General features: G+C 36.7%; 4 protein-coding genes across 9 annotated transcripts; 1 reads left to right on the forward strand and 3 right to left on the reverse strand.

Annotated features, from left to right (window-relative positions):
• Window positions 1-7592: 7592 nt before the first annotated feature.
• kiaa1549la (KIAA1549-like a) lies at window positions 7593-57207 on the reverse strand. The gene is made up of 23 exons (XM_079413948.1): window positions 56942-57207; window positions 39847-40197; window positions 38094-38702; window positions 36992-37107; window positions 34481-34703; window positions 34100-34233; window positions 33803-33971; window positions 32580-32639; window positions 31997-32148; window positions 31387-31558; window positions 29749-29909; window positions 28530-28565; window positions 22512-22699; window positions 18890-19017; window positions 16718-16842; window positions 16244-16488; window positions 15288-15417; window positions 10627-10995; window positions 10396-10493; window positions 9583-9722; window positions 9342-9493; window positions 9055-9129; window positions 7593-8153 (listed from the first exon to the last, which is right to left on the reverse strand). The coding sequence occupies exons 1-22, from the start codon at window positions 57141-57143 to the stop codon at window positions 9100-9102; spliced, it is 3990 nt and encodes a 1329-aa protein (XP_079270074.1). The 5' UTR covers window positions 57144-57207; the 3' UTR covers window positions 7593-8153; window positions 9055-9099.
• Window positions 57208-58316: 1109 nt separating this feature from the next.
• LOC306868182 (homeodomain-interacting protein kinase 3-like) lies at window positions 58317-96578 on the reverse strand. Its single transcript, XM_079414249.1, has 16 exons — window positions 96190-96578; window positions 91937-93152; window positions 77144-77267; window positions 73461-73580; window positions 73224-73310; window positions 72388-72572; window positions 72133-72295; window positions 71914-72037; window positions 70104-70225; window positions 69840-69958; window positions 69585-69746; window positions 69153-69449; window positions 67811-67957; window positions 67448-67713; window positions 63723-63853; window positions 58317-62759 (listed from the first exon to the last, which is right to left on the reverse strand). The coding sequence occupies exons 2-16, from the start codon at window positions 93148-93150 to the stop codon at window positions 62331-62333; spliced, it is 3690 nt and encodes a 1229-aa protein (XP_079270375.1). The 5' UTR covers window positions 93151-93152; window positions 96190-96578; the 3' UTR covers window positions 58317-62330.
• A 1138-nt stretch (window positions 96579-97716) lies between these two features.
• Window positions 97717-107225, reverse strand: LOC306868110 (T-complex protein 11-like protein 1). 4 transcript variants are annotated; one of them, XM_079414136.1, is made up of 10 exons: window positions 107091-107225; window positions 106501-106645; window positions 106282-106414; window positions 105966-106086; window positions 104127-104347; window positions 103918-104054; window positions 103589-103764; window positions 99073-99236; window positions 98825-98997; window positions 97717-98743 (listed from the first exon to the last, which is right to left on the reverse strand). In XM_079414136.1, exons 2-10 carry the CDS (start codon window positions 106640-106642, stop codon window positions 98526-98528), a joined length of 1485 nt encoding a protein of 494 aa, XP_079270262.1. In that variant the 5' UTR covers window positions 106643-106645; window positions 107091-107225; the 3' UTR covers window positions 97717-98525. The 4 variants fall into 4 exon arrangements, with proteins under 4 accessions (XP_079270262.1, XP_079270260.1, XP_079270261.1 ...); XM_079414134.1 differs by having other exon boundaries at window positions 99073-99254; XM_079414135.1 differs by having other exon boundaries at window positions 99073-99254; window positions 106501-106648.
• Window positions 107226-107664: 439 nt separating this feature from the next.
• Window positions 107665-119515, forward strand: LOC306868381 (coiled-coil domain-containing protein 73-like). 3 transcript variants are annotated; one of them, XM_079414487.1, is made up of 19 exons: window positions 107665-107705; window positions 109887-109932; window positions 110027-110164; window positions 112194-112265; window positions 112666-112737; window positions 112852-112887; window positions 113031-113105; window positions 113641-113679; window positions 114147-114282; window positions 114606-114685; window positions 114823-114951; window positions 115026-115085; window positions 115197-115301; window positions 115986-116096; window positions 116224-116364; window positions 116519-116672; window positions 116841-118100; window positions 118178-118296; window positions 119080-119515. In XM_079414487.1, the coding sequence occupies exons 2-19, from the start codon at window positions 109891-109893 to the stop codon at window positions 119344-119346; spliced, it is 3036 nt and encodes a 1011-aa protein (XP_079270613.1). In that variant the 5' UTR covers window positions 107665-107705; window positions 109887-109890; the 3' UTR covers window positions 119347-119515. The 3 variants fall into 3 exon arrangements, with proteins under 3 accessions (XP_079270613.1, XP_079270615.1, XP_079270614.1); XM_079414489.1 differs by lacking the exon at window positions 116841-118100; XM_079414488.1 differs by lacking the exons at window positions 112666-112737; window positions 112852-112887; window positions 113031-113105.
• The last annotated feature ends 11517 nt before the right edge of the window (window positions 119516-131032 follow it).

The raw sequence follows: 131032 nt of genomic DNA on the forward strand, positions 1-131032 counted from the left end.
CATTGACTCAGCTGACATCTTGCTTCACCCAAAACACCTACGTGAAAGAAACAGCATCTATCGAGAGCAGGTTTTACCTCACTTTTAACACTTAAATAGCACATAATATTTACGGTTCTTGTCATACTTTTTACTCCAGTGAATACCTATTTTTGAGCAGGTGTATTCTGAATGTCAATTTTTGAGTTGACGCGCTCTTACATGAAATGAGAAATGTGCACCACTACTGGCAATAAATGGAACTGCTTGCTGTTTGTCTTGATGACTCTTGTGAATGGTGGCGGAGGTAGACACTGAAGAGAAAACTTGTTGAACAAAGTCATTATCTTTGTTTTCTTTGCACACAAAAAGTATTCAGGAAGCTTTATAAAACCACTGATGTCACATGGACTATTTTAATAATGTCTATACTACCTTTCTGGGCCTTGAATATGTCAGTTGTGTTGCTGTCTATGCAGGGTCAGAAAGTGAAGTGACATTCAGCCAAGCAAAACATGCAGTTTTTTTCACCACAAAATAAGCCAAAATAATAAAGCAGATGGCTTCAACAAAAGCATATACCATCAATTAACAACCTTTCGCTCACAAAAGGACTGTCTTTGATGGGTTGTAGGTTATTGTTAAAAATCTATTTCTCTATGGAGAAAATGAACAAGTGTTTACCTCCAGAACCCAACAGTCACGCTATATTAATTACTCATAGGTTTTACAGATATTTTGGGTGCCACTAGTGGCACAACAATAGTTTACCTTAAAAAAGTTATTATTACTACAAAGAAGAACACACGTTGAGCAATTAGGGTGGCCATTTGTGCTGTTCATACGGGACACGTCCTGGACAGGATTTTAATATTGCCTATCACATCCAAAGTAGTTTGACCAATAACATGCAGGTATAAACACAAAAACAGCTATTAAATGAAAAAAAGAAAAGAAAAACGTCTACTGCTGCAGAACATAGTTTACTCATCTATGGTCTGTAGCTAATGGTAACAATGCTGCATTCGGTATATTTATAGAATGCTTGTCAAGCACACAGTTCAGTGTTGCAAAGCATACAAAGAACTTAGAGGGTGCTGCAGCAGCCTTTTGTCTTACAGAGAAGGCGTTTGGGTGGTGAAGGTCATTGTTCTTAGTCTACAAAGAGCCAGCGTGGGGCAGCTGAAACATAGATTCACTCTCTCCAACTATTAATTACTCAGGCAGTCATCCAGTAAGCTCCTTAACGCACGCAGCTGCCACTTTCACCAGATATGTGCGGAATTAGTATCACTGCTGGATTGTTCCCACAACTTCCCTGAGTCCTTCAGTTAGTTGTATGCGTGTGTGTGTGTATATATATATATATATATATATATATATATATATATATATATATATATATATATATATATATATATATATACAGTCGTAGTCAGAATTATTGGCACCCTCTGTAAATATGATCAAAGAAGACTGTGAAAATTAATCTGCATTGTTAATCCTTTTGATCTTTTATTTAAAAAATTCACAAAAAACCAACCTTTCATTGGATAATAAGAATTTAAAATGGGGGGGAAATATCATTATGAAATAAATGTTTTTCTCTAATACACATTGGCCACAATTACCGGTACCTTTTTATTCAATACTTTTTGAAACCTCCATTTGCCAGTTTAACAGCTCTAAATTTTCTCCTAAAATGCCTGATGAGGTTCGAGAACACCTGACAAGAGATCAGAGACCATTCCTTCATCCAGAATCACTCCAGATCCTTTAGATTCACAGCTCCATGACGGTGCTTCTTCTCTTCAGTTCACCTCACTCGTTTTCTACAGGGTTCAGGTCAGAGGACTGGAATGGCCATAGCAGAAGCTTGGTTTTGAGCTCATTGACCCATTTTTGTGTTGTTTTTGAGGTTTGTGTTTGGATTATTGTACAGTTGGATCCAAGCATGGCCCATTATAAGATTTCTAACAGAGTTAGAACAGATTTTTTATCTGTTGGTATTTAATAGAATACATGATGCCATGTGTCTAAACAAGATGTCCAGGACCTCCAGAAGAAATATAGGCCCATAACGTCAAAAATACAGCAGTATATTTCATTGTACACATGGGGTACTTTTTATCCCTGTGTTCACCAAACCCATCTTGAGTGTTTGCTGATAAAAAGCAATTTTTTTAGTTTCATCTGACCATAGAAGCCAGTCCCATTTGAAGTTCCAGTCGTGTCTAATAACTGAATATGCTGGAGTTTGTTTTTGGATGAGCTAGGATAATTTTTCTTGATACCCTCCCAAACAATGTGGTCATGTAGGTGCTGTTTGACTTTTTTTTTTTTTTTTTTTTAAGTATTTCTGACCCCGAGACTCAACAATTTTCTGCAATTCTCCAGCTGTGGTCCTTGGAGAGTCTTTAGCCACTCAAACTCTCCTTCTCACCGTGCATTAGGATGATATAGACCCACATCCTCTTCCAGGCAGTATCGTAACATTTTATGTTGATTGGAAATTCTTAATTATTGCCCTGATGGTGGAAATGGGGATTTTCACTGCTCTAGCTCATTTCTTAAAGCCACTTCACTAATTTGTGAAGCTCAATTATTTTTTGCTGCAGATCAGAAATATATTCTTTGGTTCTTTTGGTTTCTCATTGTGATGGATGATTAAGGGAATTTGGACTTTGTTTTCCCTCCTATTTATATTTCTGTGAAACAGGAAGCCATGGCTGGATAATTTCATGTTCATAATCACACTGGAGTGCTCAAAATTGTGAATATGAATGGGAATATACTTCAGAGATATTTTACTCATAAGAATTTCTAGGGGTACCAATAATTGTGTCCAACGTGCATTTGAGAAAAACATTTATTTCATGCGATTTTCCCCAATTTTCATTGTTTTAGTTCAATGAAAGGTTAATTTTTTGGTGATTTTTTTCAAATAAAAGATCAAAAGGATTAATAATGCAGGTTTATTTTCAGAGCCTTCTTTGATCATATTTACCAAGGGTGCCAATAATTCTGACCACGACTCTATGTAATGATCAAATGATTTGATCATGCTAGTGGCACAAAAATCATTTACAGCAGCTTTAAAGCTCTTAATTTTTAAAGTTCCAGGATGGATTTGGAATGTGGCAATGTTCTTTTAAGGTTACCTAATTCAGTTCAAATCCAAAATTAATTTAGTTCTTGAATATTTGCATTTACATATCCCATAGCGGCTCATACGAGTTAAAATTTTAGAAAAACAAGTCTTTGGCTTTAGCAAATTCTAGATTCTAAAGTGAATAGATTATATGCATCCAAAATAGTGCTGTGTTTATTAAATATTCAAAAGAGCTGTAATAAACCACAGGGACCATAACACAAAATGAGAATTTGCTGTTATACTTTCACCAGTGTAAAAAGCTGCAATGAAGGAAATACACGGACAGTGCAAAATTAAGCCGCTTGAGATAAATATGCAAATATCCTCCTGGCGTATTTAAAATGTAAACATCTTCAGTTAATAATATCACTGCTTCGCCTACCTACATTCCCTCTGTAATCCAAGAGCCACGTGATGCCTCTAGGACCCACATTTTTATAATTTTTTACTTCCCCAAACTTGTTAAAAATGCATGCTTGCATTCGCATTATGTCACTTTATGGCTTTCTTAAATGAGAATCACTTTAGCTTTAACCATATTTAGTTCACTTAAGCCGTTTTCTCTCTCTCTCTCAGTGGAAATGTAAATCCTCAGAGTGGCTGATACCCTCCACTCTGATCATTTGCTGAGTGCTGTGCAATTCCCATTTGTTTGCCTTTCAGTGATTGCACATTAATTACTGAAAGAGGCGATTAAACATCTCTTATTACACCAGGCCTCCCAGGCAGTCCACACAAGCTGAGCCAGCAGAGCTTGAAAGGGCTCCAAATTCTTATTTACATCCTTGACAACAGTGCAAGCAGCCCAAGCCTAAGGTAAAGTTGCTGCTCTAGCTCTAAGGCCAAACATCTTTGACAAGCCAAAGGATCAGTAAGAAAAAGATAAAGTAAGAATTACAGTAAATTGCTTAAGGGTCAATGACGTACAAGTCTGTCCATATTACCCATATAGCAAAACAATATATTTTTTCTGGCCAAAATATAAGTATATGCTAAATATATGATCTTAACGGTTAAGCTCAATTAAATATCTAATTTTGAAATTGAAAATTACTAGTCATATACCAAAATATATTTTGGGGGCAAGAAAATAAATTTCTACATTTAGGTTTTATTCATTATTTTATTTTTTATCAAATGTGTTTACGTGTTACAGACAACAAATAGGTTTTTCGTCAAATGTGACCTTCCCGAGGGGTGGAGGACAACATTGATAAGATGTGTTTTTTTCTCCTCTTCTTCTTCATCATCTTTTTTGTTTGGGGTATCAAACAAAAAAGTAGGCTATGACATCCTGGTCTGTATCTGGTGTGGTGGAGTTGCAATACGGGTGGGTGGCTGTGAGGTGGGGCTTGTTTCTCCCCGCCGTCTCCCTGAGCTATCCCTTCCACTGCCACTTGCCCAGGCTGGTTCTGACTTGCATGCCTCACTTTTTTTTTTAATGCATCACATATCAGCTGAAATACATGCACACCTGTTACGAACATGTATATATATGGGAAAATTATAAATATATATATATATATATATATATATATATATATATATAAATAAATACACACACATATATATTGTGGCGGGAGGAGCAAACGACAGACACAGTGGGCGTGGCGTCAGGCGTGTGGGTGGGCTGGGTCTCTGGCCTAGGCTGCACCATACATCTCACTGTTTTAATGCATCACAAAGTAGCTGAGACATATACATGACAAAAAAAAATAAAAAAAATTAATTTACATACAGGGCAAGTGGGCCATGTGCCTGACCTGGGCTGCACAACTAGCTGAGACATATACACATTAAAAACATAAATAAATATATAAGTGTGGCATGTAGGTAGTGGCCGGGGATGGCTGATGTTTGGGGAGAGGGGAGATGGGGGGGGTTGCTTTGGGTTTTTTTGGTATCCTTCCCTGGCCCGTGACATAGGAGGCACCCCACCCCCCCCCCAATTATTAAACATCAATTTATAATTAACAACTAATATTATTATTTTTACTCTAATTGTCCTCTTAATTGTCCTCCACCCTCTCCCAGTTTTGATGAAATCATTATTATTATTCTCACTATGATTAATATTATTATGGTTATTATTGTTGCTAATAACATTTGTTGTCTTTATTATTACTATTATTATTCGTCTTTATTTATTTATTTTAATTTTATTTATTTTTTACACTACTTATATCTGTTATCAATCTATTATGATGCTATTTCAGATGTATGCTTCCTTCCCCAACCCTAGACAAAATGACAGACACATGCGCACACACACAAATATATTTACAATGTTTTTTTAAGTAATAGATCTAGACAAAAAAAAATAAAAATCTTGTTGGTTGCTGGTCTGAGGGGGGTGACAGTAAATTGCAGGTCTAAAGTGCAAAGGTGTCCTACATCACCCTCATTCACCCTGTTTTAGTAATATAATTAGTCGTTTTTTTTCTTAGTGGTAGTGTTCTTTGGTCAACATTCAACTAAATGATTGCCAGCCTATAGTCATAATGTAAGCCGTTTGGCGTGAATTATGACCAAAAATCCATTTATGCTATGTAGCTTTACCTGTAATATAAGGAGAACAGTAATTAGCGCTTTAAATGCTGCCAGACATGTGGGAGAGACATAAGCCCCGTCCCTGCAGTGATTGATGGGACTCATGTGGCTCTGAGTGGCTTTGCTGTCACTGATAACGGGCCACAGACGAGATAGAAGTGGACAGGCCGATTTTACCCCCCGGCAGCATCCTGCGTCGTTAGAGAAACTCACCTCAGCCGGTGTGACAGCCTGCCCTTCCGGACAGTCCACAACTCAGGCAGACGAAAGACACCTTGGCAGGCAGAGATGTGAGTGAATGCATCCCCTCAAGGGAAGGGGATAGAAACAAGGGACGGCCCATATACAAAGCTGAAAATACGGCTAGAAATGTGCTTAAACTAGATTTAGGGGATATAATGGATTTTACAAAGTGAATAAAAGGCGCTCCATCAATGCCAGGAATGATTTTTGTAGCGGAGGAAGTTTTTGTTGCAGTGGAGAACTATAATAAAGGGGGAGTGCTGCCCTCTAGTGACAGGAAGGACATGAAACGTTAAGCAAAGCTAGTCTAACAAGGTCAAAAAAAAAAGACTCTACACACGATATAAGACATTTTATATTTTTTTAAATCATCAAATGTTTCTTAGTTTTTATTAGATTTGATTCTGTGTGTAACCCACAAAAAATGAGTCCTTCAAAGCGTTAAACCATTATAATGATGGTTATTTGACATGTTATGCTAAATAAAATAATCAGGAAGAAAAGAAAATAACAACTTAAGTAGAATGTTTAAAGAGATTTTTTTGTTTGTTTTACAGTAACGAAGGAAAATATACAGTACATTTGGCAAATATGGAGTTGTTTAGTGTTATATAAGTAGGAAAAGAAGTCAACATCTTATTTGTTAACATGATGTACACATAATGAATATTACACAATTTTCTCACATAGGTTCACAACGAGGCATTTTTTTGTTCTTTTTTTTTTTTTTTTTACATTTGAAGCACAATATATTACAGTTTTTAGCAGAATGTCCTCCATTGTTGGCCAAAAAAGGGTGATTCAATTGATATAAAAATATGAAAAGAAAATGCTTTAAAAAGTAACAATTACATGATAAATATTTGCACATCCCCTGCACCACCGAAGAAGTTAAACGGAAAGGACAACATTTATTTAAACACAAATCAAACAGTAGTGGCATTTGTAATAATTTACACAACACACAGTATGTCATTTTCAAAATCCGATTATGTAGCTTGATTCATTCTGCAAATGGGCCTTAGCCAAAAAACGAAAGGTTTGTAAAGTACATTGACAGGTAGCCTCTATTTAATGGGATACTTCTGCTGTGATTAACCTTTTTACAATAGATTTCCATCCTATAACTGCCCAAAGAAAATATGGGACTTACTCGACATATACAAAGCCCTTATGAATCATATGTCCAGACTACATGCATTAGACTCATTCTCTTAAGAACACATGCCAATGTTACTTCTGTAACACCGTACTTGCTTAGTTATAGCGAATTTATGTCTTATTAAGATAGTATGCTACAGTTTTAATTTGATTTTATATGATCAATATATTCTAAATCAAATTTCAAGTCAATTTTGGTGTATGCTGCATATTTTATTTCATATATGTTTTGGTACCTTTTATAAGGCAATAAAATATGTAGTTATAGTTACTCTTCCAGTAGTTACAAAAAGGCTAGTAAAAATATGAATCCCTTCATCTATTCATCATTTATCAATATCTTTGTCCATTAAACCTTTATGGCTATCTTCCCACGTCAAACCTAAACGTTTCATGCCTTTCATGAACAGTTGTGCATCGTGAAATACTTTATTACAGCATAAACTATGGCATTTTTGAAAGGAAGAAAAAAAGCTTATCCTATTTTTTATTTTTATTTTTTTTTGCATTGTGACTACAGTAAATACAGTACAGGATATCGCATCCCTCTAAATGTTTGATTTCTTTTACATCATTCATCGTCGCTTTTTTTTTTATTTTTACGTAAGCCGTACGGAGTGAACGAAAAGAATCGCCTGCAATAATATCCGTTTCTTTAAAAAAAAATGCATGAATGAGAGCAAAAGACACAGATAGGCATTGATGAAGCAAGGAAACGTCAAGACGGACAAAAAATACGTTTTAGTTTTTTGTTATTAGTAACTTGGGTGTTTAAAACACACATAAAACCACCTGCATTACATTACTTCTTAGTTTGAAAAAGCTTTAAGAAACACAGTTTTGGCCAGTGAGGCAACCTGTTGTTTGTTCAGCCCGCGCGGTTGTTGTGGTGATTTACCCTCACTGTAGACGTTGATTAATAACGGGTGCTGCATCTCGCTTAGGCTGGTAGGTGAGTTTGTGGCTTGTGGGTCTGGCTGGCTGTTCGGCCGAGCATCTTGGTCGGTTGGGGCCACTGAATCCGAAATTTCAGAGTAGGCGACAAATCTTTTTGGTGGTTCAAACCCTGAAAGATACAACCACATAGCAACTTCTTAAAAGGAACAGTGCATCCTCATGTCATCCCAAACCTATTCCAAACTGCAGGTTGGAAACAACATGAGGGTGAGAAAAAAATAAAAACAAAACAACAAATACAGAATTTCATTTTTTTATATTGCCTTGTATGGACAAGTATTTGACTATATCATTTTTTAAATAATGTGAAATCTTGAATAATTTATCTTACATTTAAGAATTAAATAGAATAAATTTACAACTATAATTGAATTTATTTACTTGTTTAAAAAATATATATAAAACTGTAAAAAAAAATTAAATTAAGCTGAAATTTCAGCATCATTACTCCAGTCTTCAGTGTCACATGATCCTTCAGAAATCATTCTAATATGCTGACTTGGTGCTCAATAAACATTTATTATAATTATCAATATTGAAAATAGCTTTTGCTGTTTAATAGATCTGCGGAAACTGTGATACACTACCATTTAAAAAAAAAAAAACACTTTTATTCAGCAAGGATGCATTAATTAAATTAAGAGTGACAGTAAATACATCTATAATGTTGCAAAATATTTATATTTATTTTTCTATTTATCAAACAATCCTAAAAAAAAATGTATCAGTGATTACACAAAAATATTAAGCAGCAAAAATGGTTTCCAACATTGATTATAATAATAAGAATAATTGTAGTAATAAATTTATAATTAATATTACTTTGTATTTGTGTTTGTATTTTATTTTTGATTCAATAAATGCTGTCTTGGTGAGCATAAGATACTTCTTTTGGGGGGGGGGGGGGGGGGGGGGCTCAATTATTCCAATTATTTATTTTTTAATTTTTATTATTTACAATCAGCTCATGTGGCTGTGCAAATGGCTAATAATCTAAAGCTCCAAAGTACCCTGGTAAATTACTATGTCTTCTCAACATCAGAAAGGACTCCAATTCAGCAGATGGTCTCCAGGTGACACTGGTTCTGTAAGACATTTTCAAAAGAAAGAAAATTACATTTTCATTTAAGATAACACAACAGAGACAATCCAGATGAATAAAGGCTGGCTGTTGATTCTTAGAGGATAATAACAAGATGTGAAGATAATGAGGTCACAATACCAGATGTGTTAGGAGTCATCGGGTAGGGTTAGTCACGCTGGAGGAACTGTATATAGAAACAGAGCTTGCCTTTACCGTGTCATTCCACTGATGTGGAAGGTCCTCTGGCTCTGGAGGGTAGGACATCCAAGACGGGCTCCTGTAGGAGGACGGAGGAGACAGGACGAAGTAGTCCGAGTAGCCGGGCCGGTTGGCAGAAATGGCATATACTGCTGTCATTGGGTTTCCTGTAAACATTGGAAGGCAAATGTTTTTTGACATCTCCAAAATTGATTCAAAATGTGGTATTCTAATAATGTTTACCAAACACACTGACCTGAGTAGCTTGTCATAGACTCGTCGACAGTGACAGCAGGGAAAGGAGCTCGGTTGATTGGCAGGTAGGGGGTGCCATTGTGCTGACTCATCTCTGAGGCCTCAGAGACTGGAGGCTTCAGACTCATGTCTGGTGTGGAGCTACAAGAAGAGATGAAGCAGTCTTGTTATTAATGTGATCAAACCACCAGGGGGCAACGCTAGCCAGCATCGCCTCAGAGCCGCATAACACGCCTCAATGCAGTCAGCAGCACTGACAACCATGCAAAGCACCTTTAATGCATGCCAGCCACAGCATCTCAGAGGAAAAGGCTTATTTGTATATACATGAGGCTCATCTCAATAACGCTGGCAATGTGATGCTGTAATGCTATGTGCTATGACACTGTCAGGGGAAAAAAATTGCAGAAAACCTTGTCGTTGGGACAGTAGCCTCAAATGTTCATAAACATCAGCTGGAAATGTATTTCTACCATATCTACCTCTAAAGGGCAAAGTGACAGTCACTGATCACCAGAGAAACTGATAAAGCAGTTAGGAAAGCATAACACAAAAATAAAATATATATTTAAGTTTAGTTATATATTTTTTAATTAATTTTATGCTTGATTTTGTAGCATGCACTTAAACAATGCTATCCATATAATATAATATAAAAGAAATAAAATATACATTAAATTTAGTTGTTTTTTTTAAATTAATTTTATGCTTGATTTTGCAGCATGCACTTAAACAATGCTATCAATATAATATAATATAATATAATGCAAGATCCAAATATGAGTATGAATGTGTATTTTGAGGTTTCTCTCACCATCTCAGTGACGTTCCAGGTGGGGCTCCGCCTCTTGGAGGGATGAGAGGTGGTGGGGAACCCAAACCCATATCAGGCAGCTGGGTAAACCTGAACCCCTGCAAAGCCAAGCACAAACTTTCTGAATGCTTATATGGTGACCTATATCAACATATCACCCTATACGCTCAAAATCAATACAAACAATCAAATGAACTGCAAACATAAGTGGCACTGAAGAATGGCACTCACTGGTTTGGGGAGGCTACACTGGTGCATATCCGGCCCAAAGGTGGAGCCGCGCTGTAGAGCTCCACTGGGGTGGTTCATAGTCCCAGGTGCGCTGGTAACTCCGTCCAGGTAAGGGCTACCGTGGCTGGGGTTATACGGATTGTGAGGGTGGTGGCGATGGTGGTGGTGGCTGCTTGGGGTTGGCTCGGCAGAGGCCAAACCAAAGGCGTTGTCCAAGAGGAGGTGCATCTGCTGCCTTACTTCATCGATCGAGGGCTGTGAGCTCAGGGTGGACGAATCGGAGTGACCTTTGCCCTGGTGACCACTGCCGAAACCCAAGGAACTCAGAAGGCGATCCACATCCGTCTCTTCAAATGGCTCGGGCTCACCCTGAGGTGGATTCAGTGATGAGACATCATCAAATGACTAGTTAAATATTCTTCTCATTTTTTTGTTAAAACATTTCAGGATGAGATGGGGGTTTTTTTTTTAGAGAAGACTCAGACTTTTGGATACTTTTGTAGGTCAACTGCAATGCAAATACGCTGAAAACTCAGCACATTTAAAAGCTCAGCACAATCTCAGCTATTATCCAATATCTCATTTCCAATCTACACTGAACAAAATGATAAATGCAATACTTTTGTTTTTGCCCCCATTTTTCATGAGCTGAACTCAAAGATCTAAGACTTTTTCTATGTACACAAAAGGCCTATTTCTCTCAAATATTGTTCACAAATCTGTCTAAATCTGTGTTAGTGAGCACTTCTCCTTTGCTGAGATAATCCATCCACCTCACAGGTGTGGCATATCAAGATGCTGATTAGACAGCATGATTATTGCACAGGTATGCCTTAGGCTGGCCACAATAAAAGGCCACTCTAAAATATGTAGTTTTATCACACAGCACAATTCCACAGATGTCGCAAGTTTTGAGGGAGCGTGCAATTGGAAATTGCAAATGTCCACCAGAGCTGTTGCCCGTGAATTCATTTCTCTACCATAAGGCGTCTCCAAAGGCGTTTCAGAGAATTTGACAGTACATCCAACCGGCCTCACAACCGCAGACCACGTGTAACCACACCAGCCCAGGACCTCCACATTCAGCATCTTCACCTCCAAGATCGTCTGAGACCAGCCATCCGGACAGCTGCTGCAACAATCGGTTTGCATAACCAAAGAATTTCTGCACAAACTGTCAGAAACCGTCTCAGGGAAGCTCATCTGCATGCTCGTTGTCCTCATCGGGTTCTTGAGCTGACTGCAGTTCGTCGTCGTAACCGACTTGAGTGGGCAAATGCTCACATTCGATGGCGTCTGGCACTTTGGAGAGGTGTTCTCTTCACGGATGAATCCTGGGTTTCACTGTACATGGCAGATGGCAGACAGTGTGTTTGGCGTAGTGTTGGTGAGCGTTTTGCTGATGTCAACGTTGTGGATCGAGTGACCCATGGTGGCAGTGGGGTTATGGTATGGGCAGGCATATGTTATGGACAACAAACACAGGTGCATTTTATTGATGGCATTTTGAATGCACAGAGATACCGTGACGAGATCCTGAGGCACATTGTTGTGCCATTCATCCACGACCATCACCTCATGTTGCAGCATGATAATGCACAGCCCCATGTTGCAACAATCTGTACACAATTCCTGGAAGCTGAAAACATCCCAGTTCTTGCATGACCAGCATACTCACCGTACATGTCACCCATTTAGCATGTTTGGGATGCTCTGGATCGGCGTATACGACAGCGTGTTCCAGTTCCTGCCAATATCCTGCAACTTCGCACAGCCATTGAAAAGGAGTGGACAACCTGATCAACTCTATGCGAAGGAGATGTGTTGCACTGCGTGAGGAAAATGATGGTCACACCAGATACTGACTGGTTTTCGGACCCAGTAAAAAACATATATATATATTTATATATATATATACATATATATATATATATATACAATTTTTTAGAGTAAAACTGCACATTTTAGAGTGGCCTTTTATCGTGGCCAGCCTAAGGCACACCTGTCCTGTAAGACCACCTCCTGAAGTGTTTTGAGTGATCGCATTTATATCCGTCTCGAATGTGTTTTGGAGGGCATTTACACCTGGTCTTTTCACAATCGGATGGCTATCCGATCAGAAAAAACGCATGAAGTGACCAGGTGTAAACAGCCCCTTTGAGTTCAGCTCATGAAAAATGGGGGCAAAAACAAAAGTGTTGCATTTATAATTTTGTTCAGTGTACATATATGAAATAGGCATGGGCATTTTTGGCAATTTCTTATTTCGATCATCGATAGGTTTAAAAAAACGATTAATCGAGTAATGGGTGGCGGGGCGTGCAAGGGGGGCAGGGCATGGCCGTAATGGAGATAATGAAAATATCTGAAGGCTGTTAAGAAAATGAATGTTAAAAATAAAAATATGACATGAAAACATGTCAATGAAAACATGAATTAGATGTTAGCTTATGATTATGATGCAGCAATGTTATTAAAAAAGCATCTAAAAAACAATAGCTGCCTGAGGTGAAGCTGACTTTATGCCAATAAACTGAAACCCGTTCTATGACGCTTCCTATGATATTAATCAGATAACTTAGGCTACATAACATAAACATAACATTACAACTTGTATCTACACAACAGAATGCATATGCCAGTGAACTTTAAGTTACGCGCTACAGCGAGAGAGAGATAGAGAGAGAGAGCACGCTCCCGCCGTGATGCGCTTTAAACAGCACACTGAAACACGGGTAAGGACGGATTTACTAAAGATTTCACATCCTATAAAGTTCTCATTATAGAATTATTATCAGAATTTTTTTTCCCACGATCATCATTTTCATGATCGATCATCGCTGTCACGGTCGAGTAATCGAGTACTCGATCATATCTGATGCACATCCCTAATATGAAAATAAATATTATATTAATCACTAATATATATTTCACGAGTTCACACTTACATATATTTAGCACGAGTTACGTAATGCGTATTTGGCGAGTATGGTAATACGTAGTTGGCGTGCTGTCCTGGGGAAGGGCTCTGAGCTCGGGAATGGCCCGAACCCAGAGTATCCCCCCGTGGTATGGTGAGAACTTAGTGATATTGGTGGAGAAGGGGTGGTGGAGGGATGCTGATAGACCGTCAAATGAGTGGAGGTATGTCAGCTGTATTTATGTCCGTGAGTTGATTGACTTGATTGCGTACCACTTGTGTTTAATTAGGCTAAGTATCTGACGTGCTCCTCCCGACCTTTGTTAATAAAACATCATATAAAAAAACATCTTTTAGTTTCCCTCTAATGTATGTACCCTTAAACATCAGTTAAAAATGTATTTCTACCTTACCCCTTTTGGCAATGTGACAGTCAATAATGTGACAATTGAGAAACTGACATTTCTATTAAGAAAAAAATAAATTTATATATTAATTGAAAAAAAGATAAATACATTTATAAATAAATGGTATTAACATGTCAATAAAGTATTTGCAATTTGTTTAACATATTTCAAAAATATTTTATCAAAATGTAGATAAATATGCAAATAAAAGCTAAATATTTGACCAATTACTACTACATAAATTATAGTGATAAAACTAAAAATAACAATGAAAATTATAATTTCTCATTACAAGATATATTTTTTTATTTATATTTTAAGTGTAACGGAATCTTAATTGATCTATATGCTAAATGTTTTTTATTGATTTATATCAATAATATATATATATATATATATATATATATATATGTGTGTGTGTGTGTGTGTGTATATATATATATATATATATATATATATATATATATATATATATAGATAGTCACTTGCTGCCACCTACTGGCGGTTTTAATTTCACATTTCGACTTTTTTTCATGTTTTAAATTATTTTAAATATCAGTATTCAACGTTTTATGTTAAAACAAAACATTAGGCCTATTAATGCATCTGCAACTGCAAAATAAATAAATGCATCCATGTCTCCTCTGAGATACATTAAACTGTGTAAATACATCCTAAATGCTATTTCAGATGCAGATTCCAGAAATGTTTTCTTATGTTGGAATGAAAGACACTAAGTACCGGATGAAGTGCTTCTTATTCTTACCACAATCTTGCTACTCAAGCTAAGTATGAACATATGCTTCTTTTCTATTTTGCATTTACTTGTACTTTTACTTTCAATACTTAAGTACGTTTAAGATTTAAAAAAATACTTTTCGTACTTAAGTACAATAAATATCACATACTTTTACTCAAGTAATATTCTAAACGGTGACTACCAAGGTCATTTTCTAGTACGATATCTGTACTTTTACTTAAGTATGGCTATCAGGTACTTTATACACCACTGATATTACGTTTAATATTATATTTACATTTAATGATGTTCTGCTCTGTTTCATGATGACGTGGGCAAAATTCAGGGTTACAGCACCAGCTACCATCATCTCAAGCTCTTCAGCGTCATAAACTGGGTTTAAAGTTAAAGCTAAAGGTAATCGCCTTCATTTAAGCCTCAAAGCAAACTTGAGCTGAGACTCATTACTAAAGCAAAAAGACTCTCTGCCGGCTCCCTGAACTGTGAATGACATGCAGCGTGTGGAAAGACTACAGCACAAGACTTTATATCAGGGATTTAAGGTCCCATGATGCAAGAGGCTAGCAGCGCTTACATCGTAGCCGCTGTTGCGGATGCCCCTCCTAGATCTCTCCCTCATGACCAGCATGTCCATCTCTGTCTCTACAGGGCTCGGGGTGTTCAGAGACTGCCTGCTCCAGTATGCAGGTTCCCTGTGGGAGTCACTGTTGAAAGAATGGTTGAAAAGTTCAGTATTGTCTTACGAACCAACATGGTTATTGCAGTCATGGTTAATTTTATATTGTGGTTTATTTTTATTCTTCTACACAATGAAATATTGATTTCCAAACACTAGGGAAGAGAATTTCAGCTCATTAAAGAGCTCTTTATTCATGCCATAGGGAGAGTTTACTAAGAATGAATAGTGTTGTTTATTTGCATGAACTGTTATTTTAGCACACAATTCAATAAAACGAATTATGCAAAGCCACAAACCTTGTAGAAAAACTTATATGTATACATAACTGTTCAAAAGTATTGGAGTTGGTGTGATTTAAAAAAAATAAATTAATACTTTTATTCTGCAATGGTGTATTAAACTGATCAAAATTTACAGTAAAGACATTTATATTGTGACAAAAGTTTTCTATTTAATTAATATATATATTTTTGAACTTTCTGTTTATCAAACAATCCTGGAATAAAAATGGGGTAATGATGCTGAAAATTCAGCTGCATCACAGAAATAAATTACATTTGAAAATGTATTCAAATAGAAAAATGTTATTGTAAAATGTAAATTAATTGTAATTTCACAATATTGCTATTTTTGCTATATTTTTGATCAAACAAATGCAGCCTTGATAAGCATAAGAAACGTCCTTCACAAACATAAGAAATATATATATATATATGAATTATTAAGTTATAATAAGAATAAATTCCACATTTCATTTTCCTTTTTTATCCTTTATCTAGGAAAACGCATCTGGCTTAATTTCCTCAAAATATTTTGGGATGACTAAGAGCAGGGACTTAATCTCTGCCCACCTCCTGCGGTACTTTACGTAAGTGGAGGGATTCCTGTCCTCTTTCGGCCCCCTCAGATCTTCCAGGTCCAGGGAAGCGTTCTCTCGCCTCAGCCGGTCTCGATGGCTGTACATGTGGCCGCTGCCGCTGCCGCTACCGCTGCCGCTAGTGACCGGCCCATCACTGTAACCTTTCCTTTTAGCTTTTAACCTCAGCTTATTCCGGTAATGCTCGATGTCCGACTTCTGCTTCAGCCCCATGTTGACCTGCAGGTGAAAATCTGATGTTATTTATTTCCTCCAATTTTGTGCTACTCAGCTGACCGTAAGTGAGTCTAAATAGAATATTTTTTGCTGATCTAGACGGAAAATGTGTGGAACAGATTCTGTGTGGGTTTGCCCAGTAAACTGACAAGCACTCAAAACAGGTCAAAATAAATCAACAATAAAAGCCTCTTAATGAGGAGGCCCATCTCCACAGTGACATCGAGCTCACCTCTCCGTTCAGGATGACAGAGTCTTGGCTGTGATTGGAGGAGTCAGGATAGGAATAGTTGAGTGGGGCAGCCATAGGCTTGATGGTGATGAGGCGTAGAGAGCCAGTTAGAGAATCATAATGGTCTGCAAACAGACACAGCAGACTCGTGCAGTAATAAAATTACAGTAGCAGGGTAAAAAGGGGATTGGTAAAGAGTGCAGCTGTAAATATTCAGAAACAGAGTCTGACACTAGCCACTGGTGCGCATTATACTGAGCAATCACTTATTTATGAGTTTGGGGGTTTAATGGTGTGTGAGATATCTTGGATGGTGAAGCTCCTGTACTTAAAAAAAAAAAAACTGTATGAGAATAATATTACTGTGTTGTTTTAAGAACTTCAATACCCTCATAAAATATTTATGAGAACTAAATACTTGTTACAGATTCAGTTACAGGACTGATGTTTTTTAACATTTGTGACCCTGGATCACAAAACCAGTCTTAAGTCCCTGATGTATATTTGTAGCAATAGCCAACAATACACTGTATGGGTCAAAATTATACATTTTTATTTTATGCCAAAAATCATTGGGATATTAAGTAAAGATCATGTTCCACGAATATATTTTGTAAATCTCCTATCGTATATATATCAATACTTAATTTTTGATTAGTAATATGCATTGCTAAGAACTTAATTTGGACAACTTTAAAGGCGATTTCAGATTCTCAAATAGTTGTATCATCAATGGAAACTATACATCAAAGAAAAGCTTCAGATGTTTAAATGTCAATTTAAAAAAAAAATTACTATCATGACTGGTTTTGTGGTCCAAGGTCATATTTCATTATTCTAGTGTTTCAATACAGTTTTTTCCCAAAACAAAACCAGTTTTTAAAATGTTATATATTTATATTGTTGTAATATTTATTGTAATATTTATTATAAATATAAAGATTTTAATATAATATAATATAATATATGCAAAAGTACAAACATTTTATAAAATAAATTACATATACATTAGTGTTCAAATGTTTGGGGTCAGTAAGTAAAAAAAAAAGGACGATTAAATTGATCAAAAGTGATAGAAAATAATTGAGAATGTTTACAAATATTTATATTTTAAGTAAATGCTGTTTTTTTTTTTCAATTTCATTAATGAATGTATCACAGTTCCCACCAAAATATAATATAATATGACATAATATATAGGGCTGGGCAAGTTAACGCGTTATTATCATGTTAACGCATTAATTGATTAATGCCGACAATTATTTTATCGTGCATTAATGCAGTTTTTTTAATATTATGAAAGTCCATTGCACACTGGCTCTGAATACACATACGTACACGTGGACTGCAGCAGCGCTCACATGAAGCGCTCACGACTTCCTAAGTGGGAAACAGGAAGTTTCCGATAGCACGTGAAGACAGCAGAGAAGCGCTCACGCTTAGCACAGTGGAGTTGGGGTGCATTGTTTTGTTAACTTTGTGGTTTATTATTTTGAGTCGTTTGGGACGTGGTAACACATGGCCCTCTCACAATATATTGCTTTACAGATCCATCACTTTTGCGGCTCAGTAATGTTTACGCAATCATGCTGCATCAGAAGTTCCTGCATTCCAGACACGAGTCTCTACCCGTCCACACCCGCACTCACCCATCAAGTGTCTGTTATAATGTTAATGCAAACCAAATGTTATTGCAATTTTGTTCATATAGCAGTACTTTTTAATGAAAAAAAGTGCACAGTACGCTACTTTTGAATTCATTATTGAATTTTGTGCATAACAATGAAAATCACGTGATTAAATGAGATAAAAAAAATTATCATTGCCCAGCACTAATAATATAATATAATATAATATAATAATAATTTTTAATACTTACAAATGCTTCTAATTGTACAAATGCTTACCATTTAAGTTCTCATGAGTTATAAATATTATCGTATTTTTAAATTAATATTTTAATCTGAATTCTTCTTAAAATATCCAAACATATCTTATGCAAGTAAATGTATTATTTTTAATTTTATATATATATATATATATATATATATATAAAATTAATATATATATATAGATCCAGCATTCCTGATTGTAATTATGGGCTTCATAAATGGGTTATGATCCTAAGGAATGAGAATTCTGTTGCTCCTTTTATCTCTGTGTCTTTCTCACCATTTCTTGTGTGCTGCTCTTCTTTGGGTGCTTTCTGTGCCGTTGATCTCCGAGCTGTGGAGCTTCTGCCCGTGTTCAGCTTCCCAGATTCATTGCTCGAAACAGAGCCGTCCTCGCTTGGCAACCTGCTGCGGGTAGCCATGGCAACAGAGGCAATGGTTAGTTTGCTGCATGCAGTATGATGCAGGGTTAACAGTTGCCTTGCAGGGCCCTCTGGCCTCTGTTAACCTGCATTAAATTACAGTGGTGTCATTTAGCAGACATCACCGTAGGGTGAGCATCCACTCATCATGTTTTGTGCCATTTAAATGAATGATCAACAACAGGACGAATCCTGCTCTGAAACAATCACAATGAGCCACAGACCACATATCAGAATGCAGATCATGTGCCGGCGAGAGTTCTAACACATCACTACTGGAAAGATTGTTGGCAAGCATATCACATTAACACTGACTTGCTAGGACAAAGGAAATCTACAGACCATTTGTTTATGGCATATAACTAATGGTGTGTACACCAAAAGCAAATCTAATTATTTGCAGTAGATTAGAGTAGATTACATACAAAGTCAACAACGCAAAGATGCAAATTTGCGCGGGGTGATGTGTTTGCGGTGATATTCACCTCAATCGTGTCCTCCACGCAAGTTGTAACATTTCAACTCGAGCGGAAATTTTGCATGCCGTGTTATCTCACAAGCCAATCAGAGAAAGCTTATTGACACGTCCGGTTGTATTAGAAAACGTTTTTTATTGTTTTTATGTTTTTATTCACGTGAGTGATGCGAAAAAAATGTCATGCAAATATTTGCTTCACTTTTGGTGTGCACAGACCATTACTCGCTCTAGATTACTCACAGGATGTTTTTCACACCATTCGCACAAATAAAAAAGTAATTACAGCAAAAACAATAAAAACGTTTTCTGATACAACCTGGACATGTCAATAAGCCTTTCTCTGATTGGCTTGTGCGTCAACGAGTCATGCGAAATTCCCGTTCAAGTTGAAATTTTTCAACTTGCGCAGAAGGCGTGTTTGAGGGGAATATTGCCCACCCTGCGCAAACTCACGTCTATTTGCATCTTTGCATTGACTTTGTATGTAATCTACTCATGCGAATAATTAAATTAGCCTTTGGTGTGCACACACCATAAGAATAGTAAAGAAACTAAACAGATCCTAAAAGACGAATATAGATAGATAGATAGATAGATAGATAGATAGATAGATAGATAGATAGATAGATAGATAGATAGATAGATAGATAGATAGATAGATAGATAGATAGATAGATAGATAGATAGATAGAGAAACAATATATTGTAAATTACATAAAGTTCAATTGAAATTATTTAATTATATTTTAAGTGTACATAATAATATTATAGTAGTGCTGTCCAACGATTAATCACGATTAATCGCATCCAAAATAATATATGTGTGTATACTGTGTATATTTAAATACACACACATACAGTATATATTTTGAAAATATTCCCATGTATATATTTATATTCATATAATTTATATTATATACAAATATTTTAAATGTATAAACATAATATATTTTTCTTAAAAATATACATGCATGTACTATTTCAATTTCACATCAAAACAAAAGCTTCAACCGAAACCCATCTCTCTCTAAGAAGAAGGTAATAAGGCACAATCAGCAAAATATGAATATTACATTAAATCTGCTAATCTCTCAAGCATGCGTGCCAACAATCTGCCATGTACATAACACCCAGCCCTGCTGGACTCGCAACTGCCACCACCGCACCAACACACGCACACGTCTTCTAGGTCGAGCGTTGCCCAAGCTGCCTATGGGCACACTGAATCATACATGATTCTGTAGCTGTGAGTGTACTTAGCTTCTCTGCATGCGGCTCTGTCTGTCTCTGCCAGGTTTAAATAATTATTTCCCCAGCCCTGCTCTCTGCAGGCTCATTTCCTTTTAATCGAGCCACTCAGGAGAGATAACAAACGGCAGAATACATTTGTATTCCAACTAATAAGCGTGGATGCTAATAGAGAAAGAGCGAGAGAAGGAGAAACAATGAGAGGGAGAGGAACGCTAAGCCATACTGCAACCATTTCAAGGATCAGTGCTTTTTTCTCTGTCGCATTGTCCTATGTAAAACGCAAAGGCATATTTACGATTCCATGGCCCGCAGAGCGCTTAAGTAACCCAGAGATGTGGGAGATGCGGGGTGGTGAGTTCTAATGACCATGAAGGGCCGCTTTTGCGACGAGAGCGTTGTGAAAACTGAACGCTGATAAATTTCCTACCATCTTTCATTTGCATTTTTATGCGGGATCAGAAAAGGACCTTGGGAGGTTTCGCTCTTTGTGAAGCAATGGGGACAAAGAATAACACACCAAAAAAAATTTATCTAAAGAATCAAATTAATCTAAAGAATCATGTTCGATACAACCCTGATGAGACACGTGATAGTCTGAATATATAATGTATACATATGAGTTATGACTTTGGTTCCAAATAAAGAGCACTGTCTGGCCACTTGTGTTACATAACACCATTTTTGCCATGCAAAATTGAAATATGACCCGAAATATAAACCCAAGCAAGTCATTATGCAAATTTTCAGTAATACTTTGATAAGTTGTCTGTATATGTATATACATATATATATATATATATATATATATATATATATATATACATATATATATACTTTTTTTTTTTTGCCTTTCGTATTGGGATAAAAGTAGTCATTTGTTAACAGGTCATTTTGATCTATCATAACATAAAGGCACCGATTATATATTTCAAGGATGCATCAATATTAAAATTCTACAATATTTTGTCCAAATATATAAAAATGAATACACAAACAATTAAATAAAGCTTGCTTTAAATTATACATAAATTCTATATTACCATTCAAAAAGGTCTGTACAATTTGTTTAAAAGAAATTAAAACTTTTTTTCAGCAAGGATGCATTAACTGATCAAAACTGACAGTAAAGACATTTATAATGTTACAAAAGATTTCTGTTTACATAAATGCTGTTGTTTTAAACTATCTATTCACCAGAAAATCCTGAAATATCATGGTTTCCACAAAAATATTTAGCAGCACAACTATTTTCAACATTGATGATAATAAGAAAAGTTTCTTGAGCAGCAAAGCAGCATATTAGATTTCTGAAGGATCAAAATAATGACCAAAATCATACAGTATGCACCAGGCAGATGTTGGCATTGGTGATAAGTGTCTTTCTTGATTTAGATTCTAAAAATACGACAAGAACAAATGCCTTTGTTCTTAAGCACACGGTGTACTTTGTTCTTCCCTCCATGGTTCTCTGCTGCATCTTAAAGTCAAGAGCTCAATCCGCTCAGTGGTAATTATACGTCATACTTGAGGTGTACTTGATTTTTCAGGGGAAGAAGATAAGAAATGCAACTGAAATAGAACTGTGTGGTCATATCGGGTTGGATGGCTTTTAAAACATTTATGATGCTCAGGCTTTAAAGGCTTTAGTGTTCTATAGAGAGTTGAGCGATATACTATCATACTAGCTTATTCCATTTGGTATGCCTAAAAATATGCACATATTTCCTTTGTTCTATAATAAAAGCACTCACCTGAGATGCATCTCTGTCGACTGGGGTCTTTTTGAGGCCGTACCATCTTGTAACGCCGCCACCCTGTCTTGTGTAAGAGGGGCGTCCCGTACCGGGAGGGACAGGACAAGTGTTTCCTTGGTGACAGTGAGAGCCTCCTCACCTGGCCGGCCCATGTGCTGCTTGGCGTAGTCAAAGCCTTGCACGGGCTGCCGTGATTGGATGGGGGAGAAGAAAGTAAGAGTTACACAATGCAGCATCGGGCATTTTATTTCAATCAGCAAAGGAATGCTGGCCATCCTAATTTATTCATGGGCTGAAGGTACATTGAGTCTAACTATATTTCATGGAGGCTGCATACGATGCATCAAGTTGCCATGAGATATTTAATATGGAAGAGCTATGAAGCCCTCATTTTAATGAATTATGGATCAATCTCCAGCAGAACTGGGCGCGCGGAGGCAGGGTGCCTGTTGGATCTTAAAAAAGTGTGACAGGGCATCGCTGTTATCATGTAAATGGGGAAAATGTGTGATTAATTTGATTAATAATTCATTATAGGTTGCGCTTTGCACATGCTGTTGTCACATTTACAAGATCTATTAGTGAGGCGTATCATTTCTACACCTTGTATCATCAACCAGAATCGCAAAATTAATTATGATTAATGTATAATATTAAAATTCTGATCATTATTTTCATGTTATGGCTGATACATAAGGCATAACCAATTCTATAAAAATGTGTCATAAATTAAAAATAAAACACAATAAGAAAAAAACAATCAATCATTCTAAATGCCACATTGGAATCATAATATTTTAATGTACAGGATGAAATTTCATTTCAAGATTTTTTTATTTACATTTATTTAATAAAAACATTATATTATATATATATATATATATATATATAATATATATATATATATATATATATATATATATATATATATATATATATATACAGTGGTGTGAAAAAGTGTTGGCCCCTTTCCTGATGTTTTTGCATGTTTGTCACACTTTAAAGTTTCAGATCAAACAAATTTAAATATTAATCAAAGATAACACAAGTGAACTCAACATGCAGTTGTGTGAAGTTTTTTATTATGAAGGGAAAACAAAATCCAAACCCACATGGCCCTGTGTGAAAAAGTGCTTGCCCCCTAAACCTAATAACTGGTTGGGCCACCCTTAGCAGCAACAACTGCAATCAAGCGTTTGCGATAACTTGCAATGAGTCTGTTACAGCGCTGTGGAGGAATTTTGGCCCACTCATCTTGGCAGAATTGTTGTAATTCAGCCACATTGGAGGGTTTGAGAGCATGAACCACCTTTTTAAGGTCATGCCACAGCATCTCAATAGGATTCAGGTCAGGACTTTGACTAGGCCACTCCAAAGTCTTCATTTTGTTTTTCTTCAGCCATTCAGAGGTAGATTTGCTGGTGTATTTTGGATCATTGTCCTGCTGCAGAACCCAAGTTCACTTCAGCTTGAAATCACGAACAGATGGGCGGACATTGTCCTTCAGGATTTTTTGGTAGACAGCTGAATTCATGGTTTCATTCATCACAGCAAGTCTTCCAGGTCCTGAAGCAGCAAAACAGCCCCAGACCATCACACTACCACCACCATATTTTACTGTTGGTATGATGTTCTTTTTCTGAAATGCTGTTACTTTTACGCCAGATGTAATGGGACACACACCTTCCAAAAAGTTCAACTTTTGTCTCGTCAGTCTCAGAGTATTTTCCCAAAAGTCTTGGGGATCATCAAGATGTTTTCTGGCAAAACTGAGACGAGCCTTTATGTTCTTTTTGCTCAGCAGCGGTTTTCGCCATGTGGGTTTGGATTTTGTTTTCCCTTCATAAAAAAACCCCCTTCATTTAAAAACTGCATGTTTGATGATCTGAAACATTAAAGTGTGACAAACATGCAAAAAAAAAAAAAAAAATCAGGAAGGGGGCCAACACTTTTTCACACCACTGTATATATAGAAGTAGTGGAACAGTAAAGACAAAATTACTGTTGGCTGTGGAGTCAAGACATTTGCAAATATGATTAAGAGATGAATATTAGACAAAACTACAGAATGTCCCATTTTATCATTAGCCGATTCAACGCATACATGTTTTACCAAATAAAAAGAACAGCACTTTTAGAGTTCACCCCACTCATTGATGTGAGCATAAGTATTGGGACAACTGAACATAAGGCAGATATAAATGATTAAAAGCTATTATTTAGTTGCAGATCCCTTGCACACAATCACAGCAGTGAGTCTGTGACCCATAGACATCACCAGACTCTTGGTCTCATCCTTTGAAAGACTTTTCCCAGCCTTTAATGCAGCCAATTCCAATTGTTGCTTGTTTTGTGGAGTTTCTGCCTTTACTCTCCTCTTCAGCTGGTGAAATTCATGTTCATTTTGATTTAAATCTGGAGACTTGGGCAATCTAAGACTTTCCATTTCTTTGCCCTTATAAATTCCTTGACTGAACTGGCAGGGTGTTTTGGGTCACTGTCCTGATGCAATATGAAGCACTTCCCAATGAATCTGGTGGCATTTTCTTGAGTATTGATAGGCAAGATGGTTTTGTACCCTTCCAAATTCATTACTGTCATCTTACATTAAGTCATCAGTAAAGTTGAGAGGGCCTGTTCCAGAGAGCCATACATGCCCATGCCATGACACCACCTCCACCATGCTTTACAGATGAGGCTGTATGCTTGGGATCATTTGCAGTTCCCTTTTTTTCTCTCCATATTTTTGCTTTCCCATCACTTAGATAAAGGTTCATCTTTGTCTCATCGGTCCATAAACACAGTTCCAAAACTCTTCTGGCTCACCTTTGTGCTTTTTTGCAAACTCTAATCTTGCCTTTCTATTTTTGGTGCTGGTCAGAGGTTTGCATCTTGCTGTGTAGCATCTGTAATTCTGTGTCAAAGTCTCCTGAGGACAGTAGATAGTCAGAGCATCACCCCAGCTTTCTGGAAGTTGTTAGTGATTTTACACACGTCTTTTAGGGTTCATTTTCACAGCTTTTATGATTTGTCTGTCATCAACTACTGTTGTTTTCTCAGCCGATCAGGTCGTTGTTGGTTGCTGGTGTCGCTGGTGGTTTCCAAACTCTTGATTTCTCCATGCCCTTTGTTTTTGCTATAGCTCAAACTGACTTCCTCTTTTGTTTTAGCATCCAAATTGCTTGCTTTTCTCTCAAAGTCAGCTCCCTCGTCTTCATCCTGGTTTGTGTGTGTCATCATCGAATGCAAGATTCAGAATGCAGAAGTAATGGGTATAACTGATACGACACATTCCCTGCTTTTATTATCTGAAGAATTACTGCAACAGGACACAGCTGATCACTTAGAAAGACCTGTGAGGCAACTGTTCCAATACTTATGCTCACATCAGATAGAGGGATGAAACTCTAAAAGTGCTGAACTTCTTAGCTGGTAAAACATCTATGTGTTGAATCACCCAATAATAAAATGTGACATTCTGTAGTTTTGTCTCATATTCATCTTTTAATCATATTTATAAATTTCTTCACTCCACATCCAACAGAGCAATTTTGTCTTTACTGTCCCAATACTTTTGGAGGGCACTGTATATATATATATATATATATATATATATATATATATATATATATATATATATATTCATTTTATATTTGATATATAATCAATCATATATTAATTTATACATGCATATATAATATTTATTATTTATAATTAATGAATATAATTTATAAGTGAAATATTAAAATTTATGGATTTATATTTTTTTATTAAAATGTTTATTTCAAACACACACACACGCGCGCACGCACACACACATACACGCACACACACGCACACACATATATATAATTGTGTATATGATTGGTTTTAAATAATTTAAAATTAATTCATAAAATTAATAAATTTAATTAAGTACTGATTTATCATGCATTACTAGCGAAAATGTTACACCAAAAAGAAACCGTAAAAGTATAAACTTCCATGAAGAGCAACATTTTAATTTTAGTATCATCTTCCTGAGCATTCTCTATTAGACGCTGACCTTGAATAAGGTCAAATCTAACGCAAATATAATTCACATGCTCAGCTGAACTATAATTCACTTGCGCTCCATCCGATTGTATTTGAAAGGAGCCAGAGTCTTTCACTGGCTGACGCGTGTCGTGACAGTCCACAAACCCCTTATATAAATCTTATTTTAATCCAAGTTCAATTTGATTTAAGCATAGAATCCAAGTTGTAAGTCTTGCACGGGATGTGAACTGTGTAAACAAGCTCGGGAAACACATAAGGACTGTACAAACACATCGACAGGTTGAAGCAAAAAGCATGCAAGCGCACACATGGAATTGATCACGTCTGAGCCTGACGAATCATCAGTGTCAGCATCCGAAATCCTTATATGACTTTATTCTCATTCCGATCATCCAGTGAACATTCACACTCCTCCTTCAATTCCCTTACGCTAACATGGGAAGCTCTTGCATGAAACCGGAACGCTTTATACACCGATCTGCAAATTACAGTGCATAAGCAAAATCATGTTCCTGAAAGGACGTCTTAATTGGACGGAGTAGGGAATGTTTTCAGATCAGAGAACATGGCTATGAGGGAGTATGATCAAAGAGACGATTATTATAATTACAATTGATTTGCATATTGTTTTACTTCATTACTAAAAACAATACAGTTATACTACAGGGATAGTTCACTCAAAAAAGGCTCACCCTCATGTTTCATACCCATTTAACTTACTTTCTTCAGTGGAACACAAAAACAGAAGTTTAGCAGAATGTCAAAGCTGCTCTTTTGCATACAATTAAACTGGATGGTGATCATGTGTTGTCAAGTTCCTAAAAGGACAAAAAGCCCTATAAAAACATCATAAAAGCAGTTTATATAAATTGTGCATCACATATCAAGTCTTTTGAAGCCATTTGATAACTTTGCGCGAGGCACAGACTGAATTTAAGCTGTTATTCACTGAATATTTTGCTTGATAGCTTTGGTCACCATTCACTTTCATTATACGGAAAGAGTAGCTTAGACATTCCGCTAAATATTTGAGTTCTACACAAAAAAGAAAGTCTCTTTTGCTCACCAAGGCTGCATTTATTAAACCAAAAATACAAAAAAAAAAATTACAATTTAAAATAACTGTTTTCTATTTGTATCAATTGAAATTAAATGAATTCCTGTGATGCAAAGCTGAATTTTCAGCATCATTACTCCAGTCTTCAATGTCACATGATTCTTTAGAAATCATTCTAATATGTTGATTTGCAGATTAAGAAATGTTTCTTATTATCAATGTTGAAAACAGTTTAATATAGTTAATAATTAATAATTGTAGAAATTGAGATACATTCAATCAGGATTGTTTGAGAAATAAAGTAGAGTTAATATTTGTAACTGCAAATGACTTAACTGTCAGTTTTGATCAATTTAACGCATCCTTGCTGAATAAAAGTATTAATGATCTGAAACTCTATGATTTGCTATGAAAACTTCCTTCTACACAATAAACACATATAGCAGATCCTATAGCACCTTCCTGTTGGGTCATTCAATGCATCCCGTTTTAGATGAAAAGTCCTTGCAATCTATTTAAACTTCACCTAATTATGCATATATGTAACCTTTGCATATCGCTCAGCTTGGGGTGGCCTAATTTCTTAACCTGCATTTGGTCTGGATCTATTTGAAAGCCTCATAATCGTGACAAAGAAATCATAATTGAAGTAACACTATGGCAATATTTAAAATCTTCCGCATTCTGTTATTAGTCATTGTCCAGCAATCTCAAATGGAGGTACAAGAAAGGAGATGTTTGTGCTGTGCAGATCGAAGATATTCTCAGTGCACTAGATCTTACTGAGCAGTTTATCGATTACATGAAGGATAGATAATCTTCTGTTTCCCCTTCCTCCTGCGGACAGATTTCCCACAAGCACAGTAAGGATGTGTGGACTACAAACATGCAGCCAAGCACCATGCACAAGCCAGAAATACCTGGTGGTGATAACTCCCATCTCTTCGATATGAGGTCTGGACAGGAAAAGTGGTGAAGACACAATTGGGAGGGATATTTTGAGGGCGTTAAAGTGAAATGTGTCATTGCAAGGTTCAAACAGCATGTCTCATGTGTCGTGACAACATTGAGTGTTTGAGGAACAAGCCACCATTTCAAAAGCTTATGTCCAGCAACATATTCAGATGTAAAATAAAAAATAAAAGGATTTTGTGAATAGTATAAAGGAAAGCAGGATATTTTATTAGTTGAGATAACATCATCGGTATGACACACCAATGGGTCTCATTCCCTCATTTCAAATAATCCTGATTCATTAATATTGCAAAGAAGAAAAAACAAATCCACATATGAATCAAGCAGAAATTTTGTATGGTTCCATTTTCTTTTTGTGCTCATGAATGTTATCAGTTATAACAACTTACGGTTCTTATTAGAGTTATTATTTTCAATACAATACAGTTATAATATTCTATTTGTAAATATGGATTAATATAACATTAATTTTAATTTATTAATGTATTAAATTTATATATAAATATATATGTGTGTGTGTGTGTGTGAGAGAGATTCATATATTTAACTGTAATTAATTAATACCAGTTTATAAATCGAAAATAATAATAAAATAAAAAAATAGAAATAACTTCAATACAAAATTTCTTCTATATAGTTTTTTTATGTAATTAACATAAACACACACGCACACACAAATATTAAAAATATATAATTAATGTTAATTAATCATTATAAAATGAAATATAATAAATATTTCAGGTTATAATTATTAATTAATATAAATTAAAATAAAAACTTTTATCTAACTAGAAATGATTGGAAAATAAAATAATACATAATATATACATATTTACAAATCATGAAAATTTGTCAATATTGTTTATTAAATTGATATATAAAATTATATTAAAATAACTGAAACATGTTTTATTTATAAAATGGTTCTAAGCTTTTTTTATTTCAATTTTTTTTTCAGAGAAAATATGTTATAAATTTAAAGAACTATCATTTTATCTTTGTCAGTCAGAATATTAATATTGGTGTATCTCTCTTCCAGTTATTAGTGAATGAGACCAATTGTCACTGAACTTTTATTTATTAATATGATGCTGACATAACCGCCCCCATTTGGACAAGACAGTGATGTGTTTATTTGAAAAGTCGTGGTTTGGAAGTGCCTACCTTCGTGCGGGGATGAAAATTGCGAAACGCGCTGGTCTTGAATACGGTTCGGTTTCTCCTGCATATGATAGCGCCCGCCATAACCACCACAACCATCACCAGCGATACAGGAATCAGGACCGCCAGTATCCAGAGGTTACTAGGCAGACTCTTCACCACCGCTGTTTACACACAAACACAATCACAAACATAGATTGGAAATCAATAGACTCATTCACAATGTTTGCACATGATTTCCGCCAGTTGCGTCTCCAGCATACTCTCTTACGGTAATCTAACTGCCCTCTGTCTCCTACTGTCTGTGGTTAGCTCCTAATGAGCGGAATCTGTCTTTTGGCTGTAGCTCTTATCTGGGAGATTAAACCCCCACTGCTGGGTCTGATTGTGTATTATTCATACAAAACTGGGGCTTTGCTCATCTCCGGCAGACAAACTGGGCTCGACGCCCCAGTTGAGAGCTCAGTAAACTTGTGTAAACTCTCTACACCCAAATCCCCTGCGGTTTCTCTAGCGCGGTGTGAGATAGCTATAGACCTCATTTGGAAAAATAAGTCAGCATTATCATACTCACTTTCTTTGGTTCCTTATTAAGTCAAAGTAGAATTTTCAGTTCATTTCCACAGAGTTTCACTGATAAAATATTTCAGTCGTCTGTTCTTGCATTAATAAAGATTTTCACATTTTCTGCCATAAATGCAAGTGGCGCAGAATTTAATGCTAATGGCAAGGCAAGGTTGCTAGCTAGATACTTACTTGCCAAGCCTGAGATTTTTGGTCTCCAGAAAAGGCGTCAAAAGTATACTTCAATTTTGACATGTGCAAACATAGACGGTCAACACATGCACTCCAAAAAGTTCCCTCCTTGTTCTATGTCCGCAATATTCTTTCCAGAAATTATGACCAGTAAAATTGTCTTTGTATTTGTTTAAATTAGAGTTGTGGGTATCTCTTAATTCCCTTGCCTTTTTTGTTGTTGTATACTTCAATTTTTACGTGTAAGCTAGGTTACATGCATACTATACGCACTATACTTATATTAGGGCTGGGAAATAAATTGATAACGGTAATTATCGTGACATAATTTTAAAACAATAAAACAATATGAGGAGTTCGATAAATGTTCGATAATGTTTATGTGCCAAAAGCGGAACGAAACAGCGCCAAGCATGCCATGATTATCGATATCGACTGATATGAAAAAAGCCCTAACTTATATATATATATATATATATATGCTTAAAATTAAGTCTAGAATTTTTTCTGCTAATGTTATTGTCCAGATACGGACGCTTGTTTCCGCCACAGAATAACAAAAATAAAAGGTAATTATGACTTTTTTTGAGTTTATAGCTCACAAAAAAGTCAGAACTGCCAGATATAAACTCAGAATTGTGAGATAAAAAGTCACAATGACCTTGTCCAATGACCAAGACACAAAAGACACAATGACCAATGAAAATGTTTTTTATTCTGTGGAAGATTAAAACGAACTGCAAGATGTAAACTCAGAATTCACAGGAAAAAGTCAGAATTGCATGATATAAACTTGGAATTGCAAGAAAAATTGAGAATTCGCAATTTTGAGTTTATGTCACGCAATTCGTAACGAATTATATACGTAAAGAATTATATACATACGCTCTGCTTGAACTTGGACGAAGTAGCCTAGAGTGAGGGCCATTGTCTGAGAGTCCACCATGTTGAGGGTCTTAGCTGCAGCAGTGCCAGTTATGGGAGAACCATCTACTTGTATGTAGTAGGTCATTTCAGCTGGGTTCTTAGGACCAGACAGCCGCCGAATGCTGACCATCTGTATGAGGAAAACACCTTGAGTTCATGTTTGATATTCCCACTATAAACTTTAGAAACTCTAAACCTTAAATTGAATTGGACATGAGGCCAATTTTCAGTTTTGAATGGGCCATACTCTACACATTTGTCACATTTTGTTTCACTTTCTTGTGCCAAAACACATTTATATGCAAACCTCTTTTATGATTGGCTAACTTCCTTGCGTTAAAACTAAAGTGATTAATATAGTCCCCATCCACTTTTTTTTGCAGTATGTCGCCACCATTAACACATTTTATCACTTGCCAATTTGTTGCAGGTTCTATTGGGGGTGGGGCTTTCTCATTCTAGAGTATTTGATTGGCCAAAACCTGTGTAGTGCAGGATGGGTCATCAAAATATTTAGTCCATTTTCTCAGGACAAGAAAAACGAGCACAGAACAAACTGATGGCACACCTGGACGGTGTAATCGTCCACAGTTGTGGCTCTCCTGAAGCGGAGGCCGCGCCGACTGGCAAGCAGAAAGAGCTCCGCCAGCCGCTGCTCCATTAGACTAGCAAAGCTCTGATAACTCCCCTCAAGAGAAGAGCTGTCAACGTCCTGAATTACTGCGGAGAGAGAGAGAACGACAGAGAGGGATGAAGCAAGGTGACCAAGAGAACATACCTTTCTTACACTTTAAGTCTAAAAAACTGCAATTACAATAGAATTGACCTTGGTAAAAGGATTCGTTCTCCTGACAGTGATAAAAAAGGATGAACGGGGGAAAGAAGGGAGAGGAAGAGCTAGCTAAGGCAACAGAGAGAACATTGAGTGCAAGAACTTAAAGCTAGAAATAGCTTTTTCACACTCGATATTATGATAAAATATGATCTCAAATCAGTTGATGGAGGAAGCTAAATAATACATCAATAGTTCTCTTCTAAGACTCTGTTTAAAAGAAGCAGGGAAAAACATTAGCTAGACTTAATCACTTCAACACACGCTGGCAAATAGCTGTCTGGGTGCTGGTTAGCAGCTGAACTGTTAAGGTAATTACCTGTGGTTACCCAGTAATCTCGAGTTGCTACTGAAGTGTTAAGGTTGTGGTACTCTAGAGCTGTGAAAAGAGAGGGAAAGACAGACAGATGCTTATTAGAAGACCATTCTGGGAAAAACTGAAGTCTGTCATCATTTACTCATACATTAGTAAGGATAAATGTGAATTTTTATTGTTATCCTTAGTTATTGTTAACAGTCTAATGCATAAAATAAGCTGATCAATTATTTATTTATTTTAAAAAATGCAATAAAATTATGCTTTTTAACACGAATATTTTACAAAATTTGCACACAGGCATTTTGTTTCTACATTCTTTGTTATATTTGTTAAAATTATAGTTTACTTAAAAAAAATAAAAAACCTTTAGTAAAAAAGTGAATATTGAATGTCAACACAATATTCATTAAATACATACATATTCATTTTAATGCAATATAAAAATTAATTATATAATACATTGTTTTCTTTCACATTATTTTATATATTATATTAATAATTGTATTTGTTATAATTAATATACATTAATGTGAATCTCCAAGATATTGAATTTATATCTACATGATTTCATTTGAAGCACATCTGGATTTTTAAGGTGAGACTTTTTATTATCACAATACTGATATCAATTAATAATAATAATGATAATAATCATCATCATCATCATCATTTTTTTTTTAAAAAGGGAAAAATATCTGTTTAAAGGGACAGTTCACCCAAAAATGAAAATTCTGTCATTAATTACACATGGACTATTTTAACAATGTCCTTACTACGTTTCTGTGCCTTGACCGTGGTAGGATCCTTGCTGTATATGGAGGGTCAGAAAGCTCTTGGATTTCATCAAGAATATCTTCATTTGTGTTCCGAAGATGATCGGAGGCCTTACAGGTTTGATGAGGGTGTGTAATTAAATGACAGAATTTTCATTTTTGCGTGAACTATCTCTTTAAAATTATCTTAAATGGAGTATAGCAAGTTACACAGCAGAACAAGTCAACTTCTCAACATTTTTTTATATATCAACTACCCATCAAAAAAAAGGAAAATGTTATGCGTCCTTGGAAAATGTCTTTTGGATCAACCAAAACTGAAGATCTCTGCCTCAAGGAAAACAAACTCATGGATTCAAACAGAAATAAACATGAACTACCATTTCAATGTGCATGAACATGTAAACACGAGCCGTGCAGCAAGTCAATGCAACATCAAGCGGAACTTACGCTCAGCGATGATCAGAGGGGGGAAGAAGAGAAAGTATCCCACCAGCTCGGCAGTGAGCTGGTTAACGAGACCACTGGACACAGTACCGTTCAACGGAGTGCTACCGTTCCACACCACATACACCAGAGTGACTGCCAACGAATTCCCAGTTTGATACGTGCTCAGAATCTGTTCGAAAAAACAAACAAACTATAAATCCAAATCCAACGAACGACTCCACAGAGGAACGCCGTTATCAGACCTCTGAAGATAAGCCATTTATCAAACTTTGTTTTCAAGTTCAATTGAAAAACTACCTCAACAGAAAGAGTCCCATAAGAGTCCTCCACTTTCTCCTGAGCCTCAGCAAACACATTTTCCAATCGTTGCTCCATCATTTGGATGAAGCCGCAAGACTTGATGTTGTCCATTGGCCCAACAAACCTGAGAACTATATGTAGGAAAACAATAAACTGTTAAACAAAAACAGATTCCACATTCCATTTACTAATCATTCTAGTTACCAAGTTTCAACTGTGTAAAATGCAATATCGCTAACAATAAATGGCGGTGGGCTTAAGACTGGTTGAATATGTAATGCAAAAAAGGGTAAACAAAGGGGCTCAAGCATAAAACTGGTCAGATAGATCATTTTCAGTCAGATTTTCCAATAAGCTTCAGTTGGAAAAGAATCGTACCCGTTTTGAGTTGCAGGTGGATGCCTAGGCTGGGCAACCATGGGGCCACAGGATTGGGAATGGCCAACACCACAGGGACATACTCTCTGATGTCATTCAATAGCTTGTCAAAGCCATAGGAAACTAATGTGTCCATCACAACAGAGGCCACCAACACGGACTTCCCTCTCAAGACGTAGTAGCCCACAGTCACATTAGAAGGTGTGCAGATATCTCTTTCCAACTAGAGAGAACACAGATCATGTAAAATGACATGGATATATGGTAGTGTATATCTGACACTATTTATTTTTTCACCACTTTTCATCAGCTCTTTGGCTAGTTTTTTTTAAATGGTCCTAGAACACTACCATTCAAAAGTCTGGGGTCAGCAAGATTTTTAACACTTACGTTTTTTTTTAAATTAATACTTTTATTCAGCAAGAATACAATAAATAATTTAAAAATCAAGACATTAATAATGTTGCAAAAGATTTCTTGTGTAAATAAATTGTTAGAATGATTTCTGAAGGACCATGTCACACTGAAGACTGGAGAAACAGCTGCTAAAATTTCCGCTTTGCCATCACAGGAATAAATAAAATTTTTAAATATATTAGAACAACTAATAATAATATGTAATAATAATTGTAATAATATTTCACAACATTTCAGTTTTATTGTATTATTGATCAAATAAATGCAGCCGGTTAGCATACAAGACTTTATTCAAAAATATAAAATATAAATTACATAAATAATCTTGCTTATAAATTAAAATTTAAATTAATAAAATTACAAATTAAGTAAATAGATGAAACTAAATAATTAATAATTAATTAATTAATTATTAATAATGTATTCATAATTGTATTGATAATTAATATAAATTTATTAAATAAATAGGTGATTATTTCTTCAACTTTTATATTTTACAAAGACTTTCTGTCTTAAAATATGACAATCCATCGTAATAAAACTACTAATTATTACATTTTAAACTACAGTAATTAAACAAATGACATAATTAGTTTTGATATTTACTTTGAGAGAATAATCACATTTTCCAAAATTTGACTCAAAAAATATCATTTCCATCACAGAACGCTATAAAACACAATACATCAACTGAGACGTGAAGGAAATGACACACTGTGGAAAAAACATGGATAAATTCAAATGAAATACTACTGTGTGTGTTAAAAATGTACACAGTATCAATATTTGAACGAGTTTTTAGATATTCGAATATGCCTTCCTGAAATCATATGCTGTTTTTATTTATAGTGCTATATTCGCACAAATGCTCTTACTGGTTTTGTTTATTGTTAAGCGCTTGAGGCAAAGGCTAATACAAATCCCACATGAATAAATTTCATCATATTGAGCCAAGCTGACTGACCATCTCTCTCTTTTTACTCCAACATAAACTCTCTCTCTCTCTCTCTCTCTCTGTTCATGTGTAGATAGTGATTGTGTCGTCTCCTGCTGATCACCTCCAGGGTCTGTAATGATACAGAACCTCTGATCTGATGGACAGTTGACGAGGAGGAGGAGAAAGAGGAGGGAAAAAAATCACACAGTGAGCGAAACGGACGAATATAGAGACAGTTTGAGTCATTCGGTACAGAGCTTAACCGACACAGAGGGTCGTTCTTCAAATGCTAATAACAACCTTTTCAGTGGTCATTCACTATTAAAGAGACAGTACATCCAAAAATGAAAATTCGGCCATCATTTCCTAATGCTCAAACACATATGACTAACACTTGTATGACTAACAACTTAAAATTAAGAGAGTCATACAGGTTTGGAACGACATGAGGGTGATTAAATGATGACAGAATTTTTTTAGCGAACTGTTCCTCTGTTTAGGCAACTGCGCTACCCTCAGCACATTGTCTCTGCTGTTACCATGATATTGATTTTTTTATTTGCAGCATATGAGGTACCAGCGCTGCGCTATTTTTGGATGCGCCTTTCTGACGGACAGACGTGCGAATGCTCCTTAGGCTTCAAACCAAGTGTTTCATAAGACGGTCCTTTCTCAAAGCTTGAAAACAGGGAGATGTTCTACACAATCACACTCAATGAGCTGCATATTGAACATAAACAGGAAACACCTCCCACGCAGCCTCCCACCACATTGTCCTCTGCTAAACTACAATTCCCATGATGCAACAGCGATAAGGTCCCAGAGGACTGTGGTCAAAGCACTGTGCTTATCTTGATTCTACCGTATAAGGCATATTTTACTGTGTTTCCAATGGTAACAACTATTCTGATTAGTTCTTTTCATTATTTATTTAGCATTTCTTATTTCATGTTGTACTTGCAGTGAAAGAGAGAGAAAAGGATATGCATCCTACCATTTTTATTATTGCTGCAGAATATCTGTTTACTGTGCACAGTATGCTAATTATTTTTAAATTATGCATTAAATCCTTCTGACAAATCTTATCAACCCCAAACATTTGAATTTTTATAACTGCATAGTGGCTTTTGGCTCAAAATACATGCAAAACCACCAACCTGAACACGGACGTTGCTGTTGTTAAATGCTTTCTGCAATGCCTGCGTGATACCTTTAGACAGGTCCTGTCTCATTCCAGATTCTAGGCGATTTCGTCGCATCTGGATGGAAAACACTGGGGGGAAAAAATACAACACATATGATACAAAAGTCATGATTTTCTACGGATCCTAAAGCAGCTCAGATCCCAAGGGGGCCAGCCATGCCTATAAACATGTCAGTCATGTTTCAGTGAACATATGTTGGCTTCACTGCAGTGCATATGCTGTCACTGTAGAATGTGGGAGAGGAGGAGTAAAATTACTGCATATGGTAATATTATTTGCATAATAAAGCCTTTCACAAGATTAAGTAGATATGTGCATTTGTACATTAGATTTGTCATATGGCTCTTTTGTAATGAGCTATAATGAGTATAATTGAAATGTTAAAATGGATTTATTACTTAATTTGAATACATGTTTGAATGTTTATTTATCATTTCATAGCTTTCATAGCTGCAATTAAAATCTAATTGCAAAAACTGAAATATTTTAGTCTAGGCTAAACATCTGACTAACTGTGCTTACATGCACAAAACACTGCAAACTAAAAAAAAATTCAACTCATTATGTAAATAATAAATTTGTATTACTTATTATTTTAGATTATTCATATTTTTTATTTATTTATATTTATTTTCATATTATATTATATTATATCATATCATATTCTATTCTATTAATGCCATATCCTAAACCTATTTTTATTACAAGCCTATTTTTATTACGAGCAGAATAGATTATAATGGCAATTAATAAAGCACTTTTATTTATATATTTATTTATAAATATATAAATAAACGAGTTGTTATAATCGAAAACATTTTTCCCACAAACACTGTTTAGGTCTAGATATGACATTTTGTTTTATTGCCAATTCTATCAGTTAAACAACATTGTTTCAATGCAATCTTCAATTCTGCTCAATGACCTGTTAAATTTGCTATAATGGGATGTAAACTGCATTGATTTGCACTGATTGGTGGTACATCTGTGCCGTAACTAAATTAGCCTAAATTCCTTTAGCGAATTATTAGTAAATTAGTAAACAGGGGCTCACCTGTTTTCACCCATAATCTTTCGGTCACATTACAGGTCAAAGGTGAACTGTCAGTAGGAGGGCTGCTCGGTTTAGTCGTAGTACTTCCAGAGGTAGATACAGTGGTGGTTTGACGAGGGGTTGTCGTTGTTGTAGTTGCTAAAGTGGTTGTGGGTGTTTTTGTGGTTGTTGGTGCTACTTTTGTGGTGGTGGTGGTGGTGGTAGTTGTTGTCGTAGTGGTAGTGGTGGTTGTCGTCGGTGGTTCCGTCTCGGTTGTTGTGGTCTGGGTGACTGTCGTGGTCGGCACGGTGGTCGCAACCTCTTTCGCCACAACAACGGCAGTGGGCGGAGTCACAGTCGTTGATGTCACAGTTAAGGGCGTGACAGTCGTGGTGGTCACTGTGGTGAGTTGCAGACTGTCGCTGGTCACAGTGTGGGAGTTGGTGTGCTCTGAGGTGTCGGATGAAGCGTTTTCAGCTCTTTCAGGAGAGGTGCCATTTAAAGCGGAAATTGAGACCGAAGTTGTCACATTGTCTGAAAGCGTGGCATCTGTCTCTGCCACAATCATGAAAGAGGATCCTGGGGCGGTGGGAAGATCAGGGTTCCTGGGGAATTCACTAAGATTCTCGTCTGAAAGCAGAGAACGTTTGAGTGAGCCACCTCAGGAGCAGGAAGTGAGATCGAGGACACACATGAATGCTCGCTGATGGTGAAGAATGACACACACTGTTGGACATGTGGGAGAGGATGGATGTAGCTCTGGGGGATTATGCAGTAGCGGGACTTGTTGAAGTGTGTAATTTGTGCACCACTAGTGTCATCAAACTGAATATAACTGAAGATAATTATCAATTTTCCATTGATCAGATGAACAAATTCAATGAGATTTGTGGGGCTAGTTGGGCACAAATTACATACTTCAGCTTTAATGTCAACATGAAAGTTAACCCAATCAGGGTTATAATAATAAAAAAAAAAAGGGAAAAAAAAGAAAACATTTTATTTCAGCTGGTACAACATGATGTACTAAAATAACACCACTGTTCAAAAAGGTTCCGTAAGGGCTGGTAATGCTCACCGTGATTGTATTTATTTGATCAAAAATACAGTAAAAAAGTAGTATTGTGAAATATTATTACAATTTAAAATAAACCTGTTTTAATATATTTTAAAATATAATTTATTCCTGCTGATTTTTCAACAGCCATTCAGAAATCATTCTAGCATTCTAAATCTGATTTGCTGCTCAAGAGACATTTCTTCTTATTATTATTATTAGCAATGTTGAAAACAGCTGTGCTGCTTCATAATTTTGTGGAAACGGTGATCAATTTTTTTTCAGGATTCTTTACTGAATAGAAAGTGAAAAAGAACAGTGTTTATTTGAAATAGAAACTTTTTTTACTGTCATGTTTTTAAACAATTTAAACATCCTTGCTGAATAAAAGTATTAATTTATTTTTTAAAAAGTATATTAACCAATAATATCAGTCTAATATTTCACAATCCAAACAAATCCTGATGAAATTTTTGCAGTTTCATGTTGACGTTAAAGATATTATTGTAAAAAATGTTGATGAGGATGATGATTACGATAACAACAAACACAATGACCTTGAAAATGATGATGATGGTGATGATGATGAACGAATGGTGAAGAAAGGATGACGACAACATCAAATCAGCAAAGTCCCTGAAAAGAAACCCCTTTAAATACACCACTTCTTGATTTCTGTACACAGCACTGATTCAAAACCTCACAATCTAGTAGTACCTGAGCTAGTGGTCAAGACACTGTTGATTTTATGTGCCGGGGACGGTGGATTTGGCACTCTGACGGCCAGCTCCCCAGGGGACTTTTGATTGGTGCGATTGTCACTGTTGCCGGGTGGGGAGGGCAGAGAATGCACCAGCGCCTGAGGCTGAGTTTCTGCAACCTGCAGGGTCTGCACCGAGGCGAACACAGGCTGCTCCCTTGTGCTTTCTGCCCTCGCTGGTGGGGAGTGGAACTGTGAGGTGAAGTCTTCGTCCTCCAGCAGCGACGAAGAGACTGTGATATTTGGGGCTCCGGTTGGGTCCTGGGAAGGACTGAGGGGTTGTACTGATGCCTCGAGTCTTGCTTCATCTGGTAATGATAAAGGAGATGTTATGGTGCAAAATCATAAACATTTACTGTCTTTGTCTTATAGGAGGAAATGCACTAGAGGAAATCTAAATAATAAGTGTATGATTTCATTTGTGGAGCCAAGATTTTAAATACTTGATGGCATTAGAGGCAGCTGCATTAAGCTTGCAAACATAATGACATGCACTGTTATTTAATCAGCATTAATGATAATGCGCTGTATTAAATTGCTCTCAAGGTATTTGAAAAAAATGATGGGGAAACAAACCTAGCAGGCTGCCTCACTGCCTCACTAAATAAAAAGCTCACTAAATTTTCTTATAGTATGTTTAAAAAAAAAAAGTTTTTCAATGGGGTAAGAAAAATATTTTAAACTTTCATAATTCATAATTCAAGATTATTAAAAAAACAAGTATTATTAACTCTATAAAATATAAATGCATCTTGTATTAAAAACATATAAAAATGTATAGAACATGTATAGCAATCAAAATTTCTCTCTTCTGCCAGACATTTTTAATGAATTTAGCTCATTTAATATTTAATCTAGCTATTTTATGTAAACTCATGTTTCTTGTTTGTTTTTTGAGATGTACATTTATAAGAAAAGTATTTTCAGTAATTATAATTATAAAACAGTAATTGTAATTGTAAATGTAAAACGAAATGGATTTAGTTGTATGCTTACAACAAGGAAACTACTTAATTTGAAATATATTTCCTGAAAGTTTTACAGTAAAATATTTCAATTCAGTTAATGTATTAACATTTTTACTGTAAAAACACAAAATTGCTGATTAAGATAATAATTATTACTCATTTTATTTTATTTATTTTTTGCAGTGCAAAAGTGTGCATTTATAGTGAAGGCAAGTAAAGAATGATTTAATGCGCTTACTTAAAGTCCCTCTACAATAACATTACTCTCTTGGGTAGCTTTGAATTATTTCACTTGCTTAACATTTCAGAAAAGAAAATCACAGCAGCCCTTCTCTCGATTGCCATCCACGACTGTTGGCGAGTCGATTTGAGATGATTAATAACGTGATTAATCGACCTTTACAGCTCTTTACTTTATTTTTATCTTGGGGAACATAACGTGGCTGGAGTCATACAATATAGTGACTAGAGGACATTAATCATAAATCCTTTAGCCGGAGGACCAAATTAGAAAAGTGCAGGGTTTCTTGGGTGCTGCAAGCTTTCTTGGTCTCTTTCTCACTCTTTTACTGCGCTCCTAGTGAGCAGCCTAAAGCTTCAGTGCTTTCCTTACAGATTAATTAACTCACCCAAACACATCCTATATGAGATTAGTCACAAACAACATAAACATAATATTGCAACTTACATATGCACAAAATGTTGCAAAAGCACAAGTAAATGTGAACGGTGTGACTCTACAGATATGGATGGATGGATGGATGGATGGATGGATGGAGATATAGACAAACAGAATAGCACAGTTGAGTACACTTAGTTGATCTTAAATGTAATCTGGTGATCTATCCATCATTACACAAAATGTCTATCATAAAGATGGATAGGTTGTTAGATTCCACACTATATTTCAAGAACAAAATCAAAACTTTTAACTGGGTATTAATATGATCTTTTACCAAGAAAACAAGACAGTAATTAAAACAGATTTTCTGCAGAATGAGTGTGTGTGCAGATTCTGTAAGCAGTCACATTGAATTCCTATTCTCCAACAGATAGCCACCTGCTCTGACAGTTAGAACATATGGGATTGTCCTGATTAACAGGCAGCTAGAGAGAAGATGAGATGTCGTGTGAAGGGGGCTCTGGCTGTACATCCAACCCATCGTCCTAATGACTGCACTTCCTGTGAACGGGATAGCAATGAACTCTGAAAGCTCTAGACACTTAAGTATGCTTGTCGCCGGCCTGAGAAGATTTACGTACCCCATAATGGGTCACGTGACGGGTCAGTGAGCTGAGCCAATCAAACTCTACTGCCAGGCAGAACAGAGCAAGTTGATTGGAAGACAGGACGATAGATGCCAAGATGGCTTTATCCATCACAGTCCCCAAGTGCATGGCCTGGTCTCAAAAGGGTCCCACTGCCACTGCATATTGTTCTGTATATGGGAGCTTTCTAATCAGTGACGTCAAGTGTTAAAAATGAAGGACGTGTTGTCCAAGCCGTTGTCCTGCTTTAATGTAACTGGAGATCAGTGGGCTAGAAAGACATGGACCTTCTCCATTATGAGGACAGGTGGTGAAGGGGGCTGATGGGTAACAGGCCAAAGCCATTGAAGCCCATGAGGGAGTATATGGGGAACCGAAGCATGGAGTCACACCATTCCAGCAGGACAGATCCGCGTCCATAGTCTATTCATAGATCCCATCTGCTTTTGTTGCATCTTGTTGTGGCATCGCGAAGGCAACGGCATTACATCTGTTTATCATGAAGTAAATATTTAAAGGGATATTTCATGCAAAAATTTCCTTCCAAGCCAATATGAATATAACAGATGCTTTTTTCGTAGAATATCCTGGCCATTTGTTTTCCAACACAACGAAAGGAATGGGAACTGAGGCTGTCAAGCTCAGAAAGGACAAAAAAGAACCACAAAATATCATAAAAGCAAACATACTGTATGACTCATGCACTAAATTCCAGGTCTTCTGAAGTTTCTGTGAAAAACAGACTGACATATAAAGTTGATTTTCCTTGAAAAGTGATAATGTCCAATTTGTGAACAAATCAGTTGTGATTCTAGTTTGTGAATGAATTGTTCTTTTGAGTCAGATATTTTCAATGAACCTGTTGATCCAATTCACAAAACTAATGATTTCTTCGTTAACAAATCAGACTGATGTGGTTCTTGAGGTCGGTTCAAAATCTTTCTATGGCCTCAGAATACTTGGAATATGACACATGAATCACGTTGACTACATTTATGTTTTTATAATACATTTATGCCTTTGTGTCCTTTTAAGCCTGAAATCTCCAGTCCCCAATCACTGTTACTGCACAAAAGCAATGATGACATTGTTTGAGTGATGATGATTGAATAAATGATGACAGACTTTTAATTTTTGGATGAACTTTCCCTTTATCGATAGGTACACCATAAACATTTTCTTGATGGTACTAAAAATAAATATAACTTGCAAAGAGGATTTTCTTATTTTAAAACCACGTTTCTCTAAACCTGTGGTATATTTCATATTTTCAACATCATAAACTTTTACAGCAAAGCAGATCAGGGCGTCTATGTGCAATGAAGCAGATTAAATGCTTTGACATGGAATGGGATGTCATCCAAACGGACACCCATCAACCCGCAGGAGAGAACGCACTTTGAACATTGCATATCAAAATTATTACACACTGACCGCAGATAACGTACAAAAGTTTCAGCTGTGGAAATATTTCACCATTAGTATCGTATCAAAGATGATATCTTTTTTTCTATTAATTTTTTTTTTTTAAATGTGCCACAAAATCCTAAAGCATATAGATACATACAATTCACCGCAGTTTAAAGCTAAAATGAACACCAGTAATTAGATAATTGAAGTAACTTGATAACGGATTTATTTTCACGCAGCTCATTGCACAATACTATATTATGATCTCAAAACACGATGTGTAAACTAAGATATTTACACATTTGCATCATATAACCAACTTTATAGTAAACATGCTCGGCAGCACACCTGGTTTAGCATTACATTAAGGGGCACTTGGGTAGAAGTCCACTGAAATGCCAATCATGACTTATAGAAGAAATCTTGAAGGAATAGTTCACCCAAAAATAAAAATTCTGTCATTAATTACTCACCCTCATGTCATTCCAAAACCATAATAAATTGTTGAATAAGTCGTTATTCTTTATTTCTTTGCACACAAATGGTATTCTTGTAGCTTCATAACATTACGGTTGAACCACTGATGTCACATGGACTATTGTAACGATGTCATTACTAGCTTTGGGCCTTGAATATGGCAGTTTTGTTGCTGTCTATGTAGGATCATAAAGTATCGGATTTCATCAAAAATATCTTAATTTGTGTTCTGAAGATAAACAAAGGTCTTATGGGTTTGGAACGACATGAAGGTGAGTAATTAATGACAGAATTTTCATTTTAGGGTGAACTATCCATTTAAATGTCATGATTGTTACAGCAAATGCTTTTTGTTATACTTTTTTGTCAACACTATTAGTTAGGTTTAGAGTAGGGTTTAATGTGGGTGGTACGCTATCTTCAAATGTGATAGAGCATTGACCTTTTAGTGCCACACATTGGAACTGCTCAGAAAAATGCACCAAATTTGCAAACACTGTAATATCATGGATTGCCAATGATGGTGTCAGGTGGTAAAACCATGATTATACTTCAATAGTATTCCAAGATACGTCAAAGAATACCGAGGTATATTCTTAAAAACACATTGGGGATGAAGGTCTGTTCTCAATTTGTAGCAGTTTAGCACCATGTTTATTAATCATGATGTTCAAAACACCAATTATGCCACTCAGTAATGGTAAATTAATTATGTACAGTGCATAGCACATACTGTACCGTAAAACTTGGCTATAATAAGAGTGGCTTGTAGCTACTAAACCATGAAGAGCTGCCAGAAAGAAAATAAAAAAAGAAACAATTGACTCCCATTTCAACAAACTGCTCTCAGTAGGGCAGGGCTGGATAAGGCCAGACTAAATTAAGACAACACAGCACATTTGCTTTGGGTATTCTTGTTTACATTCAGATTCTATTCCTGGAAGTTCTTGTTTCAGACACCTGACAACGGCTTTGAGGTTGATTAAAAATGACACAGTTTTCGTTTTCATTTGAACTATCCCTTTCAAGCATAAAATCCCAGTTCGGTCATCCTTTTTCTTAAGGCAAAGGAAAAAGATGCATCATAATATATGAACAGCCGGTGCAAAAACAACACCTTAGGGCCTTCCTTAAACTAAGCAACAACCCACATCCTTCAGTGTATTGTAAAATGCTATGAGCAAGGAAATTAGGGGCATGGCGGACACGCACATCCCACACACACCAACACCATCACTGTTTTTAGATGAGGCAGGGGATAAATCTGAGAGACAGGGAACAGTGTGCTCTTGGCGGGAGCTGAGGTAACAGCAGTGGCAAGCAGATTTGAGATTTGAGCTGTATTAAAGTTTATCCTTCTGCTGATGGCTATATGTGTTTTTAGAGTTGATATACGGCGGCACACCTGCTGAGAACACAGGGATGGGTAAGTGCTGCACTGCACAGCCCATCTCTGAATAATTCAAGCGCTGGCTAAGCATCTGGTCCTGCGTCTAAAAACAACACGACATGGCCGAACTCTGCATCAATGTCTGTTTAAACAACACTAAATAATAATACTAATTAAGAACCTGGGTGTATATTACATTTAACATACTGTATTTAACTCCTGATTTTCCATTTATAAGCATAGGTAACCCCCAAAAAATCATACATTATTTACCCTCATGTCGTTTCAAACCCATATGCTATTAGTTTTTTCTGTAGAACATGAAGATTGTTAGACAGCTCTTGATATACACAACACGGGGCAATCATTTTAACTTAAATATTGGTCTTGTCCTAAGACAAAGCTATTGTACAGCTTCAGAATACTTTAAATAAAGTGCACTAGCCATATAGATCACTGTTATAATAGATTTATACTGCTTTTGGTGTTTTTTTTTTTTTTTTGGATTCTAGATTTTTTGAGATTCTTCAAAAATTCTGTCATGTTTCACTGAAAAAAATGCAACATGAGTGTGAAATAAAAATAAATAAAAAATTATACTAGCAATAAAAGAAACATTTAAAAATATAAATAAATTACTATATGTTATAAAATATAAAAATGAACTTGATGTAATAAAAATACATAAAACAAAAACTGAAAGAAAAATAAAAACTACATAGACATATTTGAGAAAACTCACCAAAAAATTACCAAAACTTTAAATAAAATGAAAAGACAAAATACCAAAAATAAAAACTTAAAAACAATAACTAAAATAACTAAGTTGAAATGGAAGTTTGAGTTTGTCTTATGACTTATTTTCTTTCATGGTTTTGCCATCATTTCCTGTCTTTTTTCCACGGTCATGTTGAAAAAGTAGCAAAAAGGCCAAAACAGAGATAATATCATACTGTATATATTCATCAGCATATTCTACTGGAAAGAAATGAGATGCCAACCAAATAATCAAGACTGAATTCTCTTTCACTTGAGCAGGAAACTTCAATCCATTCCCACCATCCATCCTCAATTATTTTCAGAATGAAGTTATGTGGTCATAAATAAATAAATATTATCCATCTAATAAACAAATAAATAAAGTTTTTGCATACATTACTTACATGTACATTTCACTGCAAAATTACAGTAAAGATGACTGAAATACAATGATTTTTACATTTAAATCAGCATAAATTAAACCATATATCATTGGGAGGGGCTTTTCCATCACAGTAATGAAAATGAGATTTTTGCATCACAGTAATGAAAATGTAAACCAGGTAGGAAATGTGCTGAAAATAATGTCACCGGTTTCTCCCCCCTTTACATCATAATCCTGAAAAGTGAGCCATTGAGCTGTTGTAATCATAAAAGCTGTGGCTCCGTTTAGCTGAAAGGATGATGACATGAATTATTGACGAAGATACAAACACAGATCTGATTAAAATAACAGCCTGTACCCTTCCAGCCTCTCTAACTGATGAGACAAACACCATCGCACATCTGTGTAAGCATCACAGAGCAGCGGCTGATTGGATAATGGGGGTCATGTGACTTCCTTGCAGGGCTCTGGGTAGGTCATCTAGTCCCCGTCGAGTCTGGGGGATGGGGGGGTGTGTATGGGACTGACTTACACTAATCATATTCTCCGCCGCAGGGTTAAAAAAGACAGATGATGTAGTCGGAAATATTACATCATCTACTGTTTAAAAATTTTAACATATAATGGAGTGCAAGAACAACATAAACCAAAACAATACGCATGCAATGACTGATTTATTTTGACTCGAGATGAAATTAGCAATCAGATGCCGAGCGCTCGACATGCCAACACAGCAAAAGTGAAATACTGCAAGCCCTCACGCTACTTTCCCATCGATCCTCGTAACGGCATGTGTCGCCTCAGCTTCCTGCACAAACCTGCAGGCTCAACTGATGCTTTTCCGTGTTTGTTTTACTTTTCCCAGCCTCTCACTGCATTACACAACTGTCAGAATTGGTTAGTTTCAGCTCTGGCATTGACTGGAAGTGATATAAATTTTTACACAGAGTGGAAAAGATTCCATATTCCCTTCTGGAACGTGTTGGAATATTCAGGAGCTTGTGCAGGACACCTTTGACGCACTTGACTTCAGAGTCTCAAGAGCAAAGCAGGTTATTGCAAACCCCATTAAAACTGAATGAGTGTCTCGCTCTCTCAGGGGGAGTTTGCTAAGAATGAATAGCGGCTACTGCTAGCATCATTTTGTGCATGCTTTTTTATTTTAGTGCCAGTGTGTTTTTTGTGTGCAAATTGCTAAAAAAGTTACTAAAAATAACCACAACTACTAAAAAATGAAAGTTGCCCAGTCAAAAGTTTTTGAACATTAAGATTTTTAATGTTTTTTAAAGAAGTCTCTTCTGCTCAGAAAGCCTGGATTTATTTGATCCAAAGTAGGCTTACAGCAAAACAGTACAATTTTGAAATATTTGTACTATTTAAAATAACTGTTTTCTATTTGAATACATTTTTAAATGTAAATTACTCCAGTCACACGATCTTTCAGAAATCATTCTAATATTCTGATTTGCTGCTAAAAAAAACAACAACAAAAAAAAATGTATTATGATGGTGAAGACAGCTGAGTAGAATTTTTTTCCAGGTTTCTTTGATGAATAGAAAGTTCAGAAGAACAACATTTATCTGAAATAGAAATCTTTTGTAACATTATAAATGTCTTTATCATCACTTTTGATCAATTTAAACCATCCTTGCTAAATAAAACTATTAATTTCTATCATTTCTTTTGCCAAAATAAATAAAATAAAATAATAATACTACTGACTCCACACTTTTGAATGGTATAGTGTATAATGTTTCAAAAGCTTTTTATTTCAGATAAATGCTGATCTTTGGATCTTTCTATTCATCAAAGAATCCTGAAAAAAATTACTCAACTGTTTTAAATAATAATAATAATAATTTAAAAAAGGCACATCAGAATATCAGAATGATTTCTGAAGGATCATGTGACTCTGAAGCCTGGAGTAATGATGCTGAAAATTCAGCTTTGCCTCACATGAATAAATAACATTTTTCAATATATTCAAATAGAAAGCAGTTGTACATAGTAAAACTGTATTTTGGATTAAATAAATGCAGGCTTGGTGAGCAGAAGAGAATTATATAAAAAATTTTTTTTTATATATATATATATATTACATTTCTGTCCCCCTCACTTCTGAAATGATGGCCCCTGACTGGGTCGTATCGCAGAGCCAGTGCAAGATGAGCATTTCTGGTTAAAAAATACAGAATTTTTATTTTTATAAAATCGTTTCGCAAGATAATCCCCTTATTCCTTGGCTGGATTTGTATAGAGCCCTTTGAATCTGCATTGAAACTGCAATTTGGACCTTCAACCCACTGATCCCCATTGAAGTCCACTATAAGGAGAACAATCATGTAGTTTCCCTCAAAAATCTTAATTTTGAGGGAAATCATGAACATCTCAGATTAATAAATTATCAGGAAATTTGAATTCTGGAGTGAACTAATCCTTTAATTTAAACACTCACGACAAAGTGTTATTTCAGTGCATTTAGCACCTAGTTAAACTAGATTGCGGCTGGTTAGTAGATACAGATGCAGGTTTTGGTGCTGTAATACAGCACAGAAAAGTAGCGCAGCTGTTTAGTGAATTGGCCCCTCAGTCTCTTTCCCAGTTTCCAGACCATCTCTTATGTTCAAGCCAATCTGACCCCGAGGGAACGGAGCAGAGCAAGCGAGAGTCCTCGAAATATGCATTCTGCACACATATTCCACTGAATATTATGGGTTTTAGCATATAACACATGGCCACATAACATCAGCCTTCTCTGGAGGCAAAAATAGATAATCCCATTCCTTTTACATGGCATCATTTTCCCCAAGGGATTTTTATTAGGGTAAAGCCGATGACGTCGGAGGTTCGACAAGGACAGAGCTCATTATGCATAAAGCTCCTTTCTCCTTTTTCTCCTCTAATGAGCACTATCATGTGTGAAATTCCAGGTGTGAACAGTACTTTTCTTTCAAGCTACGAAGGCAACAGTTTAGCAATTAAATATATCTAAGGGTAGGAATGAAATCAAATGTGGCGATTCTATCAACAAGAACAAAGACGGTCGTCTGATTTAATTATGCAAGCAATTCCACAAGCATAAAGAGAATTATGCGAATGCACATGCCTAATTAGTTCGGATATTAGCTCCGGTTTTCCCGCATGTTTGCTGGAGCGACGTTTTGACTAGTTTTCAAACATCTCTAGAGTCAAAGGAGGCCACAGTTATGAGTTCTGTGTAAATTAACAGCAGAGTAAAATGAGGACGCAGCTTTTGATCAGGCTCAAAAGACAGACAGACATCAGACGCACGAAACATGAACAGCTGAGCCTGTCTGGAGCTTTGAAGTACTTCTGAAAAAAAAACGAGTGTGCTATAAATGCTACAAAACTAAAATTAAATGACCAACATGCTCCGCTATACGAAAAGCACCATAAAACAAGAGATGTCTCGGTTTATGCATCTATTGACCCCGTAATGCCCCTTTTTCTTGCCCACAAACCAGATTAGCCCCTCCCCACCATAAACCTTGTTTCATAAACCTGAGGAGATTTTCAGGTGTGAGCTGGCACACAATTTCATTATGGGCTCTCAGAATTGTGTATTAATCTGGCAGGGGTCAGCATCAATCCCTTGATCTAAGTGAAATAGATAAAAGTGAGGTAGTAAAAGGGAGCAAAATGATAACTCTTTGGTTTATGGCATGGATAATGGACCCCATAATCTGTTCATTCATTAACAAAACAGCTTAAATAAAACATATTTGTTTGTCATCGCTCCTGGCAAAGGAACACTTTTAGGGAGATGGTTGGCTTCAGATGGCTGGATCTAAGTATTAGCTCGAAGCACGTGACCTGAAAATGACTGGCTTGTGTTATAGCAGATGTCCTCATAGGCAAGTGACAAACAAGAGAGCTGTAATAAAGCCATAAATGACCAAGAAGCTGTATAATTAATACAAAACATTAGGGATCAATATTTTTCATGTTATGGCTGCCAACCGATAAATAGATGATGGTAAAATTATCTTTTAAAATATTTATTGTATATTAAAATATAATATTTTGTCTAAACAAATTAGTGCTTTCAAATGCGATTAAGTGCATCCAAAATAAACGTTTTTGTTTACATAATACATGTGTGTATACTGTGTATATTTATTATGTATATATAAGTCCAAACACATGCATGTATATATTTAAGAAATTTTGAGACTTTTGATAAAATGCTGTCATATAATATTGGAACCCATATATCATCCAACAGAAAATCATTACGTCATGCAATAAATGTCAGATCAAATATTGCAAGTTTGAATCTGGCTCGCAACAATTCCATATCCCATTCCAAATGTCACAATATCATATTGCACATTTATATCACACCGTTACATGCAAATAACTCCAGAAACTGCAAAGCAAATGCAAATCATAACAATGTTATGGAATAAATACTGTCAGATCCCATTATTCATACCTAGTTTGTGTGTTACCCTCAATGAGAATTCAAAATAAAGTATGCTAGACTATCTACGCTACAAAAAAGTAAGTACAGCAGTATTGTTCATATTATGAAGAATTACCCAATAAACTGCCAAGGAAAACAATCTCTAACCATTTTTGCTCCAAACATCCTGAATCCACAGGTCAAATCATAAGATGGAAGAGGTGGTGGGCAACCTGATTGAAGTCATTCATCTCTAGAGATGGGTTGTTTGCTAACGGCTTGCCAAAGCTCTGTAGTGATCATCCATCATGATACAGTCACTGTCGTTGCTACTGAACTCATAACTGCAACAGTTATTTCAGCATTACATGTGAATGTTTGTCCCAGGCATGCACCTTTGAGTACATATTGTTATAGAAGAACATAATCACCATATATTTGTTACAACAACAGATGAACGTCAATACGAATTGGGGGTATGCATTTTAACACCCTCATGAATTTGCACAGGCCAAATAAGAAAGAAGCAGGAAAAAAAATAACCTTTTGTATATATAGAAACAGAGCGAATGCATCAGACTCGACATAATCAACTTTCACACGGACTGTTTAGCTAATCAAGCATGGAATCGACGGAAATGAGAACATGTCAGCTGTGAAAACGGTCAGTCAGGGAAGCAGATCAGCTTCTTTGGTCATAGCTGACATCAGCAGATAATTAACTGGTTCAGGACTCAAGTGGCAGTAATTAGACTGAGAGAAATACGCATTAAAAGACCGACTTCTGTCCTACTGGAAACTGTAATTGTGCTTCAGTTTGAGGTGCCACACGTCTAGTTGTTAAAATGTGATATCTTAGCGTTTCAACACTAGTTGTGGTGTGCAGCATCTTTTTCCTGGCAGGCGCTGACCCTCTGGAAAGAATCGTGGTGCTAACAAAGCTTATTCCGGCTCTAATGTAATTCTATGGAGTGTTTAAAGACAAACAAAATGGATGGTTAAAGCACAAGCCAAAAGGCTTAAAAAGGCTTAGAGTAATAAAGTCATGCTCTTTATTTAGGTTTTACACCTTCGCTGATACAATTCACTAACTATTTGACATCTGTGTGGCCACATTGGGAATTTAAAAAGACACTTTGAGAAATAATGGAAAGGCAGCACTGTATCGATATTCCTTCAACAGTCTGGTTGGAGGTGTGTTCAAATGATGAATTATTATTATATTATTTATTAATTCATAAATATCTATACAAATAAAAAAAACATTATTATTGTTAGTATTTTTATTTCTGCTGTTAATATTTTCATTTATTATTATTCATTGTATTAAACATCTACAATTAATTAAAACCCAAACAGCTTAAATTACGCATAATTACACATCATTTTGTAGATATTTACAGCCTTAGCATTTGAAAAATGCTTCAACATTCCGGTTAGGTGTGTGTTTAAAATATGGATTATTTATTTATTTTTAAATGATTAGTTATTTTAAATTATCATTTACATTATTTTGATTAATTATTATTTATAGTATTAAACTTGGTACATTATTTGTTAATTAATAGTGGTTTATACTATTAATAATAATTCATTAAAATAATATTATTTGAATGAATATTAATAGTATCATACTTATTATTAATTCCAAATAGCTTAACATACATTCTTCATACTGTAGATTATTATAGCCTAAACTCCTCTCCGACAATAATGTACAATCTTGAAATCTTCATATGATTTTCTCTGCAAATATTAATATGTAATACCTTTTGATGAATTATTTAGTATATATAATGTAATTAATCTGATTACATTTTATAATCGATTGACAGGCCTAGTTAATACGTAATAATATTGTGCCAACCTTGTCTTTAAGCATATCAATATTTCACAGCAATATCATATTTTTTGTTGCAAATCATATTAATGGCAGTATCAACAATGTAAAGTGCTCTCCCTTTGTTCTCAGGCATTTGAGCAGGACATGGCTGTGAATCAAAGACTCCCGCTGCTGCCACTGCATGTTTTTTTTTTTAAATGCAGTTCTCCTCTTGAGGGTGAACAGATGGGTTTTGCAGTGATGCTTCAAACGTTTTGAGAGGATCAGATTGACTGGTCCGTGTTTTCAAATGCGAGTCATCGAACAAAACCACCACAGATTTCTTAAGAAGCACCGAGAGACCCGCTATAATAATTACACCCAGACCACAGGGGAAAAAACTCTATGCCTACTCCATTAAAACTTGGCTATGGTTCCTTTCAACTGACAGGTGACAAAACAACAATCCCATGAAATAGTCAATTAAAGCATGAATCCAGTTTAGTTCTGTTCAACTAATTGCTGAACCCAGTCACTGCAGGTCTGAGGCCACAAAAAGGCCTTTGAAAATCAAACGGAGCAGTTCATCGCTGTCATTCTGGTAATACACTCACTCTTTCCACTCTGGTAAAAAAAAAAAAGTAGATCAGTTCCCATGGCAACATAGCACAGCAGGCTCCTGTTGACTAGCAGGAGCATCACTGTAGGGGCATTGAGGAGAGATGCCTCATCCTCAGCAAGCCACAAGTGTGTCTGGCCATACGCCATAGCCCCAGCTCAAAGCCAAAAGGACAATGGTGGTTTTATGAATGAAAAGGCATAGGCTCTTTACCTCTGTGTATTAAGCCTATGGTCCAGACTGATACATGCCTGCATGCCCGAATAAAACTAATCTGGTGTAATTCTAGCTTTAGAAATGTATTTATCTTGTAATTCTAGCTTTAGAAAATCGAATCTGCCTTTTTGATATCTGTGCCGTTTCGAGAAAGGGACGTCATGCCTGGAGTTAGTTCACATAATCAACGCTGAACTTGTTTGCACAAATTAAATCATTTTTTGGTTAAATGCGTTTCTGGTCCTCAGGCAAAGGCTACTGATATATTGCAACACTTTTCATAAGTAGAGAAGTGAATGGGGTTGGAAGTGCTGTATTAATGTACCACGAGAAATGTCTATACTTGAGTATAATGTTGAGGAGGAATGGGGATGGGGGTCAAAGGTCAAGGATATTAGGAATAGATACAACAATTGATCTGTCAGGAGATGGCCAACAACATGGATTTACTTTGCTACTGTCACTGACGTAGACTGAAAATCAATTGTATCTTATTATTACACAGCTCTTTAGAATACTTGCTTCTGATTGGTTAGCTGCATCATTCAGCAGTCAACTATTAATGAATAAATTACTATTGTCAAGTATAACACTGTATAACTGACCACAATGTTTTCTACTGGCTGTGCTGACGTTATGTCTCTCTGCAGTTTCTACAAGATAATAAAATAATTCAATAGCTCAAATATTTCATGGCCATGTATTCACTTGTTTGATAAATGCATGCTTTTATCAATACTTTTTGCGTTTTCATTTTATCCAGTAAAAAAGACTTCTATGACTTTTCTAAAGAGGGAAAAAAATCTAGAGATAGATTATGGTGGTCAAAAGAGAGAAAGACGTCAAATTTGGCATGACTCGTTCAGCCCTTGTGTTGGAAACACCCACACAGCAGCATTAAAGAGTTTAGTGACTATTTAACACAAAGTATAGTGTTTAAAATACATTTTTTAAAGAACAAAAATATAAAAGACTTTGATTTATGATGTGTAATAACTGTGGATACGAATTATTACAAGACCCCTTCTTATGTATTTTTGACACAGTTAACATTTCTTGGTTCCTGGAAGATTTTGAGAATGTTGGTTTATGGTAAAAAATAAATAAATCATTTTTAATTCAAATCTTGCCTTGTCTTGGCTTTCAAGCAGAATTACAGCAGTAAACAGTAATTGCAGTTGCCATCTGAACCAAACCGTTTTTGTAGTTGAATAAATAATTTAGTTGAACCAATTTTTTTTGTGTATTTTCATACACATCTTTTGTTCACATGGTGCACTAGTGGTTTTGCTGTTGAACTGAGTCTATTTGACATTCTGTCATTGGTGTGAACGTGTTTTAGGTATGCTTTGCATGGAATATGAAAGTAATCCGATCGTGGAAGTGATAGCGTTTTTTTGTTTTGTTTTTTCAGAACTGTGCCATTCTGAGCGCAACAAAAAACTTAAAGGGATAGTTCACCTAAAAATGACAATTATATCATTAATTACTCATCCTCATGTCGTCCCAAACCCATAAGACCTTTGTTCGTCTTCAGAACACAAATGAAGATATTTTTTATGAAATCCGAGAGCTCTCTTACCCTCCATAGAAAGCAAGGGTACTACCACATTCAAGGCCCAGAAACGTAGTAAGAACACCGTTAAACAACGTATATGCACGAGCTTTGAACGTAAACAGCACGTTCTGTGTCAGCAGCTGCACGCGCATGCGTTGTTTACATTTAGATCATAGCACGTGCATGCGTCCTGGTACTCTCCAAAAGGGCACAGGGGTGAAGCGGAGGAAAGGATTGTTGAATAAAGTCGTTATTTTTGTTTTCTTTGCACACAAAAAGTATTCTTGTAGCCTCGTAAAATACCACTGATGTCACATGGACAATTTTACTTTACTTTACATTTAGTCATTTAGCAGACGCTTTTATCCAAAGCGACTTACAAATAAGAAAAAGTAACCAAAACTAAAAGTTAACACTCTGTAAATACTCACACCCATTTAGGAAAATACAGAAATTAAATAAAATTAACAAATGCATACAACAACAACATTTCAATAGTAATCATACATAGAAAGGTAAAAAATAAATAAATAAAAATAAAAAGCGATACTTATATCCTTTGCCGGTGTCCCAGCCCGGTGGAGTCGCAAGGTAGAGTCGATGGTCTTTACACTCTTTACTTTTAGTCATTTAGCAGACGCTTTTATCCAAAGCGACTTACAAACAATTGTAACGATGTTCTTAGGTTTCTGTGCCTTGACCACGGTAGTACTTGCTCAGGGACGGACTAACGCACGGGCCTACCGGGCACTGGACCAGAGGGGGGCCCAGCCGAAATACCGCTACTACAATCATATTTTTTTGTGCTCGAGTTTGCCATTTCTTCAGGTGTACATTTTACGTGCTAGCTTTACTGTGCGTGCAGTAATTCGCTTGGGCGCTGTGTTCATGTTTTGTCCAACTTTTAATGCCATAGGCTACATCTCGTTCGTTAACTAATTGAATGAACAAAACATGTAGTTTTTCAATGAAATCAATAAACAAAACATTTTGTTCATGGTACCGATGTGGATGAGCAAAATTTCCTATACTGTTCGTGAGCGACTTTAACGAATCGGGAATAGACTGGTGATTTTTAATTCATTTAATCAGTTGTTTATATAGCGAATCGATATAACAGAAAATGAATGAATCGATTCATCTTTTTGGTAATTCAAAGGATTCGAGTCACTGAGATCAATCAAATCCTCCAAATTCCTTCACCTCAGCTACTTTTCCATATTCCGGCGAGTGCGCAAAATCAGCAAGAACTGAAAATAAATAATAAAAAATATATGTGAGGAGCGAACACAGAGCGCCCAGCACTGCAGCACCATCACATGCTGTTTATACACAAGTGCTTCAGAGTGAAGTAGGGCTACCTGCATCTTGTTTTTGTCGGAGAGGTTCTGCTGTCTTGCTCGCAAACTGCCACAGGGAACGAAACATATAGCAGACAAAACAAACACACACGCGGCTAATATCTAAACAAACATATACGGTCTGTCTTTAATCTAGATGACTCATTAAAATAACGTATTCATAAGAGGGCCAGTTTATATTCCGCATTGCGTTTAACAATTAGAACCTCCAAACAATATAGTTCTACTGAAATGGTTCGAATTTCTAAATTCAAATATTTAAACGTACAGTTTCAGAAATTAAACATAAACAAAATAACCCTTTTTTTGGAAAGGTTTGGAACCTGGACACTCAAACAGGTTGTCGACAAAATAACAATTTTAAATAATAATAAAAATATATATATCTCACCGTCAATGGCAAATATGGACGGCACCAGAAGCAATGTAATTCCAACAGATATCAGACACTTGGTCCACGCTCCGTCCAAGTCAACATATTTTCGGCACAAGGACAAGCCTATCCATTCCGACATGCCTTGGGTTCCAGCGTTGCCATTCCCGCTACCGGAGCCCAAAATGTAGAAATTGTTACGCGCATTTCTTGGGGCCATCTGGCTAGAGATAAATTCAGCAATAGGCCGAAAGGTCCCGAAAAAGACATTTGATCTGTCCTTTCCAGTTCCTTAAACTGAGGTCTTCTCTCCACTGTTTTTCTGCTCTATGTCAGCATTGAAACTTTAAAGGCGATGCGTCTGCAAAGCGCATTCAGAAGCATCCGTGACCACCACATCAATCACGCGCGCGTTACAGGAGCAGGTTCTTCATCAAACGCATAATCAGCATAGGAATCCAACAGCGTCAACCCTAAAATCCCGCTATTATATCAATGATGCTGCGACGGAAAATCGGCTGCTTTTGATTGGGAAAAAATATCGCGTCTCCAAGCCGAACTGGTGATGAGGCGCGTAATTATAAAGACTGATGCGCGAGAGGAAGACGACCTCTGCTGGGTTTGAATGAGGATGACTGGTGCCCACGTGTACACAAATGAAAACCTGGATCTGTCTCTCAACATCATACCGCCTGTTATTATGGGTCATTCTACGAAATTCTTTATGATTGCACACATTTTATTCCACTTTATGTTGGCATAAATTGGCATAGCCTATTAAAAATCGTGTGGCTAATCTTAAATTCAGCTAAAGCAATCATAATGTAATATTTTATGTTGCCATACCTTCACAAAAACGAAAGTTTCAAAGTTAATTTAGCAGCAAGGTGTGTTTATTAGAAATTTAATGTTGATACATCTTAAAATGACCAGTTTTCAGTGGGTTCTCGTTATATATAGTTAAATAGAGCAGTTAAATGCTGTAAATATGAAAGTAAACAATACATTTAGAGGAACTGCAGCATGAATTGACCCGGGAATGAAAATATCCGGGTATTAAAATACGTGTACTTCTTTATTAGAGAGGTTTTAGCGGAATAAATGTCCTTGTGTGCTCATATGGTAAGTGTCTGTTACATAACAACCGGAAGCACCAAAATCAGAGGTCATAAAGATTTGGATTCCATCCACATGATGGCGCAATTTCAAATCAAATCCAGTTTTTTTTTTTTGGTTATTTGTCAAGTACGGTTTTCTAATACCATATTACTTGTGTTTTAGTTTTAAATAGAATTATAACAAAAAGTCGAATGTAAAAATACATATGAAACCCTTGTATTTTGTGTGACAAATATCCATCAATTTCTTTGAATAAAGACAAACAAACAATGTGTGCCCGCAGCAATATATATTTTAATTCAAAGTGAATTTTGACAATACACCATAATTTCTTTAATTTGACACTCACCAATAGTAACCAGGAAAACCCGCTTTTTGTGACAAAGTACATAAGGCTTGGTCACATATAAATCACTGAGAACTAGAGAGAAATACGACCGCAAACTGTAAGAGACATTACATCAAAAAACAAAAAAGGTTTCCCAGTCCTCATATAGTGAATATTGCACAGTGCAGTGGCTACATGGCAAACTAATGTAGCATAGAAATCAAAAGCAAACAGAAAGCCACAAAAAAAAAATTTTACAAATATGAAAACAGTAACAGTTCAGATTTAGTCAATCAAGTCTGTTTGCTCTTAAGTCTAAATATTACCGATAACTTGCAGTGAGATTTAACTTTTACTAAAATATAATCTGCAGAAGAGTTAAAAATAGATCTAAAGCAATCCAACGCAAATCTTACGACAAGTGTTACACAGTAGCACATATGACAAATACAAGGACCCTGAATTAACTGTACAAGAACGTCTAAAAGAAAAACACGAATCAAAGAAAACAAACTAAAACTAAATCTGTTTGGTTTGGGAGTTCAAAGACGTTTCAACTTTAGTTTGCAGATCCCTCGGTCCTTAGCGATTGCGCTAAGATTCTCTCTCAATAGGTTGGGTTTGGTAGACCTTGTTAGAATGAAAACATTCCTGAAATGTTTACTTGCAGTGAATTAATGCATTGAATTCATATAATGTGCACGAGATGCAATTTAGCACTCGTCTCTAGTGCTAAATTCTAAATATATAAAATATAGGGACATAATGTGAAAAACCACACCACTTTTTGGACCGTATCTCCATGAAGTCGGCTCCGCTAAAGCAATAAACTCTTATAACAAAGGGCAATGTTCATTCTACTTGACAAATGGTGGTTTACATTCACAGTGTATCATGTATAGCTCCCCAAATACGAGAAAACCGTGTCTTGGGTGTTTATTCAGCATAATAATAATAATCATAACAATCCCTGATATCATTTCATTATTGTTTTTTGTTGTTGGTCATAAAAATAGAGATTAATCAAGCATGATTGGATTTCCTTTCCACAATTTTGAGAAACAAACCTCCATTTTTCTACCATAAAGGTGTTTACTGCATTGCATGACTATCAAGTTACACTTGCTATTGGTTATCAGGTTATCAACATCTGACAGGGCGTCTATTTTTAAGCAACTGGTGGGGAACAGCACTTCAGTTACGACTATCAAACACTGCAGTTACGCTTTCACTCCTCGGTCACATCGTCCGAGGGAGCATGAAAGAGAGGAAGAGGCTGGCAGGCAGTGTTTGTAAAAGGGATATAAAGGTCTGAAGCACATTTCAAAGGCACTAAACGCAGTGTCGCTCGCTTTAAAGAGCAGGGACCGGTGCGAGAACGAACACACCCATATAATAATCGCCCACAAAATGAGAACGGATGCTCTAGTAATTCAGAACAGTCCGCTTTGAAACAAGCAAAACGTGCATTTTGTATCGTTTTTTTTTTTTTCATTTCTAAACACACTAATATACCTGATACAATTTCATGTGTGTATTTCATGTACAATTACAATAATAAGAGGGGAAATTAAAACAATAAATAAAAAATTCTAAGCACTGTAGTTACTGAGATTGAGACTTTCGCCCAACCCCGAAATTTTGGCTAGCTTATCGAAAGTATCAAGTGCTAATAGCATTACTGAAATTGATAGTCTGAAATGGGTCGTTGAATATAGAATTTATATAGATACTTAAAACAAAAAGTTAAATCTATCCTGCAAGCTATGCTTTAACAAAATGCAAATATACGTACTAAGATAGATATACACCAATATGCATCTAATACGTAAGATTAGCCCCAAGATAACAACAGATAAAACACTGATGCAAACGAAACGTAAAAGAACACAAACCCACGCACACAAAAACCCCAAAATCTCCGTTACTTGCAATACAGTAGTTACAATGACACTTCAAAAAAAAAGCAAAACAGAGGCGCATTAAAATGCTTCTGATGCCAGTCAGTACGGTAAAACCCAAAAACAAACAAAGGAAAAAAAAAGATCATCTCACTTCTATTTCAAGGTAATTAGACATATATAAAAATAAGAAGGCTAAGAACAAAGTTAATCATCTAATTTCACAGCTATTATGAAGTGGCAATCAGTATATAGCAGCTTATCTATGATACATTCAAGAATAAATGAAACAAAGTCATAACTTGCCCGAAAAAGCTAAACATCAATCTCAACATTTTTACATAGATTTTTTCTGTTAAATACGGCCTCAACTACACTACGCTCGAGGTCTACGCTAAACAGTAAAAACAGTAGCTACTCTGCTTAAGAAATGAATTACTGTCTTTGGTGTAGCGAAAGCATAATGAAAGGATGCACCTATAATGGAAAAACTCAAATCTAATAATAAAAAAAAATTCACACAAAAAAGCTATTTCTCCCTGACGGAATGTTCGAAATCAAAACAGCCAGCGTCAAAAAAGCAAATAAACGGTGAGAGAGGGAATACAAAACAATCCAATCTTGTCACATGCATCTATGAAGGAAATTGCACACGATCAACTCTCGTCTTATAAAGCACTGAATACTCCAGCAACGATAGACTTTACAGTTGGATACTCAATACTGAATAATTCTGCACAAAGCAAACATGAAACCATACAATATCATCAAAGAGCTATCTGCTGATACAATTCCAACACCGATAACACTTCTAACTCTAAAAATAACATAGAATCGATGGAAAGAAAACGAAAAACACACCCCGAAAACTATGGATTGTATTGCAGTTTCATTAAACAGTGTAAATACTATTAGAGTAGAAACAGATTATCAAATATGAAAGTACTCAAACTTTTTTTTTTTATACATAGTTCATCGGCCTCTGCTACGGCGAAGCACGTTATTCTCCATAAATCAAACTCTGCTACCACTCAGCGCAATACATCCACCTGTAAATACCACACGTAAAGGACTGTTTCGCTTCTGAATATTGCGCAAATCATCTAAGGCGTCAAACAAAACATTTCGCCTGTTCTAAAGGGCAAATCGTGAGCCTAATCTTGGCGCGAATAGCGAGATTTTGTTGACACGAGACCCATTAGGCCGTGTTTGGTTCGATACCCAATCGGCTTTCCGAACAAAAATTCACGTCGCGACCCAAAGAGATGAATTAAATAAGTAGAAACGACACCGATGTAGAGATCATGTAAGCCAACGAATGCGCTAATGCACCAAGCACGAAAAAAAAAAGATCTACCGTATGAAACAGCCCTAATATACAAATCACAAAGACCGATTGAAAGTTTTTCAAGTGCTGCAGTCCGGTACACGCGTGACTGTATGTGGGACTCGGGGTAACTTGCAACAACATGTATTTTAAGGCACTGTTTATTGAACCCCAACGGATTCAATGCAGCAAGTCGTACAAAACATACACATAGGGTGAAAAGCAACGGTTTGCAGGCCCCCCCCCCTTTTTTTTGAAGTCCGACATTGGTTTTTGCCCATGCAGAGACATGCAGCGTGACAGAACCTTTTCAACACCGGTCTAAAGGAGACTTAACACTGAGGAGCTACGGAAAAATACGGACAGGTAACACCAGGTTGCCACAAGAGGGACTCGCACGCACACTGGAGACAGCGATGGCTTGAACGAGAGTCTAATACACACGTCAGAAGGCAATATTGAAAAATAGCATAGGGGATCTGCTGCGGCCCTCCGCCGAGAGTCTCGCGACTAGGAATTTTGTTGTATCAAATGTGCAAACACACATTAAAAGTGAGTTTTTGTGTTGTGTGTCCACTCGCTCACTCACGCATTCATTTGTTTTATTCTCCATGATATCTATAAAGCCTGATTTGCATCATCATCATCATCACTGTTGTCAAACTTCATAAGAAAAGAAAGAGGTGGAGGCTCAGTGCCGGCTACGTGCGCGCGGCTGCCGCGGGCTCCAGTTCAGATGTATGGGTACTGACTGAGTTTGCTGGGGCTGAGGGGGAAGCCTGCGTAGACGGGTGACGCCACATAGGAGTGTGGGTGAAAGAGGGCTTTGAACTGGCCCTGCGGGAGCAGGGTGGGGGAGGGCAGCAGCCTGTGGTTGATGCCCACGCTGATGCCCTGGTGGTGCACCAGGCTGTAGGCGGGCTGCAAGACGGGCCGAGGGGCCGGCGGTGGGCATGGTGAAGGCAAGAGGTGGGCCACGGGCGCAGAAGGCGGATAGGAGAGGAGGCCGGGAGGTGGCGGGTGGCCGACTGAGTGTGTGGGGCTGCCGTGGGGAAGCGGGAATGTGGGGCCGTGCACTGTGGGCGGGATGAAGGCCTGTGGCCGGCACGGCTGCCGGTAGTTGCCGTTCCACTCCTTGTGGCACGACCCGTAATGCTGGACCTGAACGGGAGGAAACAAAACAATGTCAGTTTCATTCCAACAATTTAAAAGATGTCATTAAAGGATATCACCCCCATGTCATCCCAAGATGTTCATGTCTTTCTTTCTTCAATCGAAAAAATTTAAGGTTTTTGAGGATTTTTCTCCATATAGTGGACTTCAATTGTGGCCAGTGGGTTGAAGGTCCAAATTGCAGTTTCAATGCAGCTTCAAAAGACTCTACAAGATCCCAGCCGAGGAATACGGGTCTTATCTAATGAAACAATCAGCCATTTTCTTTCAAAAAAATGACTTCATGCATTATGTAATCATGTTGGAAAGGTCACGCGTGGTTAGTTCTTCGTCTATTTAAAAAATTTAGGGTAGGGTGAAAAACATCTCAATTTCTCCTCCAACTTCAAAACCATCCGAGATCGTTCGTTGTTTTACCTTTTTTCATAAAGGGCGTTTGACTTTCTTTGCATGTTTGCTTTGAAAACACTAGGTCGGTACTTCCAACTAGTTGACCTTTCCAACGTGACTACGTAATGCGTGAGGTTGAGCTAGTGCAAGAAATGTTTATTCTGGAAGTGAATAATCCTTTAAATAGCAACTGAAAGTCTCAACGTATTTCTTGTTTAAAATCAGTAAGTATCTAAGTATATAAGTAGTGACAAATCTTTTATTTTTCTTGGGATGGATATCCAAGTGTAATCAGAAGTGGACTAAAACAAAATTATAGGGCGACATTCGTTTTCTTCTTTTCTTTTTTTAATAGGCCAATAGTTTTTAGTTTGCAGGTGGTATTAGTGAGTGGGACATTCTTATTCTAAAGCATTTGATTGGACAACAATGTGTGTAATTCAGGGTGAGTCATCAATATTTTTGGTACATCTCAATATCAAACTTTTAGTATGAACCACAGAGCAATTCTCTATATTTACAATTTGTACAGTATTACTGAGAAAAGCCAAAAAGACATACCTGGCCAAAGCCTGGCAGCTGTGGCTGGAATGAAGAGCTCAGTTTCTGCTGGCGGGGCAGCGTGGGTGTGGAAAGGTGGCTCAGTCGTCCTGGGCCGCAGCGACCTCTGGACTGGTAGGATGATTCTAAGACTGCAGAGTAGAAAGGACCAAAAAGTGAGCGATCATTAAATAAAATGCCTAAGAAAGATGACTAAACTTAAATGCAAATCTTCAGCTTATATAAATTAACATTTGCAGTTTGGCACAAGAACTGCAGCTTGTACGAACTGAATCGACTGCCAGTTTTCACTGACGTTCTGTTCAAAAGAAAATGAATTAAACATCAAAACCAACAAGTATGAACTGCGAGGTTGAAAACTTATAAAACAAACTTAGATAGCAATGTATCTAAAACATAAACTCTCCTCAAACTTTCCATGGACACCCCAAAACAAACATGTTGCCTGGGTAAAGTGCCATGAGAAGTATCTGAAAGAGTTTACCGCTCCAGCAATATTTCTTTCATAGCATGCGTCGAAAACAAAGCATTGGCTCCACGTAGGAAACAGGACAGATATGCTTTGGTACGAAAGGGGGAGGCTGGGGAAATATTTTCCAAAAAAAAAAAAAAGTAAATAAATTTAGGGCAGTCAACACGCAGAGTAAAAATGAAGACGGGAATGAAGAGATCAGGTATGGGAGAGGAAGCTCAAACCGAAAGGGTCTCACTCAACACTGGGATGTCGCGCACAAGACACTGGGTCGCAGTGCACGCTATACCCATAATCACCTGCGATAGCCTCTGTGACAACTTCCTGTTTCTCTCCTATGACCTGTAAAGTAGACATTGGCTGTGACCACACTAAAAAAACTGGTTGTGTAGAAGGAACTTTGTATTAATGGCCCAATTTGAGACTGGGGAAAAAAAATAAAAAAATTAGAGAAACCAGTCTGTATAGATCATAAACAACAGTTTCACAAAACTAGATCTGAACGAGCAGCAACTGTCAAAAGCTACAGGACGAAGCAAGTCAAGTTTACGTTTTCGCTAAGTAGCTATGTAAAATCTGAGCTGTGGATGTAAAATGCAAATAGCATTTCATGAAACAGTTGTACATTAATTTGCACTAGGAACATTCTGGGTTTGACAAAAGTAGTTCAGCTCTTCTACCGTTTTTTTGTGGTCCAATGGCAAAGAAAATAAATTTATCTATTTAGCATAGCATCACACTAGGATACACGTTAAAACATGTTTTTGAAAATATAGATGTGACACTTAAATATGTTCTATATAGAGGTCTGCAAGCCCGTCAGGACCTGACGTGGTTGCTAATAAAAGTTCCCAATGCTTCGGGAAAAGCTGCATTTTGGATGATGATCCTGACTCGCTGTCTCCTTATGGATGCGCCTTTAGAGTTTTTCAGAAGCGCTCCTGCTCAAAACCGAAACGTTTTTCCCCTTTATTTAATGTCTTTATTGTATGTTTTTTTGATATTTTGAGTGCACACAAATAAAAGTAGGCCCTTTACAGTTCCGAACAATGAAGCCTATTACTCTTACCTTTATGAGCAAAAATGACAGCATATTTGAAATGTTTCCAATGCAAGTCATCGCTCTGGCGCATCCATGTCCTGTAAAGCGCGCTTCAGCTTGCTCTCCGCACAAACGACTGGATATGCATCAGGGCACATTAACCTAGGTTAAGCCTTTAAACTAACATTGTGGAGCTGTTTTATAACTAAAGATTTCATTTTAGTCGTGATAATTTGAGAAGGCTAAATATATCAAACACAGGCTATGATCAACTCACTGTCTGCCGCTGGCCGCTTGGTCGTCACTTTAAAAAACAACAAAAAAAAAAAAAATACATTTAACAAATAAAAAAAATGCTCCAACGTTTTTCTAAATGAACTTAATAAAATAACGAAACGAAATACAATCACTTTGCTATTTAATACAAAACTGAAGTATTTTAATAGCTGAAACAGTATAAGCTGTTTTGGGAGAAGAAAAAAAAAAAAAAAAAAGAAGACGGGCTCGGGTCGGTAATTCTGATAAGCTGTCGGACACGGGCCGGGCTAGGGCCTGAGCGTCTCGGGCCAGGGCCGGGCTAGGGCCTATATTTTAGGCCTGTGCAGAGCTCTAGTTCTATATCACAAATAAAAGGAGAAGAAAGCACTAGTTTTTGCAAATTTATACTCCAAACTCATGTCATGTAAAGCCATTAAAACATATAATAAGAATAAGAAATTAATACCATTATAAAAATAAAACTATTATTCAGCAAGGATACAGTAAATTGATCAGGAGTGACAGTAAAGACATTTATAATGTTACAAATTATTTCTATTAGGGCTGGACGATTAATCGGAAAGTAATCAAAACAAAAATTCAGAACCTCTAACCGACGTAATTTTCCCATGTCGGTTTTTTCATTTTTTAATCCTTTTAATACTTTCCTCAAAAACATGCTACTGTGTGCATAGTGGGCGCTATACGGATGTAAACGACCATTGAGCTCACATCTTATGCAGCATCTCGCACGTGAGTGGCGTGTTAAAATAATTTAAACTTTTACAAGCAGCGCAACTATCAGTGGACCAATCAGAAGACCCAAGAGGCGGGGCAAGCATTGCGAACATTTGTTTACAGTAGTAGGCTGGCATGGCAACTTTTGTATTTGACAGCAACATGGCGGAATAGGTATTCTGCGCTGTGCTTATTTTTAAATCATTCCCGAGCGCTGCGTTTCGCAGTTTTAGACGCAAAGACATGTTCTGTGTGAATGGCCAGTAAGAACCTAGAGTAAGTACTTGTAGAGTGACAGGACAAGATCACTGAGATGGGGCCCTGCTCTCTCTCTTAATCAGTGTTCTAGTCACATTATTTAAAACATTTGTTTACAGGAGATGCATGTTATTATTTTCCACTTCTCAAATTACATTATTTAAAAATATTAATTTACAAGAGATACAAGTTATACTTTTTTTCACATTACAGTTTTTAAAATGTATTTTGTTGGCAAGGGATGCTGGTTATTTTCTACTTTTGACATGGCAATATTCATTTATTTTGTTTGCAAAAAATGCAAAATAGTTATTTTCTATTCATTTTTTTAGGAAACGTGCTTTTTACAATAAAACTGAAATGTGACTTTTTTCATAAGATTTCTTTTCAAGCAATGTGTGCTTTGATTTCAATTGTTCGAAATATTCAATAAATAACCATAAATAGTTTGTTTCTTTTTAATTGTTTTAAAATCACAAAAGATAAGAAATGCACTCTTTCATTAGAAAAAAACATCCCACCTTTAATAGCGAGTATACTTATAGTACAAACCTTTAATGAACTATGAGGGCAAAAATATAAATAAAAAAGGTCAAGCATTCAATTAATTGTGATTTTGATTTTAGGTCATTCCGTCCAGCACTAATTTCTATTTAAAATAAATGCTGTTCTTTTGAACTTTCTATTCATCAAAATCTTGAAAACAAATGTACCAGAAATATTATCCACAAAAATATTAAGCAGCACAACTCTTTTCAACACTGATGATGATGATTTTCTTGAACACCAAATCAGCATATTAGAATTATTTATGAAAGACAAATTAAAATGATTTTTCTTAGTACAAAACAGCCTATCAAACCCAGAATGTTATTTTAAGAAAACATCAAAGCACCAACAACTGCTGAAACTTTTACATGTTTCTGATAACCTACAACTGGACTTATTCTTCCATACCTGTGCCGATTGTGTGCTGCACATTGTTCAGATGATGGTTATTGTTCAGCACTCTCATGGGCGGCACCACCACGGTCCTCACCGCAGGTTTATTCAGCACTGTGTTGGGGTGTCCTCGCCTGGCCTGGGGTTCCTGGTTCTGGTTCTGATTGGTCAGGAAGCGTCTTTCAGGGAAGGGGCTGTCGTGGGGCCCTAGGGAGGAGTCTGAAGGGGGCGAACCGTCTACTGTTTCACACCCACTTCCATGGCCATCATCTTCCGATATACTGCGGTAAGTCACAGAAGAAAACAAAGTGCATTAATATACTTGTAGACTCAACCTCACCTCACAGTTCTACTGGTTTTAAAAATGAAATACCGCACCTGCTGGGTCTTTTGCATGGAGAGGGGCTGGATTGTGCTGAGGCTGAGGAGCTGGTGCTCAGACTGCTATCAGGACTGCTGAGGGAACACACTCGCTCCATGTTCAGAGAGCCTGTGCATGCCTCACACTCCGGACTGCCCTTACACCTGTCAAAGAACACACACAACTCAATTTAGCTAAGAGAACCATATGTATGCAAGCTAAACAGAATCTGAAATTTTAGTCCACAATTGACAGAATTTTTTGTAGCATATTGTTTATTTACCTGAAATCTACTTGGTCAAAAAGTCATAAATTTACCCTGTCACTGACCCTCAGAATTAAAGAGGGTAAAACTGCACCTTTAAGAGTTCTATATGCAAATGACCTCCGTTATGATTGGCTAATCTGTTTGTGATTGAAATAATTCACACCACTTCTGCCAGGTTGCTGATTATTTAAAGTAGCATTTTTGTTTGTTTTTTTAGAGAAGGGAGATAAAATAATATTTTTATCCAGCAATGATGGATTAAATTGATCAAAAATATAGAAAATTGTAAAGAAATTGACAAATGTTACAAAAGATTATCATTTGAAATAAATGCTGTTCTTTTGATATGGCGCTATGATTTAAGTTAATTAATTAAAGATGCTTTGGATTATTAAAATGTAATTAAACCACTAAAATGGAATCCAGAAAAATAAAATGGAAAACATAGAATTCGGTAAAAATAAAACTGAATGAGAAAAAAAATCAAACGTATTTCATAGGGCCCTAAAATGTAATTTTTGTTAAACTTTTATTAAACTGCTCTTAAATTGTGTAAGTTTCCTGATTTCAGTTAATTAGACATGCTTTTGGATTAATACAATTAAATTTAACCATTAAAACCATTAAGTCTAGAGAAATTAAAAGTGAGAGAAAAAAAAAAAAAAAAAAAGGAATGCAGAAAAAGTGGAACAAACGTAATTTGGAAAAAAATAAAATGGATTTCATACGGCCTTAATTTCAACTTTCTATTTGTGTGAAAAAAATGCATCGAAGTGTATCTCGATTTCCACAAAAATACTAAGCAGCACAACTGTTTTCAACATTGATAATAATGAGAAATGTTTCTTGAGCAGCAAATCAGCATATTAGAATGATTTCTGAAGGATCATGTGACACTGAAGTCTGGAGAAATGAAGCTGAAAATTCAATTTTGCCATTACAGGAATAATATACATTTTATAACATTATAATAGAAAACATTTACGTTATTTTGAATTGTTATAACATTTCACAATATTACTGTATTTTTTACTGCATAAAAACAAAACAAAAAAACACTAAAACTTGTGCACAATGAATGCTCAACTCACTTGTTAAGGGAGCACCTCTGTGCTTGTTCCTCTTCATCTGTGCCGCTGCTTATGCTAATGACGCTTACTGCCGGGCTGGGCGACTCTCTGATAATAATAGACTCTCGCTGCTGATTGGCCACTGCCGCCTTACAGCTATCCTCCTCCTCCACCTGCTCCGGTTCAGGATTCACCTGGGCCTGCACCTCTCTGTCAGGAGAGCTCGGCTGTGGCTCTGCACTCGCCAACCTATTCGCCATCTTTGGTGACGGACACACTGAGGGCTGTGTGTCCGTGTAGTGCGAGACATTCATACTCCTAAAAAGCAGCACAAATGATAATAATCAACTCAACTTTGCCTTTCGGTGAAACAGAGTAAAACCCCAAATGAGCTGCCTAACAAGAGTATCATAAGGTTTGAATGCAGGCTGTTGATTGTAGACTGTTGCCCACCTGTTCTGACTGGGTTTGTTCCTCTTGTTAGATGCAGGCTGAGGCCAGACCACATGAGCAATGCCAATGTTTATAGGCTGATGGGCTGACACAGCCATTTGGTTGGGAACAATAGGCTGGGGCATCACCGAACTGTAATGGCTGCTGTGTGGCCGCACTTTCCTTTAACAGATTAAAAAACAACACATTTTAGGTCACCGAAATGTGGTGGTGTCAGCATATGATCTTTGAGGTGCGGCTCCTTTTTGATCTTACCCCCAGTCTCCTCGCCTCTGCGGTCCAACAACTGTATCGGATGCCAAGCTCGTAGCAGGTGGTGGGACCTGCTGCCAAGCTGGCACCAGGATCTGTGGAGTTCTGTTGGACCAGGGCTGCTGAAAGGTCAAAAAAGGACAATGCTGAACCTTTGTAATGTATCTGGCTTCGAGTTTAATATCGAAACTGGTATGTCAATGTGAATAACAACCCTCGGCTGTTTTCCATAATTTTTCCACACCATCTTGCGAAATGAGGACTTACTTGTGCTATAACTCCTGGTCTCATGGGTAAAGGCTGGATAGCTGGGGCTTGGGTCACCAGAGGAAGAGTGTTCTCCATTCTAACCGAATATCCTGCTGGCTGATTTGGGTTTGAATGGATTCCTGTAGAGTAAAGCAACCAAATTCAGCTCCACAGAGTAGGGCTGTCAAATTGGCTGAAAAACTAAATTCAAATTTTGTACCAAAATATTATCAAAATTTGAATTATATTCAAATTTAAAAAGGCATCATTTCTGTTAGGAGGAAAAAATTTTTTGGCTCCTCTCCTGAGGACACAAGAGGGCGCATCAAGCAAAATATTACCGTACTAATGCATGTTTCTTCAAAGCAATAAAAAAAGAGACTATCTTTGAAAAAAGTGCATAATGTTTAAAATAATGCTTACAAACCATATATAATTACGTTGCTTAAACAATTAGAAACAACAAGCATTGTGTAAATTGTATAGTTTAATAACAAGGACCGAAAACCAAATCACAGAGTAGCCTACTTTTTTCATTTAAAAACATGATGCAGTGGGATGCAGAAAAACAGTTATAAAATCGAGACACGTTTTTTAAAAGTTGAACTTACATTAATTTTACGTGGCTTTCTAAACATGCTGCTCTCTTGTGCAAGACGTGAGTGCAACGGTGATAGATGTCCCTATAGAAAATGCGATCTGTGTTCTGTCTGTATGGCTTGGTTTCAGTTTTGAGGTAAACAACATCATCTCTGCACTGATGCTCTCTTTTTCCGCAATATTTTGAATGAACAACGTAGCATCGCCGCATCCAGTGGGTTCAACTGGATAGGCTAAAAAAAATACATTAAAATGCAACGACACCTACATCATCATTGAGGCTGCCTGACGCACATCTGAAATTCAAATACAGCGTTTTTGCATTCAAATGTGGAATTTTATTTTAAATTCGATGAATATTCGAAATTCTAATTTTTTTGACAGCCCTACCACAGAGTATTATTACATTGTAAATCAATAGTAATATTCAATTCAAATTATGGCTACAAGATTAATTGAAATAAATTCTAAATTTGCAATATGGATACGTCACTTTTAACATGCATTTAAGAATGCATCATTCAATTTTATAAACTGGCTGTTGTCCACAAAAGAGAAGCTTTGAGATCTCCCTACGGTTTCCACTATTATAAAAGCTTGATGGTTGTACTGTAAAATAAAACTATTATATTAGTATAATTTTCTTAAATACTGTAATGAAGTCATTGTTCATTTTATTTTAGCGATAATAATAATAACATAGTAAATTAATATTTAATTTTACAGTACAATTAACATGATCATAATCATCATGTTATAATCATATTGATTCTTCTTTAATCATATAAGCATTTATAAACCGGCTGTTGTCAACAAAAGAGGAGCTTTAAGATCTTTAAGGTTTAATGTTTGAAAATAAAGCCAGCCATAAATATTAGTACTGTAAAATTACTAAAAAGTATTATTTCTTATTTTTTAAATATTTTAATTTAGTAGTAACAGTAGTAACGATAACAACAATTATTTTTACAGGAAAAATATTATTAGCATAATCATGATTATTTTATAAATCATATTGATTTAAATGGTTAAAAAAAAGTTAGGCCAAATTGTGCAACCCTACAAAGTACAACAGTTTTTTGTTTTTGTTTTTTAATCACATTTTAAAATCACAATCACTGGATTTTTAGAAACAATCACGTCTTAGGACAAATTGTGCAGCCCTAAAATGAAGTGCTACAAACTTTTTTTTTTTTTAAATCACATTTTACGATGTGCTTTCTACTACCTTGAAGAGCAGGAGGGCATAGAATGAGTGCCTGCTGAAAGGACTCGTTACACCCAAACTGGGCGCTTCCAGTCTGGATGGGAATTCCTGGACGCACCACAGGTGGAGCAGACGGCGCCAGGGTCTAAAGCGGAAAGGTAAATAGATCAACTATCAGGAACAATCTGTCGTTTTCTTGCTTGCACTTAAACCAAGTCTTTTCAGAGTGTGCACTTTTACCTGAGAGTGGACAGATGGCATTTTGTTGAAGGCGACAGTGATATTTGGAGCACTTGGAAGCGTCACAGGCTTCATAAGTGGGGGTGCTTTGTTGCGGTTGAGAGTATCATACATGCTGGTTCTTAAGTGACACACGTCCATGATGTGGAAACAAGACTGGACACTGTTGGAGACACATTCCTTGAGAACAACCACACATAATAGAAAAAACTGTCAATGAAACTGGCAGTAAAAAAAAATAAAATCTGGACATACTGGTTGCAATGGGGGAAATCCATCAGGTGCTGCATAGTGACAAAAGGGTGGGTAAGTGCATCTGAGGGGGCGATTCTCTGATCGGCATCAATCATCAGCATCATCTTCAGCAGGTCCACGAATTCTCTCCTGTCAGCTTTCTCTGCCAACTGGTCACAGCCCTCCATGTTGAGGATTAGATTCACCTGATAATACAAATAAATAAAATAAAATAGTATATAAAACAACAGCATATAATTCATTATTTTATATTTATGTTCATTAAATTATTGTAAACAAATCATCAATATTATTATCAATAGAAATTACATCTAATAAAAGTGACATTAATAATATTAACTAAAATATATAATTTAATCATAATATTAATATTTTTATATAAGTGTTGTTAATATTATAACCATAATATATAGCATTAATAACAACAATTATTATTATGGTTTTTATTATTATTATTTTAAATATAGCATATTTATAAAACATTCATATAATAAAACATTAATTATTTTATATATACATACAATATAATACAATATTGTAATTCCAATATAATTACAGTATTGTATATAAATTATTATAATTAAATTAATATTTATAACAACAACATTAACAAATATCAACTAAAATATAATATAATCATATATTATTTATAATTAGAATCATTATTATTCTAAGTGTTGTTAATATTATTACTGTATATTTCTATTATTAATCATAACATAGTATTATTATATTATTAACAACAGTTACTACTACTAATAATAATAATAACAATCTTCGATTTCTCAATTTTTCTTCTCATGATGTATAACAAGCATTTGCAAGCAAAAACGTACATGTCCAATGTCATCTAGACAGCTGAAAATGTACTTCCTCGCCTCCTTTGACTTCAGTCCCGTTTCTGTCTCATGTTCTTCAGTCGTCTGCAGAAACAAGAAGCGCGTTTGAAGTCATTACATAAGAACTTTACATCAAAAATGTAATGCTTATCAGACGTTAACTCGATCCAGAGAGCTATGCTGTAAATTTATGACAGCAATGTCTGGTTAAGTGGACGATAAACGGCCCCTTGCCTTCAGTCTCCAGGTGGAGTACGGTGAATTGGACTCCTTGCGGAAGAATCGGGCCGTCTTCGCCCCGATGTTCAGAAGCTGCTCTCCGGGCAACCCTTGAGTTTGAGAGATGTAACGAATCTGCGGAGACATTTATAGCATTAGTGGATCTCAACATTGTCGTTTCTGATAAGTAAAGCTAAATCCATCTCGACGTACTTGAAAAGAAATCGATTCACAAAGAATAACAACATGGAAACACGCGTATGGTTCTTTTCCACTATTCCAAGAGGAAGTAATATGAGATAAGACTGGTCTAGAATAGGCAGGTCCATAAAAGTGGTATGCAACAGGGAACTGTGCCAAAATACCAACGCACCGTTCAGAAAGGTATTTTGTCTTGACAAGTATATTCGTACCATAGGCCTAGTGCTTACTAAAGATTGGCATCAAATATTAAATGGACGTCACCTGTGATTGTGCATCTTCAGGAAGGAAAAAATGATATCAAATCAACATGAATCAGCAAAAACCGCACAACAAGAGACAAAAATAAGCCAAAATAACTTCAGTTGTTATTTCAAGCTCTGAGTAGCGTTTCATGATGGAAAGCTCTGTTTCACTCTTAATACAAAGCGCAGTATGGGGTCTACTGCTACTCAAGGCTTTGTTAAGATGCCAAGTCAAGATGTTGGCCACTCTTTCTGCCCACAACAGATGTCAATCCTCTCACACCAAAAAGGCAAGCCAACATTGAGAAATGCGTTCTTTACCATTTGGCTGATGTTTTTATCCAGATCGATTTATAGTACACCTCATTACACATTACATGGACTGCTTCTATAAAGCAACTTAGGTTTAAGTGACTCACTCAAGGGCACAGCTGACCTTAGTCAGGAAATGCTGCTTTTACTTTGAAGTGAATGACAGGGTCAGAAATGAACCATGGATCAGGGCAAATGCCACTGGAAGTAACTTTCAAATTTAAAATGATCCTGAAAGTGATAAACGCTCTATAAATGTACGATGTGGATGAAAAAAAATGGCCCCCATAGTGCATTTCAATGGGATTTTTATATGCCATCTAACATTTAATACATTTCCTGTTCTACACTTAAAACAGGGGTATCAGGCTAGCATCTCTAAACTGTTCATATCTGACCTGTAGCTGTCAATTTAGACTAGTATTTGCTTTCGAACACTAAACAGAAATCTGAATAGAAAGTTTACAAAAAAAAAAAAAGTACTGTACCATGATACATTATCATTCAAAAGTGTGGGTTACTTAAGAAATTAAGATCATATATATATATAAAAAAAAAAAATAATTTATATTATATATATATATATATATATATATATCAAATATTAATGGCATTTTAATGCATTTTAAATATTTATATAGTTTCCACAAAAATAATAAGCAACACAACAGTTTTCAACACTGATGATAATAAAAAAAAAAATTCTTGAGCAGCAAATCAGCATATTAGAATGATTTCTGAAGGATCATGTGACTCCTGGAGTAATGTTGAAAATTCAGCTTGGCGTCACAGGAATAAATTACATTAAAACATTAAAATAGAAAACAGTGTCGTCGTTATAAGAAAAAATAATAAAACTGTCCCTAAAAATCAATTCCAGGGACAAATATTGCCCTCGGTATCATTATTTAATCAACAAACGCTGAAAACACATTTCCAGAAATGACTAATGACCTTAAAAGAGCCTGGTTTTTCATTTGATTAGATTTCAATAATGTGTCTAACTCGACCTGGGTTCGTAGTAACAGGTTATCACCTCAGATCTTTAACTATTACGCCACCTTATCCCTTAAATTAAAAACAAAAAAGCAACTGCTTTAGTGTTGTTGTGATTTGTTTGCCATAGCATCCTTTTATAAATAACTGCAATGACTTCATAACGCAAATAACATGACAAAAGGCATTAAACAGTGTTTGGTTAACTGCAGCGCTGTCTTTTTAGGAAAGGCAGGAGCAGTTCAACTCCATCAATGCATGAGTCTGTAAAAACACCATTGTTCTTGTTGCCTTGGCAAACCGAGTATTACTGGTCAGTGAACCGACGTTCGCCTTCAAGCGTGCATCTGTTGCTTCTCAGAAAGACTGTGTCATAGTGGGCCTCTACCAGTGAAAACACAAGCCACCACAAAGCCCTCTTTGGCTGCTTGCTCTCATTCCTCTCCGTCTCTTCCTCTCTCGACAATGACGCCACCTCTCCTTTTACAAGTGCTGAGGCTCAAGACGGCCGTGTTAAACAAGCAGTGTTTATGGCATCTTAGGGGTGTTATAGTGACATGATCGGGTTGCCAAAGCGCAGCACAAACACAGAGCATGCTGAAGTGAGAACAGGCTGAGAGTGCAGAGAGAGGGTGTGTGTGTGTGTGTGAGTGGGGCTTTCGGTTATAAATACATTCTGCTGTGTGGAGTGGAACTGGACTCATTGCTGGCACGGACAGGCAGCTCGGGGGTTTGTGGTCAGCAAACCTAAACCACCCTATTCTTACACAGCCAGCTAGTTTTGCTACTGTCATAAGCGCCATTTACGCCACCTCAGACATCTGGTTTATCGGCAGCACTGGTCCATGACGGTAAACGCGCTCACACGTTTTTAATCTGTGTGAGTCATCTTTCATGTTATCTGAAGATATTTGTACTGAAGTATTGAGCTGACAAACCTAATAAATAAATAAAACTAGTGCATAATCTGCTATCTATTTTTTGTATATTACGCAATTTTTGTGACATTTAAAAAAAAAGTTAAATACCACGCTATACTCTTACTGATGGCTGAAAATACTACCCAGATTGTTTAATAAAAATGTGCATTTAAATTAGTGTAAATTCACAGAGTTATCTACATGCACCAAGATTCACAATGTATTCCAAGTATTATATTAGATTCTATTTTATTACATATTATATTATTTCCTTACAATAATTTTATTTTATTACATAGCAATGAACAAAATGACATTGTTAGGGTAAGTCAAGGATGATCTACTATTATATTTTATTTATTTTATTTTTAATAGGATAAGCCCAGGCTGATTTGTAAAAAATAAATAAATAATTAAATGAATAATTAAAAATGAAATTTAATGAAATTTTGGGCTTACCCTATTAATATTATTTTTTGACCGATTTATTTATTTGGCTGAGATCCAGCATGATCTAAAAAAAATACAATAAAAACATAAATAATAATAATAATAAAATTTAAAAAAAAAAACGTTTCATTTTGGGGTTCATTGCATTTTGGGATATACATTATATACATTTTTTTTCTCTTCACAAATTTTTATTATACTTTAGTTATTTTTGTTGGTGCTTCCTAGAGCAGTCCAAAATCCATTATTGGTCAAACTCTAACTTTTTTGCGACTGAAGCTTTGCGACACGACTTAAGATGCTGAATTCAAGTTAAAAATAGTCTCTTTTAAAAACAAGTCACAAGACGCCTGCATCCTGTTTTATTACACAGGCACCCACCAACTCATAGATTGTGAAAATGTAGTTTTGCACAAGCCTGCTGCTACCAACTGCGTCAATTTTATTTTTTTTTTGAGAAGAAACTTAAATCACAAAGACAAAGCAAATATCGTCATCCTCCAAAATGCCGCCCATTAGCGTCGCCTGGACGCAACAAAGTGGGTCATTATCCGAGATCACTGGCTGATCTTACCTGGTCATACTCCAGCGCTCCTGGATAAAGCGGCCAGCCCAAGAAGAGCTCAGCGATGACGCAGCCCAGTGACCACATGTCTATGGCCTCACAGAAGGGTAAGCCAAGGATGATCTCTGGAGCCCTGGAAGACATTATCAGGAAAGGATGAGAATTAATGGAGTGGTTACCTTGACAACAAGCTGTTGATTGAAAAGCAGTAAGACACTTCATTACGAAAGCTCTGGAGAAGGACGAACAAGCGTTTGTTTGGATGAGCAAACACTACAATATGAATTGAAAAAATCATTGATAATATCAAGATGATTTATACACATCTAATGTTAAAGGGCACCTATTATGCCCCTTTTTACAAGATGTAATACAAGTCTCAGGTACACATTCCCCAGAATGTGACTGAAGTTCCAGCTCAAAATACTTCCCCAGTCATTATATAATTTTTCAAATGCCCATTTTGAGTGTAAATGGAAACACCGTTTTCGTCCATGTCTCTTTAAATGCAAATTAGCAACTGCTCCCCACCCCCTTTTCCAGAATAGAGCTATGCTTTTACAGCTCGCAGCTCAGATACTCTGCCAAAAAACAGTACAGTAGCGTAATGCAGTACAGAAATCAATAAATCCACTGCTCTCTTGTCTCCTCTGAGGCTGGGAGTGTTCTATGTTATCGTTAGTGCAGCCAACGACAGAACAGTTAGCATGCTTTGATTGAACTTTCACCATTGCGTTAGAACTGGTACACCATTGTCACTTGCGAAAACTCAATGGTGGTGCTGTAGATGGAAACTTGCAGATTAAGGGGCGGTAATATAATAAAATAAGTTCCCTTTCTTCGTCACGGGGGGTGGGTGAACTCTGACGGGCTAATTTTTTCCACACGCTTGCAGAGGAACAGCTTACCAAAAAAAGAAAGAAAAAAAATTACTGGGTTGTTCTTTTCCACATTTTCTGGGTTGGTAGATGCACCGGATACCAGATTATAGCACTTAAACACGGAAAAAGTCAGTTTTTCGTGATGTTTCACCTTGAAACATACGATTTTGGCACACAGTAGGTCGGGTTTGAGAAACCAGAGTAAGACTCTTACTCTCGCTTTGCATCCATATTGATATGAACCGGAGCCTAATGACACAACATTCCTGGTCTGATGCAGCGCGAGTCTGCTGTTGGATCTGGGCTTTGACGTCAACGGGCCCATACACATCTGCTACCGTGACAACCGGAGGGAAAATGCTGGCTGCCTAGCGACAGATGAGGACGGATCTAAACACCAAAAGTGGGTGATGACAGAGGAGGAGTCTGATGACACACAATTAACCCTGGTCAGCATTAATAATCAACTACAGAGCAAACTCCTCAGGCACTAACGCTCTGTTGTATGTCCGAGCTTGTCATATGTAGCACCTAATGTATACACATTATTGATACCAGAGCTATTGATACCAGAATATCAAGCCAGGTCACTAGTAAGCGGCTGTAACTACCAACAGTACCTTACTTATGCTGTAACAAAAGCTGCTGTGAATAATTCACTAATGGCTTGGCTATGTGACACTGCCTTTTAAATTCAGGGCTTTGAAATTAAGTTACAGGTTTTTCTTTATTGCATTTCTTGTCTACCTAGTCAAAGGTGTTGCAGCAGCAAATGCTGTAATTCATTTTAAGCTGCTCAAACCATTATTTGGACACACAGAATGACGCATTATAATAGAAGTCATCACGGAGTCAGTCAAACACAAAAGTGCTGGGATGGTCTACACGGTGCAGTGCTAGGTGTGTTTGTGCAGCTACAAGTGGATGGGACTGCTTTACAGTATTTAAATGCAAAAGCAAAGAACAAAATGCAATAATCCTGTAAGGTTTTGGATGTGAAGCAAAATTCAATTGTTTACAGTTGAAAAAAAATTTAAAAGATGAAGTATCTTTCATGTGTTTTACTGAAACATTGAAAAAAAAAGTATATCTATTTTTTTCTTCTTATGAAGAAAGGAAATTGCAGAATGGGTTTAAACATAGCAAAAAAAAAAAAACTGTTTGTTTTGTGGATAGAGCAAAAACTACTACAAATTCATATTGAATATACTTTTTTACTAAATTAGCCAAACTTTTAAAACAAATCAGCATGGTTCACGTACAGACCCATTTTTTTTCATTAAATGTCCCGCAAAAACATTTATATCATAATATATAGTGAATATGCCATAACATAACATAAAACATAAGAGCACAGTTAAGAACTCTACAGACAGTTGTTGTTTTCACATAACTACTACCGTTTCAAGTTCTGTGGTTATTAAAACTGTGGCACGAGAGGTTATTTTCTGCCCTGGTAACAGTATGGCTTAACTGACAGTACAAACATGAGTACGTTTTGGCACAGTGACAGAACAAAAGGAGTGCTCTATATTCTGTACAGGATCTTACAGACTAAACCCCAATAAACCTCCAGCATAGCGATGGGAAAACAGACTAAATCCAAAGCCTAACATAAGTTCGCTCTGGCTGCACAGAGAAATTCAATAGCAAGGGGCATTGAAGGACGAGAGGCTATTAGGCCAGTCCCTAAACACTAACATGTTAATTTTGCATACTGCCAAATTATATTGTAACCGCAATTGATTTCCCGCTCGAAAAATGTATTCAGGTTTAAGAATGCTATTTACATCATTGTGGTTTTGCAAATCTTAGAAGAAAAAATTCCCATGAGCCCACAGTCAGCAGGAAGTCGCATTTCAGGTAAAAGAATCAGGGGAAGTTACAGAAATCAGGTCAAAAAGAATGATGACATAACACGGCAGGTCTGGACTTCCCAACTCAAACAAAGAGAGTTACTGTTAAAACTACTTAGAAACAGCATTTTCACCCGTGTTATGTTTGCTTGAGTCTAGGCCAGACTTCAAATGTTCAAGCCTTTTCCCCTAGAGCAAGATTAGATTTCATAATGCGTATTTCAGTGCAAAGCTCATTTTGTGAACAACAGTCAAGAACAGCGTGGACTAAAAACTAACAAACAGTGTGATGTTTTTCTCGTTATTTAGAATTTCACACAACTACACAAATACAAATATTTGAGAACATGAGTTATTGAGTAAAAATGTCGAGATGGTGATATGTTATTTCATTAAATACAAACGTCCCTGGCAACACGATAATGATGATAAATGCCTACTACGATGTGCTCAATTCTAGAAAATCATTTTCATTTTAGTGAAAGACGACACCTACTGTTGCGATAGTCATGATTCTGATGGATATAGGGTTATTTTGGAAGGAATACAGATTTAATAGTCCTAATTTCTCCAACAATCAGATTTGTTTTGGACCAGCCAACAATATTATAAGGTAAGATTTCGATATTTGGGTAGACATGATAAACCGGTAGAGATTTAGGACTGTCATCTCTATCGCGGTTACACGCTGACATGACGCTGGCGGTGTCATAAGAGCAGGGGAGTATTGAACGGAGTTATTATTGCTGCTTTAACGGTTAAATACTAGTGTTGGACGATGTGCTCAAATTTCATATCCTATCGTCAGCCTGGGAGATCGCCAATACACGATATTATCATGTTATTTATTTATACTAGTTATATCATAAGTTACCTAGGTGTGGACTACTTTCAGGCGCTGCGTAATATTGCGCCTGCACTGCACCCATGGTACGGCAGCAAAGTTCCTTGATTATTACGCTGGAATGAGAGTATAGTTCCTAGCCATATCGGCCTAGAAAATCGCAACTTTTCATTTTCCGTCAGTCTTAAGGTCTCTGCACACTGAGTCCGAAATTTTCGCATGCGTTTTTTTGCATTCGCAATCTTAAAAATTTGTCACGCACAGAGACCTTGCACACTGAGTCCGATGCGTTTTAATTAATCCGTTGCGAAAAATTCGCAAAACTATACAAAATGTCTTCAAGCAGTGAGGATGATTTTGTTCTCCTCTCTCTTTTTAAAAAAAGAAAAAGAAAAAAGGAAATATTGGGTCCATCCAATCCTTAGATTGTGCAGAGAGGAAGGAGAGTTCCACCTCCTTATCAAAGAGCTGCGGGATTATCCCGAGAGATTCAAAGTTTATTTCAGGATGTCAGTGCCTCAGTTTGATACTTTGCTAGCGATCCCAGGTGAAAAACAAGTACACTTCCATAATGCACTTAAAGTACACTTGAGTGTACTAGTGTATGAAAGATGGGTTCAAGTGTACTACAAGTGGTAGCTAAATACATTTTTTAAATACAAAGATAGTATGTTAAAAGTACATTTTAGTACATATTCATGGTGTCTCAAAATAGCACAGTTGAGTACACTTAGATGATCTTAAGTTTATCTTAAGGAGTACTAAAGGATCATTTTTAGTGTATTAATTACAAAATTAGTGCGCGAAAATAGAGCACTTTAAGTACATTATGGAAGTGCACTTGTTTTTCACCTGGGTGAATCCACATATTAAAAAGACGACCACCAATTTCCGTGAACCATTTTATCCTGAACAGAGACTTTCTGAGGTATGGATACACACACACCGAACTGCGGCATCGGAAAGGCGCGCGCCAGGCATAAAAAAATAGGCTACAGCAGTTCTTTATATTCTGTATCTTTGTATTCTGCAATTTGTTTGTCATAAAGTGCTCTGTGCTGCAAGACGAAGTGTATTAATTTGTCTGACACTATTTTGTACGGTGGCTCTGAATTGTCAAAACACCTTCTCATAGCATCTCAAAATGCTTTATACGATGTGAAAAACGCAAAAAAAAAAATCGAACCCGATTCGAATTTTTTTTTGACGGAAAATTTCGGAGGCAGTGTGCAAACGTGATTGACAAAACTTGAGGTTGTATTTATTTTTCAATGTGCAAAAATTTCAGACAAAAAATTCGGACTCAGTGTGCAATGGCCTTTAGTGCACGATTGTAACGACAGAAGAGTCAAGTTTTAAATAGGAAAATTATCGAAACTCTTTGGTCATTTTTGAGCGCGGTGCTAATGGTCTAATCCGATTCAATGATCTATGCTAAGATAAAAGTGCTACCGCCAGACCCGGAGATTGGCTGAATGGATTCAAAAACGGTAAAACTCAACTGTTTATCTCTTGGGGAGTTGTAAAATGAGCCTATTTTCAAAAAAAGTGGAGTGTTCCTTTAAAGCAAAAATACTGTGATATGTATCGCTACCGTGAAACAAAATATATAAGATTTTGTTCATATCTTCCACCCCTAAGATGAAAACAACAGCAACATGACAATATTCACCATTACTGCATCAACTTTACCAAAAGTGTTTTCAAAGGAAGGTATTGTGTATCCATTGTTCTCTGTCGTGCAACCTGATTCCACCAAGATCATATTTTAAAGACCAAAAGAAAGACTAAAAGGTGGAATTTACTAGCAGTGCTAATGGTAGCCACATGCTAGAAGGCCATTTTCTGAGTGAGAACGAACCAACAAGTCAGTGTTTGTCAAGCAAAGCCATGCTAAATTTGAACCCCTGTCCAGCATCAGTTATTTCCTGTGAGGTCGGCGGGATGGGAAGGAGGGGGGTCCGAGTCAACTGGTTCAAGCTGCAGCCGGAAAGCCTAGAGCGGCCGCAGTCTAAAGCGGCTACTGGGACGGCGAGCCCTGACCACACAATAACCTCTCTGAAGGCCAACGGAGCTCTGCAGCTGTTCAGAAAACAAGCATAAGGCACGTCGTCTAGAAAGCGCCACGATCAGGAAGGGATTTCAGGCGGAGGATGTTAAAAAAATAAAAAAGTCGGCGGAACGTGAGATTAGGGAGATCAGCTATGTCAAAACCGCTGTCAACAGTCTCTCACTGCAAACAGGCAGCATGCGAGGGTGTGGGAGTTTCAGAAATCCACCCCCAGAGTTTTAAACATCTTGTGTTGCTCACAAAAGGGGCGAGGACATTATACTCTCTCTGGCATGCAGTCAACCGCCTGGAGAGAGCCGAATATGAACACGTAGCCACAGATGATGATCCACACGCGCCTGCCAGGAGCGTAACAGTGTTAAAGCCTTTCATTAACAGCGGCTTCTGTGAACAAGAATGAGAAGACATGGGTCACTGGGTTTTTTCTGCCCCTCCTGCTTAGTCCAGTCAGAGAGCGCTCTGTAAACAAATCCCACCCAAACACTGCTTATCTAATCTCCTACTGCAGAGAGCAGTTATTCGGACTTCCCCTACAAGTCATCCAAAACTTTTCCGTGAGGACCACAGTTCCTACATATATCACGGGGGTTTGGGAAATCTGAAAGGAAATTTAGGTTGAGTAACACAACCTGAGCTGTTAAGACATCCTGTAGCGTACTGGACTTATAATAACATGCAAAATAACATGAAACGCAATTGTCAGCTGCAAATCTGTCAGGCAACACCTCTGACACCCCTTTTTCAGATCTGTCAGACAACACCCACAATTCGTTTGCTAGTTTTAGGAGAACAAGTCCTGAAGAAGTGCTAGCTACACTCTTATTGACATCTACAGTTCCATTAAGAACCTCAAACATCAACAGAACCTTTTGATTGCATAGAAGGTTCTTTTATAGTGGAAAAAAGGTTATTTAGATTAGCGAACAGTTCTTTATACTGTTTAATGACAGGTTCTTTAGGAAATCAAAAATGGTTCTTCTATGGTATCACTGTAAAAAAAAAAACTTTTGGAACATTTATTTTTATGAGTGCATCATCATTTTCTAGCATGAAGCAAGTCCCTTAATTCCCATTTCCAGCCATAACACAGTCATGTGTTGCAAAACATACAGACAAGCTAATGTTTTTCCCCGGGTAACGCCCAAAGGGTACAACATAACACTCAGCTAAAGCCTGGCTCGTGTGCCGTCCCGTATTTCTAGAAGCGGAGCGTACAATGAAAACACATTGGCTAGAAAATCACATTCTGTGGGACCTCTCAAGCGGAGCTATTCAAGAAGAGAGTTTAGGGTTTATAGCACCAACCAATCCTTTTTTTCTTTTTTAATGGAAGCTAGGCATTCCTGAGGTGACAGCAAAACAGATTCCCAATAAAAAATAATAATTAAATCAAAATATATGTTATGTTAATAAAGCTTTAACAGCATCTCAATAATATGAATATAACAAGTGATTCAGGTAGATAGACCAATTATTTTGCCAGGTAAACAAACCAAGTTCTTAAAAACAATAAAAAAAAAAAAAAAAAATTAAGCTCAGTTTTTCAAGCTCTTTAGAGACGGAAGTGTTGTTTGTATGGAGCGTTATGAGGCAGAGGCAGCAGAGCAATAAACAAAGCCTTTTCAACACTGCATCATTTCAGTTTCCGTCGGAAATGCTGAGAAATGCAGACAGTCTGGCCGGCTTCAATGGAATCAATGTACATTAGACGGAGCTGAAAATAATCCTCTATAAAGGCCTGATGATCTCAGGAAGCAACAGCATGAACAGCTATATTATTAGGTATTGATTTGGTTTAGATGTTCATGAGAAGACTGAGGTAATGAGTGAAGCTGCATTAAAGGCTTCTAACTGCTTAACATCTGATTTGGCTGACAATCTGTAGTTTTTTGTATTCTTTCCTGATTCCAGTGCAACTTTAACTTTGTGTTAAACCGAGTGCTGCACTCTTGGTTAACAGTTGAGAGCATTTTCAAATTAGTCAATTTTCAAGAGAATGTGCAATGAACAACACGTTTGTAGAATTTTACAAATCCACAGAACTTTGTGGAATTCTGCAGGCACAGATTCAGCATGTTCTTTTAGCTTACTCCTATTGAAAAAAAACCTTTCATGTCAAGGTTTTGAGTAGGTCTGGATCTAGACGTGACTAAGGTGATATGAGACTGCAATCACATGCATAAAAACTTTTGATGCCGTAAGCTCTGAAGTTTGGGAAGCGAGCCAGGAGCTTCTACAGATGAAATGGGAACCTTATACCAGATGGCATGTAAAACAAACTCCAGGTTCCAAGGAAGGTATAGGGCTTCACACCTGTAACCTACCCTGTCCCAATTCAAAATGTTGAACAGCAATGGTAAGCTATTACAGGAAGCAGCGTGCGATCAGGTTTCATCCTCAAGTGGATGATATACAGACCACGACATATCAAGATGATCTGACAAATGGATCAAAGTGCACAAACTGATTCCAGGCTTTTAAAACACAGCTGGCAACCACTACTTATGAACCTTCTCAGTCTGATTTCAATTTCGATTCACCGCTGACCTAAACACAACCAGCAATGGACAATTTGGATGATGCATCACTATTGTGCACACAGCAAAATTGATCCTACATACTAAAGTGATCCTACTGGGAGTGCTTGTCACATGGCTACGCTAAAATCAGTCATGTGAAAGGGACAAGATCAGACCATCAAGTGACTACACATCCTGAATGAACACTAAGGATGAAAACATGGTGCCTCTCATCATGATGGACATGTTAGGATTCAGTAACTACCATTTGTTCAGAGGTCAAATAGCATTCGAAACCTAGTCAGCAAAGCCTGACCCAACCACTAACGCCATGAGGGGATTGTGATGCACGAATGCTGCATCAAAGGGCCTGGAATACACAAATAACTAGATGTGTGCTCTCTTTCCAAGTGCATCATACCACCGAACCCTTCAGGCTGCTCATTAGGAATCCAGGAATCTGGCCAATTAGGTCTTCTTCATCTGAAGCGAGCGCAAGTCCGTTCCAAATGGGGGCCAGGCATTCACATGATCTAAAACACACCGACAGAAAGCAGATGTTCATACTTACGGTCATTCCTAAGGCCGATGATGAACATGGGTCTCGGTCAAGATTTATTATACATATGGAGGCATGAAGACCGTAGTCTTACATGAAAAACAAATCACAACTGCTGCTGCTAGGAATGCTACATTGGCCCACTTATGCTTTTAGATGCTGCGCAGGAGGTTGCACTTAGTTGTGCATTATTTGCGAACCATTAGTCTTGTTTACTGTGAGGCTTCAAGGAAGCTTAGTGGGGAAAACATGCAAAAAAACAAAAAGTGTTGGCATAAGAATAAATGGCTGACATTGGGCAAAGTCAAGGTCTTAAATTTGAACGCACTTTAGCTGAATGATTCACTCCACATCTTCCTGAAGCAAAAACAGATTTATTAAAGCAGAGGAGAGGCCAGTGTAAGGACTTTAAACTTTATGACCAATAACGGAGACGAAAAAAAACAAAAAAACAAAAACAGAAGTGTTGCATAATTCTTATTATGGGCTGGTGGCAAAACCTGTCATTTGGTTTCAATGGGTGTGCCTGCACAGATACGATAGTACCTGCATTTTTAAACAAGGCCAATGTCTTTCACACTTCTCTAGGTATGAAGTAAACTTCTAAGATGCACATTACAGGATATGAAATACCACGGAAATGGCTAAAATTAGGCACAGCAAATCTAGGAAAAACAAGCTGACATTTACAAGCAGTACCAAAATTGTTCCCTTTGCACATAAAAACAGGCCCTAAATTAGCATTCCAAAATTATGCTAATTCAGCAAAGCCAAGGACCCTGAAACCACGTGGAGGGCCTCTCTCACCTGCCCAACTTTAGGGTTTAATAGTGCAGGACTCCAAGTACAGACTGCTGGTTATTTGAACAGCACACACAATCCACTGAGGCCAACCAGACTCGGGTCCCGTCACTCGGCCTTCTGTTAAATGCAAGAGGCTTGTTATGCAACTGCCCTGTGTATATCAGTTTTCCTAGGTTTTAACATTGTTTCCAATGTTCTGATACCATTATCCTTCTGGTGGTTAAATAGCCTGTTTCAATACCTAGAGCTAAATGAGGAAACCTGGAGCTGATTTGAGTAAAATCAATTTTGCAACACTACAAATGTATTTTTGTCACTTAAAGTGGCTTCATCAACTGTATTGGGTCACTTAAAGCAGACTAAAATCAACTTAAGGGCTTTCTCTGCACATCACAAAAGTGCATTGCTTTCTCCAGGTTATGATTTTTGACAATCTCCCATAAACTGTAAGAGGAGGAGGAAAAATTAAGATAACCAGTATATGGAAAATTAATTTTGACATGGAAAGAATGGACATTTAAGTGGCTGCTATTGGATACTTCAAACTACTTTTGAGTTGAGAAGAAAGAATCCTATGAATCAGCCAAACAAAGGCAGCATGGGTGTCACGGAAACAACACGATGAGTCACTTCAGGAGGCCATAAAAAAAAAATCCATGGCACCTAATGACCCTTTCCTGTAGCAACTTGAAACCGAAGCAGGTACCTCACTTTACGTGGAACTCAACACACACTGACCTAAGCAACACAGTGAATTATTAATGGGCCACAGCGGTTATTTTAACAAAGGGCCACTAGTACATTACCAGACTTACAACTAGGGATACCACTATTAACACTTGATATCCTTTTCTGCAGCGTTATCAAGTGGTGATGCACCAAAATTTTGGAAACCAATTTCCAATGTGACCGAACTCTTCAGTTTCAGACAAAATAGTTTTGGAGGGTCAAAACAGTGACTTTAATATAGCACTTCTCTGATGATGCTTTTTTTCCTGCTTATTTCATGCACACAATAGCTGCATTTCAATTATTGATTTGCACAAAACTTGCGATATTTTATAAATGTCAAAAAACTATTGTGAAAATGACAGTTTCCATTAACCAACGTTATGCAACTAAAACTTAATTTTTTCCTCTCGCGATAAGTCACGCTTCTGAATCATGCAGTGGTGCGGCTGGTATAAACAAACATTGGTTTCTTGGAGATTATAGTACATTAAAGTGCCCCATTATGCCATTTTTAAGGTTCCTAATATTGCTTTGGGAGTCTCCTACAATAGGTTTACATGCACGCAAGGTCAAAAAATGCTATTGTTTTCTCAAAATATGCATTTAATATCACCTCATTTTTCAGCGATACGCAAACAATTCGTTTGAAGCAGTTCCAAGAATCAGTCTCTCTAATCCCTTCCTTTCCGTGAGTCTACTCTGCTCTGATTGGTCAGAAGGCCCAGTCTGTTGTGATTGGTCTACCAAGACCACCAACCTATTGCCCATTGCAATAGTTCCATATTCCGAACGCTTGATGGAAAACAAACATCTATTATTAATCATACTTACAGTCTGAGATTCAGTGCAGCCAGCTGGTCCAAATAAACTGGGTACTGAGCATCTTTCTAGAGCAAGCGCTCTGTGAATCCAGTGTTAAACTCCCTGAGATTAGAGAATCAGTCATCAGTACAATTACGTGTTTGTGGGCGGGGTCAAGTTCGCGACCGGCCAACGTAGAGCATGGGAATTATACAAACATGTTACCATGTTATTAGGGGCACTTAAAGAATGATCTGAATTAATTTTACGTACACCAGGTGACCTGTAAATGCTAAAAAACTGTTTCCATTGAAGTTTTGTGAAATATTCTGAATTATGAACACAATCCCACAAAAGACTCAGCAATATATGTATGTTTACAAGCTCATGCACTACAAATCATCCTGCACTGTTCCCCAACCAGCTGCTGACTCAAATGTCTCTCTTTGCACATGTACAGTATTTGTGAAGCATTAGTATAGTTTGTATTTTTTATCCTTTATTCTTTAGTTTGTATAGGGTAAATACTTATATAGTATACTTCTAGTTAAATCTGTCAGTAGGTTAGTTGTGTATAGGTTTATAGTGTTTTTAATCATTGTTGTATGTCTGTATTTATGTAGCACAGTGGTCCTGCAAGGCACGACATTTCGTTCCACTGTATGTCCCCACATGTAACGGAATGACAATAAAGCTCAACTTGAACTTGAACTTGATATTCGTTTTCAAATTGCCTGAAAAACCACCTCATGTGAGCGGAAAAACTTTTGCGATATAGGCTATGGGAGTTTTTGCGAAATGTATGCGTTTCCGCTGGGTGTATTTAGTCCAATTTGAAGGGTAATGGAAACACGGCTTATGTGGATAAGCTACAACAAACATGTCAAAAGCATGGACGCACTAACAAAAATGGACGCACTAACAAAAATGGTTCTTAAGTGTCAAATTTGTTCGGCTGAACTATCACAGTATACAGAAGCATACACAAATAACATTTTTGGTTTCAGTTTTCAGCTAAATGAACACTTAAAAAATCATATTAATATTTTGAAGCATCATTAATATTCAGTGACAAATTTGTCTAATGTCTAAAATACACTGGCATTTTTTCATTAATTTCTACTTGACTGGGGTGAAAATTAAGCTTAAATTATAAACCAAAACAGTTTAATGAGAATGCAAAAATATCCTTTTGTGCTACTGAACTGAAAACATAAGTACTACATCATTGTTGCCTAAATTATTATAAGGTTTCACTCAAAATGTCACTCTTCTATTGATAAAAATGAGAAAATGTTTCACAAACAGACACCAGTTCTAAAACAGTTTGAAATATAAAAACAGCTCTGCTATTTGACAACACCTGCAAAATTTCACTTCCTGACACATGGGTACGTTCTCAACACAGCCTGCTCTAAGTATGAAAAATAAATGCTTGTCATGACAACCTCACATACCACAGCGTCTATGAACACAACGAGATCCGCCCTAAATTTAGGTGAGCCAGATCTGTGCTGGGAACAAGCTATGGATTCTTACGACATCGATCATGCCGACAGAAACAGGGGACAAATGGAAAACAGAAGCACATACTGCCCTTTTCCCCCCACTTTGGGATGCAAACGCTACAGATATAGGCCACAACATGGGGCTTACGAAAAAAAAAGCAACATCTGACATGCAAAGACATAGCCTAATATATGAGAATCCTTCAAATTTGATAACTAAAAATATTAGGTTTAACAAAATACTTGAACACTAATCGAGTTAACCATAAGCACTTGTGTTTGTTTATAGAACAAAATGTGCACTTTATAAGCAAACAGAAGTGGAAGATGTTAACAATGAAGTTAACACTTTATATTACAATGATAATGTTAAAAAACATTACTTGTGACAAATTACTTACGATGGCACACAATGCGCAATTACAAAACACTCAAATTAAGTACATGTTGTTCGTTAAAATTACTCAGTACTTATGTAATGATTTAACATGAACACTATGCAAAGAGTCATGAACAAATTCCAAAAACAAAAGGGAAAAACAAGCGAGAGTGAATGATTATTCATAACCTTCTATAAAAACATCTGTTATCACACTTCGTTTGAGTGCAAAGACAGCACTACCAACAGATACGTTCCTCAGTGCATCTCATTCCCATGCAAAGCGATGCATTCACATGTGCCACCTGCATGGGCCGTGAGTTCATACAGTTGCAGGCTTCAAACTGCGGCTGTGCCAAAGTACAAAGAGTTCAAATGGCCTATTTAAACTAGCGCCTAGTTCCTCTTTATCTTGCTCGCTGATAGCTTCTCCACAAACAGAGCACGTTTGCAGAGACAGACTGTACTCCGCACCGCAATGTCACATTATATTCGAAACGTATTCGTATGCCTTCCAGTGGCAAAAAATTACTTAAAGGGACAGTTCACCCAAAAATAAAAGAATAATTTACTCAACCACACACTGTTCAAAACCTGAGCCATTTTCTTAAGATGTTTTGAAAAGTGCTTTTGTCCACACAGTGAAAGTTATTGAGTTTAATGTTGTCTTGTATCCCACTTACAGACAAAAACAGCTGAAAAAAAATCTTCAAAATGCATATACTACCATTCAAAGGTTTGTGGTCTGTATGATTTTTAGATGTTTTTGAAAGAAGCATTTATTTATTTAAAACGTGTTAATTTAATGAAAAATACAGTAACAACAGTAATTTGTGAAATATTATATAAATATTACATTTTAAAATAATCATTTTCTATCTATTTAAAGTAAACTGTGATGCATTTTCAGCATCATAATTCAAGTCTTCAGTGTCATATCATCCTTCAAAAATCTAATGATGCAAATAATGATAAAAATATTTTTCTAATGTTGCTGCTTAATATTTTTGTGTAAACTGTGATCCATTTTCTTCAGATTCTTTGATGAAAGAAAGCTCAGAAGAACAGTATTCATTTCAAATAGAAATTCTGTGTAACATTATAAATGTCTTTACTGCCATTTTTGATCATTTAATTAATCCTTGCTGAAAAAAAAAAAAAAAAAAAAAATCCAAACTTTTTGAAAGCATAATAATGCATAATGCATTGTGCACTGTGTGTTCTGAAAAAGCAAGAAAGTCCTACATCTTCAGAACAACATGAGTTTTCATTTTTGGCTGAATTATCCATTTACTACAATAGAAACCAAAAGAATGAAAGGAAATTTTGGGGTTAAAAAAATACCAATTAAGTTTGACAGAGAACTTAAAAAACACAAACATCTGGAATGTTCTAATTTAAGTTTCCACGTCCCATGAATCATTTCAGCAAACCACATTCTTCCTTAAGAACTGCCAACCACATAGAGACACAAAGTACAGCCATCATGGACTGAACTGACCCCATTAGAAAAAAAAGCAGATGAGAGGGAACCAAACTGGTCAAAAACTCAGTGCGTCATGGTTTTTATTTTTTTGGAGTTACATAAAGTTAGTATGGGTGTAGCTTCATGGCGGTTACAATGAGAGCTTACCATCAAACTTTAACAAAAGCTATAGACAGAATTACATAATTGTCCCGACAGGAAGTGCGGCTTAAGTAAACCTTCCTCAGTTCAACTTCCTCCAAACGAACACCACAAATTATATCTTTATACTTGCCACAAATTCCAAAATTCTATTTATGCTTAAACACAGATAACCGGTAGTCAGCCTACTAGAGGAAATAAAGAAATAAAGCACAGCTTACCTGTAGTAGCGAGACTGCAGGTACGTCGAACACACAGCTTTGGAGACGTGGCTGGCAGAGCCAAAGTCAATCACTTTCACACGGAAGGGCTGCCTCACGGGATCTACCAGCATAATGTTCTCCGGTTTAAGATCGGCATGGATCAGGCCCAAGCTCTTGAGCTTCTTCAGCGCCATGGCCACCTGTTGCAGAACGGGCCTAATCACCTTCAGCGGCAACGGACTGAACTTGTTCTGCTTGAGGAAGTCGTACAGGTTCTGCTCCAGCATCTCGAACACCAGACAGGTGTGGCTTCTGTGCTGGAAGCACTCGAAAGCCCTCACCAGGTTGTGCTCCTCGGCGTTCTCCCCGCTCAGTCGGGCCAGGATGCTCACCTCGATCTGGCCCTGGCGGGCGTACGACGGGTGGTTCTTCAGTATCTTCACTGCCACGATCTCATTGGTGCCTCGCTTCCAACATTTGACCACCTGACCAAACGTACCACGTCCCAAGAACTCCAACACTTCGTAGGTGTGCTTCATGGAGCACAGCACTTCGTGTTGGACCAACTGATAGTCGCCGTCACCTGTCCCACTCACTGCCCCCGTCCTGGTTGCATTCTGCTCAAGCGGGGCCACACCTACTGCGGTCGTGCTCCCAAGGTTTGTTTGCAACATGGCAGGTAGAGTCGAATGCTCCTCTACTATCTGCATGATGCTCTTGCCGTTCTCAAGCTCCTCCCCTTTGCATTTAAACCCACATCTTTGGGTTCCGTCAAATAAATTCAAACCACCGTTCCTCTCGATTCGCTCCGGCCCTTCTGTAGCACCGCCACTGCTTCTACTACTACTACTACTACTTTGGCTGTTTTGGCCACCGTCTCCACTTTCTTCTTCAACTGCCGCGGCCGCTCTGGAGAAATACTGAAGGTCGCTCTCCGATGCCACACGTTTGTATGGTGAGGAAGCCCTTCCGAGGAGCTCCTGTGGAGCTGTATCAGTCTGTTTCAAGATGTCCCATACGACGCAGGGTTTCTCGCTAGTCAAAGCTTCGATTCTCGATAAAGGTATAATATATGTAGGGTGCGCAATGCCAAGATTCACACCGACCACGTAAGTGCGAGGGATCTTCTCATGGTAAACACAGCTGCTGGGATCGATTTTCTTCGCTCTGCAAAAGGCACTTGTCTGGGGTTGATAAACATGTGGTGGGCAGACCGTAACTTGTGAGTCCATACCTATAAAGGACAGAGGGGAAGAAAAGCGTTAGCCTGTGTTAGTCATTTCACAGATGCTGTTTACATTTTTATACAGTCACAATCATTAAAACAAAACCTTATGCTATTATGAGAGCCTCAAAATAAGCAAGACGGTTTGTTGAATGAATTACACGAAAAACAGAAGCCAAATAAAGAAAATCTCACTGACGCCTGAAGGGAAAATTTATAAAGCTCCAAAAGCATTGTAAGTGTGCCATGGGGATGCACGATTTGGAACAAAAAAAACTAAAAACTGCAAATACAACTGTGATTTATAAAATCCAATTTTTTTAAGAGCTCCATAATTACTGTGCTTGTTTGTAGGGCTTCACAACTATGCCAAACACAACTATAAATACAGATAATAAATAAAATGATGATACAATTATTATTACATAAAAACAATGAATAATACAATAATAATAATAATAATACAAAAAATAATATATTTTACTACAAAATAAAGTAAAATTATAATAATTTATTTTACTGTAAAACTTTCAAATTGCAATACTAATATTCATGTCTTAATTTCTTCATTTTTAAACATTGAACAATTAAATTTATTTTTGCAAAAAGGTTCTTTTTTTCTGGTATCTAAACCTCTCATTAAAAAACCTGCTGAAACGTTTGGCGAGTTGCGTTTCAAATGCATGTGATAAGCAAAGCAACTGCAGAGATTACTTAAATACAGATTGTGTAAAGTAGTAATTCTGAACTGAGACACTAAACACTTATGCGTATAAATTAACACAGTATCCCGGTTCACTCTAATACAGGCACATATATTTGTTTAAATAAATCTCAGCCTTTGCACGTCGATTAATAAGCCAAATAGCGATTCTGATTTTAGTTTTGATTAACTGTTCAGCTCTAGCGTGCAATAAAACCAGTGATATCATATTAGCAGATTCAGACAGACAAGTGACCAATGGGGATTAGCTGTCTTAGTTTCGTGGGAGACAGCCTACTTATGCTGGCACAACATATGGCACAAGTTCAGACACGAGGACAGGTGTGGCTCTTACACACCCACATACTAACTCTCTCACACACTTACCTCTAACACTCTGGCACACTAGGTAGGATTTCATTATGGCAAATATTGAGGTTATAAAACTTAAAAGGGGTGCAATCATGTCACCTTGTTTTATGGGGAATGCACATCTGATGGATTTCACTTCCAGAGCCGTTATAAACGGCCTCATTCATTCACACTACCATACCAAACTCCAGGATTAAATCATGCATTTCAATTACATCTATATTCCTGACTGTGTAAACAACATCTAGGTTTCAAAGGAGAGACTGACTCAACAGCTTTAAAAGGACAGTCCCATCTGGAGGAGTGTTTTGTGTCTGTCCCATAGTAGTGTAATCCCCCAGTAGCAAGGAGGCACCAGCAAAGGTTTTGGGTTACAGGTCTCTCTACTGTTTTCAAACGCCACTGCCTTCTGTTAGAAGCAGGTGGTGACTGACCTTTTCCCATGTCAAGACCTAATGGGGTTAGGCGAGAGATGGCACAGGGAAAACACCTGTTGATACTGCAACTGCTCAGGCTATAAAAGTTTAACGGCAGGAAATGATTGGGAAGTAAACTTTACTGAATTGACAGGCACAAAATTTACCAGTGATAGTAATATCAACGAGGAATTTACAATACTCCCGTTTCATTATGTTGTAATGTGTGTTTTCTTTGGAGTATTCTTTGGCATTTTGACAAGAAATTCCACAATTTGTCCATGATTCTTTTTCAAGTCACATACATTTTACATATAAAATGCACAAAAAATTACAACCCATAAAATGAGGAATAATAATATATCTGAAAACAGGGTTTTCCAGAATTAACACACCTGGTAAAAATAGCCTAATTATTTGAATAATCTATTTCACTATCAAATATACGAGACTAAAACACGTTTTCTATATTTTATAGATATTATAAAATATTTTCTTAATGCAAAGTAACTTAATTAGTAATTAAGTTGAATTTGATTTAAAACTGATAATGAAATAATTACAATATTAATTAATTTCACAAAAAACAAAGTAAACTAAACAAGTAGAAAAACAAAATTTAATGCATTATAAAAATAACAGGTATTTGAATACAGCAATTAAATATTTTGCTATAATATAATGCGATAACAATGAGAATGTTTCATTATGTCGTAATACGTTTTATAAAATTTTTACATAAGGGGGGGGGGGGCTATATTCACTTTCCAGGTCTGGAAATTCCATAATATTTCCATGTTTTCCATGACGGTAGGGACGCTCTGGAACGAACAAAACTTTCCCAGCCGAAAATATACACGAAATAAGCATTATTCTAATAAGGAAAAGTTTAAAACGTCTTTCTGAACAAGCTTCTATAGGAAATGCATGAGAGATTCTATTTCAATGTGTAGACAGGAAATGCAACTTGCATATTACATAAGAGATTTTTAGATACAACTTTTGCTGACTCTTACAAGCATACAGTCAAGTTACAGACGAAAGCAGAAGTCAGCTGCTAACCGATTACCAAACCTGTGCATTTTAGGAGGACTGAGCAACATGTCGCTTGATTATAGTATAAGATCAACAACTGGCGAGTTTCCACGGGAAAAAACAGCTCATTTTAAAACCTACAAATCATATGCTCTGACACTAAGAACGCAAATGATTAATGCTTAAATGCATCATCTGAACTCCTTTGCGTCATGCTTTTAAACAGCACGATTTAGGTAAACATTATGGGTTTGGCCGGTTACCAGCAAGCCTTCGCGAACAGTTCGTAAAAAGTTGTGGGGCACAAAAAAAAACGTTTGTTTTTTAGTAAACCCAGAACCTCAAGAGCTACCAAAACACATTACCAACCCCAGCGAAACATTGCTTTCAAGTTTTTGGTGTGGCGTGGAAACTTTTTTCGCAACAGCTAAGTTACGAGCTCGAGTCTGATTTGATACCTTCACTATTAACTATCAGAAGTGTATTTATGCATTTACAACTCGTTAAAAATCTTCCTTACCTTCACAAACAGCAGCTGTGGTCGGACTGGGGGTTTTTTGGGAACATGTTCGGGTTTAATTCGCACCCACTACATGCTCGACGCGCTCGCGCTGCCATCTTGTCCTCTCGCTGGACGACGAGGGAGAAAAAACACAAGCTCCCTCATTTTCAACTGCGCATAACTCGCCTGCTAAGCCATCCACGGGAACCGAACAGGGTCCAGCGTGTAGTTAAGGATATCCGTTTCGATCAGGGGAGGTTTTTGTCGTCATGTCGGGGAGGTTTAAGCCCCCCTGGTTTGTTTCCTCTTGACGGCGACGAACAAACTCTGTCAGCTCAACTCGCTGGAGCTCTCTCAGCTGAGCGCTCAATGGAGAATGCTCTTGCGCCGCTTCTTCCTCTGAGTTTGAGAGAGGAATCAGATCTGCTGGTGCTGTACTGCCGAGGACAGGCCTGGAGAGTCATGAGACGCCCACGGAACTAGGACACAGTTCTGTTGTGTAGTGGTCCCTTCTGGTGGGGATATGTAGTGTGTGTTTCGGACAAAGCACAAGTCTAAATATATATATATATATATATATATATATATATATATATATATATATATATATATATATATATCTGTATATGAATGTCATGTTATAAAAAAAATAATAATCTTTGCATGCTAATTAAACCTTTTTATACAATGTAACATAACACGTAAATATTGCTATATTGTTTATATAATTAATTATTTTGCCATAAAATAGCTGAAAATGGCACTTTCCGGAATTAATAAAAATACATTCATAATGATTGAAATTTCATATTTTGCTTTAAAATGTAATATATAATATAGTAACATGTAAATATGTTTCTATATTTTATACATAATTACAAAATAGATTAATATATCTGAAAGTAATGTAACTTGGAACCATTAATCAACAAATTTGATTAAACTTACAATATTAACTGATAAGATAAAAAATACTAACATATAAATTGAACTAAACTTATAAACTGAAATGTATAAAATGTGATTTTTTTTTTTAAAGAGCTGTGCTTGGCCAAAGGCTTCACAATTTGGCCCAAAAAATAAAAAATACAAATAATAATAACAAACATTAAAATATGCAACAAAAAAAAGTCACGTTCACGGCAAAATAAAAAAGTATTTTAGTAAAATTATTTATTTTACCGTAAAACTGTAAAATAAACTAGATTGATATATCTCAAAGTAATGCAACTTGTAGCCATTAATAAACAAATTTAACGTACAATAATTGATAACTTAAAAATCTTTCATTACATTTTATATAATATAAAATATGAATATTTTTAGAATTAAATCTATTATTACAAGAACTGTATTGTATGCATAAATTAATTCAAATTTAAATTCTTATATTGATATATCTGAAAATTAAATTTTCAAGAATTAACAAATATTATTTGATTTAATATTGATTGCTGATTAATACTGGATAAAGCAAAACTAAATATCATGTAATATAATGCCAAATGAATTGCATAAAATGTTTTAAAGAAAATCAATGCTTCTACACACCTCCATTAACCATTTTTATTGGGAGCCAGCATTCAGTTTAAAATAACCATTAGTAATACTGCATTAATAAGATACACCTTAGAGATTCACGAGAGCAGAACAGAGAAATGTGCAGTTGGGGTTGTTGGGGAATACAGTTGCTTGTGAGGTGAAGCTGTCTTCTGTAAAACATGCTCAGTGTTGATAGAAACATTGTTTCAAGAATACTCTAAAAATACCATGCTTGGTGTTCCAAGTGTCCCGAGAACATGGAAACAACATGGGAGTAATCTGTAGGTTAAAATGAGCAGTAAAGTGAAAAATGTGCACTTAAATATGGGTGGCACTTCACAAACTAAGGCACCAGTCAAATGCTGTACTGTACATCCTTTTCCTCACAACTGGAAACCTCAATAACACCTTTATGGAATGGATCAGGCTACAACAGCAAGTGCTCGAAACTACTCAAAATGTTGTTGGAAGTGAATCTTTTGTAAAATGCAAGTATTCTTTTACTAATTTGTTGCACACAACAACAGTATTTGTAAGGTTCTCCTCAATTACATTTCAGTATGCTATTCTAACAGTTATTGCCTAAAGTAATCAAAGCTTTAGGCAACTCAAATGTCTTGATACATTCACAAATATTCCCTGATAAAGAATGCAATGAGAGGAGGTCAGAACTCTTAACCCTTAAATATCTGTTAGTGCTAGCGTATGAGCTTTAAGGGGTTAATGAGCTATTTTACAGACACTTTAATTTGTACATTGCTACAGAATGTGAAAGCCAGGAACACTAGTGGTAAGTATTTCAGGAGTTTTGTTTACACCTCTAAACTTTCCCCTTGTTTCAGAATATCTTGGAGGATCTTGTGGTAGAACGGAGAGTAAACTAGCTTGTTGTAGGTCACCAAACGTCCCAGCTTAACGGCAATCTCCTCTAACTCTTTGCTGATGGGTGTCAGACCTCCAGGGAGAGCCGGGGCACAACGGTGGGTGCTTGACCCCAGAAAGCCAAGAAGGTACGCCTGGATTCGGGAGTCTGATAGGGAAAGTAGTTTTAGATTAGAGTTCTTCGCTTCTAAATAAAATCCAACTGCTTTTTGGGTTCCAACATGCTTACCAATGACCTTGCGTATGGGGTTGTCCGCAGACTTCGCAGCTACAATTTGACCTTTCAACGTGTTCTCTCTGTCAGATGAAAATGGGGAAAAGCCATGCTGAGACAAGCATCCTCTGAGCTCCACACACAATTTCTCTGCAACTACAGCAAAGGTTTCATCCGCTTTAAAGGACCTATAAGAGAAAAGTGCAATGGTTGTGTCTACAGAAGGCTTTTCAAACACAATGTAATGTAATCTACAAACTTACGAAGTGTGCATCTCCGCTAACAGAATCTTAATGGTTTTCTTCAGTCTTTCCATGAGGCCTGGGAGTCCAGAAATGGCCTCGCCAGCACTGTTATAGATTATGAGCAGGACCGAGGCCACCAGTGCCAGTTGCTCCAGCTCCTGCTGCATCTCCAGAAATCTGCCCTGATCCATGAAAAAAGTCTGTTTGATAACAGGAGAGAGGAAAAGGCAAAAGAATATTTGGGATCAATGACAATAGAAATAAGAAAAAAAAGTTTAAAACACAAGTTATAAGAAATTGACACTTTGTTTTCATGCTGGTTGCATATTGTTATGGGGGGGGGGGGGGCAATTTTAAAGAAAGGTTTACAATAATGACAAAAAAATTTGTAATGTGGAGTAACTTAAGTATTTAAATATTTGAGTATAATATATATATATATATTATTTTATATATATAAATATAAAAGCATCAAAATGAGCTTTCATTGCCAAGAATGCTTGCGTATACAAGGAATTTAGTTTAGTGTCATAAGCTTCCAGTTCACAGAGACAACGACACACAGACAAAAAAAAAATATGAGAATAAAAAATACACATGTAAATACAAATAAACAAAAAATTGAAAAAGAAAAATAATTTCAAACATAAATGATTTTATGTACAGTATATATGTGCTATAGATGATAGAATGGAATAGAATAGAAGGAGATGCAGGGATGTACTAGGATGGAGGTGGTAGCTAATAAATATAAGGTTATTGCATAATGTGTACAGTCCCCTCCATAAGTATTGTAACAGTAAAGACAAAATTGCTCTGTTGGAGGTGGAGTCAAGACATTTGCAAATATGATTAAAAGATTAATATGAGAGAAAACTACAGAATGTCACATTTTATTATTAGCCGATTCAACACATACATGTTTTACCAAATAAAAAGAACAGCACTTTTAGAGTTCATCCCACTCATTGATGTGAGCATAAGTATTGGGACAACTGAACATAAGGCAGATATATATATATATATATATATATATATATATATATATATATATATATATATATATTAAAAGCTATTATTTAGTTGCAGATCCCTTGCGCACAATCACAGCAGTGAGTCTGTGACCCATAGACATCACCAGACTCTTGGTCTCATCATTTGAAATACTTTAATACAGCCAATTCCAATTGTTGCTTGTTTTGGGGAGTTTCTGCCTTTACTCTCCTCTTCAGCTGGTGAAATTCATGTTCAGTCGGATTTAAATCTGGAGATTGACTTGGGCAATCTAAGACTTTCCATTTCTTTGCCCTTATAAATTCCTTGACTGAACTGGCAGGGTGTTTTGGGTCATTGTCCTGATGCAATATGAAGCACTTCCCAATGAATCTGGTGGCATTTTCTTGAATATTGATAGGCAAGATGGTTTTGTACCCTTCCAAATTCATTCTGCTACTGTCATCATACATTAAGTCATCAGTAAAGTTGAGAGGGCCTGTTCCAGAGGCAGCCATGCAAACCCATGCCATGACACCACCTCCACCATGCTTTCGGATGAGGCTGTATGCTTGGGATCATTTGCAGTTCCCTTTTTTTCTTTAAAAAATAAATAAATAAATGTATGTGTACTGCGTTAGGCTAACCAAGACTTGTAATAGCACTTGCATGTTGTTGCTCTTTTGTTGGTTTTGATGGCCTCTTTTGTAAATCGCTTTGTTTTTTTTTACATAATATACTGTATGTATGTGTGCTGTGTATATTTAGTGAAGTGAAGTGTGGCCAAGTATGGTGACCCATACTCAGAGAGAGCCTAACCTCAGTCGTGGTATTGAAGGTGGAGAGCGCTGATTATTCACTCCCCCCACCAACAATTCCTGCTGGACCTGAGACTTGAACCCACGACCTTTGGGTTACAAGTCAGACTCTCTATCCATTAGGCCACGACTGCCCCACAAATATAATTATGTATATATAAATACACACACGCATGTATATATTTCAGAAAAATAGGTTGTTTATATATTAAATATATTTGTTTATAATATAAATTGGTAACACTTATTTCGATAGTCCACTTTAGACATTCTACTAACAGTAAGTAAGTAACTTTGCAACTACATGTCATCTAGCGGTCATTAGAGTATTAGTAGACTGTCTCCTTAATGTCTTCTAACACTTTTTGATGGGTCCACAACATATAACATACTGACTATGAGAAACTTTGCAAGTATGTGTCAACTTATTCTACTAACCCTAAACCTACCCTACTGAGAGTTAGTAGACATGCAGTTGCAAATTAATGAGAATTAGTTGACATGTAGTTACAAAGTTACTTATAGTTAGAATGTCTAAAGTGGACTATCGAAATATAGTGTAACCTATAAATTATATGAATATACATATAGACATGTAAATATTTTCAAAATATATACTGTATGTGTGTGTGTGTATTTTATATATACATAAATATATAGAACATGCACGAATTATGAAAACCTTTTTATTTTGGATGCGATTAATCGTTTAACAGCACTAATAAATTATATATATATTTTCACTCACACACACACACCACTCTATTAGGTACACCTTGCTAGTACCGGGTTGGACCCCCTTTGGCTTGAGAACTGCCTTAATTCTTTGTGGCATAGATTCAACAAGGTGTTGGAAACATTCCTCAGAGATTTTGGTCCATATTGACATGATAGCATCACGCAGTTGCTGCAGATTTGTCGGCTGCACATCCATGATGCGAATCTCCCGTTCCACCACATCCCAAAGGTGCTCTATTGGACTGAGATCTGGTGACTGTGGAGGCCATTTTGAGTAATGTGAACTCATTGTCATGTTCAAGAAACCAGTCTGAGATGATTTGAGCTTTGTGACATGGTGCATTATCCTGCTGGAAGTAGCCATCAGAAGATGGGTACACTGTAGTCATAAAGGGATGGACATGGTTAGCAACAATACACAGGTAGGCTGTAGTGTTTAAACGATGCTCAAGTGGTACTAAGGGGCCCAAAGTGTGCCAAGAAAATATCCCCCACACCATTACACCACCACCACCAGCCTGAACCGTTGAGACAAGGCAGGATGGAGCCATGCTTTCATGTTCTTTACACCAAATTCTGACCCTACCATCTGAATGTCGCAGCAGAAATCGAGACTCATCAGACCAGGCAACGTTTTTCCAATCTTCTATTGTCCAATTTTGGTGAGCCTGTGTGAATTGTAGCCTCCATTTCAGAGCAGCACCCAGTGTGGTCTTCTGCTGCTGTAGCCCATCTGCTTCAGCGTCTGACGTGTTGTGCATTAAGAAATGGTATTCTGCATACCTTGGTTGTAACGAGTTGTTATTGAGTTACTGTTGCCTTTCTATCATCTCTAACCAGTCTGCCCATTCTCCTCTGACATCAAGGCATTTTCGTCCACACAACTGCCGCTCACTGGATATTTTCTCTTTTTCGGACCATTCTCTGTAAACCCTAGAGATGGCTGTGCGTGAAAATCCCAGTAGATCAGCAGTAGGTCACCAGCCCATCTGGCACCAACAACCATTCCACGTTCAAAGTCACTTAAATCCCCTTTCTTCCCCATTCTGATGCTCGGTTTGAGCTTCAGCAAGTCGTCTTCACCACATCTAGATGCCTAAATGCATTGAGTTGCTGCCATGTGATTGGCTGATTAGCAATTTGTGTTACCAAACAATTGAACGGGTGTAACTAATAAAGTGGCCTGTGAGAGAGTGTGTGTGTCATATATATATACACATATACATACATATATACACACACATGCACACAGTAGTCTACATTTTAAGTGGATCAAAACGTTTCAAAGTTGTCCTAAAAAAAAAAAAAAAAAAGAGGGTTCTTGTCTTAAGGCAACTTTGATGAACTTTTCTGATCCACTTCAAATGCTGACTACTAATATATATATATATATATATATATATATATATATATATATAAAATATATTAAATATTTATAGATATGTTCAAAAGCTTCGTGTCTGTAGGTTTAGTTTTTTTTTTTTTTTTTTTTAAAGGTTTTATGTCACCCGGGCTGCTTTTATTTGATCAAACAGTAAGAACAGTAATATTGTAAAATATTCTTACAATATTAAAGATAATAATTATATTTTAATTATAATATTTCTATACTAAATATTAAAGAACAGACTATCTACAAGAAATCTTGTCTATTGTAACATTATAAACGCCTTTACGGTCTCTTTTGATTAATTTAGTGGATTCTTGCTGAATTTCCCATAAATTAAAAAACAATGACCCCAAAAGAATAAAGGTCTTTTTTTTTTTTTTAAACAAAACAAAAAAAATCATTAAATTGTTCAAATTCTTCATTATGATACAAGAACATTTGTTTCAAGACAGTTTGTCCATATGCTGTAAAAAATATCTAAACTATTTGTTCCACAACATTTTTTATTTCAATTGAGAAATTAGAAACAATAGGTATATTATGTATGAATTGCATTTATAATTTTTAAAATAAATTATGACTAATAATACATTACCTCCGGAAAAGACTCCGTGTCATGGTCCCATTTTAACAGGCGTAAATAGGCATGATTGTGTATAGTTAGAGGAAGTTGAGCAGAATTTGGTGTGCATGTTGCTCCACCCTCCGTTCCTCCACCTGTTACATAATCTGCTGTGTCCTGGAGCCATTTCTTTGTGAAATCCAAAGCATCTGCAAACATGAATACATAACTCAATTAAAGAGATTAGCATTTACTGAAGTGCAAGAAGCTTATCAGTGTTTTTTTAATCCAATGTTATCCCTGCATAACATAACATTCATTGATTTTGTATAATTACTATACAAGTAATTTATTTTTCTTACTGGGTTGTTTCTCCAGGAACTCCTGAAATTTCTTCCGCTCATATTCCACCGACTGCTGTAAGAGGTGAGGTCGTAGGCTGCTCACAGCAAAGTTGGCCATGTCGATCTTCATTTTGTCCAGCACTGCAAATATAGACCTGCAAAGAAACATGATTTTATTGGGAGTTGAAGTCACGTGACCTTCACCTTGATCTGTTTAAGTGACTTACTTAAAAAGGGGCACAATGTCAGTGATTTCACGCAGCTGTTTGATATCTTCATCTCGGCAGGGTGCGCAAAAGTTGCCCATCATGTCGATTATGAACTGAGCTACCTTACTGATGTCTAGAGCTCTGTTCTCAGCCTGCTGCTGAATCAATGAGAGATCCAGAGCCTCTTCAATTTGCCCTCTCAGTCGGCTCTGTCCTGGCAATAGAAAAGACAGCAGGGTCTGGAAAAACAGGGGGACAGGAAACTAATGAACACCTTCAAACATTTTTAGTTATGTGAAATGTTAAGATGCTGATATGTTAAGAAAGTACTATGTAAAATGCAACCCTTCTCTAAGAAAATTGTTGGGTTTTTTTTGTTTGCATTGGAACAACACAAAAAAAAACTGAGAAGAAAAGTCAAATCTGATACAATTCCACATAGAACCCAAAAAATGCACTGGACAAAATTATTGGCACCTTAACTTAATACTTGTTAGCACCCCCTTTGGAAAAAATAACTGAAATCAATTGCTTCCTTAACCATGAATGAGTTTCTTACACCTCTCTACTGGAATTTTGGACCACTCTTCTTTTGCAAACTGCTCCAGGTCATTCAGATTTGAAGGATGCCTTCTCCCAACTGCTGTTTTGAGATCCCTTCACAGGTGTTCTATGGGATTCAGATCTGGACTCATTGCTGGCCATTTCAGAACTCTCCAGTGCTTTGTTTGTAACCATTTCGGAGTGCTTTTTGAAGAGTGTTTCGGGTCATTGTCCTGCTGGAAGACCCATGACCTGTGGTGGAGACGCAGCTTTCTGACACTGGCCACTACATTGCACCCCAAAACTCTTTGGTAATCATCAGATTTCATGATACCGTTCACACAGTCAAGGCATCCAGTGCCAGAAGCAGCAAAGCAACCCCAAAACATCTTTGAACCTCCACCGTGTTTGACATTAGGGACTGTGTTCTTTTCTTTGAAGGCCTCATTTCTTTTTCTGTAAACAGTGCCATGATCTCCTTTACCAAAAAGCTCTACTTTTGTCTCATCTGTCCACAGTACATTCTCCCAGAAGGATTGTGGTTGTGTCAAACTCCAGTCTTGTTTTTTATGCCTTTGTGTTAGCAGTGTCCTCCTGGGTCTCCTACCATAGCATCCCTTTTCATTCAGATGGCAACGGATAGTGCGAGCTGACACTGTTGTACCCGGTGTCTGCAGATCAGCTTGAATTTGTTTGGAAGTTAATCGGGGTTCTTTATCCACCATTCGAACAATCCTTGTAATTTTTCATTAATTTTGCTCTTCCGTCGACGTCCAGGGAGGTTTGCTACAGTGCCATGGGCTGTAAAGCTCCTGATGATATTGGGCACAGTGGACACAGGAACATTAAGATCTCTGGAGATGGACTTGTAGCCTTGAGATTGTCCATGTTTTTCCACAATTTTTTCTCTCAAATCCACAGACAACTCTTTACACTCAACTCTTTCTTTCTTTTCTCCATGGTCAGTGTGACACACAACACAAAGATTGAGCCAACTTTTCTCCATTTTAACTGGTTGCAAGTGTGATTACTCTATTGCCCACACCTGTTACTTGCCACAGGCGTGTCTAAATACAAATTACAGGAGCATCACATGCTTGAAAAGCAATTATTTCGTACAATTTTGACAAGGTGCCAATAACTTTGTCCAGTCCATTTTTGAGTTCTGTGTGAAATTATCAAGTTCAACTTTTCTTCTCTGTTTTATGTGTTGTTGCAGTGCAAACAAAAACAACAAGCACGTGAATACCAAACTTTTACAAATTAAATTAATAAACAATATGATAATGAGTAGATCTGGCTTCTTTTCTTTACCTCTTTAATTTCACCAACCAGTGTGACAGCATGGCTGTACGATGGTGGGTTCTCATTCAGCTGTGACTCAAGGCAATCCCAGAATGCTTTGTGCATTATTTCTTTGACCTGTCTCTCCAAACTGAGTACACAGGAATGATATGTTGGAACATCACTAAACATTCTCAAATCAAACCATTAAAAACATCAGAATCGCTGCATTGCAATACAGTATAATCAGTTTTAAATAAACATATTAACATTTCAAATATATGTTTAGCCCACTGAGAACATTATGACAGGACAGTCTCATGATAACATTTATTGAGTCTATTACCTTCCCTCTTCTGGCTCATAAGGCTTGACTTGAAAAGCACTGTTCACTACTATCTCATGGGCCAGTGCCATATTAGTGACTCCTTTGGCTGTCTCCATTAGCTCTTCCACTGACACAAACCTGGGTGGACTGGCTGTGAGTGTTTGAATGCAATGTTAACACTGTTAGAGTTAAAACTGCCATATATTTCTTAAGTAAAATGATCAATTCTCTCCTTACACTGGGGGGTGAGTCTGTGAGGACTGGGAGTATTTCTTCTGATCCTCTTCCGGATCATGTCTTCTGATGCAGTGTTTTCTATCCCATCCTTGTCAATTTTCTTCTGCTCCTCCTTGGAGGACTCATCAGATTCCTTGGGCATCTTCTGCTGAAAACAAAGAAGCTGAGAAATTAAACTAATCTGCACACAGACTACAGCATCAGCTGTTCTATCCAATTCCACACTAAAATGCCAACACTGAACATTTTCTGGCAACGGTTTGACAACGAGCTGAGTGTGAAGTTGTTTTGTTTTTATTTTAAAACAGGAGGAAAAGACTAGAGTGCCCTTTAAGGCGATAAACAATTGCTCTCTAGTAGCCTCATATTCTCCTCTCTATTTTCGTATTCAAATATTTTTTATTTCTATAAACTCGCTAGTTTATCTACAATGATCTGGTTTACTGCGCTTGTGACATAAACAGCCAGCCTGATCTCATTACTAAAACCTCTGAGGGCCTGATGCTCCGTCGCATCTGTCTGCACTCTAATATCCGGTAATACATTCAGCCAAAATATAAAAAATTACATTAGACTCTTTTACAGCTTACCTTGATAGGTTAAAGCACCGACCGCCCGTTTATTTTAATGCAGTTTATTTTAGTGCAGCTGCAATTCGCCTCATATAATCAAAATAGCAGCCTCAACGTTTTGTTCTGGATGGATCCATATCACCTGACGCGTGTATTTACGGAAGTACGGTTCACAACGCTCCTTTGTAGTTTTTTGATGTGTGATTTTCAATGAGGCCAAAGCGGTGTTTTGAAGCATAGAACTACATTTCCCAACAGAACGACACCCTTGCGCATATGCTGCGGGCAGGGAGGGTTGTATGAAATGGTTAATAATTCAATTCCAGATTATTTAATAATCAAAGGCAATAAAATCACAGTTGTGATTAAATGTACTTATATAGTTATATTTATAAAATTAAATAAAACTGTCTAATTTCTTAAACAGCCTAATTATTTACATACAAGTTGATTTTAGTTTCCTTCGACCCTGTAATGTTTCCGAAATATTTAGCTTTTTTTTTTTTACTATGCCATGCCATAAACGTGTAAAAATAAATGGTGTACACAAGTCAACGGGACAGTTTTTCCTACCATCTGGACACTAGGTGGCAGCAAAGGCAACGTTTCTTAGCGGCTGAATGGATGACACAGGTAGGGCGAGTCGGTTTACGGAGTAACATGATTTAAAATACCAACTCGGAAAAATAATAAATCACTATTTCCTTTTAAACATCTTCGGTGATGATATTTGAGAGGAAAGTGCACAGAAATCCCAGAAATTATTACTTTAGATGTAGCATAACCTTGACTGGATTTCAACCACATCAAATCCAGTCAGTGCGGCTATAAAAGTCGCCAAGGCCTGTAATAATTTAATAAATTAATGTTATTAAACAATCTTTAATTTTCTTTTAACTATTTGCAGCACTCGTCTTAGCTGTTTAGTCACTTATGAGAAAAATAACTAATAAATAAATGTTGCGATAGTTTAGCTAAAGTAGCTAGATTTGCTTACCTTACTAAAATATTTGTAAAGTGTGCTATTAATAGCTAAATGTGCTATTTGTTATCTTCCAAATTTATTAGGCTGGGTAAGTTAAGAGTGATAAAATGTTTATAGCGTATTCAGCCTATAAGTTAATAATTTACCATGGTAAATAACAAAAATACTAATTACCACAGCAGAACTGTACGTTATTTAAAAATATTACTATTAATGATGGAAAAGTGCTTTCGTTTACTTCAGTTGAGGTAAACCAGCGTTGTTTACCATGACAGAATATTAATTAATATCTCAGAGCAGTGTTTATGGTAGTAACGTTTATTTGGAGGTTAAAAGTCTTCTCAGATATCAAATCCAAATTTCTCCCCATAAGCAAAACTAATGTTTGATCAGCTGAGGTCAAAGGTTAAATCTGCTGCTCTAACTTCCAGCAGGTTTTCACCTGAAGTCCCGTCCATTCACATTTACAGATCAGCAGCTATGACAGTAATATGGACATCATACCGCAGACAGGGAATTATCCCATTTTATGGATGGTGTCCTTTTAATTTTGCCTTTCATGGCTTATAAAGTTGTTTAATATCTGCTGAGGTGAATCAGTGGTGGAAGCGAATAAAGACATTGGCCCTCCAGGTCATTTGTGATAGTAGCGAATTCTAACGGGATCATTTAATTCCTGCACATGATTGATATATCAGCAGCGGCTAAATGGACGAAAGCCTTTCTTCTATTAAAACACCGGGCAGAATGAAGGCCTCCCACTTTCCAAGTCAGTCATGATGATGGGGATACAGCGGACCAAGCACAGGTCAAATTAAATATCTTATATAATTCCTTCTGAATGACAGCGCTATCTGTCCATCCGGTGTTATGGCCCTGACCCCTATTAGCCTACACTCTCACCATGCTGCCATTTTCACCTTGATAGGTTCGAGATGGGATTTAAAATGCTTTTTCTGATGCAACGGCTTGAACTTTGTCTATAGCTGTGGTTTATATATTCTTATGAGGCAAAATTTATGTAGTGCATTGTTTTCTGTATGATAAAACCAGTAGTTCTAGCTCTAAATTCTGGCGGGATGAGCTATGTTTAGAGCCGATATGTGCACTTGTGATCAACCCAGGGTTGTTATAGTTAACTAAAACTGAAAGCAAATAAAAAATCATTTATTTTTCATTACTTGACATAAAGTAACTGTTGACTGAAATGAAAACATATAAAAACTTAAACTATATTTTCCAGATATATTTTTTCAAAGCAACATTTTTATTTTTATTATTATTTTCATTAAGTTTAACTTGATGTACTGAAATATATGGAAGACTTTTATTTCGCCACAAGATAAAAGACATAAGCGATTTATTTTTATCTCACAATTCAGATGTTTTCTCTTGCAGTTCTCAGTCTTTAAATAAAAATTACAAAAAACACAGCAAAATTATTAGAAATTTAAAATTAAAAGGAAAAATACAAAAATAGAAATATTACTAAACTATAATATTATCTAAATGATATGAAATTAGTTGAAGCATAACCACGCTTTGGTTGAGTTTTATGTTAATGTGGCAGGCTGGCAGCCTACATTTGGGCTAAAATTGCTGCAGTTTTCTAAAGCAAAAACACCAGATTTGATATCTAGGTTCTGTTTAGATTGTTTGATTTATTGGGGGGTATTATAATCATTTCTATTAGTTAAATGATTTATGAAACACTGATGTATTTAATCATATTGCTGCTGTTTTATATACCAGAAACACCCGATTTGATCTGTAGGTTCTGTTTAGATTGTTTGATTTAATGTTGTTGTTGTTTTTTTCTTCTTCCCAAGTGCCATGGAGTTGAGTGTGGACTCTGGAACAGAGCTTTTCTCCTTGGTAAGTGTAAATATTCCAAAGCAGAATGATGTGTTTTAAATTATATACAAATGAAACTACAAGATTTACACACTCTTGCTGTTTTTGTCTGTAGATGGAAGATAAAGGCACCCTCAGCCAACCAAAGACCCCAAACATTGTTGTAGAGAATGACGGACGTACTATCTCACTGCAAGTACTGGAATTTAAAACAAGTCTTCTGGAGGCGGTCGAAGAGCTGCATATTCACAGGGTATGAGGTCTTACTTTTATCCTTTCATGTGAGAAAAAGCAAGAAATGTAAAGTTGGAGGAAACAATGATGTTTATTGCATTGTTGTTTTTTAAGGGGTTTGTTGTTGCGTTACCATTAGTGCCCTCCCAGGCTTAACAATTAAAGACGATTTTAATTAATTACCTGATTGAATGAGATAAAGACAAAAATAACAAAACCTCAGTGTCACCTTTCCTTTGCCCCCCCCCCCCCCCCACCTCTTCCCATCCTGTATGTATTTACTTAATTACATAGTGCAATAACGATCACAGAAAGCAATGAAATCATATATTTTAAATCATATTTGAAAAGACTAAATTAAGTACATTAGGTTACAGTAAGGAAAATATTTTTAAAGTGTCAGTTTAGGTAGAAATAACTTGTTTGTCTTCTTACTATTTATTTAGTTAATATTTCTCTATTTTTTAAATATCTTGTATTTATTTATTTAGTTTTTTCTTCACAATTAGCAAAAATATTTCTATTTAAATAGTGTGATAACTGTGACAGAAATCAATAAAATAATATTATAAATCTTATTTAAAATGACTAAATTTACATATCTACATTAGGTTGCAGTAAAGAAAGTATTTTAATCATCAGATCAGGTAGAAATTACTCCTGTATGTTTGTTTTCATGTTCTAAATATTTTTATCTTTTTACTGATCATTCATTATTTTTCTTACTTTATTTACATAAATAATTAGCGATCAGGTTTTCCAAAAAATATTTTTTATTAATTTTTTTAGATGTGGCAACATTTAAATTAGCTGGTTTATTCAACTCAGAAATTTCAGCCTGTCAGCATTGAGTCATTTTGTAAGTGTCAGATCATCAGACACTTACTAATGTTTCTCTTGGCTGAAAAGTCTTCGTATTAGCTGTGTGCACATATTTATTGGGCTTGAGCAATCTCAGACAAATATCAGCACCGTAAAAGGCTGCTAAATGGCATCTCAATATATTAGGAATGTCAATCCGTTAGTATCCAAATGGCATAACGGCTCTATTTGGCCCGTTCATGAGGAACTGAGGAATGTAATTTTGTGGGAGGAGTGTCATGAGCGTTCAGAAGACCATCTGGATATAAGCCAGCAGAAGTTACACGTACATTAGAATGGGGTCATGCAGCAGGACCTGACAAATTCACATATTTGCTTGCATGACTGGTACCCTCGAGCAAAGCATGTAAAACCCCACGCTGGACATGTTTAAAGGTTGTACGAGCAAAAATAAACAATTGTATCTCTCATGTTTTATTGTTATTATGATGTTGTTGAGGAACAAAGACATTAAATCAATGTGATCCTCAGGCATGCCATTAAACTAACACTTTGTAGTTCTCTGGTTTATAGGGCCGGGGTTAAGATGGAGGATTTCCTGCCAGACAAACACCCTCAGCTGAATGCCGTCACTTCTTATGTTCTTTTAAGAGAGTGCAAAGCGTGTTCCATTAAAATGACTGTATTAGCTTGCGATGTTGTCAGTCGTTTTGCCAGATACAGGAAATGTGAACGTCCAGCTGCTGAAAGTGCACTGTCCTGATGCATGACACTAGTCTAGAGTGATATTTTGCATGCTGTCTTTTTTTATTTCAACACATTTTATGTGTCCTGTGTTTTATTAGACTTCATACATCTAATCACATATGCGATCAGTTTCTGTCCTGAAAGATCACATGACCCACTAATTTTAGTTTTTTTTTTTCTTCTTTTTTTTACCTGCAGACCACATTTATTCAATTTATTGTCCTTCCATGAAACGTTAACAGCTTTGCAAGTAGCACACTTTATTAGGAAAATTTTAATAAACTCCTACATGCAAATAAAAGCCACTAAGTAGAAAAACCACTGAGTTAAACCTGCAGTCCTAGATGAAAGCAGGACAATGATGGGTTTATGTAAAAGTCTCCTCTCTCATGTTCAGATACCTGCATTAAATGTAAGTCATTCGGTATTCGTATTATTATATTAATTATTTATGTGTTTTATATACATTTTGGATACAGGATGCTGAAACAAGATATGAGGAGCAGATTTGTAAACTTGTGCTGGAGAAGCAGGAGCTGGAATGGCAAAAGGTTTGTTAGGATGGATAAAAATACTTATTTTTTTTCATTAACTTCCTAAGATTCCATTATTAAAAAAAAAAAACTTTTTTGTTAGCAAAAGGGATTTATTTTGAGGAAATGACTGAGCATTTATAGGTATAAAACCATTTTTATGGCTAAAGCTTATGTCAATACACTCTTAAAGATAAAGGTGCTTCACAATGCCACAGAAGAACCTTTTTTGTCTAAATGGTTCCATAAAGAGCCTTTCTGTTTCACAAAAGGTTCTTCAGATTATAAAAAGTTAAGAAAGAGATGGTTCTTTAAAGAACCTTTGACTGAATGGTTCTTTGTGGAAGTAAAAATGGCTCTTCTATGGCATCGCTGTGAAGAAACGTTTAAGCACCTTTAACAGTTTATTATTTTTCAGGAGTCTTTACAAAGTCAGATTTCTAGAATGTCGAATGAAAATTCTGAGTCGCTTGCCGCTGTAAAAAAGCAGGTATGATATCTCACTCAACCTATGTGTAAAGTATATTTCCAAAAATATATAAAAACTTGTGTGTGTGTGTGTGTGTGTGTGTGTGTGTGTGTATATATTTTGTCTAATTTAAAGTTTCAGGCTCAAATCCGAAAAATTGAGGGAGAAAGGGTTGGTCACTTTATATTTCTATTTCCATCTGTTGTGCTTTGGTTTGTGTTTTTGTTAATATCTTTCTTATTAAACAGTAACTTTATTTTAAAAAAATACTTAAAATATTCATTAAACATCACTTGACTAATGACCTCTTAAAGGGTAAAAACCAGCTGGCTGCTGAACTGAAAGACAAAGAGATCATCAGCCTCAAAGAAGAATTAAAACAGCTGCAGGTACACAAAATCAATACAATAATTCTACACACCTTTACATGACGAGATGTTCCATACCTCTCTCTTGCTTTAGGGACATATACATAAAACAGTGGGAAAATCCATCTCATAGCTGACCTTTGAGTGGGGGTCTGTGTAGGTCTATTTGGTGTTGTCAGATAAATGATGTCGCACGGTGATGAACGGTTTCTCCTACGGTTCATCAAACCCGTAGGTTGGCCAATAAAGGCCCTTGTTACCCTTTCATTTGATAATGCAATTTGGGCAATTTGATTCATATCTAAACACTCCTTGCTCTTATTTATGTGCCTTTTTGTGTCCATGTTTACTAATATAATATCATATTTAAATAATAATAAAATTACATTTAAAGTATTTCTAGTTCGGTTTAAACCTTTTCTTACTTCAGTTATCCTGAATCCACAGCACTGAATCTGCTCTTTCTGCTTTGCAGCTTTTAGAAGGGTCACTGTGCTCTTTCAGAGAAATCAACTCACTAAAACCACTTTCTTCTTCTTTTGCTACTGTCTTACAGTTGCTCAGGTACAGTTCGGAGAAGAAATTAGGCGAGCTGGTAAGGATTTCCAATTATATAAATTGTTGACAGAGGCAAGTGGGAGTGGGAAGAATTAAAGAGGAGGAACTGAGAGGGAGAGCGGATCATCAGGAGTAACGGATAGGGAGGGCGTGACTCGTGAACCGCAAGCGCCGCTGTGAAAATACCACTATTAAAATATTTTATATCGGAGCCTCGCTCTGTTTAACCTTTCGATGGCGGAGAGGGGAATCAGTTTGATACAGACAATCAAACAGTAACGGGCTGCGGTTCACATAAAAGCCCCTCAGGCATGTTTGGAAGTTGACTCCTTATCTAGCAGAAAGAAGCACTCAGCCGAGATGTTAAACAAAGGTCTTCAAACTCTCCGATGGAGTATATATTCACGGTCTGCCCTTGCCGAGAAGAAGAACTGTTATTACTTGTACGACCGAATGGGGATATTCCTCTTAGAAGGGAGGACAATGTGTTTTTAAACTTTTCAGGAGCAAAAGTTGCAGCTGCAGACACACACGAAAGACAGCCACCTGAACCAGCTGGGAGAAGTGGAGAGGCGTTTCGCCGCCATCTCCAGACAGTGTGCCATGGTCAAACAGGCCCATGACAAACTCGAACAAAATGGTATGACTGACAAACATTGTCTGTCTTGGTGAAAAATAAATTCAAACTTTACTTTACGTTGAGTCAGGGGTGTAAACCTGATTATCTTTTGCCTTTAAACTCTCCAGCTACTTAAAAAGAGCTGGAAAACATTTAGTCTGGTATTCATAATTTTTCTTCATTCACTCTGGACAGATTTGATGTTGATAAACTCTTCTTCGCTTTGCATCAATGAGTTGATTTGTCATTGTTTGAACATGAATTATTTGGCCTTTGTAGGTGAATGCTAAAAGAAAGCCTGTGTAGCAATGCCAAACTTTTTTAAATCTTTTTTTTTTTTTAAGTTGAAGAGGCCATGCGAATTAATAAAAAGCTCACATCCATCAATGAAAAACAAGAATCGTCGATTAAAGCCTTGAAAGAGGTATAAAAAAAGCACTGAATCATTCTTGTACCAATGACGATACTCCTATTGCTTTGTAAATTTGATTTTCTTTGAAGTTAGAAGAAGTTCTACATCACTGTGTCACAAATTGTTGCATCTTTTTATTTCATATTTAGCATTTGGAGAGAATCAACAAAGAGCTGGTCACTTTCAAAGTGTCGTCGGTCTGCAAACCTGGAGAGGAACGTTTACAGAATGTTCTGAAAGAGCAAGAGTTTCAACTGCTTCAGCAGAAACTCCTTGTGGTAGAATCTCTTTAAATTTGTTAAACATAAAAGGTGATACCAGGATGTCTGTAAATGTTATACTTTGTCTTTAGGAAACAGAACTTAACAAAAAACTGAGAAATGAAATGGCCACAGACAGGGTAGAGAAGCAGGTAAGCCCTTCAGAAAAAGCTGGACCTTTTTGTGCGTTAGTATCATTTAACAAGGGTAATATCAGACTTAACACTTGGATGAAATGAAGTGTGTGTGTGTGTGTGTGTCAGGAGGTATTGAGATCCCTCAATCACAGTCAGAGTTTGCTGCAGAGACAGACGGAAGCTCTGAGCCGAGCAGAGCAGGAGCTTTGCAAACTCCATGAGGAATATCAGGTCAGGCTTCCCGAAACCCAACTCTACCTGTGGTATCACTTTCAACTTAACACACACACACACAAAAAACGCAACTATTTTTACTTTTACATTTTTTTTAATATGTCAATTTCATTATTATTGTTATTATGTTTTTTACTGTGTGCACATCTAAGGAACAGGCTACAGCAACGAACAGACTTGTTACAATTCACATATTAATTATGTGGTACAATAAACTGTACCTACTAGATAAACACATTTATACACAAAATAAAATATTGAGCAAAAAAAGCTAAATCTGTTAACTTTTTCCAGATATTCATTGTAATTAAATTTTCTTAAAATTAAATGACTAAACCTAGTAAGGTATACATATTACGGAGTAAACAATGGTCACCTAGTACTCATAAAATTGATTGAATGAACTGAAAATCACTTTTGCACATTTACAACACACCAAGTGCAACTCAATAATAGTAAGTGTGTTTAATGTCTGTTTACAGCCTCCTTCTCTTTTATTCCCCCCATTTCTCTATTTAATTCACTTAGTCATTCACTGATTAAAACCATTATTAACATGACAAAAGCCAACTGATTTGTATTGGCCTCTCCATCTGTTTAGAATCCTCTGTCCAGGTTAAATAAACACATAAAAATTTATTATTGCATTAAAAATTTTCTGGGTGATTAATTTCATTGCAGGTCCTTAAAACAGAACATGAATTGAACCAAGAGAGGACTAAAGAAAAAGACAACAGCTTTGCTCGCTTGAGAGATGAATACCATAATTCTAAACTTTCTTGGGAAAAAGAGGTGAAAATGAGTTCCGAAAAAGCATCACACAAAAACAAAGGATCTGGAATTGAGACTAAAATGTTTTATTAAAATGGTGTTTAAAAAAAAAAAAGTTTTAAATGTGAATATTGGTGTTCTCACACAGATTATGCGATTGGAAATGTCAACGGAGTCCGGTAAAGAAGAGCTGCAAGCGGTAAAAGAGGCTTATAATCAACTTGAAGAAGAGCACAAACAGCTGTCTATTTCTGCAGTTCATAAAGCCAAAGAAATGCATAACTCTGAGGTGGGATGATTACATATACAATCATAACCAGTGACTGTTTAATAAGCTTGTAGATTGGACATTGATAAATAGATCTAAACTTCACGATTTTGAAATGGTATTTGATTTATTAAGTGATTTAAATTATAATCTAACTGTGATCTTTTTATTACAGACTGCCATAAAAGATCAAGAAAATTCCCTTTGTACAACATGTAATGAGATTATCCTTGTGAAGGTGAGCAGTCTCCATGAAGATCTTGAGGAGAGTCTTATTAGTTCTCATGATAACCATGAACCAACGTGTCACCCTGATAAAGACGTTCCAGGTAAGTAAGAAAGAATGCACAGTCGTCTTCTCCAGCCAAGCTTGGCGCCGCTTTAACTAATATTTTTATACAGAATGATGTGAAGTGCAGGGAGGTGGTTTATCAAGAAAGCTTACCTGTACTTCTCATTTTTCTCTCATGATGCATGCATTTCATTTCCTCACACAGATGAAAGCATTGAGTTTCAAAAGGCTAGAAAAGATGGCTTCTCTCAGAGCAACAACAAGGAACTTGACATTCCAATGCAGGCAGATAGAACAGTACCTGTAGTCTCACCATCAGTTTCAACTGATAATATCTCAAGGCCTGAGGATGTCAATCCCATGATGAATCATCTGTCAAAGCTGTGTGATGAAACAAAAACCGGTGTCAGTAAAAGTGAGCCAGTCTGCAACGCAGATGATAAAGGATGCCCCTCAAACCCAGTCCAAAGTGACACAGACCGTTGTCTTGCTGAGCTATCAGGGCCTGAAACCAGGTCTGTTTATGGCGTAGACGGCGACCCTTTGGCTTTGAAACCGAAAGATAGACCACTGGAACAGAATCTGTGTACTTCTGAAGTGACTGAATCCCAGACATCAGATAAACACATGGACAGCCAGGGATATGCTACATCTCAGTCCAAAGAAGTCAAAGACCACCAGAATGCCGCACCTGAATTTCTCCACAAAGTTTCACAAAAGGAAAGTCAAACAACTGCACAGAGATTTTCAGAAGACAAAACTGCAAACTCAAATCCACAAGACACACTTGTGTTTTACAAAAAAACGACCATTACAGAAGAAATGATTGCCGCCCAACCAAGCCCATGCCACCAAACCATTCATGATGAGCCTGAAGCCAACTTTGATACTGCGAATGCCACAATAACTTCAGATACACTCCTTGAGTCCAAAGATCAGTTCTCTCCACCTGAATTGATTTGTGAACATTCACAAAGCCAGGTATCCCAAGTGGGCAGCTCAACTGAAACAAGCCTCTACAATGTGGTCAACGAGCTGGAATCTATAGAGTTGCCTCTTGCTGATCAGACCACTTCAATGACTGCAGTTGACACAGTGGAGGTCATATCAGAAAATAACGATCAAAACAATGATTCAGAACCATTGAAATCTCAACAGATTGAAATGAGTGTTTCTATTGAAGAAGCCAAGATCACAAACCCAGAACAAGATCCTTCTTCTCCTGGGTCTACAACAGCAAATGACCGATCAGATGTTGATCAGAAGAGAAGTCCAGTGGTAGATACTTCAAACCATCCTGGAAATAGCAGATTTCAGTCATCCTTTGCATGGGACACATTTATGAAAGGGAAAAAGATGCCACATCCAACGCCGTTAAGAACCGAGCTGTGGTCCTCTGGATTTCATGAGCTTGTTTCTCCATTTTGTGCTCCCATATTTATGAAGAATAAATTGCTAAAAACAGGTCTGTCTTGTAATGTGAACAGAATATTTCATTATAATAAGACTCAGTATCTGACCACAATAATCCTATTTTCACAGCCATAATGAAGACTCCTGACAGACTGGAAACCCCAAGCAAGCGTCCCCACCAAAATAGTGACTGTCAAGGAGAGTGGAATGCTATCAAGCGGTCTTTTTCTGAAATGTTAACAGAGAAAGTAAGTTTCCACACAGGCCAGCGAAGAATCTAGTGAGTTAAAGTAAGAGGCATGCGCTGCAGCACACGCTGAGCGCCTAAAGACAACTTCCATTCCCAGAAGTATTTCAAGCAGGGTGAAATGGCAGCATTTTTCTCAATTAAATGTTGATAGAAAACAGCAGGACAAAAGTCTCTGCATATAAATCACAGAGATGCAACCCAACTCCAAAGGGAGCTAAGAGGCTAATATGGACTAAACCAGAGATCGTTTTCAAGGCTGTTGTTTTCGATAACATGGTAGTATCTGGTTTCAACATACTTTTTTGCTGGATTACTCAAATGAAATCAATCAAAATGTATTCAACCTCAGGCTGTAAAAGATGTAGATCAAAGCTGATTGGGAGAAATTTGGCGTCTCATCACTTGCTCACCAATGGATCTTCTGCAGTGAATTGGTTAAAATGCATTAACAATGGATTTATTTCTTACAAACAGATTTAAAGCTTTTCGCTTCACAAGTCGTTAATTAATAGACTGGAATCGTGTGGATTATTGTGACGATTTTATCAGCTGTTTAAACTCTCATTCTAATGACACCCATTCATTGCAGAATTGTCCGAAATTTTAATTTATTTATTTATTTAATTCTAAACAACACTCAGTGTGCTTGTTTGCCATGTTTTTTACTCAAAGTAGTCCAAATCTGGTGGATTTCACTTTTCATTTCCATCAATACTTCCATCAGAATTAAATCAAGGTATAGTGTCATGGTGCTTTTATTACCCATTTTATTTTCCCACAGGAGAATCAAGTTCTTATCTCCTACAGCTCAACTCTGAGTGGCAGTCCAAACTCTTCTTCTGTGGGTAATGGGCTGCGACAAAACTCCACTCCTACCGTTCCTCCTCCCAAACTCCAGAGCGTGGAGAAACCGACCCGGCCTATGGCATCTAGCTCTGAAAGAAAAGAAGAGCGAAAACAATCTGACATAATGGCCCAAATTGCAAAAATTGAGGAATTCATGTCAACTGAATGTTTAATGCCTCAAAAAAGACTCAAACCTGATTGATATGCGCTAGAAATGCATGTGTTCGTAAGTCGTTACAGAGTTTAAAATGTTTTTGCTTGGGTATGTTCCTAACCCTCCTTGTGAGTAGATACAGTGAATACCATATTTGTGTTAATTGCTTACTATATTTCCAAATAATTTAACTAAATAAATGTTCAATGTTTCAAGCAACTTTGTTTTTTGCAGACTTTTTTAAAAGGGTCAAATGTTTGCATCTGCTGCATCATGTTAACCTATTGCTAAACAAGGTAAGTGATAAACATAAAACCTGTTAATTACACTGCACAAGCTAATTAACACTCATTACTCCCAGACCAGCATGTTCGTTCCTCAGAGGGCATTTAATGGCCAAACATTGCTAATTTACATTTGATACACAAACTGTGGCCAACTATAACTTGGGATAATTAAAATACACAAGTAAGAAGAATCAATTAGCACATATCAAGCCAAATTAAGTTTATGTCTTTGGTAAATAGGCTGTGGGGACCGTGTGGACACATGTTAGGGCGATACAGATGACAAAATGTGTTGCATATGTCGACACTGGTCACAATGAAAGTGGATACTTGGATTGAGCCAAATGAGAATTTTATTTAATTTATTTAAAAAAATATGAGTGAAAATGTCATCTGTAGATCTTAATTTTATTTTTCTTGCATTTTGTCTTACAGCACGAACCTGGTTTATGTTGTAATGCTACTTATACTAGCCCATGTGGTAATATTTAATAAGCTATATTTTAGGAAAATAAACCAATTGAGTTTCTATCTCAAATTAAGCACTTTTAAGTGCCTCACAAAAACAGTTCGCCTAGTACTAAAATCATCCAGCAGCACAAGGTCCCTCAGAGGTTCACCTTAATACACTTACTCATTATTAATATGTCAAAATGTTAATGTCCTCGTAAAGAAATCTTATGCGTTCCAGCCACTGTGCCAGCAGTACTGACCCTTATCCTTAGAGGGAGTGGGCAATATGGAGAGCGTAATTTTAATACACACACTGGATTATGAAGTGGCAGTCCTTTGAAACAGTCAATTACACTTGAGCGCGGGAGGGCCCCAGTGTTAATTACTAGTCGGTTTTATATCGTGTGTAAATACAGAGCCTGCTGACATTCACATTCCATCAACGTGTCCTGACTGCCACAGCAAATTAGCCTGACCCGTCTGTGTGCGCACCGCTAGGCCGCTGTGTGTTCCTTTAACTTTAGAATAACATTCAGCACAAACAAGCCCACTTCTGTTTATTAGGGTTGTTGATGCTACGAGTTTAGGTCACTGTGCTTTGCTTAAAATGGATTGAGAAATAAAATATTTAATGCTTCCTCTTATTTATTTTTAATATTTTCTGAACAGTTCCATTAACAATTCTTTTTTTGTAATTTTAAAGAAAACATATTTGCATTCCATGGCGAATTATGAGGTGTGACTAAATAGAATCATTAGATTGGGAATCAAACTACACTAGTTTCACTGTTTTTGTTTAATTCACTAAAAAAAGGACTGATATTAGAATCATTAAGGAATCAGCCTACTTTGCACTTTGATTCACTAAAAAGAACCAGCTCATAAGAGTCATGAATACAATACGTTTGGGAATCAGTGCACTGGCTACACAGTGTGTTTTTGATTCACTTAAAGAACCGATTTATTTGAATCATTTGTTTGGTAATCAGACTAAAATGGTTCTGTTGTATTTGTTTAATTCACTCTTTCAGAGTAATTTGTTCAGCAACTGGACTACACTGGTTTCACTGTATTTGTTTATTTCTCTAAAAAGAACTGACTTGTTAGAATCACTTTGAATTTGATTCATTAAAAAGAACCAGCTCATAAGAGTCATTTGTTTGGGAATCAGTGCACTGGTTGCACTGTATGTTTTTGATTCATTTAAAGAACCAACTCATTAGAATTTTTTTTTCCTAGGAATCAGACTAAACTGATTGTGCTGTAGTTGTTTAATTCACTAAAGAGAACCAACTCTTTACATTTACATTTAGTCATTTAGCAGACGCTTTTATCCAAAGCGACTTACAAATGAGGACAATAGAAGCAATCAAAACCAACAAAATAGCAACAACATGCAAGTGCTATTACAAGTCATGGATAGCCTAACGCAGTACACGTAGCAAGGTTGTTGTTATTTTAAAGAAAACAAGTAGAATATAGAAAAAAGAAACCTAGTGTTTTTTATAAGAAATAAGTAGATAGAATAGAAAAAAAGAAAGCTAGTGTTAGTTTTACAAGAAAAGCTAGCAGTTAGAGAATAAATATGCAATTGATAGAGGGTCAAATGTGTGGGGGTTTTTTTTGTTAGTTTGTTTATATAAAAAGGCAGATCAAATAAAATTAGAATAAAGAGTGTTAGAATGAAAATAAAGATGGAAGAGATGTGTTTTTAGCCGTTTCTTGAAGATGGGTAAGGATTCAGCTGCTCGGATTGAGTTGGGCAGGTCATTCCACCAGGAGGGAACAGTTAATGAAAAAGTCTGTGAAAGTGATCTTGTGCCTCTTTGGTATGGCACAATAATGCGTCGTTCACTTGCAGAACACAAGCTTCTAGAGGGCACATAAGTCTGAAGTAATGAATTTAGGTAAAAGGGTGCAGAGTATAGCTTTAGTATAGAATAGAATAGTTCAGCACTCTGACTACACTGGTTTCACTGTATTTGTTGAATTCACTAAAAAAAAAAGAAGTGACTCATTAGAATCATTCATTCAGGAATCGGTCTGCACTGGTTGCATTTTGTGTTTGATTCATTAAAAAGAACCAGCTCATATGAATCATTCATTTGGGAATCAGAGAGCACTGGTAACACTGTATGTTTTTGATTCACTTACACCAAACACTGTTTGTATAATTCACTTAAAAGAGCCAACTTAATTAAATCATTTGTTTAGAAATCGGACTGATCTGTTTTTCGCTCTGCAGTTTCAGTATAGCGTATCCAGACGCCGTTCGAAATGCCCTGCCACAATTTCCTTTTTCAATAGGAAAGCCCTAAGTGACAAAAGTGTGCACCAAACCAGGCACATGGATGAATAATTACATTAACGTCTTTGTTCAATCCCCAAACTCTCATTTTTTTTTTTACGGCAGTAAACTGTTGTTTTCCCTCTATAGCTGTGAATCACCTCCACTCTGGCCTTCTCATCTTACCTCACATTGAGAGACGAGAAGATAATCCCAGCCTACCCACTACTGTCAAAGGTCAGCACGGTTTAAAGTTCACCATCCACATCATTTATATGGCCTTAAATTAGCCCAAACGCAAAGTTCTGACTGTTCATCTCTCTTTCAACCAGTTGTTAATCTTCTCATCGTACTTCGAATCCAATGAGAAATAGGAATGCTCAGTGGACGGCTGTTTTGATTGAATTATACCCCTCAAGGACCACCATGGCAGGCCCATACGCTTTTAATTCTGAGGAGGTAAGAAACGATCACACGGGTACACGGTACTCCCCATACGTGGAGTATGTCATCTCCACCTATATATCTGTTCAGCTGCCATGTGCACCTCTTAAAGGATGAGCCATTTCGGCTGTAATGGGTGGGGGGCGATCAGGAGCCCTATCTTAACCCACATGCCGTCCTGCATTAGCCGTGTCCCTATTGAGGTGTCAGCCCATAAGTCTTACTCAGTGGGATGTCACAGCCAGATGATGGAGAGCGCTTCTTCACTCCAGGGGATCTTGTAAAACTTGCATGCCCCCGGTCTCTACTCCCAGTCCGGCCTTCTCCTCGACACGGTTTCCCCTCGTGCTAAATCAGAACTAGTGAATTACACGCTGAGATCCATTAAGCAACAAACGTATTTGGTTACTTACTTACTAAGGGTATTGCAAGGGTCTTCCTGGTTGAAGTACTACCCTCAAAAACTCATAAAAGTTATGTGCTTGTAAAGTTTGTCAGTTTAAACTTCACAGTCGATCAAGTTAGGTATAGTGAATGAAACTAAAAGGTAAGATTTCAGTCTTTATAATCACAATTGATCAATGCTTCTAAGTATTTGCAATTTAAAAAAAATAATCTCAGTACGCTTATTGAAATATTATGCATAATATTACATATACACACACACTCACACACACTTGTATAAATCTAAATATCCTATTTTAGTAGTCCTCAATTTAAATGGAGGAAAAAAGATTTGGAAAGATTTATTTATTTATTTGATCAGGAATACAGTTGTATTGTGAAATATAACTACAATTTAAAATAACTTATACTTTTAATATATATACATTTGTGTGAAACATGATTAAAACAAAAAAAATTGGATTCTTTTCTGAAAAGAATTTAATGTGTCCTTGCTGAATAAAAGCATTAATTAAAAAAAAAAAAATATTATATTATATTATTATATAATTATATTGACCCCAAACTTTTGAATGGTAGAACATATTTAATCCACAGGGAGGAAAGCTTAATATGAATACTGTCCGCGAGCAGTTTGGATTTTACCTTTGTCAACATTTATTCATGGCCTAATGCTTCAGGCCTTTGTGTTTCACTCATTTTGTTTTTGATATGTAAGTGGCAGACTGTTTCTGTAACCCAGAGAGAAAATAGATACGGCGAGCCTCCCCCTCAGTGAGGCTTCAATGATGTGCACCATTACGTTCAGTCGGCGACCCTTAACTGCTCCTCAGTGATGAGCTAAGCTTCTCAATTGCTCTTTCTCACTATCACACACTGTATACAACATTAATGGCATATCCTGAGCTGTTTTTTTAACACAGCCTTTTCTTTTGCATAATATTTCTTATTTTCAATTTAATGTTTTTAAATTTATAATTAAACCATCTTGATTGGACAGTATATAAAATAATGCGTTTAATCTGAGTTCCAATATTTATCCATTTTTAGTTTGGTTTTTAGTGTAGGCATAAGAGACAGATTGCACTTGCCTTTTAATTTATTAGTCATCATGCTAACATAATATTCACATTTTTACACAAATCTTAGATTTGGCTGAACTCAGTGGGTTTACAAAACTCTTTATAGTGTTTATGTTTGTGTGGCAGCTCCTTTGTCAAATAAAAAGAACTGATTTGTTCCCAAAGAAAGCTTTTTTGGCATTTTGCATTCCACATGTTGGATATCTTGTTTACTTTTCTAATAACCAAACTCCCCCTTAAAGACAAAAAAATGAGCATGACTTGAGTGATTTTTGTGTCTATGTTTTTTAACTCACTGATTTTAGGACAATATAATCTGTAAATCAGTCTGTCAGATTTTCAGCGGGAAATAGAGATGTGTATTTATCCCCTACTGCTAGATTAATGACCACTGGTGTAACCTCATGACCTGTCCGATTACAGGAAAAATGAGCTCAGAGGTCATTAGATTCAGATCTGTTCCATTCTGCCTTATTGGTGCCACTGACTCCAATTTTAGATAATTCCTAAACAAAATCGGAAGCCACAAGCAGGCTTTTTTTGGGGTTATCACCCATATTGCATTTACAAATATACTTTACGACTTCCTTGAACCCAGACTCTGTCTCTGGACCTCAGTGAGGACGTTCACCTTTCGCATGCTCTTTAACTAAAAGTAAACAGTAGATGCTTCATTCAGGCTGTAGACATTTAATAAAGAATGTGTTCATCCAAATGTGTTTTATTGAAGGTAAATAGCTAATGAGCTCTTACGCAACCATCAGAAACGGGTTACGGTTGCATCATTAATTATCAAATGAGGAATGTGCAGGCCTTTTCATCTTAATCTAGAAAGCAAGGGCCACAGCACAGCAGGAATTCAGATGGTTTAGCTGGCTTTGACTTAATCAGTCTTAGAAGCATTACAATGGCAGTGCACAATGATGGATCACTTTCTGGTCCCTGAGGAGTGTTTATATAGTGTGCTTTCACTGAACCGCTCACCCTGCTGACCGGCTAAGAGAAAACGAATAAGTTGGCTAGATTTGAGGGGTTTTTTATGGAAGCCCGTTTCTGCCTCAGAAAGAAATAAAAAAGGTAATTGCGAAATTAGGTTTAAGCTCAGAACTAAAGCCACAGTGTGTGATATAAAATTACAATTGCATGAAATAAAGCTGCAACTGTGATTTGAAGTCATAATTGCAAGATATCTCAAATTGTGAGTTATAAAGTTGCAATTCTGAGAAGTTGCAATTGCGTGAATATCATAAGTGCAAGATGTGTCAAATTGTGAGTTTTAAAGTCGCAATTCTGTGGAAGTAACAATTGCAAGATTTAAAGCAAAAATTATGAGAAAGCCGCAACTAATACAAATGAAGTCAAAATTGCAAGATAAAGCCACAATTGTGAAAAAGTCGAAATTGTGAAGTCGCAACTGCAAGAAAGTCATAATTGCAAGATGTAATGTCAAATTGTGAGTTTTTCCCCCGATTTCACAGACAAGGCTTAAGCCTAGTCCTAGACTAAATGTAAGCCTGAGCTGTTTCAACGTAAATATATCAGTGCCTTTTGTTTTGTCTCAAAATGCACACCAGTAATGTTTTTTATAAAGCACGTTTGTAAAAATTACTTAAATGTCTTAATTGAGCTATGGCCTAATCCTGGTTTAGGCTAAGCCCTGTCTATGAAACCGGGCCTTAAAGTCACAATTCTGATAAGTTGCAATTGCGAGAAAGTCATGAGTGCAAGATTTGTCAAATTGTGAGTTTAAAGTCGCAATTCTGAGAAAATCACAATCGATACAAATGAAGTCACAATTGCAAGATAAAGCCATAATTGTGTAATAAAAAGTCACAATTCTGAGAAGTCGAAATTGCAGGAAAGTCATAACTAGATATAAGACATAATGTCAAAGTGTGAGTTATAAAGTCACATTTCTGAGAAAAGAAGATAATTTTGGGATTTAAAATAGAAATTATTAGAAAAATTCCAATTGATACAAATTAAGTGACTATTGCGAGATATAGCAGCAAATTGAGACAAGTCACGATTTAAAGTCAAGATTTAAAATAAATCGCAGTTGTGAAAAAGTCACAATTGAGACAAAATTGCAATAGAAGTTCCAATTGCTTTGAAAAAAGTCACAATTGTGAGAAATACAACTAGATTTTTTTTTTCTTAAAGGTGCTGTATTTAGGATTAACACCTAGCGGTTGAACTAGGTATTGCAGTACAAATTCAAAATGTTGGAGACGTTTTTTTTCACCTGGCCGCTCCTCCTCAGACAAGACTTGACTTAAATACGATGTGTTTTCCGCCAACTGGCAACCCGGGGTGCCAAAATACAATTGGGTAAACTGGCAGTGGGCGGGTTTCACAAACCATAACAAACACAGATATTCCGGGCTGGAATACACATTTTCAAAGGAGAATAACTGACTGTAGCATTGTTTTTCAGATAAACAAGTATGTTAACTTAGCATGTTTCTTAAATATCTGCAGACATATTATGGTATTTTTATGCTTTAGTAGAGTCAAAATCCTACATACAGCACCTTTAATATTTTCACAAACTGTAATAACTTGGAAGGGTTTTTTATGGTGCTTGCCAAATTTGAAATCATTTATATGATTTGCTTAATTAAAATTATTATTCGCAGACATCACAAAATATTTGAGTGATCCAACACATTGTGTTGTTTTGAATGCTGATGTTTTCATTGCTAATTGGAGTGAAAGTCTTCAGCAGAATGATAACACTAAAAACAGTCTTCCCTGTGGAAAGCCCCTCATCCTGACCAGCCCATGAACCCGTACGCAGTCAGAGACATCTCTCTTCAAGTAACTGTACTCTTGTAAGTTTGTTGCCAAATGATCTGGCATGAAAGGATTTGCGATCGTCTCTATGTCAAACTAGCATTTTTAATTGCTGAACCATAAAGATGGTCTTACGTGTTGTGGACTAGAAGATACGGAACAGAATGTTTTCTCAAAAAATGCTTAGACAGTAGCACGTACTCCACGACATGCCCTACCACCGAAAACAACCAGTACACAAACAACCTACAGAGCGATATCACTATCTAGCTGAGTCATGGATCCAAAAACATCACAACAGTGACCGCAAGAAAAGCAAGAGCCTGTATCTGCACCCACAACAACCTCTTGTGTTGGTTTAGCTACATGCGCTTTTGACTTTTTATAAAACCAATCCATCCTCAGCATATATTATTTCCAGATCTGATCCCTTTTTTGCAACAAAGTTGACTTGTTGCTCAGTTCAGCGCTCATGATTTGGCTCAAGATGAGCACTTTGTAGTGATTTGTAGATGTGGTATTCGATTCCTACTAAACCGATGCCGTGGCGCTCAAACATAGAGATATTATCTTTGAAGAAATGTCCCAACATAATTTCTCCTCTCTCCTGGAGCCCGGCCAGCCTCTGTAAAGTTTTCTCTCCCCATAAACTTAAGTGGAGACTGAAAAATTTCATCTCCAGAGATTGATAGTGTGTGCTTAGGATATAGACCTCTCAGCTTTTATTAAACAAGGAGCCCTTTCTTCATAAGTGTTCCATTGTGTGCTATTTGTAGAGCAAAAGACGTCACGATGTCTCCCATCCAAAACTATCACCCTGCATTTAGAACAATAGTATGTATAGCACATAATGTATAAGAGCAATATATAACAGTGCTTTGACAGGATGATATGTAAGTCAAAGGGGTTCATACATTTGTTAAAACCCCTCAGAATTCTAATTAAATCAAATGTTTGATGTTTTTCTTTTCTCTTTCCACATGTTCAAGGTTGTTCCAGTGTGAGCATATCGAATTGAATGAATTAATGGCCTTGCAGCTGGCGGTACCACTCCGGCTGATACCCTCTCCGTGTTTAGGTAACGTTGGACGCTTTCCCGCATCCGTTTAAATGCTGAATTTCTCTGCGTTCTGACTTTTTGAAGGCAAGCCAGTGTTTTAAATACCTCAGTGGATCTCAGACGATTCTCAGACTTTGCCTTATCGGCATTTCACCACAAATCTACAACCACCTGCATGTTATTTTATTAGCATCTCCCAACGCCTCAGGCCTTGTGTAGCACTAACAAGGCCAAGTTCCAAAGCTAATTTTGTCCTGAAAGTGCAAACTATGCTTAAAATTAAGAGTCTTAATATGATAATTTAAAGTATTAGGATTTGTTCTCATAATATGTGGAATCACTTGACATCTCTTTGAAAAGAACCAAACACATCACAAAAAAAGCTAAATTGGCACTGTCTCAAACAGTCTCTATCTTTAGTTCAAGGACACTATAGTCTGTGTACAGTTTGTAAATTAGCACAGAAAATGATTTGGACACGTCCCTCAGTTAAAACAAAATTCTGGCCATCACTTTGTGGCCATCTTAAAGGAATAGTTTACTCAAAAAAATTCTTCAAAATATCTTCTTTTGAGTTCAACATAAGAAAAAAACTTACACAGGTTTGGAACTACATGAGGGTGAGTAAATGATAACAAAATTTTCATTTTTGGGTGAACTATTCCTTTAATGCTATTTGCAGTCTTGCATTTACAGTTACAGTTTTAAGTGTGGTAAAGACCAAAATCTATATAAGTTTGTCAAAATTGTATTTCAATACCATTTCAATTAGGAATTAAAATCAGACAATCATAAAATCATATATTGCACTTCATAAGCTCATATTGCACTAAAAAAATACATATTTCATGCTGGTCGAGCAAATGTGCATATACTGTAAAAGTTTTAAAGTTTCAAAGAATATTAGAGTATTATTTGAGTTTTGCAGTAATATTAGAGTTCAATTTCAGTCAATCTTCTACTTCAAAATTTCATGTGTAATTCAATGTTATCTTGTTTAGTTTTTGATCTATATACACACTGCCCTCCAAAAGTTTGGAAACACCCCTGGCAAAGTGTGGTTTTGGACGAAATCAGCATAAATTCTTATCATTTTTTTGGTGCAAATACATTAAAGTAACTTGACATTATCATTGAAGACCAGCAATAAAACATAATAATGGCAATATATACATGTCAAAGTCAGACATGCCCCTTTGCCAGCTGTGATACCTGGTTACTGGTTTAAACTGGGCCCAGGTTTTTAAAAGATTTTTGGGTCAGCACACCTTAATACTGTAGCTTCAACAATTGATTGCCAATTCAAAGTCAATGTTTGAATAAACTGACAGCTCAGATGCCCAGATTATGCAGAGCTGTAATAGCTGCTAATGGTGGATATTTTGATGAATCGAAAATTTCAGTTTTTTCTATGTATAAACTGTTTATGTAATAAAATATGTTTTCGTAGTTTGTGTTGTCCCTTATCAGTGCAAAATTATCACAAATGAAAAAGGATTCTTGCCAATATTGTCCAAAACCCCACTTTTCTAGGGCGTTTCCAAACTTTTGGAGGGCAGTGTAGGTTTAAATGATTCTTTTTCAAGGGGGAATGTTTGTGGATGAACTTCTGATTACGCAAATTTAATGTATTTGTGCTTTTCTGTTCTAGTCTTATCTTGAAACATAACATCTTTTGGCCATACTTTTAAAGCAGTCTGTCTGGCCCTATGTACTTGCATTGAAACAGTATTTTCTGTGATATTCTGCCACAAAAAGAGTGGTAATGAAGCTCCCTGTACCACCAGAGCAGCAGTGTTTCTGATATTTTGCATGTGGTGTTTGTGTCAGCAAACCGAACTATTGTGAATGGACCCCGGTATCAGCAGATAAAAGCCATGGGAGTGACCAAGGCCTTTTTTAGCTGCCAAACAAAAGAGCTCTTAATTTTCACCCTCAATATCAGTGGCTTTACCATCCTCCCTGTCTATCTAGGACACACTTTGTGTATCAAAAGGAATTTCTAACATCAGAAACACTGACCAATAATGTTGAACCTGCATATTTGTGAGTGTGAGAAAAATCAGCATGAACAATGGGGCATTGTTTTGAAGCAGACAAGGGAAAAATCACGTCCAGAGATGTAACGTAGCATTTCACCAAAGTCCCTTGCTGATAAGAAGGACGATGATTCATTTCACCACACATCTGTTGCTAACGGAGCTTTTATTTATTTGACAAAGATAGTGTGTTCTCTGTCAGTGTTGACATCTGTTACATTTGTCGACCATGGTCTTCGGACCTGTCCGTTTCATTACTTACGACTTTAATCACAAGTCTTCTCATGTTTACAATAAATCGCCGCTTCAAGTGGAATCTGTTAGCTCAAGACTCACCAAGCATACTCATACTTTGGTGTCCTTTGTCATGGGTGAGCAGTAACATTTCTCATTTCCTTTAAATGTTCTCTGAGGACTCAAAGAGAGATTCATCAAACAAGTGGAAATCATCTGGGGCTATCAATTAGTCTGCTGTACAAATGAAGTCGGCAGAGGTTCTACCTTGAAGTCAGATCTCTTTGATGCAATAGCGAGCTTTGGAAAAACTAAATATTTTCAGGGTCACTTGGACCGCTGTGTTTTTCTTGAGCCTGTGGAGCACTTGGGTAAAAGTCGGCTAGGTTTTATTTTAAGATAATTTGTTGTTTGTTAAGTGGAAAAATGCACTTGAATGGCCAGGGGAGCCATTCTTTTTCTCTGCTGTTGTTTCAGAAATGCGGCATTAGACATCTACAGAATTTCTCCGACCCCTCGGGGGAGCCCAGAAAAACCTATGGTCTTTTTTCTCAGCAGAAATAGCAAAGAGTGGGTGTTGTGTGTGTGAACAAGGCAGTTCAGCAAAGAAGATGAGGTGAGACCTAGTGCTAACTAAAACTCATTAT

Source organism: Barbus barbus (assembly GCF_936440315.1).
Source record: "Barbus barbus genome assembly, chromosome: 50".
NCBI lineage: Eukaryota > Metazoa > Chordata > Actinopteri > Cypriniformes > Cyprinidae > Barbus > Barbus barbus.

Bases quoted from the DNA above. Each gene is read 5' to 3' on its own strand.
- LOC306868381 (XM_079414487.1), top strand. From the start codon at position 109,891: ATGGAGTTGAGTGTGGACTCTGGAACAGAGCTTTTCTCCTTG. The intron at 113,680-114,146 runs GTAAGGATTTCC...TAAACTTTTCAG, and splicing joins AGAAGAAATTAGGCGAGCTG to GAGCAAAAGTTGCAGCTGCA. The intron at 118,297-119,079 runs GTAAGTTTCCAC...ATTTTCCCACAG, and splicing joins CTGAAATGTTAACAGAGAAA to GAGAATCAAGTTCTTATCTC.
- kiaa1549la (XM_079413948.1), bottom strand. From the start codon at position 57,143: ATGGCCCCAAGAAATGCGCGTAACAATTTCTACATTTTGGGCTCCGGT. The intron at 29,910-31,386 runs GTATGTATATAA...GTGTGTAAACAG, and splicing joins CGTCCAAGTTCAAGCAGAGC to CGGTGGTGAAGAGTCTGCCT. The intron at 9,494-9,582 runs GTCAGTGTGTTT...CAATGTTTACAG, and splicing joins GTCTATGACAAGCTACTCAG to GAAACCCAATGACAGCAGTA.
- LOC306868110 (XM_079414134.1), bottom strand. From the start codon at position 106,642: ATGCCCAAGGAATCTGATGAGTCCTCCAAGGAGGAGCAGAAGAAAATT. The intron at 106,415-106,500 runs GTAAGGAGAGAA...AAACACTCACAG, and splicing joins TCACAGACTCACCCCCCAGT to CCAGTCCACCCAGGTTTGTG. The intron at 106,087-106,281 runs GTAATAGACTCA...CTGTGTACTCAG, and splicing joins TATGAGCCAGAAGAGGGAAG to TTTGGAGAGACAGGTCAAAG.
- LOC306868182 (XM_079414249.1), bottom strand. From the start codon at position 93,150: ATGGACTCACAAGTTACGGTCTGCCCACCACATGTTTATCAACCCCAG. The intron at 72,296-72,387 runs GTATGTCCAGAT...TGTCTCCAACAG, and splicing joins GATTTCCCCCATTGCAACCA to TGTCCAGTCTTGTTTCCACA. The intron at 69,959-70,103 runs GTAAGTCCTCAT...TTGACCTTTCAG, and splicing joins GACCAGGAGTTATAGCACAA to CAGCCCTGGTCCAACAGAAC.